Source organism: Mustela lutreola, chromosome 2 (assembly GCF_030435805.1).
Source record: "Mustela lutreola isolate mMusLut2 chromosome 2, mMusLut2.pri, whole genome shotgun sequence".
Taxonomy (NCBI): Eukaryota; Metazoa; Chordata; class Mammalia; order Carnivora; family Mustelidae; genus Mustela; species Mustela lutreola.
Genome location: NC_081291.1, coordinates 4,447,387 through 4,574,466, shown reverse-complemented (window position 1 = coordinate 4,574,466; position 127,080 = coordinate 4,447,387). Strand labels below are relative to the sequence as shown.

The window sequence follows — 127,080 nt, the reverse complement described above, 5'->3', positions numbered from 1 at the left end:
TGTTTCTGTTCGCTCTCTTGATGTTTATTTCTCTCTCTCTGTCAAACAAATACATAAAATCTTTAAAAAATAAAGTCTATTTTGTTTGATAAAAGTATAGTTGCCCCTGTGGCTTTTGGTTTCCATTGTCAAGGAATATCTTCTTCTAGCCCTTCACTTTGAGCCTTTGTGTGTCCTTAAAGCTGACGTGTGTCTCTTATAGGCAACATATAGTTCTGTTTTGTTTGTTGAATCCATTCATCCACTGTATGTCTTTTTATTTACTTTTCTTCTTTTTTTTAACAGGGGGTTTGAACCCACCACCCTGAGATCAAGAGTCACACATTCTACACTGAGCCAGTCAGGTGCCCCTACACTGATTGGAGAATTTAGTCTGTTCATAGATAAAGTAACCATTGATAGGTAAGGACACACTATTGCCATCTTATTGTTTTCTGGCTGTTTTGTACGTCCTGCCTTCCTTTTTGATCTGATGATTTTCCATAGTGATATGCTTTGATTCTTTTCTCTTTATCTTTTTTTGTATCCACTATCAGTTTTTGCTCTGTCATTATAAAGGGGCTTACATAAAACATCTCATAGTTATAACAGTCTTTTCAGCTGATCACAGCTTAACTTCGATCACATAAAAAATTGTATTTATCAAGAAACCATATTTATGTTTCTTTGGGTTAATTACTAAAACATTATTGTGTTTCTTAGGAGGTGTCTCATTTCCTTGATTTTTTTTTTTCATGTTCCTTAAAGGCTTGCATTTCCTGTCTTTACATATGAAGAATGGGTCATGTCTTCCAGTCTTTACTGACTGGCTGCAGGAGAGAGGTGCTGTCACCAGTCAGCCCTGCTAGAGATTCTCAGGCTCTCAGACCTTCCCTATGGATGCACCCACTGAACACTTCCTGTTCCCTCTTAGGGAGAATTCTTAAGATCATAGGACTTCTCTGGATCCTACAAAACCAGGCCAGGTGCTGAAATACTCAATTTTGTATGTTTCCTCCTAACCCACCCAAATTTGTTGAGCACTTAATGTATCAGGCACTATTCTCAATGCCTGGGACTCACCAGTAAATTTCAATGAACAGAAACTCTTGCTACCATGGAGCTTATACTTTAGCAAGTCAAAGGTGGGTCTCTATCACCTGCATCTCATCCTACATGCCAGACTCTACCACTTCCTGGAACAAGAAGGCTTCTCTGGCTACTGAAGATGCAACTTGTTATCAAACCCTCCTAATAAGCCATCAAAGTAGTATGGCAGATAACGTGTTCCAAAGATGACTGTCCTGACATCTCCCATCCCATTGGGCCTTTCTGCAGTTGGAACTTGCCCTCAAAAGTCACTTTCTTGGGGCTCCTGGGTGGCTAAGTGAGTTAAAGCCTCTGCCTTCAGCTCAGGTCATGATCCCAGGGTCCTGGGATAGAGCCCTGCATTGGGCTCTCTGCTCCGCGGGGAGCCTGCTTCCCTCCTCTCTCTCTGCCTGCCTCTCTGCCTGCTTGTGCTCTCTGTCAAATAAAATAAATAAAATCTTTTTTTTTAAAGTCACTTTCTCTACCTCCTTAAATTTGGCTGGGTCCTGAGGGAAGAATGGCACATGACAGAAGTGACTCTCAGGTATAGTCTTGAACTGTCCTGGGGGACTCCATGCCCTGCCTCTTTGAATCCAGCCACTTTGTGAGTTTGCCACTCTGTGAGAACCCTAAGCCACATAGAAAAGACAAGGGTATGTGCATGATTTGATAGTCCTGATATGAACTGTGAGTGGACAAGCTTCCTGATGATTCCAGCTCCTGGTTATTCATCTCCAGCCATTTGAATCTTCCCAGCTGAGCCCTAGGCATTGTGGAGAAGACAGTAAGTCATTTTTACTATACTTTGTTCTGATTCTTGACCCATTGAAGCCATGAGCATAATAAAATGGTTATTGTTTTGTGCCACTAAGTTTGGGGTACTTATTATGCATCATTGGATAACTGGCACACAGTACAAACAAAATAAGACAGGGTCAGCAATACAGTGAATCGGCAGGGGTGCTCTTTTTAGTGGAGTGTCAGGTAAGGAGATGGTTTTGGAATTGAGCACTGATGAAAAAGAATCTACATGGGAAGATCTGGGAGAGGAGTTTTCCAGGCAGAAGGGACGGTCAGAGCCAAGGCCCTGAGGCAGGACTGTGCCAGGTGTGCATACCAACAGCTAGGAGGCCTATTGTGGTTGGTACAGAGTGAGGGGGCAGATTGGAGACCATGAGATGGGGGAGGTGGCAGGAGTACATTGGGCAGAATCTGATGGGCTGATGTGAGCAGTTAGGGGGTTTTGGCTGTGGTTAATAGAAAGCCGCTTGAGGTCATTGAAATAGCACCAAATCCCAACTGGTACAGCCCACAATTCTTTGCTTCTGTCTAGCCCCACAACCATCACCCCCACCCAAACCAATCATATCTTTCTCCTAGAGTCCTCCACCAACTTCCCAGTTACATTCCTGCTTCCAATTTTCACACCACGATCTTAGTTTAAAATTTTCCACTGAATTTACACTGAAAGCAAAATGTCCAAATCTCTATACCTGCACATGAGGCCTTCATGATTTCTCTACCCTCATTCCTTACCACTGTCCACATCATTATTCCTCTCTAACCACACTGATCTCCCAGGGTCCAAACATGCCTGGACTATTCCTACCCCAGGGCCTTTGCATCTGCTGTGTCCTCTGTCTGAAATATCCTCTTCCTAGATATTCCCATGGCTGGATTTTGTCATTCTTTGAATCTCAGCACACATATTGCCTTCTAAGAGATGCCTGTGACCACCACGTAAAGATAGACCTCCTTCTCGTGTCTGGGTGACTCAGTCAGTTAAGCCATTGTCTTCAGCTCATGTCATGATCCCAGGACCCTGGGATCGAGCCCTGCATTGGGCTCCCTGCTCCTTGGAGAGCCTGCTTCTCCCTCTCCCTCTACCTGCCACTCCTCCTGCTTGTGCTCTCTCTCTCTCTCTGTGTCAAATAAATAAAAAAATATTTTAAAAAGATAGATCTCCTTCACTCTCTAGAACATCTCCCCACATATTTCTTTCATAATATTTGTAATGGTTAAATTTATATGTCAACGTAGCTAGGCCACAGTACACAGGTATTTGGCCACACATCAGTCCAAATGTTGCTATGAAGGTATTTTTTTAGATGATTAATATTTAAATTAGTAGCAGACCCTGAATAAAACATATCCCCCCCATAATGTGGGTGACTCTTACCTGATCAGTTGAAGGTTGAAAACTGAGGTCCCCCAGAGGAGGAGGGAATTCTGCCTCAAGAATGCCTTCAGTGGGGGCGCCTGGGTGGCTCAGTGGGTTAAAGCCTCTGCCTTCAGCTCAGGTCATGATCTCAAGGTCCTGGATTGAGCCCCACATCAGGCTCTCTGCTCAGCAGGGAGCCTGCTTTCCCCACACCCCTGCCTGCCCCTCTGCCTACTTGTGATCTCTGTCTGGCAAATAAATAAATAAAATCTTTAAAAAAAAAAAAAAAAAGAAGAAGAAGAAGAATGCCTTCAGGGGTGCCTGGGTGGCTCAGTGGGTTAAGCCTCTGCCTTTGGCTCAGGTCATGATCTCAGGGTCCTGGGATGGAGCCCTGCATTGGGCTCCCTGCTCAGTGGGGAGACTGCTTCCTCCTCTCTCTCTCTCTCTCTCTCTGCCTACTTGTGATCTCTCTCTCTCTTTCTGTCACATAAATAAATAAAATCTTTAAAAAAATCTTCAGATTCCAGACTGCCGCATCAAGTCTTCCCTGGGTCTCCAGCCTGTTGGCTCTCCCTGCAGATTTCAGACTTGCAAGATCCCACAATTTTGTGAACCAGTTTCTCAAAATAAATCTCTCTATACATATGTACACATGTTATTGGTTCTGTTTCTCCGGAGAACTCTGACTAATATAGCATTTATACTATCTTAAATTATCATACATATGGGTGATCTAGAAGGGAGATCAGCACTATTTTCTCTACAGGTCCAGATAGTAAAAATTTCAGTCATCACAGGCCATATGGTCTCTGTCACAGCTACTCATCTCCACTACCGGAGCACAAAACCAAGTTCGAACAATACATAAATGGTCATGGCCATCTTCCAATAAGACGTCACTTTCAGAAATGTCATGGACTATATAGCTTGTTAACCCCTGATCTAGAATATAAGTAGAACCCAAGCCCCTCTTCCTTACCCTGTATCCCTAGCCACTGGTAGCACATTAAACACTTCTAGTAAATATTTCTGGAATACATAAGTGAGTTTTGTCCAATCTTATTCTGCTAAATCAATTCTTTGCATTCTAATGACTTTGAACTTTATTGAACAACAATATGTAATCTTTAAGCTTTACTATCTCTCTGAAAGTTTGATAATGAAGAGTTTTAGTGAAGTTTGAGGAAGGGTTCTTATAGATTTTATTATTCATGTATTTAAATATCATTTAATCTAAAATTGTTTTAAGCCTTTGTAGGGAAATGATTCAGACTGACTCTGGAGTCTTTTTATTGATTTATTACTTCTGCTTCTTCAGATGTTGACTATTCTCTTTTTTTTTTTTTTTTTTCTGATTTTTTCAAATATTTTTTAAATTTTTTTTTAAGATTTTATTTATTTATTTGCCAGACAGAGATCACAAGTAGGCAGAGAGGCAGGCAGAGAGAGAGCGGAAGAAAAGCAGGCTCCCTGCTGAGCAGAGAGCCTGACGCGGGGCTCCATCCCAGGACCCTGGGATCATGACCCGAGCAGAAGGCAGAGGTTTTAACCCACTGAGCCACCCAGGCACCCCTGAAGGCATTCTTCTTCTTCTTCTTCTTTTTTTTTTTTTAAAGATTTTATTTATTTATTTGCCAGACAGAGATCACAAGTAGGCAGAGGGGCAGGCAGGGGTGTGGGGAAAGCAGGCTCCCTGCTGAGCAGAGAGCCTGATGTGGGGCTCAATCCAGGACCTTGAGATCATGACCCGAGCTGAAGGCAGAGGCTTTAACCCACTGAGCCACCCAGGCGCCCCTGTTGACTATTTTCTGCTGATGTGGAGTTCAAAGTGTCTCTCTTGCGGCTTTCATTTTGGCCCCATGCCTGGTGATCCTTCATTGTCTACTCAGCTTTGAGTCTAAACATCCCAGGTCTCCCTGGGACGTCCGGTTGGCTCGGTAGGTAGAGCATGCAACCCTTGGTCTCGGGGCCATGAATTCGAGCCCCATGTTGGGGGAGGGGGGGTAAAGATTACTTAAAAATTAATAAATGAACTTTAAAAAAATGGAAAATTCCTATTCTCCGACCTGTCCTATTGGCTATGATTTGCCTCAGGAGGGGAGTGCTGATCTGTTACATTCAGTGATTTAGCCGAAGTGCAAATCATAGCATTGGAATTGCTCAGTAGGTGGCTCAGAAGAGAGGGTAGAGCCAAGTGTCCATCTGCCTGTCGGCCTGCCTGCCTGCTTTCTCTCCTTTTTTCATTTTCTCTTTCTCTCTTTTTTGAGTAGAGTCGACAGTGTTACACTAGTTTTGGGTGTACAACACAGAGATGCAACAAGTCTCCACATTCTGCTGTGTTCGGTACGAATATAGTCCCCAAGTGTCACCATACAACTCCATTACAACACCGTGACTATATTCCTTATGCTGTGCCTTTCATCCCACAACGAATTCATTCCATAACTGGGGACCTGTATCTCCCACTCCTCTTCCCCCATTTTGCCCCTCCCCCCACCCCTCTTCCACTTCTTTCTAACTAATCACCTTGATAAATACCCCCCAAACTTCCTCCTATTCCTTGAATCCACTTACACCACATTTGGAATTTCCTAGAACTGCCCCAGCCTTTGAGGTTCTGGTTTCCTCTGGTTTTGTTTCTTAATAATCCTGATCTTGTCTGACTCACCTTAAATAAATCCTTGCAACTGACACTCCCATACAAGGACAAGGGGAGAGCACATGATAAAGCAAATGGGGCAAAATGTTAACAACTGATGCATCCTGCATAAAGGGTGTGTGGGGGTTCTTTGTACCTTTTTCAATCATGTCACTTTTCTTGAAATTCAAAAGTATTTCAAAATGCTTTTTTAAGAAGAAGCTGCCTGCAGAGGCAATCTCAGATTTTTCACTTGTCACTGGTTTTTCCAGCCACTCTGGTGCAACTTGATTCATTGATGCTCCCCCAAAAGAGTTAACCACTCATGGTTCTGGTAATTCAGAAACTTGTGAGTATTTTTGGTTCTCATCTTTACTGATTCTCTACAGTATCAGATATCACTGACCACTACTTCCTCCTTGAAACAGATTTCTTGGGATCCTGATTCTCCTCTTTCCTGTTTGGCTGTTCTTCTCAGGCTTTCGTGAACACTTGACTTCCTACTGAACCATGGTATATGGTATATCCTCCGCCCTTGATCTTAGACCCTCTTTACCTTTTATTCTAAGAGAGTTCATCCTTGCCCGAGACATTCCTTATCTAAATATACCAGTAGCTCTTACAATTCCAACCCAGTCAAAGAGCTTGCATGGTCACAGAATTGACTCAATATTCCCACATGACCACTTCAGAGGCACCTGGAAATTCCTTACATCCCAGAGTGACCCATGAGCCTCCGGGGTCTCCAAACCACTATGTACTTCTATCCAACCAGTTGCATGAGTCAGAAGTCTTGGCTTCTCTATCTTCTCTCTCTCACCCTTATTTAAAGCTTTGCCAACTCTTGTTCCTTTTATTGTCTATCTCTTATATGCATAGATTGCCTCTCTGTATTCAAAGCTAGCACTCCATCCCAAACCTCCTACTCTCTCTCAGCGGAGTAATTCCATGGGCCTCCTCCCCCCACCCACACACATACTGTCTCTCAAATACATAAATAAATCTTTTTTAAAAGATACTGTGTTGGGACGCCTGGGTGGCTCAGTTGGTTAGGCAGCTGCCTTCGGCTCGGGTCATGATCCCAGCGTCCTGGGATCGAGTCCCACATCGGGCTCCTTGCTCTGCAGGGAGCCTGCTTCTCCCTCTGACTCTGCCTGCCACTCTGTCTGCTTGTGCTTGCGCTCACTCTACCTCTCTCTCTCTGACAAATAAATAAATAAAAATAAAATCTTTAAAAAAAAAAAAAAAGATACTGTGTTGTGCACTTACAATGTTGTTAAGAGGGTAGATCTCTGGGGCGCCTGGGTGGCTCCGTGGGTTAAGCCTCTGCCCTCAGCTCAGGTCATGGTGTCAGGGTCCTCGGATGATCAAGGCTCTCTGCTCAGCAGGGAGTCTGCTTCTCCCTCTCTCTCTGCCTGCCTCTCTGCCTACTTGTGATCTCTCTCTCTCTCTCCCTATTAAATAAATAAATAAAATCTTTCAAAAAATAAAGAAAAAGAAACCCCTCCCAAGGGTACTCCCACTGCGATAGTGTGAATGGGCCATCCTCTTTTGTGACACCCACGTCTTATCAATGGCCTCAATCCACATCCCAGTCCCTCATACAATTTCACAGTCCCTGATCTGTTTGATTAATTTGCTAGAGCTGCTCCCAGCTTGAGCCCTAGACACCAAATATGTTCTGGAATCCAGAACTGACCCTGGTAATTATGTATGCATCTTTGGCCTCACCCCCAACACAGGGCTCCTAAACCTTAGCAAATTCCTAAGTGATGAGAACACTAGAAGCATCTTTTGTTCTAATGAGGCCACTCTGGGTGGGCTCCTAGATGACTCCTGGGTGGAAGATGGTCATCAGAAAGACCAAGCCATGATTAGAAGCTTGGCTTTTTCCTTCCCACCCCCATCCTCCAGCTAGGGAAAGAGGCTAGAAGCAGTGTTTATAATTGATCATGCCTACGTGAGGAAGCGTCCATAACATCCCAATAATAGAGGTTTGGGGGAGTTTCCAAGTTGGCGAATACAACCACATAAGAAAGGTGACACATCCCAGCTCCACGGGGACAGAAGCTCCTGCACTCAGGGTCTTTCCAGACCTCCTCATATGGTGTTATTTGTAGCCCTTATCATATTCTTTTATAAATGGTAAACATGTTTCCCTGAATTCTGGGAGCAGCTCTAGCAAATTAATCAAACCCAAGGAAGACATCATTGCAACCTGCAACCTAGAGCTGGTTGCTCAGAAACCCAGGCGACAGTTTAAGATTTCTGACTTGCATTTGAAGCAGGGAACAGGGGTGACAGTCTTGTGAAAACTGAGCACTTAACCTGTAAGATCCAATGCTCTCTCTGGGCAGATAGTGTCAGAGTTGAGTTGGATCCTTGGACACCTTGCTGGTGGCTGAGAATTGCTTGTTGGCGCCAGGAAATGCCTCCACAGATTTGGTGACCAGAAGAGACAGAAGTGGAGTGTTTTGTGTGAGTAATGACTCAGACTTATATACCATATATGTTTTATATATATATATATCCATATATATATCTCATAAGTATGTATTAAAGGGGACTTATACTAATACACATTTTTTTTTCTTTTAGAGGGAGAGAAAGGGACTCGATGTGGGACTCGATCCCAGGACCCTGAGATCATGACCTGAGCTGAAGGCAGAGGCTTAACCCACAGAGCCACCCAGACAGCCCCCTAATACACATATATTAAGGGACTTCTGGGACAGTACCCAATAATCAAGCATATTAACATCCCTATTGTATGCATACTTCAGCTGAGGAATAAATGAAATGAAATGAAAATGAAAAACACAAACACATTCACATGGGTTCAGTCCATTTGGGCTGCTAAAGGAGCTGTGAAATTTTTTCTGTTTAGGCATTTTATGGTTCTGGATGCAAGATTACGAATCTGTGATTGTCTTTGGAACACCATATCTTTCCCAAATTGTCTTTGTAACTCTGTAACCCCCGTCTTGGCCAGGGTGTCTTTATGACATCTCAGATGTGTCACTGTAACCCCTCTCCTGTGAATCGTTGCTTCTTTGCTACACATCCACGGGACACTGTAGAATTCTATGTGTATGTTGGTGTGAAATGTGCTTACAGAGAGTCTGACTCTGTGTATTCAGTGTGTATTAAATGCATCAACTCCTATAACCATCTGTATTAGTCTGCTAGGGCTATCACAATAAAATACCACAAACTGGGTGTCTTAAACAAGATGTTTATTCTCTCACAGTTCTGAAGGCCAGGAGTCCAAAATCAAAGTGTGGTCAGGACTGGTTCTTTCTGAGGCTGCAAAGGAAGGGTCTGTTCAGATCTGACCTTCCTTGGTTTGCAGATAATCCATCTTCACAATCACATGGCATTTTCTGCATGTGTGTGTGCACAGGTCTATCTCCGTATTTCCCTTTTTACAAGGATGCCAATCCTACTGGATTAGGACCCAGCTTAAAACCTCATTTTAACATAACTACTTCTGTAAAGACTATCAGTCACATTCTGAGGTCCTGGGGTTTAGAGCTTCCGCATATGAATCTGGGGGCACACAATTCAGCCCAAACTTGGAAGTAACCAGGGTGGGGGGTGGGGGCACCTGGGCGGCTCAGTTGGTTAGGCGTCTGCCTTCAGCTTGCATCCCAGGGTCCTGGGATCCTAGACTTGAGCCCCACATTGGGCTCCCTGCTCTGTGGAGGGCCTGCTTCTCCCTCTTCCTCTGCCTGTCACCCCACCAGCTTGTTCTCTCTTTCTGACAAATACATGCATAAATAAATTTTAAAAAAGAAGAACTGACGAGGATTCCAGGAAGACCGGCCCTAAATTTCACACTGTTGACCACACTACCTATTATTGGCTATGTGACTTTGGGCCGACCTCTCTGGGCCTTCGTTTCTTTTGCCTATAAAATGGGAATGAAAATAAAATAGCATCTTCTTGTTGGAGTCTTTGCGAAGCAATTACTGCCTGGGACCATGACGCATTAATAAATTAACAATTCCTGTCCCTATTCCAGAATTCCATCTTTGTACCTTGGGTCTTAGTAACATCCCACAACATTACGGGGCCAAGTATCCTTGCTGTGGGACACTTCCAAGCCCAAATAACCCAGGAAGTGGGACAGACTCTCAGATCCCAAAACTACCAAGAAAGTCACCGAGAGCCTTGAGGGCCTGCATCCTCAGGCAACATGGAGCAGAACCCAAAGGACACTCAGGTTTCTCACGGCTCACAAAGGCAGATACTAAATGTACTGGGTTGAGCAACCCTCACCAAAAGAAAAAAAAAAAAAAAACTCATGTCCTTCCTGGAACCTCAGAATATGACCTTATTTGGAAATAGGGTCTTTACCGATGTAACTAGTTAAATTAAGATGAGGTTATACTGGAGTAATGTAAGTCGTACATCCAGTATGAGATCAGAGTCCTTATAGGAAAAGGAGAAGAGAAATGAGACACGCAGAAGGAAAACAGCCGAGCCACAAGGGAGGCAGAGATCGGGGTAATGCAGAGCGCAGGGGAATGCCATCAGCCAGAAGCTGGAAGAGGCAGGGAAGGATTCCTCCCTAGAGCCTTTGGAGAGAGCACAGCCCTGCCAACACCTTGACTTTGGACTTCTGGCCTCCAGGACTGGCAGAAAATAATTATCTGATGCTCTAATACACCCAGTATACGGTACTTTGTTTTTTGGTTTGTTTGAAGAAGGCTCCACACTCAGCTTGGAGCACAAAGTGGGGCTTGAACTCACGACCCTGAGATCAACACGGAGCTAAGATCAAGAGTCAGTGGCCCAACCCACTGAGCTACCCAGGGGCCCCTCCTGGTCCGTTACTAGAGCAACTCTAGGAAACTAATGTACTAGCAACCCACGTCACCAGGAAGAGGCAAGGAGGCAATGTAGGTGGCTGCTCTGCCTCTCTAGTGCGCTATGGTCTGTGAATCCCCACCCACCTTCCTCCTGCCCCGACCCCTCCCTCCCTCTCTCTGCGCATGCTTCCTTCCAGGCTTGGCCTGACCCGGGGCGGTTGGTAGAGCCAGACCAGCCCCTGTTCCTGTGGAGGAGATCTGATTGGCCCAGCTTGAGTCATGTGTCCGCTCCGGCCCAATCAGCTGCGCCAGAAGACAGCGTCACCTGGTGCTATTCAAAATAGGCAACAATAGGTTAGCCTGTGGCTGCCCCCCTCATCCCCCCAAACCCCGGACCCAGAGTTCTGGGGAGCACCCTTCCCCCCGTCAACCCTGGAGGAGAACCAAGTGCAAGGTTTTGGATGGCAAGGGCCCTCCTAGAAGTCCAGAGCAACCATCTAGCAGTGGGGGCGGGGAGTAACAGTCATTTGCCAATATGGGAACCAGACTGAAGTCATCTTGGGCAAATGGCCGGGAAGAGCACTGTGTCCCGAAGCCTTCTTGAGCACACAGTACCCCCACACGCATCCTTTCCTTTTATCAACCACATCCTTGAGGATCTTGGGTCCTTATTCTGCTCTGGAGACATGACTGTGACACAACTATTCTCAAACATTCTCCTTCTGAGTGTCCCCTCCTCGGTGCTCCCTATACCGACTCCCAGCCTCTAGCGGGACTGCCAGGAGGTGGGGGTTTCAGGGACCTGCTCCTCCCGCAGCCACTCAAAACAGGTTTCCGTCTGTAAGTCCCCTTAATAATCCATTTCTCGTCAAGCTGCTCTTCCATCTAATAGGATTTGTCATTTTGCACATACTTCCTTTTCAAGGGACAACCAAATAGTATGGAACAGTTTCTTTATTTTTTGTGGGTCTTTTAAAGCTTATTTATTATTGTTGTTATTATTATTATTATCTGATTTTTTTTTAAGGTAATCTCAACACCCAACGTGGGGCTTGACCTTACAACCCCAAGATCAAGGATCGCATTCTCTTCTAACTGAGACAGCCAGGCACCCCTAGAACAAGGTCAATAATTTAATTCTCAATCAGAATGACACTCATAGGGGTCAGCTCAATGTCAGCCCCGCCCACTCAGGAGGAACTCTTTGAGAAGAGGTAGAGATGGGTTAGACAAAATGGTGTTCACTTCCACATCCCCATCTTCACTGCGCGTCCCACACCTTCCTGTCTGGCCAGTGCAGGCCACTCTCCCCCGCCCCTTCCCTGGTTCCCATCCCTCCTCCTAAGGCCCATCTAGGTCCCTTGCTCTGTGAAGACTTCTCTGCCCACCCCAACCCCTCTCATTCTATGTGAGAAGCCAAGATCCAGCTGGTTTACATAGACCAGCGGGCAGATCAGCGTTGGGGGGGCGGGGATTACGGTGCTGGGAGGACCGACTGGTCTGGAGAGAGTGGGAAACTAACAAATTTCTAACAACCGGCTCTCCAGACAGGGAAAAATGAATATGTGTGTTTATTATAAATTTGGATGACAAAAATGTGCAGCAGGTATCTACAAAAGATACATAAAATTCTCTCCTTTTCTTTTTTTGAAAGAATTAATTAGTTACTTGAGAGAGAGAGAGCACATGTGTGCATACGCGGTGGGGGGAGCAGAGGGAGAGAAAGAATCCCAAGCAGACTCCTCCCTGAGTGCGCAGGGGACACAGACCCCACACCCCTGAGATCATGACCTGAGCTGAAATCAAGAGTCAGATGCCCAACCCACTGAGTCACCCAGGGACCCCCATAAAATACTCTCCATTGCAAATTGCATAGTCAACACTTACAGAACCCAGTCTTGGGTTTTTCCACACTTGCACCCACAGCCCCACATGGCTCCAAGTGACAAGGTTCACTCAGTCATCTTGAGCAGCTTCTTTGCTAAATCAGATGAACCGTCCGAAAACACAAGACAAATTCCTCAATTTCTCATGTGCTCTTCGCAACATCACGGCTCAAGACAAGACACACTTCTGAGTTTGATCTACATGTTTAATCCACGCTTTCCCCGTCACTGTCTTCAACAGATGATCCGCACACAATCATGTGAAGCCAGCCTGAAGCGTTTGCAGACGCCCATGGCCAATTTCAAGTTACCAGCCTGAGGTCACAGAACAGAGCTGGCAAGGGAGGTCCTGCAGAACGGAATTACACAGGACTTCTGCCACGCAGATACAAGCGGGTCACGTCCCCAGCAGAGAGAATGACATAATGGGTATGAAGTCCCGAAAGCATAGGGTCGCTATGGCTCAAAGAAGGTTCTTCAGGTTGTCTGACATACCATAAAGGTTCAATACTGGGCGGTCGCTGAGTATACAAGTGTCCTATTATCTAGTACCAATACCATCGCACAGTCTCCCGCGTGGTGCAGTCACACAGGGACACACACTGCCTCAGTCCTAGGGCCAAGCAGGCATACCTGGGGGCCAGATGTGCAAAAGCTGGGCTGTCTTGTTCACAGCTGTGTCCCCAACACCTAAAACAGTGCCTGACACACAGGACATGCTCAGAACGACTTTCACACGTGGAGCTCACACAGCATAGTCACACAGACCCCCGAAGACTAGACCCCTGGTTGCCAAAACGGGGGCTGGGGATAAGTCTTTATTTCTCACATATTAACATAAATAACGATTTTTTTTTTCAAAATCTGTTTTGTGTACTGATGTTTCACCAGCCCTGCTCAGGCCCTTGTGTACAGCAGATGCTCAATAAATAGAAATGGAATGGATTAATATAAAGTCCACTGTTGAGCTCAGGCTCAGAATAAATACCAGAAGTCCAACTTGGGGCAGGAACGGGAGAGCGACTTGGAAAGCGACTTGGAGAGTCCTTGAGGAGGGGGTCAGCAGCGGGGACCCCTGCCAAGCCGGGTGAGGTAGAGTAGCTGGGACCCTCTGTCCCCAAGAATCCCAGTGAAAGAAGGCAACATTCTTTCTCCGTCCAGGGGCCGGGAGCCAGGCCCCATGTCAGTGGGTCACGACGAGGGGAGTCCAGTGGGGACTTTGGTGGCCACCCTGAAGAGGCCCAAGACGGTGGCACCCTGCGCCAGCTGCCAGGCGAGGTGTGTCCCCGCCTCAGCCCGCAGGTGCACACCCAGGCGCTGGCCCGCGTCCAGGTGCAGCAGGCTGCCCCGGAAACCAGCTGCGGAGTCACGGGCCTCTGAGGATGGAGGAGGCAGGTCCAAGGTCATGGCCAGGGCTGCAAGCGGGGCACCAAGCGGCTGCAGGTGCAAGACGGCAGAGACAGAGCCGGAGCCTTGGCTGGATACTACCCGCTGCAGCTTTAGGTGCAAGAAAACATAGTAGACTCCGGGTTCCGTCACCATCAGCTCCCCAGTGTGCTGGTCGTAACTCAGGCCCGGCCCCAGGAACACGCCTGCCAGGCCGGGGTCACTGTACCAGCGCAAGAGCCCTTCGGTCAGCTGCACTGAGGGAGAAAGAAGAGGGGGAGGTTCCTTGAGCGTGGCTGTGCGGCAGGGGTGCAGCCCTGGGGAGGAGGTGCTGGGGCTCTGAGCTGGAGGGGGACAGGAGGCTCAGAAGGAAGGGGTTTTGAGATGGAGGGGAGGTTGGCGAGGGAAGGAAGGGAGGACAAGACTCCGAGGGAGGGGAGAGGAGGACAGTCGGGAAGAGCGAGCGTGGGCGGCAGGGTGGGAACCGCAGCGGGAAGCCGCAGGAGGGCACAGGATGCCCAAGGTGAGAGGGGCGGTCGGACTGCCGAGCGCAAGGTGGGGAGGGGGGAAGGTGAGGGGAAGGGGGAGGTGGCACAGCCCGGAGGAACCCCGAGAGGGAGGAGGTGGAGGGAGAGTGTCGGGAAGGGAGAGAAGACCGAGGGGAAGGCGTGGGGAGGCGAGTCCGGAAGAGGACTGAGAAGGGCAGACACGTGGGGAGGGGGCAGGCGGGGGAGAAGGGAAGGGAGAGGGTAGGAAGAGTCTGGAAGGACCAGGGACTGAGGAGGAGGTCTCCCAAAGGAGCCAACGGAGGTGGGGGCGGGGGAGGGAGACGGACCTCCCAGAGCCCAGCGGGAGAGACCGGAGCAGGTGGGATCTGGGGGATCAAGCCCCGGGTCGGCTGGGAGTGGGGAGACTGAGGTAGGTACATCGGAGGGTCCAAGGAGGAAAAGCCAGCGCCCTGGGAGGGTCCTGGGAAGGCCAGGAAGATGGAGGAGGTTCCAAGCTTCGGGAAGCGGAGAGAGATTCAGAGAAGAGGGGACAGCTTTCAGAGAGGAGGCGAAGAGGGTCACACGGAGGGAGAAGAGGCCTCCCTGTCCCGGGGTTCCTCCACCTTGTTGCTACCCCCACCCCCGCCCCGAAAGCCCAAGGGGAATGACCGCGGGACACTCACCATCTCGGGCCACCAGCTGCGCGAACACGCCCTGCCGAGAGGGGAAAGGTGGAATGTGGGCGGAGGCTCCCGGTCCCGCTGCCGCAGCCCCCGGGAAAGTGGGGATCCCTGGGGTCTGCGCAGGTCCCGAGACCTCCCCCGCGCTCCATGTAACTACGCGAGCATCACGCACACCCGAAGCTCCACCAACCCCTGGGTTCCGCAAGGGCAGAACCTCGTGATTCAGCAGAGAAAGGAGGACCGATTCCCTCCAAGGGCCCTTGGGAAGAAAGGCGCAGGAGAAAAGCGAGGTTCCCCGAGAGTTGAGTCCCCTTCACGGCTGGAGATCAAGAAGAGCCCTCGGGGGTCCTCGACGGAGAAAGAGTTACCCTCCGGGGCCCCGGACGCAGATGGGGGTCTCACGGGGTGCCCCGCACCGAGGTCCTGCGCAAGGAAGTGGTGCTCTCGGGGGCCCGGAGAGGGAAGGGGTTCCGGGCGCATCTTACCTGCGGAGAGTCGGGGAGGCGGGCGCCGGCGTCCGGCAGGAACTCGGGGAGCTGGGGGAGCTCGGGTTGCCCGGGGCCCGGCGCGGCGGGGGCCGAGGGCAAGGCCCAGCGGAACGCGCAGGCGGCGCCGGTGCCCGCGAGCAGCAGCAGCGCGGCGCTCAGGGCCCAGGGCAGCGGGCGGCAGGCGCTGCCGGGGGGCGCGGGCGGCAGCTGGGCCTCGGGGTCCGGGGAGGCGTCGTTGCGGGGGCACATGGCCGGCGGCGGGCGGCTGCAGCCGGGCCCGGGGCCCCGCGCTTTATAGAACTCAGGAAGCCGAGCTTTCCGGGGCGGAGCGCGTGGGGATCCCGGTTCCGCCTCGCGTCTGAAGTTTCCCTAACTTTCTCTTCTCTGAATCTCTCTCCGCTTTCCATCTGCTTTCTCGCCCTCTGAGGCCCACCGTCTCCTCTTCGTCCCCAGGTCTCTCCCTCCCGTGTCTCTCCGGTTATCTCTCTCCGCCTCTGCCTCTCTGAGGGTCTTTAACTCCGCATCGCCTCTTTGTGCCTCTCTCGCTCTTGATCTGTCCCCGTCTCTGTGGACTGTCATCCTATGAGGTCTCAGGCAGTGTTTCCATCTCGGGCCTCACTATTTCTGTGCGTCTGTGTCAGTCTCTCTGGGTCTCTCTCTGTCTGTGATTCTGGTTTTCGGTTTCTTAGTCTCTCAGTCCCCCTAGCCCCCCATTCCTGGGGCTCACCCAGCGCTCCCCTAAATCCAGCATATGTGCAGAGGGGTCAGGAAACAGCCTCCGCCACCTTCTCTGGAGCATAAACACCACCACCCCCCATTGGAACCCCGAGTGGCCAGCTCAGCAGCCCCCCCCCACCCTCTCTCACATTCCCGGGGAGCCCTGGGCCTTTCCTGGCTTGCCCCCACCCACCCACCTGGACGCTTCCCGTCAGGGGCCCCTTCTGGACCCCACGAGCACAAGACTGGAGAGTCCAGGTAGAGAAATCCCCCTTACAGGGAAGGACAGTCTTGGCTAAAGCAGAGGACACTCAAATTTCCCGTTCACTCTCCCGCGGTGGAGGCGGGGTGGAAGGAGGAGCAGAGCAGGGGTGAAAATTCGGACCCAAAAGAGGAAGCGACGTTAAATTGAGAGACCGGCAGCACTGGGAAAGCCCTGGGCTCCTGCAGAAGCCCGGCTCCGCAGCGGAAACTGGCCTGGCAAGGGATCTCCGCGCTGCCTCCCGGCTGTCTAGCCGGGAAATGGAGGGGGGGGGGGATATGGGGGGCCGGCGGGATTTGGGTTCAACAGAATCATTATGGGATGGGTCCCCTGCGTTTTATTTTGTTGTATTGGGCCTCCTTGGACAATGACGGGAAGCACGCAGTGATGCTGCTGGCTGTTGGTGGTGCTAGCAGGTGCTAAGTGCTTCCTGTATCTGAACTGTTTATAAAGTGTGACACCTCAGCTAGCGAGGCAGCCACACCTGGGGATTTGTTAGTTATGCAAATTCTAGCACCGCAAACTAGACCTGTTGACACTCCGGGAGCAGAAGCTCAGTTATCTGTGTGTGGTTGAGCCCTCCAGACCAGGATTCTGGCGCTGGCCTAAGTTAGAGATGCCGCACTGCCTTGTACCAGAGTCCTCCCTTCGCACCTGCCATCCCTCTGGCTGGAATATCTTTCCCAGGACAGCAGGCAGCACCACTTTCAGGTTCAGGTGGGTAGACAGCATGAGCTGAGCACCAGGTTCTTCTGGCGCTTTCCTGAAAGCCCACTGCGGTGACAGCTCAGCAGTAGTTTTAAAACTAAACCGAGATTATTAGCCAGCAGGGCGGGAAGCCAATGTCTCCCCAGCAGAATTCCACCATCAGCATCCCCCAAGGCTCCCCGGCTGTGGGTAACATTCCCAGCCCCTCCCAAACCCCCCCCCCCAACTCCAAAAGAGAGTGTGGTGGGTGGCGGAGAGTGAGGAGTTTGCTTCAAGCTGATCCCCAAAAGAGACACTAGCTTTTCTCCCCAGCAGGTGGAAAAACAGCCATTTCTTTCACAAGTAGGCAGAGAGAGAGAGAGAGAGAGAGAGAGGAGGAAGCAGGCTCCCCGCTGAGCAGAGAGCCCGATGGGATGTGGGGCTCGATCCCAGGACCCTGGGATCATGACCTGAGCTGAAATCAGAGGCTTTAACTCACTGAGCCACCCAGGCGTCCCCCAAACAAGCCATTTCTAATGTTGCTTTTTGCTCAGGAGAGCCAGAAGGACAGTTCCTGGGCAGAGGAAGCCATCTGAGAGTAGAAGAATCACACTGGAAAACTGACCCCTGACTCCGAAGGCAGGAGCTGAAATTCTCCCCACCCCAACCCTCATCCCCACTCAGCACTCAGGACTGGAAAGATGGGACAGTAGAAGACCCCTCTCCTAGGAACCAAGCAAGAACCAGTCCATTTATCATCAAGCCCTACCCCATAGCAGGCCACAGCCAGGGAGCTGACCAAAGGAGGTGTTTGGAAGACCGCAAGCATCACCTTCTCTGAGGACCCAAAAGAAAGCGTCCTGCCCTCTGGTCCCGGGTCTATGGCCCCATGGTATTTCCTTGGTAGCATTTCCACCATCGGAAATATCCTCGCTCATTTTGTTTCCTGGTTTGTTTTGCCCAGGAGATTGTTATTTCCTGGAATGTCACACCTCCATCTGCCCTAGAAAACTACCAGCCTCCGTAATATTCCCTGAATGAATGAAGTACAGGCAGTTGCCAGCATGGGCTCTGGAGATCAACAAATCACAGTCCACCAATGACACATTTTATTCACTCATCGTTTACACATTCATCGTTTACACATTCATCGTTTCTGGTTTTAAGTGGCGGGGAAACGTCAAAAGCAGATTTCATGGTACGTGCAAATGATATGCAATTCAAATGTCAGCATCCGCAAATAAAGTCCGAAGGGCACACCCACACCACAGTGCCCGTCCATTTCCATGTCGTACCTTTGCCATAGTATGGCAGGGCTGAGCACTGAAAGAGAGACTGGCCCACAGAGCCCAAAATATTTACTCTCTCTGGTCCATCTTGAAGGCTCAATGGAGGGGAGCTGGCGTCGTCTGGTCTCTGAAATCTTCCACAACCCCAATCCATGGTCCTTCCCAACAGGACCTAAGACGCCAAAGGTTGAAGTCACTTAGCCTCCATGACTCATGGTGACTGTTCGGAACTCCTTACACCCAGGGGCTCGATGGAGATCTATACATTACCCCCAAGGAGGGGAAGCAGGCGCTCCCAGCCCGGGGAAGGCTCAGGCCACAGCCAGGGAGTGCCATGACGTGCTGCTGTGGTCGGGACATCTGAGCCAGGCAGCCCTGCCCAGCACGAGGCTCTCAGCGTCACCCCGCTAGCGCCCCACCTTCAGTGGAGTTGCACCTCTAGGCTCAGGGGGAGCGTGGGCCGTTTTCCTCGCCTCTGGGGTAGGACCTGACTCCTCACCCTTACCACCGTAGGACTCAAAGGAGGGACTGGGCAGGAAGTAGTTGGAGGGAGGAGCACCTTCCCTCCCCACTAGGAGGCCCTGAGAACAGGTACCCCCTCCAGGAAGTGTGCCTTGATTTTTCCTAGCAAAATTCATCTCCCTTTCCTTGGGTTCCACATGGCCCTCCAGCCCCTACCTGTGGCTGATACCCCCCACCCCAGCCGCCTCTGTCAACTTCCAGTTGGCCTGGATCCTCCGTCTCCCCCAGGAAAGAGGTGAAGCCTAACAGAGGACATCAGTGATGTTTGCTGAGTAAGTACACAAGTGAGAAGGCAAGCGAGTGAGGAAAGGCATGAATGTGGGCGTGTAAACAAGAAAAGAAGAAAGGGAAGGAAAGAACCTGATCGAATAGAGTTGGTCTTGAGCTATTTTGTTTGGGAATTTTTTAAAGATTTATTTATTTGACAGAGATCAAGAGAGCACAAATGGGGGACAGGGGCGGCAGAGGGAGAAGCAGACTCCCTGCTGAGCAAGGAGCCCAATACAGGACTTGATCCCAGGACACAGCGATCACAGGACCCGGAGATCATGAGCTGAAGGTAGACCCTTAACCGACTGAGCCACCCAGGAGCCCCTAGCCATGACCATGTTAACAGGTGTTGAAGGAGGAAAGAAACACCGAAGGGGGAATCGTGTTGTACAAGTTAGCCAAGTCTCTGGGAAAGCTGGGTTTGGGCCTCCTCAACCCTAGATCGGCCAGGAAAGCGTAGGGCCCAGCATACGCCTGTATACACCACAGGTGTTGTGTATACACTGCAACACACAGCAGTACAAAACAATTACACTTTGTGGAGTTAGGGGTGCACAACCAGCTGGTTTGGAATTGCATGATTCCAGTGTGATGCTGCATGTTTAGGACTGAGGAACGGAGGGGGGCCCTGTGTGCACAGGTGTGTCTCTAACTGAGGAACAACAGAAGCACGAGATCCAAACTACTCCGGTTCCAATCCCAGCTCTGCCCCAACTACTCCGGCTCCAATCCCAGCTCTGCCCCTTGCTCGTTGTGTGATCCTGAGCACATTCTCCCTTACCTATGCCTTGGTCTTCCCCTCGAAGATGTGTGGCTCACAGCAGTGACCACCTCCTGGGATTATCATCCAGGATAGGGAGCCAGAACGGTGTCCTACAAGCAGTAGGGGCCCAGTGAGGTTAGCCACCATTGCTGGCAGTCTGGTTCTCCTTGTGATTCGATGCCAGCATCGATCTTGAGAACACACCACTAGGCTCCAAAAACGAGGGCAGACATCCCGGACGGAGAAACGGAGAGGCAGGAATGTCTGTTGCAAATGTGTTTTCAGGATGCAAATAGCCAAAGTCGTCATTAAAAAAGAAATGGCCAGGGTGCCTGGGTGGCTCAGTGGGTTAAGCCTCTGCCTTCAGCTCAGGTCATGATCTCGGGGTCCTGGGATTGAGCCCCGCATGGGCTTTCTGCTCAGCTGGGAGCCTGCTTCCCCTCCCCCTCTCTCTCTGCCTGCCTCTCTGCCGACTTGTGATCTCTCTCTCTCTCTCTGTCAAATAAATAAATAAAATCTTTTTTAAAAAAATAACAAATAAAAATAAATAAATAAATGGCCAGAACAAGTCTGGTAATCAAGCCGTGGAGAGGGTTGAGTCATCTCTTTGGGGCTCGATAAAGATCTCTAACTAAGGGTTAAGTACGCTGCAGGATGCTATGTACCAAGAATGCTGTTTTGTGTTAGAGAGAGCGGAGATGTAATTGCCACAGCAGATTTCTAGAAGGTATAGAAAAAAAAAAAAAAACACACAGACACACACAGGATTTGGGGGTGAGCAATGTGGCTCTTTCACTGTATGTACTTTTGCCCGCTTGCATTTTCCATGTGCTACTGTTTTGCTTTGTTTTGGTTTTTTGATGTTAAGTACGGAATTGTGGTCAGGTGTGCACACACGTAGAAAGAAACCAGTAGCCTGAGCTGAAGAAGGGAAAATTTAGCACTAGTGACATCAAAGGCAGGAAATGGTGTTTCCCTGCTGAGAGCAGTAGAAGAGCACAGGGATGGGGAAGACCCCGGCAGACCAGGGCCAGCCCCTACGACCCCTCAGAAGGGACTGGCATGAGAAGCCAGATCACTGTGCTGGGAAGGGAGACCTCCCACCCCAGGAAGGAAGTCCCAGCAAAGCCACAACCTGGAGGGACTCTCTAGCCACCAGGAAGGCAGCCACAAGGCAGACACATAGGGGTACCATAGGTGCCCCCATTGTCATAGACAATCATACAAACCAAGACACAAATCAAGACACACTCAGACACACCGTATAGACACTCACACACTCTCTCTCACACACACACACACACTCACACACACACTGAGACACATACCTGAACACATAATCATACATACACCAGGGCAGCCACTAAAGCTAGCCCCAGGCACACACAAGGACACGCCCGTGGCCGTGGGCACACCTACCCACTCACCCAAAACAGCCTCCAAGAGACTCAAACTCCTCGGGATACGCAATCAGAGACTCACAATATCAGACACCCAGAGGCCACCCAAGGCATGCAAGTCACACAGTGACACAAGCTGACCCAGAGAGACAGGCAAGACACTCGAAACAAAGGCACAAAGTACAAGGGAACACAACCAAAGGAACCCAGGCCCCATCCTTCAAACCGTCCAAGATCCACCACCCCCTAGTGGACCAGGCTCCACTTACTCGAGGAACCTCTAGGTCTCTTGTCTTGGCAGCGGCACCCAGTGTAAGCCGCGGGCGACCCCTGCTGGCCCAGGCGCCTCAAACCCGGGCTGCAAGGCCCGGGGACCGTGGGGGAAATCGTGGGGGCGTCTAGACTAAAAGACTAAAAGCTTCTAGGTCTTTGGCATCACATGCAAAGGACGGTGAGGAAAGAGCGTGGCGACCCGGGAGCAGGGAGGCGGGCGGCCGGAGCCTTACCAGGCCGACCTTCAACACGGGAACAGAGTCGGGAAGCCGGAGTGGGACGGAAGACCCTCGCCCGCCCCCTCCACGCAGCCTGCTCCGCGCCCCCGCGGGGTGCTGCTCGCGGTCCTAAGGAAGACCGAGGGAGCCGGAGGCGGACTCCCATTGGCCAAAGTGACGCGGTGAGGGCGCCCGCCCGGACCGGGCGACCCGTCGGCGCACAGGAAGGGGTGCCGGTCCGCCCCGGACGGCTCTCAGCCAGAAAGTGACCACCAAGCAATCACCCAAGTTCTGGAATGCCCGGGGCGGAGACTGCTGGCGCAGGAGGAAAACCGACCAACTCCAATGTAACTTTGACCCTAAGAAGGGTGAGCCCGCCCCTTCCAGGTCCGACCCTTCTCACAAGCCCTGCCCATTCCCCAGCCCGCCCACTCGTTTCCCCAGCCCCGCCCACTCATTCCCCAGTCCCGCCCACCCCAGGCTCCGCCCACTCCCCCCGTCACCCTTCCAGGCTCTGCCCCCTCCCCAAGTCCCGCCCATTTCCCCAGCCATCCCCTTCCAGGCCTCGCCCCCTCCCCAAGTCCCGCCTACTGCTCCGTTATCTCCCTAGGCTCCGCCCACCCGGCCCCCTTCCAGGCCTTGCCCCTTCTCCCAGTCCCGCCTACTTCCCAGACATCCCCCTTTCGGGCCTTGCCCACTCACCAAGTGCCGCCCACTACCCTGTTATCTCCCTAGGCTCCGCCTACTTCTCCAGTCATCAGCCTCCCAATCCCGCCCATTTCTCTGTAATCCTCTAGCTTGGGCCCGGTCCCCCCATCAGCCTTCCAATCCCGCCCACTTCGCCGTCATCCTCAGACCCCGCCCACTAGCCCGGCTCTCAGACTCCCAGGTCCTGCCCACCCTCAGTTCCGCCCACTTTCCTTTCTCTTTAACTTCGGCGCGTTCCCCTCCCCCCTCAGCCTCCCAAGTAAGCCCTGCCCACTCTGCTGCCCCGCCTACTTTTCTACCTCTCGGTCCAGCACCACCTTCTTCCAAGGCTCCGCCCTTCTATTTCCTATCTAAAAGTCCTCTCGCATTTCCTGGGTTCCACTTTCGAGAACCCTGGGCCTCCTACCCTGGCTAAGCCTTTACCATCCCCATCCCTAGTCTAACTGCCCTGCCCACAGTGGTCTTCACTGCCCAGGCGCCATCCAGCTCACGAACTCTAACCCCAGGCCGGGTGGGTGTGCCCACCCTGTCGTCCCCACAGTCGATAAATTCACCACATGCAATCCTGGCCTTGCCCCAGCCGGTGATCCGGGGGCCAGGGCCTGTGGCCTGGGGACCTGCTCAGGACACTCCTGCCCTACCTGGGCCGCACACCTGGACCGCCATGTTGTTGGTGGCTTTGGAATGTTGTGTCTGCTGCTGGGTGAGCCCCTCCCCACCAGCCTTAAGGGTCCCCAGTGCCAACAGCCAAAAATCGGTAGAGGGGGTTCTCTCTGCCTGTTTTTATGCAAGGGTCTCTAGATTGGGGGCTGGCTGCACGCATATATGTGTGTGTGTGTACACAATCTCACACACACACACACACACACACACACGCACACACGTGTCACATGACTTCACGTCCCTGGGTTCATCTGTGTATTTCTGGGATATCTGGGTCAGTGTGAGTCTGTGTGAATCGGTAAGAAAGGGTCTCTCCACAAGTGTGACTTTGGGAGTTTTCCTGTCTTCCTGGGTCTGTGTTCCCAGAAGAGCATTTGGCTGTGCGTCTTTTTCCTTTTTGTCTGTCTTGCATTTGATTTTATTTTCTCCTTTCAACCATTTTCTTTTTCAGTCTTTCATATGATTTTGTTCGCTGTATGTCTCTTTGAGTGGTATCTCTGAGTCTGTCTGTGTGTCTGGAGGGGGTGTCTGTATTGTGTACGTCCGTGTGTGTTTGTATGTCTGTTGTATGTGAGGCTCTGGGTCTCCCTGTGTGTCTGAGGTTGGTCTGTGTTGTGCTTATATGCACGTGAGTGTAGGATTCCATGTACGCGTGCTCGGGCATGCATGTCACACACACGTGTGCCTTGGGTCTCTTTCCACATTGGGCTCGGTCTGTACTGAGGTCTGAGTGCAAGAGCTTACCTGTATGTATCAGACGTGGTGGTGTGTACGTGCTTCTCTGGGCCTCTGTGTTGTGGGTTATGCTATTGTGTTTTCGTGCCATGTGTTATATTGGCTTGGAGAGGTGTGTGTTCAGTATGGGTGACCCCTACAATTGCACTTGGCTTATAGGCGCAGGCGCCTGACTGTGTAACTGGGTTGAGGTAGATCTGATGGCATTTCTGTAGCCTGGTGCATGTCTGGGTCTCTATGGGCCTACATGTGTTGTGGGTATATTGTTGCATTGTGTGCCTGCGTGTGTATATCTGAATCTGTGAGGAGGTCAGACTGGGTGATTGTACTGTGTCACTGCGGACATCAGACTGTGTGCATGGCTGTCTCTCTATGGCCTGAGCTTGCCTGGGGTCTAGATGTGTGGCTGGCATCTCCCCAGTGGCTACAGCTGGTGACCAGAGCCCCCTCACTGGGAAGAGGAGGGCAGGCTGGGACACAAGATTTGCCCTCTCAACCCAGGAAGGGAGTTGAGGGGCACTGTGGGAAGCTGGATTCCAACTCCCTAGTCCCACCAGATTCAGTGGGCAGTAGGATGACCGGGTAGCAGGCCTGGGGGTGGGTCTTCTGACAGACAGCCTCAGGCAGCACCCCCTGCCCTCCCTGACGCGTGTCAGACCCTGCGCACACACAGCGTTCACACCAGCATCTCCCAGCTCAGCTACAGAGCCGCAGATACAGGCACGCACACACACATACCACACTTCCGTGAACACACAGGACAGACTGGCCAGAAGGCCTAAGGGGAGTAGGCCTCGGGTCTACCTGCTTAACCTCCCTCTCCACGGTAAGGGGCTGGCCACCTTCACCCCATGCAGGGGTGGCAGGTCCTGGGCAAACTGTACCCCTTCTTCTGGCAAACTGTGGGCCAGAGCCAGGAGGAGGTACCCACTCTTCCTAATACAATGGAAAGCCTACGAGGAAAAGGACAGGCCCACCCTTTGTTGACACAGAAGAGCCTGAAGCACAGGAGGAAGCTCAGCCCCTCCCCCGCCCCCAGACAGGGAAGCCCACCCCTCACATTAGTAAAGCAGGATGTCCTACTGCTCCCTTTCCTGGGGAGTCGGGAAACCTCCCTCTTTCAAACCTAGAGGGAACATCCTGCCTCTTTACCCTGGTGAAGGGGGCAGCCCCACCATTTTCAGGCCTGTGGGAGGAAGTCTGCCCGTTTCCGGTAGAGCAGGAAGTCCCGCCCCTTTAGATACAGGACTCCTGCCCGTGTCCGACATTAAATAGGGGGATGTCCCACCCTTTTTCTTGGTGAAATGGGAAGCCATGCCCTTCCGCCCCGTGTAGTGGGAAACCAGCCCCGCCCCTCCTTTCCACACAGTCCGTCTGAGACAAAGGGTTGGGGCTTCCCACGCCTGTGGCAACTGTGCCCCATGGTGCTGAGCCCTCCCCACTCCGGTGTGACTCACAGATCCTCCTGGGAGAGATGCTCTGGGTCCAGGACCTGTATCTGAGCTCACCAGCCTTCGTGAGCAGCACCCACGTGGCCGTGGTCCCCAGGCACCTGGGCAACTTCATATTTGGTGGCCCATGGGTCACTTAAGGCCCAATTCCCGCCCGACCCCGCTTCCTTTAACCAGAAAAGGAGCTACCTTACCAGTGATACCTGCACCTGCTCCCAAAGATGTCCTCGATGTCAGGCAGGTGGGTGGGCAATGAGGGAACCCAGGAGGCAGCCCCACCACACCCCAGCCCCATCTGAGTTCAGCCACTGTCAGCCCTCCCCCACCCATCCCCCAGAAAGTTCTTCATTCTGAGCACGTCTTCGTGGAGATGGACTCCACCGTGTGTCTGGTGGCGAGTGTTAGCGGGAGGCGGGCCACACACCAGGCAAGGCCAAAGAATGTTCCATTGTCCTCCTCCCCCTCCCCACACACGCTTGGTGCCAGCAGTGCCAGGCACGGCCTCCACAGAGCTTGTGTGTGCCCCTGGAGTTGGGCGGGCAAGAATGGGGAGGGCCCATCTCCTCTTAAGGCTCATTCAGCATCCCTGTCCTAGAACAGCAACTTCCAGAACTCCCTGTCTCCCCCCTCTCTGCAGCTGGAGAGGGCCCATGCCAGGCTGGGTTTTCATGCCCAGGGATGGGCTCTGCCAGGGGCAGGGGGAAGGGAAATCAGACCCAGTGGAGGTGGAGGTCTAAGGTCTGGGCAGTGAAGTGACAGGAGTAGTGGTGGGGGGAGGTGCTGGGGGAAGGGAGCCTCTGGAAAGGAGTCAAGGACTCACAGAGCCAGAGGACAAAGCAAGCACAGACTCGAGTGGTGCCATCAGATTGCACACATCGGAGTCAGCCCCGAGCATCTGGGCAACGTGGTGGGCAGACACAATGGCACAGACAGAGGCCAGGCCAAGCAGCACGTCACAGTCACACGGCTCATACCAGCTACTGGTCACGCCAGCAACATTTTCCTCCTGAAAGATAAGACCATACAAATACCAGCTCTTTCTCATTTTTCTTTTTTTTAAAGACCAAGCAACAAAGTAACTACCGCCTGCCGAAGTGATAAACGATCAGGGGCTTTGGAGCTGGAGTATATGGACTTTATTCCTAGCCTCCACTGTATATGAGATAGTAAACCCCCTAAAGCCTCCATTTCCGCATCTGTAAAATGGACTTGCAAACAGCACTTGCCTGCTAGGGCTGTGGTTTCATGGGCTCAGACTTGAATGAGCTGACACACTCAAAGCACTTCGAACAGGATCTGCCTTAAACATCACTCTTTTCATTACTAATAGACAAAACAGACTGCATCCCCGAGGTGGATGGGGGGTTGGGATGCATGTCGGCAATGCCTCGAGGCTTACAGGTGGGGTGACAATGTGGCCCCCACATGGTGGACGGGTCACATAGAATTAGAAGGTGGGTCTTCCCTGGTTTTGCAGACCTCAGAAAGGGTGGTCACTTTAGTGCTCAGAATGTTCTAGGTCTCTGGGAATTCTCCACCTCATGAGGATTCCCCAAGTGCTGATGCCGGATTTCTCCCTGAAATGCTCAACAGCCATGTCCCTATTCCTCCTGCTTATTCCAAGGAAGTCAATTAACCTGGTGTTTTAAAATGGGACTTCTTTTGCTTTCTGTTTTCCATTTCAAAATCGGGAGCCCCATGCCTGCTTTTGGAAGGCTCCCTGATGAGACCGGCTCTTTCAGTTGGAGATGTGACAGGGACCAGAGGCAGGAGTACTGGGCCACAGTATGGGCCTCCCCATAGGGTCTCACCTTACTGTGCAGGAAACCCTCGGCTCAGCACCCTCCGTTTCTCCCAGGGCTAGCGTGTCGTTACTAGCATAGCTCTCCCACAGTGATGGTTTCAGGGACCAGAGCCAATAGCCTCTTTGGATGCAAGAAATCCATTTCCATACAAAACTGGCAAGATAGAACCCCCTACCTCACACCATGGCTGCCCAGGCAGGCAGGTGGGTGCAAAAATGCAGCCGCAGGGGGCGCCTGGGTGGCTCAGTGGGTTAAAGCCTCTGCCTTCAGCTCTGGTCATGATCCCAGGGTCCTTTGATCAAGCCCTGCATCAGGCTCTCTGCTCAGCAGGGAGCCTGCTTCCCCCACCCCAACCCCCCCGCGCCTGCCTCTCTGCCTACTTGTGATCTCTGCCTGTCAAATAAATAAAACTCTTTTTTAAAAAATGCAGCCACAGGGTAGAGTCCCTGTCCACAGCCACTCCTGGGGCTCCAAGATGCTGCCCACCTGCCCCCCAGCTCTGTGGGTAGGCTGGCACCTGGAGACCGAAAACCCAGTTCTTCATGACCCACCATACAGCCCCTTTTCTCGCCCCTGGCTCTATTCACTGGCTACATCCGGATCTTGGGACTCCTGGCACCACTTGTATAATCTGGTCTCTGGATTCCCGCAAGGAGTCCTGATGGCTTTCTGGGTGGCGGGTGATACCATGCTACCAGGGAAGGTCTGTTTGCCTGGAGGCCATGGTACACCGGGCACTTTTTAGCTCCCGGGAAGGAAGCATGGGAGAGGTCAGACCTAGGAGCTGCAGCCATGGGGGACAGACAGAGGACATCAGCCCACCACAACCCTCTTCCCCCCCTTCCCAGCAGGCTCTCTCCATCTCTGGCATTGCCAGGTCCCAGCAGCTCCAGGTGCTGGCAGCGCCTTGCTCTCCTTTTTCTCCCTCCCTTGCCCTCCCTCCGCTGTTCCAAAGACCACCAGGGAACCCAAGGGATGCCCTGATGCAGAGAGAGGTCAAGGGCACAGCAGGGCCATACTCTCTGGAAACTGTTTCTTTCCAGGTGGGTTAATCCAGGAAACCCTGCTCTCTAGGGCTCAGTCCATAACCCAGATCAATCCTGCCTTGGTGGGGTGACACAGGAAACCCCATTTTTCTGGGGCTGACCCCCAATTCAGGCCCTCCCAGCAGAGGCATTTCCATTTGTATGTTTTGGGGTTTTTTTTTTTAGGACTCTTGGTATGTTAAAAAAATTTTAAGAAATGCCAACATGGAGTTTATGAACTTTTGATACATATTAACTTGGGCCAGTGAACCTCCATGTCTTCAGGATCAACTGTTACCAACACACTGGGTCATAACCTCAAAGGTCTAAATCAGGGTTTCTCTACTTTGGCCTTATTGACATTTAGGGTTTCAATACTTCTTTGCATTAGGGTGTTGAGCAGCAAGCACCTCCCTGGATTACAGAATCCCACCGAATCCCCCCACCCACCCAAAGAGACACTACCTTCATGACCTCCAGACCTACTGAGGCCCTAGGCTGCAGCAGGCATTTAAGCACACATCTGAGTGGGGCAGTTAGAGGAAGTGACTCACAGACCCGGTGTGTGTGTGTGGGGGGGGGGTCCCCCTGGTCTATACCATGTAACAGCTGTTTAACCCACCAGAAATCTGAGGTCTAGAGTGAGCTAGGGGGGGGTCTCAGTTTTTTCCCACTTGGCAACACAAGGTTTCCCAGAACTCAACACTACTGCCATTGGGTGCCAGATCATTCTTGGGACCCCGGAAGGGTTGTACAATCCTGGGCACTGTAGAATGTTTTGGCGACATTCATCCACTAGATGCCAGTAGCGTACGTACACACCCCATCCCTGCATGACATTGCCAAGTGTCCCCAGGGAGGGCAGAATCACCCCCTGTTGAAAACCAAGGGGGGTGGTGTCAAAACCAAAAGCCACGGGCCAATGTGAGGCCCCAGGCACACTGCCAACCCGACTGACCTCACCCCCACCCCACAGTAGCTGGAAACCACAGGGCATGTGGAGGAGGTGAGGAGGAGGCTTCCTGGGAAAGGCAGAGCTAGAGGTCAGGAGAAGGTGGCCCCAAGAGGTCTGGCCTTCCCTTGAGGGTCAGCACAGGAAGTCCCTCCCAGCCGGATCATGACTGTAACACTAACAGCTACAATTTCTTGTTTACTCTTCGCAGAAAAAAAATTGGAGCCAGCTTGCTGTTAACTGGGCCCTCTCTGGGACCTCCCACTGGCCCTACAGGCGGGCATTCTTGACTGCCCCATCTTGCAGATAAGGAAATTCAGCCAAAGACAAAGTGGCCTGTGCAAGGTCACAGAGCTAACAAGAAATGCAAAGGTAGGGCAGGCCTTGTGATGAATGACAATACTGGAGCAGAGAGGGGTCTGGGGGGGGGGGGGGCAAGGCAACCCCCAGGGGCAGGAGGGGGTGCTAATCATCCACCCCGTGCAGAGTCCCGCTAGAAGTCTTACTCCTTGATGTTCAACCCCAGGCAAGGATGGGGCTGCCCCAACTGCCACGACCCAAAGCCCGGGGGGGTGGGGGTGGTACCGTGTTCCCTACAACCTCCATCACCTTCCAGAAGCATCCCCAGCCAAACGTGTTAGAAAAATCTTGTTACTTACTATGCGGCTTCAAGTCCTCCGGGGACTGCCCGCCCCCCTCCCCAAACACACCGCAACTCTGGAGCCCCCAGCGCGGCCCCACTAGGAGTCCTCTCAGTTGACGCCAGAGACCTGAATGGAATGGGGAGGCAGGGCGGCCCTGGGGGTGGGTGGGAGGAGGGCAGGGGAGAGGCCGGCTGTCTCGGGTGCTTGTTTAGCCGTATCTCCGCAGGAGCCGGGTCACCAGGCCGCGCTGGGAGCCGGAGATGGTCCGGTGGAGTTTGGGGGGCTTCATCCCACGGCCTGCGGTGGGGTAGCAAGTGGCCCTGGAGTGGCCCAGCCGGTGCCCCCCGAGGTCTCCAGGCACTGGACGTGGTGGTGGGGGGGGGGATCCCTCCACCCTCTCAACCTCCGTCCCGGGGCGGGACCAGGGGGCGGAGCGGGCCGGTGACCCGCCGTGACGCGGGCCCAGCCCGCTCATAAAGAGGCGCCCGGGGGCCGCAGGGACCGTGCTTCGCCGCCGCCGCAGCGTCTGCCTCGCGTCCCGCTGCCGCAGCTCCCCCATCAGCGCCGCCGCCGCGTCCACCATCAGCGCCACCGCCATGCGGGAGATCGTGCACCTGCAGGCCGGCCAGTGCGGCAACCAGATCGGAGCCAAGGTGCGCGGAGGATGGGGCGTCGGAGGCCGCCGGGAGTAGCGGAGCGGGCCCGCGAGCTCTGCAGAGCTCCCCTACCTTGGGCCCTTCGGAGGGATGGGGTCCCCAGGAGGCCAGCACCCCAGGGACGGCTGGGGGAGGAGGGCGGGGGCAGAACCAGGCCGGGAACAAAGAGGGCGATGGGGGTGGGGCAGAGCCCTCTGTCCGCTGGCCACAGCTGGCTTCACAGCTGGCCCACTGTCCTCTTCACATGCACAAAGAGACCCTGCCCCTCCCCGCGGCTGCAGCCTAGGCGAGCTGACGCCGGCAGGAGAGGCTGAGGTGATGACTCTGCCCCACCCCGCCCCCACCTCTCCCTTCTTGCTGCCTCACCCCTGCCTCCCCACCATGCCTCCCAGTCCCCCATTCACCTTGCTGGGGTACAGGTTGGCAGCTAGGAGGTCGTTGGAGGTCGTGGACCCAGAGACAGGGACAGGCCTGGCCTCCTGTTTCCCTTCCCTCTGCCCTTAACACCAAAACCACCATCGCTCTAGTTTTGGGAGGTGATCAGTGACGAGCATGGCATCGACCCCACCGGCACATACCACGGGGACAGTGATCTGCAGCTGGAGAGAATCAACGTGTACTACAATGAGGCCACAGGTAGGGGGCTCAGGGGCACCTGCCAGAGTGCGGGCCAGGAGGCCGGGAGGGGACAGGATGCTGGTTCCTGGCACTCCCGCACCCCAGCTGCCCTCCATCTGCTTCCCTGCAGGAGGAAATTACGTTCCCAGAGCCGTGCTGGTGGACCTGGAGCCTGGCACCATGGACTCTGTCCGCTCTGGCCCATTTGGCCAGATCTTCCGGCCTGACAACTTTGTGTTTGGTGAGTTTTAGGCACGAGAAGCCCCCTCCTTTTTCCTTTTACTTCCAAATGCTTGGTGAAAATTCTCCACATGGCATGGGAAACTCAGTGGTAATCACAGGGACCCACAGCCCAGTGCGGGAGATGGCAGGGCAGTCAGGGCTGTGAGAGGGGACACACAGGCCACTGTGGGAGTCCAGGACAGGCATGTGATATGGGGGAGGGTGCAGAGAAGACTTCCTGGAGGAGGTGGCATTTGAATTTAACAGTATGGACCTGAGCCAGACTGCCTGTGTGAAAATGCCAGCTCGGCCATTTCATGCATTCCACAAATAATTTATCGAGCACCTACCACATGCCAGAAGCGGTACCCCCAGATGGACAAAGCAGATGAAACTCTCTACCCTAAGGGACCCAACCTCCTGATGGAGGGAGATGGGCAACAGAGAAGAAAAATAAGTACAAATCAGCCACTGACTGAGTCAGCTGGGGGACGTCCACCGGGCTCTTTAATCTCTCTGTGCCCCAGTCTCCACATCTTTAAAATAAGGGTTATAAAAAAGACCTACTCTTCGGGATCTCAGGATGGCCAGGCTTAAAGCCATTCATATGTGTAAAGCACTTAGAACAATGCCCAGCAGAGAGCACAAGGTAAATAAGCAAGTGTTGTCTTCACCATCATCATCAGTTTCTGCAGTCTAAAACAGGAGCAGTGCCAAGCAGCACTTAAGGGAGGAAAGGTGTGCAAGACAGAGGGAACAGCACGTGAAAACAACAAGACACATTTGCAGCACTTGGGCTCAAGGAGCAAGCACACTCCGTGAACAACTTTCTCTGAAACCTTTCCCAGCCCCTCCTAGGTCAGGCTGGCTGCATAACGCCCACTTGGCCTCAGACCCCAAGCTCCACCCTCTCCCCCAGCACCCCAGGGAACCTCACTTCCTCAGAGCCGGGTTAGAGTCTGAAGTCTAGGCATTGACAGAACAAGCTGTGTGACCTTGGACATGCGACTTCCCCTCTCTGGTCTAGGTGATGATTCAGCAATCAAATCAATAATGATATGTATCAATATCATGATATGATACGATCAATATGATCAATATCAATAATGCTACTGTGTGGGTATAGCATGGGTATGGCGCACAATATGTCCTGAGGATCTAGCTGTGGAAGGACTAAATAATGTTGGCCAAAGGATGTGAGGGATTCTAGGATGACCACGGTTGGCTCCATCGGGGCTAAGAGAGTCTATGGTCTCTGGGAGAGAGGGTAGGGAAAAGGCAGTGGAGCCAGCTGGCAATCCTATTTTCTCTAAGGCAATGACATGGCACAGAAACCTGAAGGAAGAGTCAACCATGTGAATATCGGGGGGGGGGGGGATGGGGCAGGCATCCCAGGCAGCAGAACAGCGGGTGCAAAGGTCCTGGGGCAGCATCAGGCCTGATGTGCTGGAGAAACAGCAAGGAGGCCTGTGTGGCCAGAGCAGAGTAGCAAGGGGGAGAGAGGGAGGAGGTGAGAGCAGGGAGGTGACAGGGTAGGGGTAGGTTATTCAGAGCCCTGTGGGCTGCAGGGAGGACTTTGCCTGTGTCTTGAGGGGGTGGGAGCCCTGGAGGTTTGTGGGTAGAGGGGGGTAACCTGACTCGGGTGCTCACACACACCCTCTGGCGGCTTGGAGGAGAACAGACTTTGTGGGAATAAGAGATGGCGACGAGGGTGGGAACCAGTCCAGGGCAGGGTTGATGAGGTCACATCAGTGTGGAGTCAGAGGAGAGGGGATGAGAAGAAATATTACCTTTTTGTGAAAATACCAGCGCGAATTCTAATACTAATCCTTGTCCTCCTGGAGCTCACACTTCCCTGTGAGATTACAGACAATAAACATGATTAATAGGACAGCACAGGTTTGTCAGTGTTTGTGGGGAGAATAAGCAGGCAAGAGGGATAAAAAATGGGAAAGGGTCCAGTTGTCTATAGGGTGATCAGGGAGAGCCTCACTGAGGGTGATAAGGTTTTGAAGGAGGTGAGAGAGCCACATGGGTATCTGCTGGAAGAGCATGTCAGGCAGAGGGAATGCATGTGCAAAGGCCCTGGGGCAAAAAATGTGCCTGGTCTGTTGGAGGGACAGCAAGGAGGACTCTGTGGCTGGAGTAGAGTTATGGGGGGAGGGAGAGCGGTGGGGGGCAGTGAGGAAGTGGCCCGTCCGGCAGGGCCTTGCAGGCTGAGGGGAAGACCTGGGTTTTTACTAAAAAGTGGAGCTGGTTTTTGAGCTGAAGTGGGATGGCTTTGAGCCGAAGTGGGGCATGAATCGATTCGGGTTTTACCCAAATCCCTCTGGCTGCTGGATGAGGAGAGGCAAGGAGGGAAGCAGAGAGAAGGACTAACAATCATACTAACGAAATAACAACCTCGTTATCCACCCGCTAGCATGGCCGGGGGTGGCAAGGGGGGCCAGCTCTCCCCATAACCGCGGGGCATGCCCCCTCCCCGCCCCTCCCCTCCGCAGGCCAGTCGGGAGCCGGCAACAACTGGGCCAAGGGCCACTACACGGAGGGAGCCGAGCTGGTGGACGCTGTCCTGGACGTGGTCCGGAAGGAGGCCGAGAGCTGCGACTGCCTGCAGGGCTTCCAGCTGACCCACTCGCTGGGCGGCGGCACGGGGTCTGGGATGGGCACGCTGCTCATCAGCAAGATCCGCGAAGAGTTCCCAGACCGCATCATGAACACCTTCAGCGTGGTGCCGTCGCCCAAGGTGTCGGACACGGTGGTGGAGCCCTACAACGCCACGCTGTCGGTGCACCAGCTGGTGGAGAACACGGATGAGACCTACTGCATCGACAACGAGGCCCTGTACGACATCTGCTTCCGCACCCTGAAGCTGACCACGCCCACCTACGGCGACCTCAACCACCTGGTGTCGGCCACCATGAGCGGCGTCACCACCTGCCTGCGCTTCCCGGGCCAGCTGAACGCCGACCTGCGCAAGCTGGCCGTGAACATGGTGCCCTTCCCGCGCCTGCACTTCTTCATGCCGGGCTTCGCGCCGCTCACCAGCCGCGGCAGCCAGCAGTACCGCGCGCTCACGGTGCCCGAGCTCACGCAGCAGATGTTCGACGCCAAGAACATGATGGCCGCCTGCGACCCGCGCCACGGCCGCTACCTGACCGTGGCCGCCGTCTTCCGCGGCCGCATGTCCATGAAGGAGGTGGACGAGCAGATGCTGAGCGTGCAGAGCAAGAACAGCAGCTACTTCGTCGAGTGGATCCCCAACAACGTGAAGACGGCCGTGTGCGACATCCCGCCGCGGGGGCTCAAGATGGCCGCCACCTTCATCGGCAACAGCACGGCCATCCAGGAGCTGTTCAAGCGCATCTCCGAGCAGTTCACCGCCATGTTCCGGCGCAAGGCCTTCCTGCACTGGTACACGGGCGAGGGCATGGACGAGATGGAGTTCACCGAGGCCGAGAGCAACATGAACGACCTGGTGTCCGAGTACCAGCAGTACCAGGACGCCACGGCCGAGGAGGGCGAGTTCGAGGAGGAGGCCGAGGAGGAGGTGGCCTAGGGCCCCCAGGAACCTGGAACCTCGCGGCTGCTGCTTCCGCTTCCGCTTGCTTCCGCTTCCGCTTCCGCTTCCGCTCCGGCCCTAGCTGACCTTTGATCCCCGCCCCCGCCCGCGCTCCTTCTCCTGGACCTCCCCCAAGAACCCCAATGGCGCCCCCAGACCTATGAGCCCCAGTTGACTGTCGTCCACCCCTCCTGCTGAGCTCCCCCTCCCCTCTGATCTCTGGCTCCCCCAAGCGCCCCTCCCCTCCCCTCCAGCTCTCGCCAACCTCGGTTTCCCCCCCGCAGGGGTGGTGGAGGGCGGCCGCTGCTGCAGCCTGGGAGCGTGCGTGCCAAAGGCGCTGTGCCCTCGACCCTCCGGCCCTCCTTCGCCTCTGCTTAATAAACGGTGTCCTGCCCTGTTTCTGTCCTGTGCGTTTTTCGTCGTCCTGCGCCATTGGCAAGTGAGCCTTTGGGGATGGAAGGGGGTGGGGACGGGGCATCTGCTCTGGGGGTGCTGGGGAGAGGGACACGGAGGTTTCAGCGTGCCATCCCCGGAGAGCTGGGTAACTGAGTAGGGCAAGCCTCTGAGCCTCGATTTGTTCAGAAGGGGTGGGAGGAGGGCTTCACTTCCCCTCTGTAGTCTGCTGGGGGATCCTCACAGCCTGGTGACTAGTCCCGCGCCCCGCCCCCAGCAACCATCTCAAGAGAGCAAGGCAGAATACACTGCATTTGCCTGACCTATCTTCAGAAGTCAGAGAGTGTCCTCCGGACTCCTAACCAACAGGCTCATGAAGGCCTACCCAGGTTCGAGAGTTTGGGATATAGACTGGAGACAAGATTCCAGAAGGGCATATGGGATGGGAGATGTGGCTGTGACTATCTTTGCAAATTGCAGTTTGCCCCAAGGAATCTCTTGCCCCAAGTCCCACAGCTATGAAGCGGTGAGCCAGAGTTAAAGCGCTGACCCCGTGAAGCCTCCAACTTGGATTCCCCTTTATCAGCCAGAGCTCAGTGCAAGGACTGTGGTAGGCATTTGGAGCAGAAAAGGATTTAATGCAAGGATTTAGGGGCTTGTAACATTGTTGGAGGGTTGTAGGCCAGTATTTCTTAAACTTTGATGTGCAAAAGAATCACCAAGAAGGGGCGCCCGCCTGGCTGTCTCAGTGGGTTGAACACACTCGTGGTCTCGGGGTCATCAGGTCAAGCCCCAAGGTGGGTGTAGAGCTTACATTTTAAAAAAGAAAATGTAAAAAATAAAAATCAACAGGAAAACTTGGCTAGATCATGGCTTCCTGGGTTCTACATAGAGTTCGTGGTATAGTAGGTTGGGGGAGTGGGGCCCAAGATTGCATTTTTTTTTAAAGATATTATTTTTATGTAATCTCCCTTACCCAACGCAGGGCTCACACCCACATCCCGAGATCAAGACTTGTGCGCTCCACTGACTGAACCATCCAGGCGCCCCCAGACTTTGCATTTTTAACAAGCTCCCTGCTGATGGGGTTGGTACTGCTCATGAGAACACATTTTTTAGTAGCCCTGGAATCCTGTGGAACATCACAGAGCTCGGCCATCAAGGAGCTGCTTCCTCTGCTCAGTGAGAAATGTAGAGACTCGAGAGGCTGCCCCCAGAATTACCGAATCCAAGGACACCTCCCAACACCCGCAAAGCTGGAAATAGGTACACGTACACCCAGAGTTCTGCCTCTCTGCCTTCCAAATTTTATGAGCATTTTTCCTTGGTAGAAATTCATCTGCAACCAGAACTGGAGCTGGGAAGAAGTCTAGGAAACGTTTTGTTTTGTTTTGTTTTTCATTTTCTCACTTCTGCAATACCAAAGGCAGGCAAACCAGGAGGAAGAGAAGAAAGAAGGAGAGATGCTGAGAACCAGTCAGCTCTTTCCACCACACTCTATGCTCGCCCACCACACCCGGACTGGCCTTCCAGCCCCCTGACTGGGTCCCACCACAGCCAGGAGGAAGTGCAGGGACAACAGCCTGGATACCCCGCCCCCACCAACCCACAGCTCAGCAGGCTCAGCACAGTGAGGGGTGGTGGAGCAGAAAGACAATGGATGAGGCAGTGAACTTGGCTCTCTTTGTCATCTAAAACCCAACGTGGCCCCAAAAGAACTCCCTCTTCTACTCCCAAAACATCCCCTTCTCCAATGAATGGCACCATACAGTTGTTCAAACCCTAAAGCTAGCAGTCAGCCTTGATTCCTCGTTTCCTATGCCCCGCACGCACTTCCTATCTTTTGCTGAGGCTCACTGTCTGCAGCTCCAAAATATATAGCAAATTTGACCCCTTCTCCCCACTTGTCTATAGCCTAGTGTAAGCCACCTTACACTAGAAACCTCCCTGCATTCGCTATTCTGGACACCCTTCTGCCACTCCAGTCACCCTGAAGTGAGTCCTCCTTCCAAAGCAGCCAGAGAGGAGCCTTTATATGCAAATAAGAGACTGTCCCTCCCCAGCTCAAACCTTCCCACCAATCTCCTGCACTCAGGCTGAAACCCAAATTCTCACCTTGGTCTCTACCCACTGATGACTCCATCCCTATCACCCTCCCCCACACTCATTAAGCTGAAGCTGCAGTGACCTTTTTGTGCTCAATCCAATCAAGCTTGATTCAACCTCAGGGCCTTTCTGCATGCCATTCTGCTACCAGAGGTGCTCACGACTGGCCACTTCTGGTCTACAGCTTTCCGTTCAAATGTCACCTCCTCGGAGCAGCCTGCCCTGGCAAACAGAAATTAGCACCCAGCCACTCTCCACCCGCTATCTTGTTTCATTTCACTGATGGCCCCTATTGCTAACTCACAAATTATATTGTCTATTTACACACCTGTTTCTTTTGTCTGTCCTCTTGCCTCTCCACTGGCATGTAAGCTCCACAAGGAGAGGAATCTTGTCTACCTTGGTCACCACGTGCCTAGAACAGCCTGATGTAACACAGGCCCTCAGTAATTCTTTGTTGCATGAATGAGCAAGTGCACTGTAGATGTCCTAATTTTCTCCTTCTACAGAGAGAAGAATGAAGGAGAGAGTACAAAATGCAGCTTCTCAGACTAACCCCCCAGGAGGCCCATCTCCCCTACTCACACCCTTGGGTGATCCCAAGGAGCGTGGGGCTGGACCTGGTGATGGCTTCTGACCAACAGGGTACATCAGAGGTATTGGGACACCACTTCTAATATCAGGTTACAAAAGACTGGGACTTCCATCTTGATGAGCTCTGTGGCCTTCTCAGCTTGCTTGCAGTAGTGAAGCGAGCAGCATGTTGGGAAGGTCCACGTGGCCAAGAACCAAGGGTATCCCCCAGCCAGCAAGCAGTGAGGGCCTGAGACGCTTGGTCCAACAATCCACAATGAACCCAGTCCTGCCAACAACTAAATAGCAAGCTTCAAAGCAGCCCCTTCCCCAGCTGGTCCTACGGATGAGACCACAGCACACAATAGAAGATTCTGATAAGCTGTGCCCTGAGTCCTGGCCCCCACAGAAACCGTCAGATGACAAATGTATGTTCTCTTATGCCACTGATTCTAGGGTGATTTGTTACACAGCAATAGTTAATTAATACAGAGAAGTCAAATGACTTGCCTAAGGTCATTCAAGAAGGGAGACATTAAAGAATGGAGTCAGGCCTTTGAACTCAGGTCTCTCTGACTCCAAGGTCACTTTCTTAAACATTCAGCTGACCTTCCTCCCACAATAACAGACAGAGCATATCAAAATCTTGATTCAGGCCTCATAGTAAACAATTTACATGAATTCTTTCACTGAGACATCACAGGATCTGTGAGACAGGCACCATACCCATTTACATTCCAGATACAGCTCTGAGCTGCCCAGAGAATCCCACTCTGAGTTCACACATCAGGGGTGTAAACACAGTCACAACAGACATGCACAGAATCACCTGCATCTTTACACAGTCTGATGGAGGAGACACAGACCCCACAGCCACACAGACGCTCACCTCCAGACTCCCCCCAAAACATGCCAGGCATGTGAATTCTCTCCTGTGCACACCTATATCCATACAGACCTTCTCAGTACCTTTCAGGAGGCCAAGAAGTCTCGCAGGGTCTGTTGAATTTGGACTCCCTCAGTCTGCCTCTGGAGTTTTCTGTGTATGTGCGTGATCATGGGTACCTGTATTGTGTTCTGCCTTTGTGCTGCAAGTATGTCCTTGTGCTTCCCAAGGACAAGGTGGCCATCTGTCCACTTGCATTCTGTCTCTTTCCGGGTCTGCAACTCTGCTTGGAGGTGTCTGGATGGGTCTCTCTCCGTGTGTGTGACTATGTCTGGCTATGACTCTGGCTCGGGGCAGGGTCCTGACCATGTCTGTCCCTCTGTTACTGTTCTATCTGTATCTGCGCCCTATGCACTTCTATCTCTTGTCCAGATCTGTATTTCCATTGTCCTGTCTGTACCCACAGCTGTGGTCTGTAGTCTTCATCTGGAACCAGCTGCTGGCTGCACCTGTGTGTCACCTCTGCATCTGTCACATGGCTGGGCAAGGACTTCTCCGGATGTGTGCTGTCCCTCTGCACTCCTGGATTTGTGTCCGTGAGGACACTCCGTCTGCTGGACGTCCACCTCCCTGGCTCCCCTGTGTCCACTCTCCAGCCTGGCTCCCTCTGGTGGTCCTACAGGGAATGGCCGGTGCTGATGGGTCAAAGGAAGGAAGAGTTGAGGAAAGAGGAAGCATTTCAGGCAAATTGAATCTTTGGCTGCCCCAGAGAGAGGAAGGCTTGGGTGTAATGTCAGGGACCAGAGGTGCCTTGGCCTGGCAGAGCGGTGCTGGGGGTCTAGCCTCTGAGCCTGCCACCCATGCTCACCCTACCCTCAGAAGGCTAGAAGGCAGGATGCCTGGGTCTCTCACAGTGGGTGGGGGCGGGGGCCTCCCTCCGGGACGTCACCCCGTCAAACTTCCTCTCCCAGCCACACAGGAAGTTGAACGGGCTCAGGGCCCAGCCCTGCACAAGCACAGGCCCCCAGGACCCCTGGGGCAAGGGCCCCGCTGCCGGAGGTGGCCCTGCAGGGACCATGGGATCCAAAGCAGAGTAAGAGCTGCGCCCTTTCCCACTCTCTGGACCACGACTCCCAGAGCAGGCCTGGGCTGGGGCCAAGAGGAGCTGAACTGGGGCAGGCCGGGAGGGGTTGTGAGCCACAGCGGCAGGTGGCTGGGACGGGGCAGGTCTCTCAGCAGGCCTGCAGTGTGAACTTGACTCACAGGCACTCTCAGGCCACTCTCGGCCCCTCTTCTCTCCCTCTCTCTCTCTCTCCCTTGCCTTCTGGCTCTGCATGACTAAGTCTGTAACTCTGAGCAGGCACCTCTTGGTGTATCAGAGAGATGGGGAACATGGCTTCAGGGGGCTGGCAGGGGACCGAGAGGTGAGAGAAGATGGTGTGGGGCCTTGTGCCCAGATGCTTGTGTGGGATTGCATGGGCAGGAGGGTGAAGAGCTCGGGGTGTCCCTGGCGGGGTGTCAGAGGCTGTGTCTGCTGGCAGCCAGACCCATCTGTCCGCTGTCTCTCTTCGGGTCCTGCTGTTGCTCCCCCAGAGCCCAAGTCCCAGCATCCTCTGTGGGGTGGGCAGAGAGGGGGGGTGGGCAAGGGAGCACGGCAGAGAGGGCACGGCTCACAGCCCAGGGCTTGTGGCCCTCCTTGCTCTGATGAGAAGTCTGGGGTCAGCCCCTGGGGCACCACGAAGTCTCCCACTCCAAGAAACCTGGGTGGGTGCTCTTGCTCTCAAGACGACCCTGGGCAGGCACGCACACACTGCCCCGGCCACACTCACAGACATGCAAGAAATTGTGCATGTTATTTGTCCTTGCACTGGCTAGATCTCACACACTTGCACTCCCACCTACTGGACAGCCAGGCAGACACAGGATAGAATCACACACACACACACACACACACACACACAAACACACACACACAGTCACACTCTCATTCTGCTCCACACTTCTCAGTCATGCACACACAATCAACACCACTGTTCACACATCACCACACGACCTGTACACACCGCCACAAATCACCAAGGGCACACACACATAGTTACACCTGTCACACGCACACACATGTGGCATTGCAGACACACGTATTGCATGACTGTGCACCCAGAAGCAAGCCCCTGGACTCACTGAGCCCATGTCCCATGTGTCCTGTCCCACAGACGGGATCCACCTGCCGTGTTCGATTGGTTCTTTGAAGCAGCCTGTCCTGCCTCCCTGCAGGAGGGTGAGTTGGGGGCCTCAGGTGGGAGTGGGGACCTGGGGGATGGGCCTGGGGCCCGGCACTGAGAAGCCTCATCTCCCACAGACCCCCCCATCCTGCGGCAGTTCCCCCCAGACTTCAGGGACCAGGTATGCAGGCTGGCTCTTTGCTCCCCTTGGACCCGGGCCAGTCCGCCCAAGGCAGAAGACTGTCTTGGCCAGGGGTGGGCTGTCAAGCGGTTTGTGCTTCTCTCCACCCCCAGGAGGCTATGCAGATGGTGCCTAAATTCTGCTTCCCTTTCGATGTGGAAAGGTACGGATAGAAGCGGACACTCAGGGACTCAGGAACTCAGACTGGTGGACACAGTACTGGCTGTGGGAGGGGGACAGATCAGGGAGCTGGGACCCTCAGGTCTCTGAGAGCCCTTTCCACCTGCAGGGAACCCCCGAGTGCCGCTGTGCAGCATTTCACCTTCGCCCTCACCGACCTGAGCGGCACCCGCCGATATGGTTTCTGTCACCTACGGGCTGGTGCCCACAGTTGCCTCTGCATCCTCAGGTGTGGGGTATGGGCTCTGGGGTGGGGGTGGGAAGGAGCCTGGCCTAGGGGTAGTTCCTAGAACCTGTCTTCTCCCTATAGTCACCTGCCTTGGTTTGAGGTTTTCTACAAGCTGCTGAACACAGTGGGCGATCTCCTGGCCCAGGACCAAGTGAGACCAGCCCCTCCTTCTTAATCCTGTGCTAGTCCCAGCCCTACCCTCCCAAGCCCCCGGCCAGGCTCAGAACCTCCAGGCCTGAGCTAAGACCCTTGGCTCCTCCCAGACCACTCAGCCCCAGTCAAGGGCCTCAGAATCCCCAACCCGCATCCTGGCTCAGACAACCCGCTCCCCTCCAGGTCTCTGAGGTTGAGGAACTTCTCCTAAACCTGCTGCAGCAGCCCCTGCCTGTGACTCAGGCGTCAGTCGAGCTGGTGAGTAGCCCTCAGCCTCTGGGGGACCCCCTTGGGAGGATGGGGAAGCTGCACCCCAGCCCTGAGGACCACACAGCCACAACCTCTCTCCCAGGGCCGCGGAGTGACTGTCTCCAGTGCGCATAGCATCCCGCCCCCTGCCCCCGGGAACAGCGGGCCGGTGAGCAGAACTGGGGACCCGGTTAGCTTGGGCACCCCGGTGAGGCCGACCCCTGACTGATCGGTGCCCCCGCCCATCGCCCCCTACCAGCTTTCCTGCTTCGTAGCCCCCGACTCCGGCCGCCTGCCATCCATTCCTGAGAACGTGAGTTCGGTGCTGGGGGCGGGAGTCGGGGGGGGGGGAGGCGGGGAATGCCGAAGCCCACCCAGAGGGGGCGGCCGGATCCTGCGGTTCCCTGCGCCCAGCGCTTCTCTCCGATCCTCAGAGAAACCTAACGGAGCTGGTGGTGGCGGTGACCGACGAGAACATCGTGGGGCTGTTCGCCGCGCTCCTGGCGGAGAGAAGGGTCCTACTCATCGCCAGCAAGCTGAGCACCGTGAGGCGGGGCCAGCCGGGCCGCGGGTGGGGCCCAGGCCTGGCTTGGTCCCTGGGGGCGGGACGGCGGGGCGGAATCCTGGTTCTAATTCCACAGCGTGAGAGTCGAGGCAAAGTCCTGACTCTGCGGGTTTGAAAATCAGGGTTGGTCTGGATCCTGGCTCCGCCCTTCTGGGGGGAATCAGAGTGGGCTGCGCTGTAGTGCCCCCCTCTTTGGGAGAGCTTAGTCCAGACCCCACCCACTAGGGGCCGAAACAAGGCTGGCTCCGCCCCTCTGGGGGGATGCACCCAGGGAGCGCTCAATTGTAGTTTCGTCCCTTAAGAGGAGAACGAAGGTCGCGAATGCAGGACGGACGCGAGCTCCATCCCTAGGGACCGAGGGAAGCTGAACTCTAGCTCCGCCTCTTAGGGGTGGAGTTACTGGGCCGTTCTACCACTGAGGGGAGAGATCGGAGGGTTGCATATTAGCTCCGCCCCCTAAAGGGAACGACAAGGACCTGCTGAGTAGTGGCCCCACCAGCTCCAAACACTGTAATTTGCCGAATTCTCGGGCTTCACAGGACTCCAAAAGGGATTTGAATTTCCACCTCTTACCCAGTAGTGCGTGGGGAAGGGGCGAGGAGGGGCACATAGGGTCCCTGGGGACCTATCTGGGTCTGGGGACGTGGGAAATGGAGCCAGGAGAGCCACTATCCCAAAGAGGGTCCCTGAAGCTTGGGGTGGGGGGCATGTCCAGTCCTTGACTCCACGGCCCCCTACGTATCCACAGCTGACATCGTGCGTCCACGCGTCCTGCGCCCTCCTGTACCCCATGCACTGGGAGCACGTGCTGATCCCCACGCTGCCGCCGCACCTGCTAGACTACTGCTGGTGAGGGGCGGAGACTGGGAGCGGCGGGGCTAGGGGGAGAGCCCAGGGGTCCCGGAGACTGTGGGACGGCGCTCGCAATGACCTGTCCCCTCGGTTGTCTGCAGTGCGCCCATGCCCTACCTCATCGGAGTGCACTCCAGTCTCGCCGAGGTGAGTGGGGGCGGACCCAGACCGCAGCGGCGGACGGGATTCCCCTCCTCCTGCATTCCCAAGGACCGCCCAGGCCAGAGATCCTCGGGCTCTGAGCGGCCGTCCCCACCCCCACTTCCCAACGCAGAGAGTGCGGGAGAAAGCTCTGGAGGAGGTCGTGGTCATGAACGTGGACTCCAATACCTTGGAGACGCCCTTCGACGACGTGCAAGCCTTGCCCCCAGACGTGGTCAGTGTCACCCCCTTCTATGACCCTGCCGCGTCGCGGAGGCCGAGGCCTCACACCCGCCCGCTCACAGCCTCCCAATGTCCCGCAGGTGTCCCTGCTGAGGCTGCGGCTAAGGAAGGTTGCGCTGGCGCCCGGGGAAGGGGTTTCCCGTCTTTTCCTCAAAGCGCAGGCCCTGCTCTTCGGGGGCTACCGCGACGCACTCATCTGCAGCCCGGTGAGCAGTGGAGAGGCTAAGGGAGAGGCCTGTTGGGTCCTTGAAGGAACAACAACAATAATAATACCTAGCTCTTGTGGCGTGCTCACTCTGTGCCTCTGTTTGTTCATCTGTCCAATGGAATCCCACGAGTACCCGCACAAAAGGGTCATGGGAGTCAGGGAATGGGCATGCGCAAAATATTTGGATAGTGCCTAGCACATCGTGAGCACTCGACAAATGCTAGGTTTTACTGTCACTGTATCTCATTTAATGCTCATAACCGTATGATGAGATAGATCCCATTCCGGTCCCATTTTAAGTTTGCTGCATAGACACACGATAGAATAAGGGAGACAGCTGGGGTCCAGGAGAGCCACGGAAGTTTAGATCGCGGGTATTTCTTCTAGGGCCAGCCTGTGACCTTCAGCGAAGAAGCCTTCTTGGCCCAGAAGCCCGGGGCGCCCCTGCAGGCCTTCCATCGACGGGCTGTGCACCTGCAGCTGTTCAAACAGGTGCGCCAGAACCCTGTGGGCGGCGCCGGGGGGCGGGGCGAGAGCAGAAAATTCTGGGTCCCTGGGGGGCGAGCTGGAGCTGGAGGGACGGACGCCTGAGTACTACAGGGGAGACTAGAGGCTGTCCGGCGGAGTCCCACCCTCCAGGGTCCCCGGGTCGGGGAGGCAGGACGAAACTACCGTTTCCCTGAAGTTGGGAGCCCCTGACTCCCGCGGATAAGATCTACTCCCAGGTTCCTGGGGAGACTGAGGTGGGATTAAATCCCTGGGTGCCTAAGGATAGAGCATCCGGGGCGGGGATGGCACTCCGGGGTTGTGCGGTACGTGCGGGACTCTGTAAGGGGCGGGTCGCGAGAGCGCACTCCCCTGGCTGGGGAGGAGCCGGGCGGGGACTCCGGGGTTGCAGGGACAGAGGGGAGAAGTGGAGCCGGATTCCTGGGTTCTTCGGAGGTGGACTGGACTCTAGGGTCCATCTGTGTTGGGATGGGTTCTCGGGTCCCTGCAGATGAGGTTGACTTCTTCCAGGATCACCGAAAGGAGTGTCAGAGTCCGACTTCCGGGTCCCTATGAGGGGCGGGGTCTGGTCCCGGACGGATTCAGACTGGGGCAGCGGAGAGAGGGTTGGGCTTCTGGCATCCTGAGGAGGCTCCAGACTCCTGAGTCCTAGGGGGTGGGTCCCTGGAGGGGCCAGGGATGGCTTCTGCGTGGGTAGAATCCTGAGTCCCCGAATTCGGATGCGTTGGTGGCAGCCCTTTCTGACCCTCCCCCTCCCCCAGTTCATTGAAGGCCGACTGGAGAAGCTGAACACGGGAGAGGGCTTCTCAGATCTCTTTGAGCAGGAGATCACATGCAACGAGGGCTTCTCAGGTGAGCCCTGTGCCTAGCCCCGAGCCCCCGCCCCACCAGCACCCCAGCCTCGGCCCACCAGCCATGACCACGTCTCCTCACTGCAGGCGCTGTTCGCTCCTACCAGCTCTGGGCAGACAACCTAAAGGTAGGAACACCGAACACGTGTTTAGCGTTTATTTGGGGCTGACTTAGCTCCATAATAGTCCCCAGGGAGGGTCATCATGATGCTCATTTACAGACAGAAGTGAAGAGACTGAGACTCGCCTAGGGAGAGGGCCTTGTTCAGCATCACACCGCTGGGGTGGGGGGGTGGGGTCATGGGTAACCCCAGGGTACCGAGTCTCTCTCCCTTGCCATTCTCTCTCCCCAGAAAGGTGGTGGTGCCCTCCTGCATTCTGTCAAGGCCAAGACCCAACCAGCTGTCAAAAACATGTACCGTTCGGTGAGGCTACAGTAGACAGGCCACTTACCGGGGTGACAAAGACAAGGGGACAAGGCACATGTCAACCCCTCATGGGGGCAGGACATTTTACCCCCTGATTTAAAGTGCAAACATTTTGATCAGAACTGAAACAGCAGTTAAGCCATTAACAAGTTTTCCTGCTTTTATTCTCCATTTGCCTACTTTTGTCAGGATCGTTTCTTCCCTATTTGAAATTGACAACCCAGCTTCATTGGTGAACATCTTTATCCCAGATGCTACAGTCCCAGTCTCTGCCCTTCGGTTTCCTTGTCTCCCAAGCCCCGAAGCGTCCTGTGGCCAGTGTCTGCAGCTCCAAATTGTCCCTTAGGTTTTATTCACTTGTCTGGTTTTTGAATGCTGGTACATTATTACAATGTTCCATTTTTGCCACTCCCCTTTCATTCAGCGGTTATGTCCCCTGGGAACACTTGGGTTGACTTCTTAGTCAATTCGGATGGTGCGTGGAGAATTGTGACTGTCTGTGAGGCACAAATGTGAACAGAGGACAAGGCAGTTGTCCTACGGGATGGAAAGCTGAGTTCTCAAAATGCTCGGGGTCAAATCACCGAGGAGGTTAATTCTCTTTTGGCTCCTCCGCAGGCCAAGAGCGGCTGGAAGGGTATGCAGAGCCTTCTGATGTACAAGGTAAGGCCAGTAGCCAATGGCTGGGGCAGTGGAAGAAGGGGCTCCTGGCTCACCCACCCTCTTCCTAGGATGGGGACTCTGGCCTGCAAAGGGGGGGTTCCCTGAGAGCCCTGTCCCTCACCAGCCGCTCAGACCGTCTGCAGCAGCGCCTGCCTATCACCCAGCACTTTGGAAAGGTACCTGTGCCCCCCCCCCCACGCCACCCCTCACCGCAAAGGCTCACACCTGGAATCACCACCTGGTCCTCCTCTCATTCTGTCTCCACCCAGACTTCTCACTCGCCTACCCCAAAACCCGGAACCCACTTAACACTCACCCTCCTCCAGAAACCTGATTCTGTAGTTCCTGAGGCCCCGCCCTCCAAATCTGTCCTTTGCAGAACCGGCCCCTGCGCCCTAGCAGGAGAAGGGGGCTGGAGAGCCCTTCTGAGTCCCTGGAGGAGAGGTAAGGCTCAAAGGCTGGGAGTGGGAAGGGGGCAAAGTTGGAAGTGGGAGGCTAGGACCCATCCACCAGGGGAGGATGGTGCCTAAACTCAAGAAGCTTCAGAGGAGTCCCGTCAGGACTGGGGTCTTGGGCAGACATCTGAGGCTGCCCATCCCTACCCAGGGCACCTGCTCTGAGCCCTGAGGATGTCCAGGACCCATGGGCAGAGGAAGCTCTGGACAGCAGTTTCCTGGGGTCTGGAGAAGAGCTGGATTTGCTGAGTGAGATTCTGGACAGCCTAAGCATGGGAGCCAGCAGGACGGGGGGCCTGCGGCCCAGCCAGAGCTTGGACTGCTGCCACAGAAGGGACCCAGACAGCTGCTTCAGCTTGGTGAGAGCCCCCCAGTCCTCCCCGTCTAGTCCATCTTTCTTCCCAGCCCCTCCAGCTTCTGAAGGCCAGCAACTTGCCCATCTCCCCACCCCTATCCAGCCTGACATCCCGGGAACATCAAGATGGCAACCAGATGAGGAAAAACCACCAGAGCCTCAGCCCCTGTCCCTACCTGCTGACCTGCCATCTCTGCAAACCCTCCAGCCTTTGGATGCCACGACCTCTTCAAAGGACCCTACTTCCCAGCCACCCTTGGAGGCCAGCCAAGAAATCATCTTTTCATCCCAGTCCTCATCGGCTTCTGTGGATCCAAGCAGCCCAGGAGACCCTGAGCCCCATCTTCTAATCCTACATCTCTCTCCTTCCCCCAAGGCAACCAAATATCCCAGGGCCCAGGAGAGCCCCTGTGCCCAGCTCTCCACAGCACCCACCCAATCCAGCCCTCAGGAAGGTTCCCAACTTCTGGTCCCCACAATGCCCAACTCGGATATTACCTGGACATCCCAACCCCTTGATTCTTCCTCAGATCCTGGTTCCCCAGAGAACCCCAGATCCCAGCCCTCTGAGGTCCCACAGGCAGAGCACACTCACTGCCAGCTCCCAGAGGCGCCAGGAGCCCTCAGACCCCCTGCTGCACCTGCCAACAGCTGGCAGGATCCCCAGGCTTGGAGCCGGCCCAGAGTCGCTGAGCTTAAAAAGTGTTTTGAAGGTTAAGAATCAGGGACCTGGCAGAGACCCCAGTCCTTCAATAAAGCCACAAGAACCCAAAGCTGGTTTTCCTGGTGAGTTTATCTGGGGGCTTTTTCTCTGCTCAGAAAGGTACCCCATCCACTTCCTTCCTCCTGGAGCAGCCTCCAACTGGTTCTGACGCATAGCTGAAAGCCCCTCCCTTCCAGGAAGCCCTCCTAGTCCTAGGATCCTTGCAACCTTATGATTCATCTCTCAACAGCCTATGAGCCCTGAGTTTGTTCCCTCTATCTAGACTACCTCCTGCCCCCATCAGCTCAAAGAGAAAAAGCTTTTACTATATCTCACTACCAAATGTATATATGTGTGTATGTATATAAAACGTGAGCAATACACTCTCCCTTGCCCTCAGGGACAGAGTCTTTAAAGCACCTTCTTCCCTGCTATTCTTAAGCACTGGGTAGGTCTGATTACCCAGAGAGGGCTCTGCCTTCCCCCAAGGTCACACAGCAAGGAAGACGGATAGAAAGGAGACCTAGATGGGCAGGCAGCCCCGCACTGTCTCCTTGGAGTCCTGGGGAGCCCGGGCTTCGGCTGCATGGTTGAACTGAAAGGAAAGGAGAGGCTTTGTCGGGCCCGTGTGGCAGCAGGACAGAAGGCCGATCGAAGACGGTGCAGCAAGCGCGGAGGCGGCCCCCCAGCCCCGGCATCCCCAACTGCAGGCAGAGTCAAGCAGAGGTGGCATGCTTCACCGAGCCCACCAGGCAGGCAGGTGCCCCGTGGCCCCCCAAGTCCTCCTGAACCCTCAGAGGCTGTTGTCTTGGTGGCAGCTGCTGTGTGTGAGCGAGCACCGGGCGGTCCTGGCCAGTGGTGGTGGCTGCAGCGGGCCCCAGCATTCAGATGAGCCGCTCCTCGGGCGGCAGCTTGAGGTTGGGGGGCGGCGGCACGCGGGCACCCACCTGCTCCTCGCTGCTGGGCCGGTAGGTGCCCTCTGTCTGCCGCTTTTCACGCAGTTTTCGCACCAGCAACACGAGCCCCACGGCCAGAAGCAGGGCAGCCAGGAGGGAGAAGACCACAATGATGGCAGTGATGGCCCCCTGAGACTGCAGGAGAAGGGACAGGTTGACTGTCCACCCTTACCTGAGATGCATCCAGGGCTCCTTATTGTCCCAACACCATGGCCCACCCCTGCCTGGGATTCCCCCTCCCAAGCACCTGCCACCTCTGGGAGTCTGGGCCCCTTCACCTGCTACACGTGGGTTGCCTGAGTAACTTCCCTGCTGCTCTCCTCCTAAAACCCCAACTCACCAGGGCCCCATCGGAGCCAGAGCCCGGCTCCGCAGGTGTAACGGTGCCGTTCTCATTTAGAGAGGGATCCAGCGCTGTAGGGAGGGGTAGGTAAAAAGTACAAATTAATCCTTATCTATCCTTCCCATCTTGGCACCTTCCTTGGGCATCCCTCCGTTAGAGCTCTGCCTTTCTGAATCTTCTGTCCTGATAGAGACTGTGGGAGCCCTGCGTGCAGGGGCTGGCCCAGTCCTTCTTGCCCCTCTAGCCATCTCCAAACCAGCAAAGCCCAGCAGCGAGCAATCAGCCTAGAGCAGTCTGCTGTTGGCGCTGAGTTGGGGTCTGCTCTAACAGATGATGTCTGGAAGCCAGACCCTGCCCCCCCCCCCACCTCTCCAGCCCTCCCTTGGCCCTTAAGGATCTGGGTGGATCCTGGGTTTCCCTGGAGTGTCTGACTCACACCTCCACCACCCCCCCCCCCCCCCGGGTTCTCGAAACTGAAATACAAGCACTGAACGGCTGGGTCCACACCTATGGCCAGTCTGGTCAACCTGGGATCAGAGGCCCAGGCAGGCCTCCTCCTGGCTCCCAGTCCGCCCAAAACACTTCAACCACACTGAGACTCGGGTACACAAGCTCCTCTCCCCAGGCCCCAGTACTGCCTTCCTCGGGAACTCGGGAATTTCTACACCAACTCCAATCGTCCAAAGAAGCCCCTACCCTGATCGACCCTGTAGACGCCTCTCAAGGTATCCCATGACCGCTCCCCGGTCTTGACCTTTCCAGGCCCCAGGTAACCCGCGCTTCCAAGCCCCGCCCCGCGCGCCCTCCACCGGTACCTACTTTGCCCCCGGGCCGGGCCCCAGCGGGCGGGCAGCAGCGGCAGGCCGAGCGCCAGAAGGAGCCCCAAGCCGGGGCTCGCCATGGGCCGGGCGACAGGCTGGTGGCACCGGGGACCCGGCTTCTCGCGCGCGCTGCTTCTACCGCATCTCAGGCGGGGGGTACCTGCGACCCGGCACCTGGGGCGGGAGAAAGAGAAAGGTATGGGGGAGGGGGCTAGACCCGGGCGCAGGCCCAGGGGCTGGGATGACCCGCCCAGGGCACCCCAGAGTCCCGCCCCGCCCCCGCCGCCAGAGGTCAGAGATTAAAGATTAACTCCGGGCGGCGCGTACCCGGGCTGGGGAAAGGAAAGGGGAAGGGGGGAAGGGGTGGCAGGCCGAGCCGTGCGTCCTACCTCCCCACCTGGCCCGGGCGTCCTCGACCTTGCTCAGGTTCCCTGTCCGGGTACCTGGCTCGAACCCTCGGTGCGTCCGTCGGTAACTCGCACTCCTCCAGCTCCGCCCGCTCACGTGACCCGGAAAGTTTAGTCACTCACCTGGGAGGGGAGCGCACTTCCGGCTTGTGCACCTGAGCCTAAGCGAGAGGGCGGAGCCAAACGGGGGTGGGACCGCGCCAGGAACGCACCTGTAACGGGAACCCTATTCCCTAACACCGAAGAGTAAAAAGGGACGAAAGCGCGCAGGGGTAAGAGAGACCTCCCACCGACATTGCTGTCGCATCTCTAGGATCGCACAAGAGTGGAGATAAACCCGGCGTGGAGACACGGGGCCATGGGTCATGCCTGCGGCGGATCCGAATGGGTGGCCCCTAACAAAAACACACCTGTGCGGTACATACCTGCCCGGGAGCCAACCTGCATAGAGGACATGTGCATGGATATGGAAGAACACCTATGGGAGACATCTGCATTGAATCGCCTCTATTTGGCATATAGCTGAGTGCAAGCACACCTGCGCGGAAAACAGCTGTATAGAACACTCCTGCATTATAAGAAACACCTGGTGGAGTACTCTGGTATAGGATACCTTTGTTTTGCAAACGCATCTGCGTGGCTTGCACATGAAATGGACAATACTTGTATGAGGAATCCCTGTGTGGAAATGTATTGGAAAGACCCGTAGGAGACACACCAACATTTTAGAACATCTTATAGGACCCAGGTATATGGGAACATACCCATACGGGTGTACAATTAACTGTAACATACCTATGTGTGTGTTGGGGGGGGACAGGCGGAGGTGAGCTGTATAATTCATTCCTGGGTGGATTTCTTTTGAGAAACGTACCTGTGAGATGAAGGGTATAGCCATGTATGAAGAACCTCTGCAGGGAATTTAGATCCAATTAAAAAAAAAAAAAAAACTGAGGACGTCTGCATGAGGCACATTCATTTTGCAGCCCATGGGAGCTTCCCGGGGGTGAGGGGGCAGCAGGACAGAGGCTCATGTGTGTGGAGGCCTACCTCTCAGGGACGTGTCTGTGAGAAAACACCTATTTGGGACATTTCTCTGGGGAAACATCTGTATGCCCCATGTTGTGGGCGGCTGCAAGGACCACCTATGAAGAAAACATCTGTGAGGGGACCTCCAAGAGGACACTCGGACCTTTGGCCATCAGGCCCTCTCTAAGAGGCCGTTGGTCTGGGACTCACAGGTGTGTCTGAGCACATCTGTCTGGGCAAAAGTAAGCTTGGCTGTGCTTTTCGATAAAGGACAATGATAGTAAGACCTCCACCCCTCTGGGAACTCTAGGGTGAAGAGCAATGGTTAAAGGGAAATGAATCACTTTTAGAGTATAGCGCGATGGGTCTGGTTAATTCCAGGTCTGTTTAAATCCCTGCTTTGCCGCTCACTGGGCATGTGGCCTGGGTAGAGCAGTTTAACCTTCTGTTTCCTCTTCTGTGAAATGGGAAAGCCAGTCCCACCTACCTTATAAGGTTTTGGCGAGGATGATTCGAGGCGTGAGTAAAAGGCCTGGACTGTGCAACGCCGTGTATCAATGTTAGTTATTATTATTTTTTGCCAAGTGGTCTGGCCGCCCCTCCTCCTAATGGTGACTCGAGAAACTGCGCCCGAAAGCAGTGGGAGGGACTTTCGGCAGGTGCAGCGAGCGCGGCAGGCTGGTGCCCCGCCTCCAGCGCTCGGCTTCCCGGTCCCCATCCGCACTCGCGCCTGGGACACTGAGATGCCTGGGGCACTGAGAATCCCAGGTTGGTCTGGAGAGAGCAGTCGGCACGGCGACCGAATCCGGCCGCGGCCTCTTTAAGACTGCCCAGCCCGCCTGAAGCTGCGGGGGCCCGAGGCAGCAGGGGATCGCCGCGGAAGCCCCGCCCACGTGGGGCGGGCGGGCGCAGCTCGGACAGCTTTGGCCAATAGAAAACCGACTTTGCAGCCGCGCCGCATGTTGATCTTGCGTTTCCCCGTCTGAGTGCGACCGAAAAGGAAGGCTCGCGGGCGGGATGTTTCAAGGCGCAAGCGGCGCTTCTTGATTTTCTGTTTCTGTGGCCGAGTTGGGAATGTGAAAAGAGCGCGCGGGCGGATGGAGGGCTGGGCGGTGTAGGGTTGGTTCTTGAGTATGTCTGGGGAAAAAGAGAACCTTAGTGCCTAAAGAGGAATAGTAGGAGAAGGAGGTCAAATGGAAACGGATTACGAAACCAAATCTGATATCTCTCGACTGCGCCCCCTTGGACTGAGGGTAAACTGAGGCACGCAAGGCGGAACTCTGAGAGCAGAATGGAGACCACTGATCTCTCTAGCCCCTCTCCCCAGAATGAACCCTGGTGCATCCCGTGCACTACCAGAGCATCACCCGGCATTCCGCCCCAAACCCGCAGCTCCGCCTCCGGCCCCCTCCCCCCGAGCGGATCGGGGGAGGAGACGCAAGTTCTGGCTCGGGCGGCAACGACTAGCAGTCGCCGCCTCCTGCAAGTGCTAGAGCCGGGCGGGCGGCGCGGAGGCTGCGGTGGCAGTGGCCGCGGAGCCGGCCCTGCGGGGCCCCGGGGGGGAGGGGGAGCCGCAAAGCCCCCGCCGAGGCCGCCACCGCCGGGCCTCCCCTCCCCCCCCGGGCCGGCGCCATGCGGGGGGGCGCGAGCGATGCGGAGCGGCGGCAGCGCTGGGGTCGCCTCTTCGAGGAGCTGGATAGTAACAAGGATGGCCGCGTGGACGTGCGCGAGTTGCGCCAGGGACTGGCCCGGCTGGGCGGGGGCGACCCGGACCGCGACACCCAACAGGTACCCCCGCCGGGACCCCAGCCTGGCGCGCGGCGCTCCGGCCCCGCCGGCGCCGGTAACCCGAGCCCCTGAATGGAGCGCTGCAGCGGCCAGCGACTGCCTGTGGCTGCGCTCCAGTGCGGGTGCCCAGGCTGGGCATCTCTCTCTCCTTCCCCCTGCCCTGCGTGTCTGGGCCTAACGGGCTCGCCCAAGACAGAGCCACGGAGGCCCCAGGCCTGCGGTTCAGCTGCCAACACCCGGTCCCCACCCCCTTCGCCGGTGCCTCGAGGGTGGGGGATGTCTTGCCCGCGAAAGGAGCGGGTCCGGTCTCCTGCCCACTGCCCGGGACACACCCTCCTCTGAACTCTTTGCCCATCCAAGACATACCCTGCTCCTCGCCTCAGGAGACACACCCTTTCCCATCCTCCCTCCGCTCCTCTGGGCACCCACTGCCCTCCGAGCCAGCTGCCCCAGCCTCTCCGTGTTTACACTTCCCTGGCGGCCCTTTCCCCGGCCTGGCTTAATGCCCCAGGCAACCCCAGCCCAGAGCCCAATCCCGACCGAGGCCACCCTCAGCAGAGGATGTAGCAAAGCGGGAGCCCTCCCCTAGGCCTGTGCGGGTCTCCTCCACACCTCTAGCCCCAGATGCCACTGGAGTGTGTCTGCAGCACGCTGAGACCTCCAGGACAACCTCCTACTTTCCAGGTGGAAAACCAGAGTCCTGGTGGGGGCTTAGCTTGGAACTCTCATTGCCCCCATGTTGCCCAGAGATGTCCGCAACAGAAGCTCCTGAAACTGCCATATGGACGGGGGTTTTTTGTGTGTGTGGTTTTTTTTGTTGTTGTTGTTTTGTTTTTTTTTGTTTTTTTTAAGAGACAGCTGGGAGGCCAGGCTTTCAGAGACAAGAGCCCAAGGCTACCTACCACCTCCCAGTTCTGTAACCTTGAAAAAGTTACTCGCCCTTGGAGAGCCTCAGTTTGCTTGCCAGGAAAACTGGAGGACTGCTTTGACCTCGCAGACCTACTGTGGCCTTGGGCATTTTGCTAAGAAGTGAGCTGGCAGGTGGAGGGGTGACTTCCCCTGCTCCTGTCCTTTAGGTGCTGGCGGCTCTGAGTTCCTGGACCCTGAGCTTGTCATGGCCCCTGCAGATGGGGAGCGGCCTCCTGGAGCTCCTTGTCCCTTCCCCCCCTGCCAGGGCATCTCCCCTGAGGGTGACGCCGACCCAGGTGGTGGGCTGGACCTGGAGGAGTTTTCCCGCTACCTACAGGAGCGGGAACAGCGTCTGCTGCTTCTCTTCCACAGTCTGGACCGGAATCAGGATGGTAAGGCCCAGGGAGAGGCTGCGGGGGCCCTGGAGACACCAATGGGGTTAGAACTGGCAGCGCTAGGAGGAGGGGGGAGGGCCACTTCTCCCGGATGACTCACAGGCTATTTTGGGAGCTCTCCTCACCCCCCAGCTAGGTGGTTGGGCTCGTGGGCCCATCCCACCTACTTTTCCCTTCTGGGATTCGACCCCTATTATTACCCTGAAGTTTCTAAGGGACAGAGATGCCCCATATTGTTTCTGGATTCCCTATGAGGCATAGACACTCCTCCATAGCCTCTTCTGGGTCCCTAATATTGCCTCTCAATTCTCTGAGGCATCAAGATCCCCATAATTATCCCTGGATTCATTTTTTCATTCATTCACAGGACAGAGGAGCTCAGCCCCCCAACATTGCCCAGTCCTACCTCTCTGATGCCACTGGGTCAGTGACACACCCCCACACCCACCACCAACCCAGCTGCAAATCTCATCCTAGGTTCCTGGATCCCCTGGTCTTCCTAGCCCATCCCCGTTCTGAGCTGTACTGCACTTGGGCTCTGGGGTAACCCCCCCACACACACACACCCTTTTCTGGCCCCCTCTCCAGGTCATATTGATGTGTCTGAGATCCAGCAGAGTTTCCGGGCCCTAGGCATTTCCATCTCGCTGGAGCAAGCCGAGAAAATTCTGCACAGGTGAATAGGTGGGGGTCCCAAATCCCAGGTAACTCGGGTCCCCGGGACCCCTTGGCCACCTTGAGTCTCTAGGCCCCAGACCCAATCCCAGGGCATGTGGAGCTGAGAGGTGGGCTTGGGAGTCAGGCAAATCCTGGGCCGGATGCTTCACATCTTGGAGCGAGCCTCAGTTTTCCCCTTTGTAAAATGGTGCACTCTCAGCACACAGGACGTGAGTCTCCCCCAGACCAACTGAACCTCATTTCAGCACCCGCCGCCCAGCCCCAGCACTGATTCTGTCCCCACCTTGCCCTACACCCCCAGCATGGACCGTGACGGCACGATGACCATCGACTGGCAGGAATGGCGCGACCACTTCCTGTTGCATTCGCTGGAGAATGTGGAGGATGTGGTCTATTTCTGGAAGCATTCTACGGTGAGGTGGGGGCTGCTTTCCTAGCGTGGTGGCTGGGCCCTGCTCTGGTTTCCCCTGGGCATGGAGGGGGCTGGGCCAGGAGTCTTGAGAAGGAAGAGCCACTGGGAACAGCCAAGGGAGGAGACTCTAGTCCTCTCTTCCTCTGAGTGGGGCTCGGGGCACTGAGGACCCACTAGGGGAGGTCTGTGATCTGGCTGGAGCCCTTCAGACCCGACTTCGGGGTGCCAGGGGCAGACTTGGGAGCACAGGGAAGGAGGAGCTCACCAGATGGGGACCCAGCCTCCAGCCTCCGCCCACAGCTCCCCTTCTGCAGGCTTCTTTTTGCCTTGGTAAATGGTCTGCTGCTGAAGGGACTCATTAGAAATCCACCTTCTTTGGAAGATCCAAAGAGATCCACTGGAAGTTGGGGGAGAAGGTGCTCTAAATCCCCCGCTTCTGGGTGGGAATTTCTGAATGATGCTTCCAGTGGGATCTGATGGCATCCAGAAGGGAATCCATCTATGGGATCTTCTGAGATCCTCCTGGGAGATCCAGACATTCCCACCCTGGGGATCCGTGAGGGACTTGGTTGGGAGGTCTATAGGTAGATCCTAGGGGAGGGATGATCCCTGGGGGCAGCTTCCCTGTGGGATCTGCGGAGGTCCTGGGAGGGATCCACTGGCCTTTTTATGTGGCAGGTCCCTGCTAGGATCTTGGGTGACCCTGGAGGGATCTTCTGGAATCCTTCTGTAGGAGATCCTTGGGTACGATCCTTCAGAGTACTGATCGGCTCTGGAAGGGATCTTTATATGGTAGATGCTTGAGTGGGCTTCTTTGGGATTTGGCAGAGGGATACTGGGATCCTACATGGGAGTCAGGTTGGATGTTTTGCTGGGACCTGGTGGGGTCCCAAGAGGGATCTCCTGGGCTCTCCAAGTGAGACTGATGGGTGGACACTCTGGGTGTCCTGGGATTCATGAGGGAGACACTCTCGGGTAGGGCTGGAGCCCATCTCCCTGCCCCTCTGACGGTCTGACACCCCAGTCCCTGTGTCCTCAGGTCTTGGACATCGGTGAGTGCCTGACTGTCCCTGATGAGTTTTCAGAGCAGGAGAAGCTGACTGGCATGTGGTGGAAGCAGCTGGTGGCGGGTGCGGTGGCAGGGGCTGTGTCGCGGACGGGCACGGCCCCTCTGGATCGCCTCAAGGTCTTCATGCAGGTGAGGGGCCCTGGAAAGATCCGTTCCCTCTCCCAGGCCTCGGCCCCGGAAGGGGACCCCCAAAGCTGCCTTATCTTCCCCATGCAGGTCCACGCCTCCAAGACCAACAAGTTAAACATCCTGGGGGGGCTCAAAAGCATGATCCGAGAGGGGGGCATGCGTTCCCTGTGGCGTGGCAATGGGATTAACGTGCTCAAGATTGCACCTGAGTCAGCGATCAAGTTTATGGCCTATGAGCAGGTGGGGGCAGGTGTGGGAGATGTGAGCTGGCTGTGAGGGCTGGTAGGATTGGCTTGGGGGTGCATGGGGGGTTGTCTGCAGGACTCCAGGAGTGGGTATCTGCTCCCCTGGGAGGTGTCCTCCGCAGGGGACCTGAGGTCCTGCCCACCTCTGTGTCACCCACTTTCAGATCAAGCGGGCCATTCGGGGGCAGCAGGAGACACTGCACGTGCAGGAGCGCTTTGTGGCTGGCTCCCTGGCTGGCGCCACGGCCCAAACAATCATATACCCCATGGAGGTGAGAAGGGGGGGGGACTCTGGCTGGGGCCACACTGCAGGGTGGGGGGCTTGCAATAGCCGCGTCACTCCATGCTGTGATGGGCATTGGGATTGTAACTTTGCCTCTCCCTGACTTGGACTGTGGCTCCTTAGAGAAGTGACGTCTCATGTGTAGTCTCTGTGGGCATTGCAATTTGAAATGTGACTTCTGGGGATGGCGGTACTGATCCTAACGATTTAGGCAGCAACTGTGGGGGCCAGCTGTTTACAGACATGCCTCTTCTAAGGATATGGATTTCCAGGCTATTTGTTTCCAGGGGAATCATTTCAGGTTTCAGGTTGTGCAGTGTGTCAGGATTCCAATGGAAAACTCAAATCACATAGATGAAGTCTGAGGTAAGCAGTTCAGGACCGGTATGGTGGCTTCCAAGTGTTAGAGACCAAGGTTCCTGCCCTCTATCTTGTTCTAGCATTTCAGAATACAGCACTCACCTCATGGACCAAAATGGCTGTGTGTGCTCCAGTCATCACAACCCTCTTCCAGTCAATAAGGAAGAATAGAAGAAGGAAGGAACACCTCCCTGCCTTTAAAGATACTTTCTGAGTCTCACACATACCTGTTCTCCTGCTGTTTCATTGGCCAAGACTTAGTCACCTGGTCATATATCTAGGGAAAATGAGAAACATAGTCTTTATTTTGAGAGATTGTGTCCTTGCTGAAAACTACAGTTTCTATCATTAAGGGTGGGTGGGGGGGACAAGTTATTGAGAGACAGCAGTGGCCACCATATGCAACTCTGAGAGATGTAACCATTTCTAGGTATAGAGATTTGGGGATGGTAGAAGATTCTAGGGAAAGTGGTGTGTTAAATTCATTTGCCATCAGGGTAGAGCCTCCTGGAAGCAGCTGTTCCGAGGCGTCTTCACTCCTGGGCGTGGTGTTTCTGGAAGCACTTTGCCCAGGGATAACCGGGGTCCTCCCCAGGTGCTGAAGACACGGCTGACTTTGCGCCGGACGGGCCAGTACAAGGGGCTGCTGGACTGTGCGAGGCAGATCCTGGAGCGGGAGGGGCCCCGCGCCCTGTACCGCGGCTACCTGCCCAACGTGCTCGGCATCATCCCCTACGCCGGCATCGACCTGGCCGTCTATGAGGTCTGTGGGCGGCCCACGCCTCCTTCCTTTTCTCTCCCCTCTGGGATTTGCCCACAGGACGCCCCTTTCTCCTAGGGCTGCCGCAGTGAATGGCCATAGCTGGGGTGGAGAAGCGCCACGGGCCTTGGGATTCTGGGGAACCCCTTTGGCTGTCTGACTCCCTGACTTTTCACCTTTATCGTTGCGTGAATTCTTCCCACTTCCGTGGGCAGTTCAGCCTTACTGGGCCTCAGGCCCGGGCAAGGTCGGGGCCTACCATAGCTCACACAATCGTGGGAGAAAGCGAACTGAGCTTCAGAAATGCCGGTCTCCCCAGAGCACGTACTGGACCCAGCCGATGTCTTCTCCACGGACTGCCCATTTCATAGAAACCACACTCCGTGGCCACCATCTCTGATCAAAAGAGGCAGGAGTCAGGGCTGGGACTGGGGTGGTAGGGGGAGGGCGTGATGTCTCTTCCATGGGTCTTGACTTTTCTCTTCTCCTGGTGAGATCACCAGGTTCTTCCAAGTAGCACGGCCCCACATGTCCCGAGGCATCCCCCAAAGTCTCTGTGTCCAGGAGAGAGCTAGCTTCACAGGCCAGGGACCAGTGCAGTCGCCAAGGGCCCCATCCTCAGAGGGCCCGGCTCTTGGTTTGATGCCCTGCTGTTGCGATCTTGAAATCCCTAATCGTTTTTGGACGAGGGACCCTGCACATTTTTATTTCACGCCGGGCCTCGCCTCCAACGCTGCACGCCTGCCATCCGTCCCTGACCTGCCCATCTCCCAGCACCCGGGCAGCCCCACGAGACAAGGCCACCACTCGTTCACTCACTGGCTCACTCAGCAATGATTTACTGAGCATCCCAAGGCACTGGGAAGCGTTACATAAAAACGCAGTCCTTGCTTTCCTGGGGCACCCACTCCAATGAGCAAGGAATTCAGTCCTCAGGCCAACAAGTAGTTTCAGATCCTGCTAAGTTCTCAGAAGAGGATAAAACAGGATGTGTAATTGAAAGTAACAGTGGGCAGGAGGGCGTCGAGGCAGGCCTCCGAGAGGCAGTGAACGAGGGCGTGTGAACCAGGCAGAGGGGGCCGGGAGCGGAGGAACCGGAGTCAGCAGGAAGTTGGTGATGTGGCTGGTTTTTCCTGGGCGCAAGAGGCAGCCACTGGGGGGCTGTGCGCAGAAATTAGACAGAACTTTGTTTGATCCATTCTTCATCCAAAAAGGGAGCTGGGAGTTTTAAGTGGTTTGAGACACCCTGTGCCCTCTTGGAGTTTCAAAACCTATGTTAGTCCCTTAAAAGCTCTGAGAAGTGTGCAGAAAAGTGATTTCGCTGGGTTTTTTGTTTTTGTTTTTGGGGGGGGTTGTCGCGCTTTTGATTTTTGGCCCAGCATACCTATGGGTTCATTAGAACTTCTTTTCAACAACTCTTAAACACTCGCTCAACACCTCTTTGGCAAATCCTGCTCCAAACGAAGGCTATTAAAATCGCAAAGGCAGTAATGGCAAACGCTGGCTTCCCAGGCACCCACTCCTTGCCCAGCCCGGACTTCACTGATCTATCCCAGCCCTGAGTCCCTCTCCACACACTTCGGGACAGCGATTATCAAGGGGTTAGAAGTGACATAGGACGTGAAACCTCAGAGCCATCCCAGCCCCAGAGCAAGAAAGAAGATCCTCCCCAAGAGGCTTCATAAGGGGCTGGCTGCTTGAAAAGCCAAATACAGCACTCTGGGCTTGGTGTTAGGACTCCATCGTATCTTTTGCGGGGATGCCCTCCCGAACCCTTAAGGGCATGTTTTCAAGCAAGTTAATGTGTGGGCAGGTGGAGATCAATCCTGCTCCCAGTGGGGGGCGCTCGCGCGCTCCGGAGGCAGCCGAGAACACGCCCCACCAGGGACGCAAGGGAGCCGGGGCATTGATACGCCAAGACAGCTGTTCCATCTTGCTGCTGGGGACAGTGGGGTGCTCGTTTCCCAGCACTTCCTGCCTATTCCTGGGTGCTCAGAGCAGCATCACCTGGGTCCAGCAGGAGTCCTCGGGCAGAACTGGGGCCGCTGGCAGTTGGGAGTCCGCCGATGTGAGTGGAATGGGATGCAGATGGCGTGTCCACGCTGGAGAGCATGTTAGCTTCCTGTGGCTGCTGTAATGAATGGCCACAACCTTCGGGGGTTTTTTTTTTTTTTAAGATTTTTATTTATTGGGCACCTGGGTGGTTCAGTGGGTTAAGCCGCTGCCTTCGGCTCAGGTCATGATCTCAGGGTCCTGGGATTGAGTCCTGCATCGGGCTCTCCACTCAGCAGGGAGCCTGCTTCCTCCTCTCTCTCTCTCTCTCTCTGCCTGCCTCTCTGCCTACTTGTGATCTCTCTCTGTCAAATAAAGATTATTTATTTATTTATTTGACAGAGAGAGATCACAAGTAGGCAGAGAGGCAGGCAGAGAGGAGGAAGCAGGCTCTCTGCCGAGGAGAGAGCCCGATGCGGGGCTTGATCCCAGGACCCTGAGATCATGACCTGAGCCGAAGGCAGAGGCTTTAACCCACTGAGCCACCCAGGCGCCCGAACCTTAGGGGTTCAAAAGAGCACGCGCTCACTATCGCATAGTGTTGAAAGCCAGAGGTCTGAGATGGGGCTCACCGGGCTACAATGAAGATGTTGACAGGGTTGCCTTTCTTCTGGAGGCTGCAGGGCAGAGGCTGTTGCCTCGTCTGTCCCCTTCTCTAGCAGCTGCCCATTTTCCTTGACTGGTGGACCCATCGTCCATCTTCAGAGCCAACTCCACAGTGTCTTCCAACCTGTCCCCCACCTCTGCTTCTACTGTCCCCTCTCCTCTTTTATAAGGAGGCTTATGACGACATTGGACCTACCTGGATAGTCTAGGATTGTGCCCCATCTCCAGGTCCTTAACTCCATCGCATCGGCAAAGTCCTTTTTGCTATGTGAGGTACCATATTCCAGCTTCCAGGGACAAGGGCATGGACAGTGGCGGGTGGGCGGCGTCATCACACATACCATAGAAGGTCGAGGTGGGGCCTGAGTGGCAGGACACAGGTACCGTGTCGTGGGGCACTCAGCACGTCCCGGCCATCAGGGGAGGCAGAAGCCAGGGAACAGGACCTCCAAAGCCAGGGTCTTGCGTGGTGTTACCCAATTCCGATCCAACCCACACTCTACTGCCTTCTTCACCCCCACCAGACGCTGAAGAACCGGTGGCTCCAGCAGTATAGCCACGACTCGGCCGACCCAGGCATCCTCGTGCTCCTGGCCTGTGGCACCATCTCCAGCACCTGTGGCCAGATAGCCAGCTACCCCCTGGCCCTGGTCCGGACCCGCATGCAGGCCCAAGGTGAGGCCTGGGCGGGAGGCTGGGACAGGGAAGAGCATCACCTCTCGGGCCCCACCTGCCCATCCCCAGCTCCTCCTCCTGGCTAGGGAGGGTCCCCGGCTGGGATCCTCCTGGATTTGGATGGCCTTCACTAAAGTCCCTACCTATCTCTGGGCCTCAGTGTACCCATCTGTGACCCTGGAACAGGAGCCCTTTGCCTTCTCTGAGCGAGGAGAACAGATGAGCGAGCACTGGGAGAGAGCCCTTAGCAAGCTTAGCGGGGAGGGCTGCTCACTGGAGCTTCGTTTGCAAGGCTGGGCTACCCTGATGGAAGGGGAGGGAGGATCCGGGTAAGAAGGGGCGGGACCAGGCTGGCTATGGGTTTATTGTTTTCCTCTGTAGGTTTCTTTTAGGGTTCTCCCACCCACACACATACACACTCCTGAATCTGTTTCTGGAATTTCCCTGGGAATTTTAGCATTTGTGTTCCGTTCTCCGGGGCTGTATTAGCGCATAAACCTGGGTCCTCGCTCTCCAAGAGCTCACAGGCTGCAGAGGAAGCGAGGTGCTGAATAATCATTCCACGATTCAGTATGGATTTGGGGTTGAATGAAGGAGAAGAGGAAGAGCCAGACTTAGACTGGGGTCCAGGCAGAGGAAATGTCTGTCCCCTGTCCCACCACACACATACACGCACCTTCTCTGTTTCTAATTGTCCCCAAACTTGGGCCCTCAGAAGCGGGGTGAAAAGGTGAGCAGCCATTTCCAGAGCCTGGAGAACTCCTGACTCTGAGTAGGTCCTGCTGTTGAGCTAATCCTCCTCTCTCGTGCTGTAACGGCCGCAGGCCCAGCCCTGGGGAGTAGGAGGGGGAAATGAGAGGGGCCGCTTGGCCTCACCTGGCCTCCCCACCCCCCCCCAGCCTCCATCGAGGGTGCCCCCCAGCTCTCCATGCTGGGTCTGCTCCGTCACATCCTGTCCCAGGAGGGCGTGTGGGGCCTCTACCGGGGCATTGCCCCCAACTTCATGAAGGTTATCCCGGCTGTGAGCATCTCCTATGTGGTCTACGAGAACATGAAGCAGGCCCTGGGGGTCACGTCCAGGTGAGGCATCCAGAGCCTGACCCACGCTAGATCCCTCGCCTCAATCATGACACCCCCACACCCCAGGCACTGGAGACTGATGGCCCAGCCAGTGGATCCCAGGGCTCCCCACACTAAATCACAGGATCCCCCACTTTATCCACTGAGTTCTGCACCCCTGGATCGCAGCTACTGACCCCCATACACACACGGGGTCCTGGACCTCCATGACTTAACCACGGGATCCCCCACAACCCGACTAATGGACCCTGACAGCCCAACTACAGAAGTGCACATCACTACACCCAAACAGCCAGCCCCGAGCCCCCACAGGCCCCAGATCCAGCACTGGGTCCTAGATCCCCAGACCCACTGGCGGATCCCAGATCCCCATGCTTCCAGCCCTGGATCTCCAAGCTCGGCCACTGGATTCTGGATATCAAGAAGCCTCAGCCTCCGGATCCTGACAATGCAATGCCTAGATCCCGGGGCCCCCGCCACTGGATCCCAGATCCCCTCACCCCAACTACTGGATTCCTGAATTCCTTTACCTTGACACTGAGTCCCGGATCCCTCTGCTTGACTACTGGATTCCCTACATTTCAACCACTACACCCTCAACCCACAACCACTGGATCTCGGATTCCCAAGCCCTGACCGGCTGGATCCTGGCTCCTAAATCCACAATGTGAGCCCAACGGCTGAGCGAGTGGGTCCTGGTGACTGCGGCTGTTGGACCCCCAAACCCCTTCACCACAGGCACTGGATGCTGAAACCTCACCCATAGGAGGTAGACCCCCCCCCCACCCTTCCAAGCACTGGATCCCAGCCCCTTAACCCCTGGATTCTGACCGGAATCCTCCCTGGCACTGGATCCTGAATGCTCAGACTCCAAGTCTGGATAGATCCCAATAAGCCAATGACAGCTTCCTGGATCCCCCGTGCCCCTGTCCCAGACACACCCCAGAGCCCAGGGTCCCATGCCACAAAGCCCAGAGTCTAAGGGGCCTGTTGGAAGCCTAGGTCCTGGCCTCCTGCTTCCAGAAGACCCATGGGACTTGTCCAAAGACCTGACATGACTAGAAGCCAGCAGCTGGGGAAGGAGATGCCCCCTCCCACGCCCTAGGCAGAGGCTGGACATGCCTGCCACCCAGGCAGCACGGCTGTACCTCTGGTCCCTGTGGCAAAACTTCCCCCCACCCCCGACAATGCACGGCGGTGTCTTCCATTCCCTTCTCACCTTTAGGCTGACGATGACCTCCCATTGCTCTCTCTTGGGGGCAATCTGAGGCCGGGGACACATTATGGGGACTCCCCCAAACACATCTCAGCACTGCCAGCCTCTACCCGGGCTTCAGGGTTGGGAGCCGGGAGCAAGTCTACACAGACTAGCCTTCCAGGGAGCCAAGCATCCAGTTATGCAAAACAAACAAGCCAAATCCCCCAAACTCACTCCAGATCTATTTTTCTACCAGAGAGGAGCAGACATTCCTCCCCTTCAGATAACTCAAGCCCCCCGCCCCGCCCCCCCCCCAGGAACCTGTACATTCTGCACTTTATAGTTGGATTCAGAGCGTAGCGTAATTGGGGGACCCCTCCCATGCCTCCTCCCTAGTCCTTGGGGAACCCGAGGAAAGGACTACAAAAGAGCAACTGGGTTGTTTTGGGGGGGCTGGGGGACCCCCCCTTATGGCTTCCACCCCCCCCACCTACACCGTGTCCCACTCCCTGCCTGCTTGTGTTATTTCAAAGGAAAAGAACAAAAGGAATACACTTTCTAAGCTCTTTCCTTGTGTTTTTTCCTGAAAGGGGGTGGGTCAAGATGGGACCACCTCAAACTACCCCCCGAGGAAGGGACATGGGCCAGACTCTGTCGCACACAGCTCCGGGAGAACAGGAAGTGACTTCCTCGGTTTCCGTAGCTGTGGACGGGACACATGTGGGAAAATCCCACATTCATGCGCCCTTTTTATGTTTCCCAGGGCCGCTGTAACAAATTACCACAAACTGGGGGCTTAAAATGACACAGTTTTTAGATTGGTACTTTTTTATTGTGGTAAACCAGACAGCACGCAAAATACACCATCTTAAACATCTCTAAGCAGCACGAAGCACAATCACATTGTCTTGGAACCACCCCCGCCCTCTGTCTCCAGAACTTTCCATCTCCCCAAACGGAGACTCTGTCCCCACGAAGCATGGACTCCCCACCCCCTGTCCTAGCCCCGGCTCCCACCCTCTCCTCTCTGCCTGTGTGGACAGGACTCCTCTGGGCCCTCCTGGGAGTGGGGTCCTGCGGGATGGGTCCTTCTGGGTCTGGCTCCTCTCGCTGGACCCAGTGTCCCCGGGGGTCCGTCCACATCGTGGCAGGTATCAGGATGTCCTCCCTTTTTAAGGCTGAATAATATTCCAGGGTGTGGATGGACCATATTTTGTTTATTCATTTACCCATTGAGGGACACTTGGCTTGCTTCCACCTTTGGCTATGGTGAATTAAAAACAACAGGAATTTATTGTCTGCCGGTTCCGAAGGCTAGAAGTCTGAAATCAAAGTGTCAATGGGGCTATGGTCCCTCTGAAGATTCTGGGGGAGGATCTTTCCTGCCTCCTCCAGCTTCTGGTAGTCACGGGCACTTGGCAGTCCTCAGCCTGTAGACCCAATTGGTCCAATTTCTGCCTGTCTTCAAATGACCAAACTTTCTCCTTTTACCATCCTGTTTGTGTTTTAAGCTGTTACATTTGGGGTAATTTGTTACACAGCAACAGCTAACTGATATGCACACAGAGATATGATTTTCCACCCACTCAAAGATGGACTCAAGCCTTGCTAACTATTTTGTATTTTTACTTCCTTTAAATTATGTCCTGAGGATCGTTTTCCCGGAAGCGGGATTGCTGGGTCAGAGGGTATGACGATTTCAGCGTCCTGCCACCCGAGAAATCATCTGTGATACACACAGCTACCAACGAGGAATTAGCATTCCTATTTTTACTGCGGTCATACCAGCATGGAGTGTTACCGCTTTGATTTTATTTAATGAGGCCAGTCAACAACTATTTTCCGGTCCACCTTCTTACAGCCCGTTCCACCATTGGGGCCTTGGGAACTGACATGTGCTGTAATACCACACAGACCACTTTTCTCTTTTGGAGTCTCCCCACCCACAAAATAGGGGACATTATCACTGACATCTTCAAAGGGAGAAGAACATATTTATTGAGCAAGTACTCAATACGTTGACTCTGTGCTGAGCCCTTTGCCATGTTGTCTCCTTCCCTTTCTCATCTATTTACCGGACCCCTGCTTTGTGCCAGACCCGGCTTTGTGCAACACACAACAATCACTGCCCTCAAAGACCCCACATTCCAGTGCGGAGAGACAAACAATGAGTAACACACACGAGTGAATGTGTAGCTGGGTAGGAAGCAAAGGTGCTATGAATAAAGATTGCATGAAGATTTAAAGACAGCGAGGGAGGGAGCCATGGTGATGTCCAGGAAAACAGCATTCTAAGCAGAGGGAACAGCCAGTGCGAAAGCTCTGGGGCAGCACTGAGCCTGGCGTGTTGGAGGAACGGGGAGGGGGCCTGTGTGGCTGGAGCAGATTGAGTAAGGAGGAGGAAGGGGGGAGGGAAGGGCAGGAAGGGGACCGGGGAGGTCAGGCAGGATCTTGGGGGCAAAAGGGAGGACTTGTGCTTCTACCCCAGGGAGATGGGAGCCCTGGAGGGCTGTGGGGCAGAGGCGGGGAGGGCTCACGGGTGCCCTCTGGTGTTATTGTGGGGAGTAGACCAGAGGCAAGAGTGGGCGGGCCCAGAGTGAGGCAGCTGCACATGGGGCTGGACCAGGGTGGAGGCCATGGACATGGTGAGCAGCAGCCAGATTCCGGGTATATATTAAAAGTTAAGCCAGGGGGCGCCTGGGTGGCTCAGTGGGTTAAGCCGCTGCCTTCGGCTCAGGTCATGATCTCAGGGTCTTGGGATCGAGTCCCGCATCGGGCTCTCTGCTCAGCAGGGAGCCTGTTCCCTCTCTCTCTCTGCCTGCCTCTCCATCTACTTGTGATTTCTCTCTGTCAAATAAATAAATAAAATCTTTAAAAAAAAAAAAAAAAGTTAAGCCAGGATTTGATAACAGAATGTGGGCATAAGAGAAAGAGAAGAATCATGGATGACATCAAGATTTTTTTAACAAAACCACATAAAGGACAGACACGCTCTCCATGAAGACTCATTGCAACCTCTTGACATGATGTGGTACAGGTTATCATCACTTCCAGTTAACACATGGGGAAACTGAAGCTCAGAGAGGTAGAGCGATTACCCCAGGGTCACATAGCAGGAGTTGCCCTAGATGGGATTCAAATCCAGGTTGCCTCCAAAGCTATGCTTGTCTCACCTTGGGAACCAACTGTGTCTCTCCCTCTCAGAGCTCCAGAACCTTCCCACTCTCCCTCAATTCTGTCTCCCATTGCCACGACAACAACACACAGTGCATTTGTTTCCTACGGCTGCTGTAACAAATGACCACAAACATGGTGGCTTCAAACAACACAGATGTACCATTCCAGAGGTCAGAAGCCTGACCCGGATCTCACTGGGCTAAAATCAAGCTCCTTCTGGAGGCTCCAGGGGAGAACCTGCTTCCTGGCCTTTTCCAGCCTCGAGGGTCTGCCTGCCTGCATTCCACGGCTCGTGGTTCCCTCCTCCATCTGCAAAGCCAGCAACGGTCGGTCAAGTCTTTCTCACGTTGAATCCTTTTGACGACAGTCCTGCTTCCCTCTTCACCATTTAAGGACTCGTGAGGTTAGACTGGGCCCATGCAATGAGTCCAGAATAATCTCCCCATCTCCCATCAGCTGGTTAGTGACCTTAAATCCTCGGGCAAATTTACTTTCCCCTTTGCCACGTAACATGGCCAGTCCACGGTTTTAGAGGGATCTGGATATGGACATTTTGTTCTGCCCACCACATCCAGTGAGGTCACAAGGGCCTCTGTGACGTCATTGTGCCCCGGTACCCAAATTTATAAGCTGGCCCTCCCACTTGGTTGCTGGATGGGCAAATCTGTCACCAGGGATTTGAACTGGGTGTCCTGACCCTCCGGCTCCCATGGGAGATCAGCCTGAGGAAGCTCAGAAGCCTTGCTTGAGTGTCCAGACCCTGTTTAAGAGGGTCAAGGCCTTGCTCACCAAAGCCCCATCTCCGATCCTGCCCCCACCCCCCTCCCGGAATCCAGGCTGTACACATGTGTACGGGTATGTGTTTGGGCACGTGCATGAAAATGACCTGGAGCATCTCCCATCACAGCAAGTGAGTCTGAGAATGGCAGGTCGGCCAGCACCTCCAGCCCCCTCTGCATGACCCACTCCCCTCCAAGCAGACCTGGCTTTCCACCTTGAAGCACTGGGGGCCAGGATGGGCCTTCACCAGGAGGGGCTTCTGGAAGTTCAAGGAAGGAGCTCCAGCCTGGCTGAGTACGGGTGGGAGCTGGGTCTGCCTTGCAGGTGCTGGACACAGGAGAGCAGCTGATGGTTCCCGTAGATGTCCTCGAAGTGGATAACGAGAGCGCCCTGTGGAAGTTTCTGCTCTCAGGGGCCATGGCTGGGGCGGTATCCCGCACAGGCACAGCCCCTCTGGACCGAGCCAAGGTGTATATGCAGGTGCGCGGGGAACCCGGCACTGGAGCCTTTGGGGTGGGGCTGGACAGAGGCAGAACTGATGGGGTTCAGGATGTGGGGGGTGGGGCTGGGATGGGGGGTTGGAGTCAGGAGGAGGCTGAATGGAGACCAGGGTGGGGGCTGGAGCTGAGGACTCTGGAGCCAATGGGGTTGAAGTTGGAGGAGCCGAGAGAACAGCAGGAGGCACAGGGTAGGGCTGGGGATAAGGGAACTGGGGATAGGGTCTTCGGATGGCTTTGAAGGCAAGCTAGAACAGGTAAGGAGAGGAAGACGAGGTCGGAGATGGGCACGCGGGTCTGCATGGGTTACAGCACTGTGAGGCCCGCGGGGAGGGAGCAGGAGGAGGAACGGGGTTGGGTGGCTAGGGACAGGCCAGGGTTGAGCTCCAGGCTGAGACAGAGGCGACCCGGGTGGGAGGCTCCTCACAGGGCCAGTGGCCTCCCATCCCCAGGTCTACTCCTCCAAGACTAACTTCATGAACCTGCTGGGGGGGCTCCGAAGCATGGTCCAGGAAGGGGGCTTCCGCTCCCTGTGGCGGGGCAATGGCATCAACGTCCTCAAGATTGCCCCTGAGTACGCCATCAAGTTCTCCGTCTTCGAACAGGTGGGCGGGGGGCGGCCCACTTGGCCCAGCCTTTGTCCTTCAACCCAAAGCTCTCCTACGCCTCCTTGCAAGCCCAGATCCTCACCCAAGACACGCTTTCACGCTCTGGCCCCAGACCCAGGGTGGGTTTCAGCTAGGAAGGTTAGCGGTTCTCTCTGGTCCTCTCTCCCGCTCCAGTGTAAGAATTACTTCTGCGGAGTGCACGGGTCCCCACCCTTTCAGGAACGTCTCCTCGCTGGCTCCCTCGCTGTGGCGACCTCTCAGACGCTCATCAACCCCATGGAGGTAAGAGAACACCTCCCCGTGGAAGATGAAACTAGGTGAAAATTAGCCAGCAGCTGCTTCCGCTTCCTCCTCCTCGTCTTCCCCCTCCCTCCTTCACGTGAGGTGTGTGTCCCACTTGTATTCCAGATGGCTCGCAGGTTATTTCAACACCTATGCATTGGTTGGGTCCTGTTCTTTTCCTCGCCGAGCCAAGATGCAACCGGGATAATTTACTAAACTCCTGTGCATACTGGAGAGGTTTTTTGGCTTTTCTCTTCTTACTCTGCTGTGTCTGTCCAAGCACTAGTGTCTCCCCCCCCCTTTTCTTGCGGGAGGTAACAATTAGATTTTTTTGTACAGCAGTTTTAGATTTACAGCAAAACCGAGCAGGAAGTTTTTGTGCAGCAGTTTTAGATTTACAGAAGAGCGGAGCAGGAAGTGCGGGCATTCTTACACACCTCTCCCCACATATACAGTTTCTGCTATTAACGTCTTGCGTGGGGGAGGGGCGTTTGTTGCAACTGATGAGCCAATATGGATACATTATTATTAAAGCCCATAGTTGCCATTCTTGGATTTGTACAGATGCATATGGACACGTACGCACCATTAGGGTGTCGTACAGAGTAGTTTCACTGCCCTAAAAATCCTGAGTTCTGCCTACTCACCCTTTTATTTTTTTTTTTAAGATTTTATTTATTTATTTGACACAGAGAGAGAGATCACAAGTAGGCAGAGAGGCAGGCAGAGAGAGAGAGGGAAGCAGGCTCCCTGCCAAGCAGAGAGCCCAATGCGGGGCTCGATCCCAGGGCCCTGGGATCATGACCTGAGCCAAAGACAGAGGCTTTAACCCACTGAGCCACCCAGGTGCCCCCCTACTCACCTCTTTTTGCTTCTCCTGAGTCCCTGACAACCCCAGATCGTTGTTTATACAGTTTTACTTTTATTTTATTTTTAAGTGATCTCTACATCCAACGCAGGGCTGGAACTTATGACCCTGCAAGCAAGAGTCACAAGCTCTTCTGACTGAGCCAGCTGGGCATCCCTATAGTTTTATCATCTTTAATTTTTCAGGCTTGATATTACGCTTTCTCATCCCCCATCCCTGCTCTTTATCGGTTTTCCGGGTTACTCCCCCTGTGGTTTCCCATATAAACTTTAGAAGTAACTTTAGAAGTAACTTGTCTAGTTCAGAAAACAAAGTCACCTATTGGTTTGTTTGTTTGTTTGTTTGTTTTTACTGGGATGGTATTCAATTTATAAAGAAGCTTAGAGATGCCTGCCATCTATATGAGGCTGGGTCTGGTGTCCAAGATAATTTCCATGGGTTCAAGTCTCCTTTTATGGACTTTAATGGTCTTTTTAAAGTTGTTGTTGTTGTTTTCCATATAATTCTTGCCCTCGACCAGTTAAATTTCGTCTTTGGTGTATTTGTTCTATTGCTGTGTAACAAACTGCCAGACTCAGTAGCTTAAAATGATACAGATTTATTATCTCCTTTGTCTGTGGGTCATGCCTGGGCACTGGCTAGTCAGGTCCTCTGCTCAGGGTTTCATCAGGCCAAAATCAAGGTGTTGGCTGGGCTACAGTGAACCTGAGGCCTGGGTCCTCTGCCAAGTTCCTTGGTTGCTGGCAGGATTCGGTTTCTTATGGTTGTAGGACTGAGGTTCTCGGCTTCTAGAGGCCATGTACTGTCCCTGCCAGGTGGTCCTCTCCACAACAGTCTGCTCATTTAAGACCAACTGAAGGATGTCCTGGATGCTCCCCATCACTCTGATTTCTTTTGTCTCTGGCAACAGACTCATTTAAAAGGATCACCTGATTTGGTCAGGCCCACCTAGGACAATTGGTCTTGCTTCACTTAAAATCAAGCGCTTCAGGACCTCCGATACATCTGCACAATCCCTTCACCTTCGTCATGTAACTTGACAAGGAGAGTGACACCCCACCATAGTCACAGGCCTAGCACACACTCAAGGTCAGGGGGCGGGCATTATATGAAGCATACATATCAGGTGGAAAACTCGGGGACCACCTCAGAATTCTGCCTATCGAACTTGGCGTTTGGTCTTACAGGCAACTGTAGAGCTGCTACTATTTTGATGTTGGGGGTATGTCATACAGATTATGTCTGGCTCCTCCTGGAAAACAGGCAAACCAGGACACCTAGGGTCTGCACCCCCCATGGCATTACATCTGTGTCCGCCAGGTATAGGCTGTGACTCCGCTCAGTCCACGCCACTTCCCTTATCCTCTTGCCTCTGTCAGCACTGGGGCTTCTGAACCCTGGGTGGAGGGACACACAAGCCAAGGGATCACGTGGCTCTGGGTTCGAACCTCCGCTCTCTGGACTCCTCAGCTTCTGCTTCCTCAGCTGGAGGACAGAAACGCCGGCTGCCACTGAGGGCCGATGAGAGCTTTCCATCGAATGAACGCCCTCCCTCTTCACCCTCCCCAGGTGCTGAAGACACGGCTGACCTTGCGCCGGACAGGCCAGTACAAGGGGCTGCTGGACTGTGCGAGGCAGATCCTGAAGCAGGAGGGCACCCGTGCCCTATACCGCGGCTACCTGCCCAACATGCTCGGCATCATCCCCTACGCCTGCACGGACCTGGCCGTCTATGAGGTGCGGGTCCCACAGAGGGGTGCCGGGGCTGGTGTGGACATAGGCCCGCTGTGAGTGTCCTGCTGACCCCCTTCTCTTGCAGATGCTCAGGTGTTTCTGGTTGAAGTCAGGCAGGAACATGGAGGATCCCAGTGGCCTGGTCAGTTTGTCATCGGTGACACTGTCCACGACCTGTGGCCAAATGGCCAGTTACCCGCTGACACTGGTGCGCACCCGGATGCAGGCCCAAGGTCAGAAAAGCGCCAGTGGCCACCGTGCGTGCCCCCCCCTCCCAGCCTTGACGCTGAACGTTCTCATCCCCCAAAACTGACTCCCAAACTCTCCACATCTGATCCTGGCCACCTGTGCCGAACTCTAAACTCACCAAGACTCACCCCCAAATATGACCCCAAATTAACCCTACAAACGAGTGAAATGAACATATCCCGATGGACCCCCATAAACGCCCCCCAAATGCGACTCAGGCCCCCACACCATACTTCAAGACACATATTCCCCAAATGCTCTCCCCACTTCTCCAACAGACCTACCCTGTATTCCTAAAATTCCTAAATTTGCTAAAACCAAAGTTTAGGCCTCCCAGTGTCATAACCATTTCCCCCACTAAGTTGGGTACCCCCCAAATGGACTCTCAGCCCCTAAACCCAAACAAGTCCTCGGTCCACTACCCGAATCTTGAAGATATTCCCAAACCACCCCTTAGCACACTCCCGAATCTCTGGCAGATCTTCGAAGTTCCCTCCCAAGTAAATGTGAAAGCTTTCTAAGATGTTCCCGAAAACAAATCCTGAAAACTCCTGCCTGGGTTGATCTCACTCTCCCCCAGACTGACCGATTTCCTCTAACAGTCTTCCAAGCTCCTTCCCAACTGACCCCCAGACTCCGACCCCTGGCTTCAGCCAACCCCCCAACATTCCACCACCCCCCCCACCGCCAGGTGGCCAGATCATCTCTGCGAGAAGCCCTGAGCTTGCCCCTGTTCCCACAGACACTGTGGAGGGCTCGAACCCCACCATGTGCGGAGTCTTTCGGCGGATCCTGGCCCAGCAGGGCTGGCCAGGGCTGTACCGAGGCATGACTCCCACTTTACTGAAGGTGTTGCCAGCAGGTGGCATCAGCTACGTGGTGTATGAAGCCATGAAGAAAACCCTGGGTGTATAGGCGATGGCGAGTTGACACACTCTGGGCAGAAATGGACAGAAGGATCCAGGGTCTCCTGGCCCAAATAGCCCTCCAGGCTCAGGCCCAGGGGGACAGTTTGTCCGGAGAAGCAGTCTGGGGGCCTGGCCGGAAGATCCCTGGGGATCCTTCCCAAGGGTGCGGCCAGGGACTAGTCTGGACTCCAGGTTGGCTCGTTGTGGCTTGACCCGGCTTCAGGGTGAAACGGTGGACATGGAGACAATCGGAAATAAAGAGACCGTTTCCGCCGGGTGTGTCTGGGATACCTGCGTCCAGGAGGGGAGCTGGGTATCTGGTATCTCTGGGTCGAGACTAGGAGTCCCTGGTTTCAGGAGCTGAGCTGGGGACTCGGAACACTCTGGGTCCGAGAGGGAGCTGGGCAGTTTGGATACCTGGGTCCCAGGAGTGGAAGCTGGGTACCTGGGAGCCCTGGGTCTTGGAAAGAGGCCTGGGTATCTTGGGCCCCTTGGACCTGAGTAGGAATTGTAAACCCGCCTAACGCCTGGGTTCAGAAGAGTAACTGAGGCCTAGGATCGGCGCTTGGAGCTCTTATCTCCAGACCTTATGTGGAGAGGGCGTGGGATGTAATTAGGGTCCCAGGAGAGAACCCGCGGCCCTAGATCCTTGAATTCTGCAGGGGAACTGGTTGCATGAGGCCTGGAAGAGAAGCAGGGGCTCTAGAACCCGGGGTGGAGAAGACAGGCGGTACCCGGGATCTCTGGGTTCCCTCCTGCCCTTGGGCCACCCCCTCCCGGAAGCACCCGATCTCCAAGGCCTCGAGCAGGCCATGTGTCCCGCCTACCCAACTAGGCTCCTGGGGCGCTAACCCAGACGTCAGGCCCGAATTCCCCGCAGCCGGTCGGCACTGCCTACGTCGACTGCCATTCACTCTCGCCACGGCTAATCCCCGCTCGCGTTTGGCGGTCGGCTCCGCCCCAATGCAGCTCCTCTTCCATTGGCTCCCACCAAAACTGGGCACCTTCATTTCCTACCCTGTCATTCGTCCAGAGAGGTGTCCGTCACCTTGCACCCGCCCCCACGGCCCAGCCATTGGCTTAGCAATCAAGGCTAGAAAAGGATTCTGGTTAACAGGGAAAGCCATCCAGTCCAAACCTAAGCGCGTCACCCAGAGCTCGTCAGGGGTTGGATTAAATTGACTGCCAATCTTCGCAAGAACCGCCTTCTGCGCGTACTCATTGGCTTGCGTGCACGATTATCTCACCTGGCGCCCGCCCAGCCTGGTCAAAGGGGCCTTTCGCCAGGCCCCTCCTTCCTGTCCACTTGACTCTCCGGAGTCGTCAATCCGGTTCTGAAGTCGCCCCGTAGTTCTGGAACTCCCGCTTCATTGGGCCTCCTGCCTTCTCGGGTCGCCTCGATTTGCCCGCCCAGCACCGGCAGCCCGCAGCCCACTGCCTCCGAGACCTGTCGGTCACGCGGCGCCTCCCGCCCACTGCCTCTCGCGGCACTCCGATTGGCCGCTCGCCTCCAGAGCCCGCGATTGGTGTCCCAGGAGCGGCGGCCGCCTCCCATTGGCCTGGCGGCGCCGTCCGTCACGCCGGCGGCGGGAGGGGGCGTCCCTCTCCCCCCTCGTCGTCTTCCCAGCCGCTGGGTTCCCAGAGTGCTCCGCGGCCGTGTGGAGCGAGGCCTTGTTCCCGCGTTGAGCCGCCGCCGCCGCCGCCTCCTCCTCAGCTTCAGCCTCCGCGCCAGGCCCGGCCCCGCCGCGCCATGTCGGACTACAGCACGGGAGGACCCCCGCCCGGGCCGCCGCCGCCCGCTGGCGGCGGCGGGGGAGCCGGGGGAGCCGGGGGCGCCGGGGGAGGCCCTCCGCCGGGCCCGCCGGGCGCGGGGGACCGGGGCGGCGGCGGCCCCGGCGGCGGCGGCCCGGGCGGGGGGTCGGCCGGGGGTCCCTCCCAGCCGCCCGGAGGGGGAGGCCCGGGGATCCGCAAGGACGCTTTCGCCGACGCCGTGCAGCGGGCCCGCCAGGTGAGGAGGCCGCGGGCCTGAGGGGCGCGCGCGGGCGGGGGAGGGGGCGGGGTCACGCGCGCGCGCGCGCGGGGTCGCGGGGGGGGGGGTTGAGGCCGCCGTGGGGTCACGTGGGGCTGTAGGCGGGGGCCTGGGCCGCCCAGGATGTCTCCAGTGGGCCCCCCGCGGGTGAACCCCTGCAGGGGAAAGGGGTGTCCGGGGGGTCGCCATGTACGGCCCCTGGATGTTTAGTGGCCCCGGAGGGCTGGGACTGACTTTGGGGAACCCCCCCCCCTTTAGGACACCCGAGGGCGTGCTCCGCTCTCTAGGAAGCAAAGTGTCCCTCTTCCCCGGGGTGGGGGGGGAGGGTCTTGCTTTGCCCTCACCTCGCCATCAGGGCAGAGAGCTGTTTGCCCCCGACCCTGTTTGCCCGCTTCTCGGGACGGAGGAATTGTGGGAGGAAAACAGCCCTTCCTCTGGAGCCTGCAACGGGGGACCCTTGCTGCCAGAGTGGCCGAGCACTTAGGGGAAATGAGGAGGGTGGGCACAGGGGCTGGCTCTTTTTGATGCTTCCGGTGGCTGGAAAGCCTGGTCCGTGTCTTTGGGAAAGCGAGGAGGGTCCCACCAACGTGTTCTGAGGCATGATGGTAACACGGAGGTGTCACCTGCCGGTGGGACTGACCTCCTCGGCTCCCTTTGCAGCCTCCCCACGTCCTGGAGAGCAGGGGGCCTGTAGAATGGGAGAAGTTTGCTGCCCTCTCAGGAAGCTGATGGGCTGGGGGCCGGCTGAGTGCCTTTGCTATTGAGTGCTTTTCTGGGGTTGTTCCAGTGCCTCCAGGGCAGAGTGGGAGGTCCCGTTAGGTGAACACCCGGTTCCCGCCCAGTGTGGTCTGTGTCTTCCTCACCTATGGAGCAGGGTAGGGTTCTCACCTGCCCTTCATCCAGGTGCCCACCAAACTGCCTTGACAGAGAAGCAGTTGTAACGAGGCGAGTGGATGCTGTTGGCTGGGGTGGGAGTAAGTCTTATCTCAGGGGCTCTCGCTCCAGGCGTTAAAAGAGGGAAAGTTGAGGGAGGTGGAAAGATGGATCCTTAGTTCACGGTTTGTGTGCCTTTGGAAAAACTTGTAATAGACCCACAAATGGACTCTGGTTTTAAGTTTGTGGGATTGGGGTTATCTGAAGTTGCCCCTCACGTGTCTGATATGTAACCTGTGTTCTCAGAAAGGGTCTTTTGTTTTGGTGGAGTGAAGGTTTTGGATGCCTTTAAGCAAAAAATTTTCCCAAAATTTGTCCAACAAATGTCAAGCTTTCAAGAAAGGAAAGTTGTGCTCTTCACCATCCCAGAAGAGCCGGGCTACAGTCACTGTTTCTGCCTCCTTCGTGGAGGCAACCCAGGGACCCTCCTGAGAGCAGATCAGTGTGGATTGGGGTCCATCTGCAAACCAACGGAAGCGCAGATCCCATCTAGAATGGGATTTGAAATTCCTGGATGACTCTTGAACGCCGAGGCCCTCGAGTAGGTTCTGAGAAGTTGATCTGAACACCAGGGAGGATTGGTTGTGGTGGTAACCTTCTGTGCTTACGATTTTGTTTCTAGATTGCAGCCAAAATTGGAGGCGACGCTGCTACCACAGTGAACAACAGCACTCCTGATTTTGGGTTTGGGGGCCAAAAGAGGCAGTTAGAAGATGGAGGTAACTGCTTGCTGGGAAGAATGCCTGGGGGTAGAGTGAAGGTCTTTGTTTGAACATGGTCCAGCGTCAGGGGGAAGCTCACTGCCATTTGGTTTTTTCAAAGCCCAGCAGTCCCAGCTTTGTTCCTTCTCTTTGTTTGGGCTGCCATCCTGGGGTATCAGGTGGCTGAGAGGAGCAGATTGATTGTGACTAGGTCCAAGTTGTAAGTTCTCAAGATCGGTCCTCCCCTTCTGGTCGGCCTGGGAAATGCTCGCAGTTGGGTCAAGGCCCCATGTAAGTGCAGTTTGGCTGGCCCAGGGCGTGCGGCGCTGCCCACTGTGGCCAGTACCATCATTGTGGGGATCAGCCGCAACGGGCCTTACACCTGGGCCCTCCCTGACCCTGACCCCAGACTCGAATGCTGCCATCATTGCTCCTGTCATAAAGGACTTCTTTACTGTTCGGTGCTGGTGGTGGGACTGATGGATGTCTGCCCCCCTCTCCGAAGTTGGTCCGTGCTACTCTCCTGTCTTGGCTCTGATATTGGGGGTGGGGGAGGGGGGCTGTTTGCCAGGCCGCGTGGCACCAGCATTAGATTAGAGGCAGCTGTGGGTGGGTGGGTGCAGCATCTGACATTCTCTCTCTTTCACAGACCAACCGGAGAGCAAGAAACTGGCTTCCCAGGGAGACTGTAAGTCCATTGGATGATGCAGGCAGAGGGCAGCTTCAGGGTCTTAAGAGGTTTTTAGAATTTGGGAGCTAGAAGCTCTGAGCAGGTGGCACCGTTCTTAATAGAGGCTCTAGGTGCTTAGCATCTGGAGTCCATGAACTTTAGGGATCCCAGAGCCCCCTGGAGATGGAGGCAGAGCCGGTCAGATGGGCGGTGGGTTTGTCACACTCAAGCGCTCAGGGAGGTCCAGAAGCACCGTACTAAGTGCCAGCCACTCCTTGTGCATACGGGACTATGTGGGGGCCAGGGGTGTTCAGGGTCCCAGAGAGGAGCCAAGCCAATCTTTGCTTTGAATTTTCTCTCTGCAGCCATCAGTTCTCAACTTGGACCCATCCATCCTCCCCCCAGGTAAGTTGTGATTTGGAGAACACTTGCTCTCTTGTCTGTCAGCTGTCTCTGGCTTTTCTTGCTAAGTTGGGGGAGAGCTGTCTGGGGGCTGCACCGTTTCAGACCTTGTCCCCGCTGCTCGCTTGGTCACAGAGAAGCCCAGGAGGCAGAAGAGCTGCCTTTGCTCCTGTGCTTGCCTGTGTGCAGGGCCCAGGAAGGGGCGGTCTTTGCACCCTGTTGCTGCCTGCGCTGTGGTGGGAACTTCGCAGTCGACAACCATCTTTCTAGAAGGGCTGGGGGCCGGCCCTGGGTTTCTTGTCTGCCTTCGCAAATGCTTGATCCCAAGAACCGGTGGGGCTCGGGGTTCTTTCCTACCTTTTTGCCACCCACCCCCCATGACTCAGTGGACCTGATGTAGAAGTCTTTGTAAAGGACCACATTGTTTCTTTTTTTTTTGCTTCTACCAATTGCAGTGAAATTGGCTTGCTAGGGAGCTGAGGTGGAAAAGATACAAACTTTTTTTTTTTTTTTTAAAGTCAAGAGATCTGAAATGATTATAGGAATTCCGTAGCCGCGTCCAAGCGTTTGCTCTTGCTCTGAGTTGGTAGGAGCAGAAATGGTTCAGGGGCCACGTTGACCCCGACCAAGCCTCTTGTGGCCTGAATGGGGAATCTGAGGCCTCGAGAGTTGAGGGGCTTGCTGTGGGGAGAGGGAGCTCTTGTCACACTCTGCTTAGGCCTGTGGGGTCTTGGTCCAGATGTGGTGGAAAGCATGGGCAGAGGCCAGTAGGCCAAGGGCCCCACAGGTCAGGGGCTTAGGCTTTGAGGGGCCTTTTCTCCTGGAGACCCTCGTCTGTCTACTGCTTCTCACTCGAGACTGACTTTTATTGTCTGTTCTTGCAGGACTTCAATGACAGAAGAGTACAGGGTCCCAGACGGCATGGTGGGACTGAGTGAGTGTGGGTCGCTGCGGGGTGCCCGTTTTCTCTGCCTCTCAGGGATGTGTCCTGGGAGCCCCTGCTGGCTCAGGAGCATCTGGTGTGCAGAGGTCTACTGTCCTCGGCTCTCACCTGTTCTCTCTGGGTGGGGGGCAGGTGGGGCTCTCAGGAGGGCCAGGAAGCCCTGCCACACAGTGTTTTGAGTGCGGGGGTGCCCTCGTCCACCTCTGCATTTCCCCTTTTCCCCACCTAGTCATCGGCAGAGGAGGCGAACAGATCAACAAAATCCAGCAGGACTCAGGCTGCAAAGTCCAGATCTCTCCAGGTATGGGAGCCTGACGTGGTCAGAACGGGTGCGGGGCTGGGTGTGGGGCTGGGCTGGTCTCCTAGTCCGTTCATAATCGTCCGACTGGACAGAGGCGAGAGGTTGGTATTTACTGGGCGCTTTCTCTATGCCCGGCGCAGGGCAAGGTCTCAGCCAGTGCAGCACCGCGCCCTGCAGCATAGCTGCAACTTTTCTCCCTTTCGCTTTGTAGTTGGGGAAGGCTGAGGTGGGAGATGGGAGATTGAATAGAGGAAGTTTTGTTCTAGATCTTGCTCTAAAATGTTAGTTAAGTCACCATCTGAAGTGAACACCCGGCAGGAAACCAGTGGGCATGTATGAGGCCGGGAGATGCACTGGAAGGAATGGCTCTGAGGCCGGCCTGGGTTTGGATCCCAGTCTGGCGGCCCGGCTGGCAGGGGTTCCAGAGGACCGGCTCCACCGCAGCGGGGTTTGTAGACACGGTGGCAGGAGTGGCCCAGGGTTAGCATCGCCCTCTGCCTCATCCTTTTCCCCTAAGTGGTCCGGCACCGTGACTGGACGTCAGGCTTCCCAGCTGTGGTCTTGCGTGGAGCAGCTCGCGGGAGTGTGACGCGGCATCACGTGGTCAGGCTGCCGTGGGCAGAAGCAGCCGTTGTTTGCTGCGCAAGTTTCCCCGTCTCGGAGGAAAGCCTTTCTCTAGTCTCCGTGGCCCCGGGCGGCACTGACCCTCTCTCTCCTCTGCAGACAGCGGCGGCCTACCTGAGCGCAGCGTGTCCTTGACAGGAGCCCCAGAATCTGTCCAGTAAGTCCCTTGGCAGGGCCCGTCATCCCCTGTGACGAGGGGAGCAAGCAGAAGCTCTCTCCATCCTCTGGAAAGTTGGGGGTGACTCCGCCCAGCCCCTCAACCCTTGCCCTTGCCAAGGGCCTGTACTGATGGTTTGATTGCCCCCCGACTTCGAAGAGCTGAGAGAACCACCTGAATGGCTCCAGCCCCGGGGACGGACCCTCTTCCTCGTCATCTGTCAGACCCACGTGTGGGGTCCCCTCCTCCCCTTTGAGCCGGACGGGACTGTCAGGCCGGTGCTCTTTCGGTGTCTGAACCCCGCTCTTCCCTTCTCAGGAAAGCAAAGATGATGCTGGATGACATTGTCTCTCGGGGTCGTGGGGGGCCCCCAGGACAGTTCCACGACAATGCCAATGGGGGCCAGAACGGCACCGTGCAGGAGATCATGATCCCCGCGGGCAAGGCCGGCCTGGTCATTGGCAAAGGCGGGGAGACAATTAAGCAGCTGCAGGTGAGGGGTGGAGGACAGAAGCTCCTCCTGCGCCGGGAAGTCTCCCGTGTCTGTGTGTGCACGCCCCACCGACTGCTTTGCCAGAGCCTCTTACCCTGTGTGGTCACGCCTGCCCCCTGCGCGCACTAGCCCCACAAAGTCATTTGAAGGCTTGGCACTGACTGTCCGCATTGGTTGTAAAGGAGCGAGCGGGAGTGAAGATGATTTTAATTCAAGACGGCTCCCAGAACACGAATGTGGACAAGCCTCTCCGCATCATCGGGGACCCTTACAAAGTGCAGGTGAGAACCCCGGGGGGGGATGGGCTGTTGCAGAAGGGAGTGACAGGTAGGGCTGGAGATTTGAGTGAAGGGGGAGAGATTTTCAAGTGCGTCCTCTTGAAGTCAGCCCTGGGCTCTCACTCTCATACTGAGTTGGACAGGGTTGGACGTGAGCAGGCGGCCTAAACGCGGATCGTTCAGTTTCTTACCTGGAGAACGGGGGTGGCTGGCCATCCCTCCCTCTCAGGATGGCAGGTCAGGAGCTTAGCAGGGCTCTGCGGTAGGCTCAGCTTTGGTCCCTGAGCCCTTGGATCGTGGGAGGCTGGGGGAGCAGTGCTGGGGGCTCGCCCTGTGCACACCCTGCCCTGTGTGTTTGCAGCAAGCCTGTGAGATGGTGATGGACATCCTCCGGGAGCGCGACCAGGGCGGCTTTGGGGACCGGAACGAGTACGGATCCCGGATTGGCGGGGGCATTGATGTGAGTGCAGGCCTCCCGGAGTGGCGGAGGGCCACGGGGTGGGTGTGACTCGGTTCTGGTGGGCAGAGGGCACCAGAGCTGCAGGGACGAGACTTAGCTGGCCCTTCTGCGCCCTCTCTCCTCAGGTGCCGGTCCCCAGGCATTCGGTCGGGGTGGTCATCGGCCGGAGTGGAGAAATGATCAAGAAGATCCAGAACGACGCTGGCGTGCGGATACAGTTCAAGCAAGGTCAGGGGCCTGGCTGCAAAGATAAGCCGAGTGGAGAGTGGGGGGTGGCCGTGTCTTCTGGTTCAGTCCTCGGAATCGCTCTGAGGCTCCGCTGCAGAGGGCCTGGCACCAGGGAGCCCGCCGAGCCTCTGCAGTGCCTCGTCGCTCCCAGCCAGCAGCACGTGCTCTGTGTCCCTCCTTTGTGGGAGAGCTCGCGAGGGGCAGGCTTTCTAAGTCCACATGGAATGTTCTCCCTTCATCACATCTCCCCATTTCCTCTTCCCCACCGAGTGGCCCGTCCCGACAGGGCAGCCAGGGTTGGATCAGATCACTCTGTCCCAACTCTGGGCTACTGCCAAGCCTCCGCGAGAGTCTCCCAAGTGGCAGGCCCATGGGGAGGAAGGACTTCTCTGTTGCTTTTCTGAGGTCTATTACCGTTCTCAGTTTCATAAAACGCATCTGTTCTGGGGGTGCCGTGTGCCGGAAGAAGCCTCAGCTGCCGCCCTGCCCTAGTTGGTCGGTTTTCTTCTCTGGAAACCCGGCCCCACTGCATTTCTCCCCCCGCGCCTCAGTCCATGGCGTGAGATGAGCGGCACTTGGAGCCTGAGATATTTCTGACACCTGGCTTGGCACGGTGTCTACCTCGCAGAGGCGGTGTTATGGGGGTTTGGTGTTGTGCTTTTCTGTAAAATCCGTCTCCCTGTTCTCTGGATGCTGGCTTCAGACGACGGGACAGGTCCTGAGAAGATCGCTCACATAATGGGGCCCCCAGACCGGTGCGAGCATGCGGCGCGGATCATCAACGATCTCCTTCAGAGCCTCAGGGTAGGTGGCGTCAGGCTGTGATGCCGATGGGCTGTGGTGCCAACGGCCGGTGAGGTCGGAGGTAACGTGCGCGGCCCTGCAGGGGAAGTCCAGGCGCCGGGCTAAGTTTCTGCGCTCATTGCCTATCTCCTGTCTTGCAGAGTGGTCCCCCCGGCCCACCAGGGGGTCCCGGCATGCCCCCAGGGGGCCGGGGACGAGGAAGGGGCCAAGGCAACTGGGGCCCTCCTGGCGGAGAGATGACCTTCTCCATCCCCACTCACAAGTGTGGGCTGGTCATCGGCAGAGGTGAGTCGGCCGTCGGCATTCTGTCTCTGCGCCCCCTTCCTCTGCTCTGCCTTCTCTTCACTGCCTGTGGCCCCCCGCAGGCGGGGAGAACGTGAAAGCCATAAACCAGCAGACGGGCGCCTTTGTGGAGATCTCCCGGCAGCTGCCGCCCAACGGGGACCCCAACTTCAAGTTGTTCATCATCCGGGGCTCACCCCAGCAGATTGACCACGCCAAGCAGCTCATTGAGGAGAAGATTGAGGTGGGCTCAGGGAGGGGCTCTTGGGGCCCGGACCCATCTCCGGTCCCCTTCCCGCCCAGCTGACTTCGCTTCTCCTTCCTCCAGGGTCCCCTCTGCCCAGTTGGACCAGGCCCAGGGGGACCAGGCCCTGCAGGCCCCATGGGGCCCTTCAACCCTGGGCCTTTCAATCAGGGGCCACCTGGGGCTCCCCCGCAGTGAGTAATTCTCAGCTTCCTGGGATTTGGGACACGGGGGTGCTGTGCTGGCAGGAAGCGCAGCGGACCCCATTTTCATTCGCCACCAAAAAGAAGTTTTGATGTCACCTGTCCAAGATGTGATCCGGCATAGCGTCCCGCATTTAGAGATGCTATTTTTGTCATTATTGTTTTTTTTTAAGATTTTATATGTTATTTGATAGCGAGAGAGAGAACTCAAGCACGGGGAGTGGGAGAGGGAGAATTCTGGGAGCCCGATGCGGGGCTCGACCCTAGGACCCTGGGATCCTGACCAGAGCTGAAGGCAGATGCTTAATGACTGAGCCACCCAGGAGCCCGCATAGATGCCATTTTTGAAAGATGTCACAGATGTTGAGCCTCGTCTCCCGCCTAACAGGCAGACCCGTGTATGTTGAATTTGGGGGACTTGGACATCTTCACGGCAACAGCGTTTGTGTTCTTGGCATTGTTCATCTCCCGTTTCCTTGGGCGAGGGGCCTGTGACTGAGTGTACACAGTGGGCTCAGCCTGGGTCTCCTTCCTGCCAGCCACCCTTGCCCCCGCGGAGGAGTGGCCCCAGCTCACTTGTCCTGTCTTTCTTGTCCTACAGCGCGGGGGGTCCCCCTCCTCACCAGTACCCACCCCAGGGCTGGGGCAATACCTACCCCCAGTGGCAACCACCTGCTCCTCATGACCCGAGTAAGTGCGGCTGCCCGGGGAGGGGCAGGACCTGGCCGGGGTGAGGCGCGGAGGGCGGGGCTCGCTTCCGGTCCTGCGCTTCAGCCTGCTGCCCTCCTACAGATAAAGCTGCAGCCGCTGCAGACCCCAACGCCGCCTGGGCCGCCTACTACTCACACTACTACCAGCAGCCCCCAGGCCCTGTGCCCGGCCCTGCACCGGCCCCCGCGGCCCCTCCTGCCCAGGGCGAGCCCCCTCAGCCCCCACCCGCCGGCCAGTCAGACTACACTAAGGCCTGGGAAGAGTATTACAAAAAGATCGGTGAGTGCGCGGGCCAGCGCGGGGGGCTCGAGCAAGCCCGAGGCTGGCGGGGGGCCGCCGCGTCCCCATGCCACGCTCTGAGTTCTCGAGGCATTCTCCTGCAGGCCAGCAGCCGCAGCAGCCCGGAGCGCCGCCGCAGCAGGACTACACGAAGGCCTGGGAGGAGTACTACAAGAAGCAGGGTGAGCTGCTGGGGCGGCAGGGCAGGGGCAGGGCCCGGCCCTCTAGCCCCCGGCCGCACTCCTCACCGGGACTCCGCTTGCCCGCAGCTCAAGTGGCCACCGGAGGGGGTCCGGGAGCACCCCCGGGCTCCCAGCCAGACTACAGTGCCGCCTGGGCCGAATATTACAGACAGCAGGCCGCTTACTACGGACAGACCCCAGGTCCCGGCGGCCCCCAGCCTCCGCCCACACAGCAGGGACAGCAGCAGGCAAGTGGGAATTGCCACCCTCCTCCTCCTCCTTTCTCCTTCCAACCCCCGGCCACCGTCCATCCTGCCTTAGTGGGTAGCGCCGGAAATCCCTTCCCCTGCGGGGTGTGTCCTTGATGCCTGCAGCGGGGGCCGTGTGGCCAGAGGTCTCCGGGAGTCCCCGCGAGCGGGGGACGTGTGCGCTGGGTCCAGAGGTTAAACGAAGAGGCCTCCCTGCGCCGGCCCGCTTGTTCCTGTGTCACGCTGTTGCGATGCTGGGGGAAGCGCGAAACAGATACAAGGTCGAACTGTTGAACTGGTGGGTAGTCCTGGGGGTGGGGGGCAGGCCAGCAGCACAGACGTTGGTCGCCATCCTGGCTGCTAACTCGCTCACTCAAAATCTGGCCACTCGGGAAGAAAACGGATGTGTTTTCCCCTCTCTGCATTACTTTTTTGGGTTTTGTTCTTTGCATTCTTTTATTTTTAACCCCACGATCTTCTCCTTGTGTCCAAGTGACTGTGTTGCAGGCGGCCCCAGCGTGGGTCAGCCCTGGCTCTGGTGGGACTCGGGGAGCTTGCCGAGGGGACCGGGCCCAGGGCCCCTCCCGCCCCGCCTGGGCTCCGCCTCCTCTGCTCTCGCGCCTGCCTCTGTGTCCCGGTTTTGTCTGTGAAGTGGGCATGACGATCGTCGCCACCTTCCAACCTACCTCACAGGGGTGTTGTGGGGACACCGTGATCTCTGAGATTGTCATGTTGTGATGCGCCAGAGCACCTGCCTTCCTGAAGACAGAGGGCACCCCTCCTCCCTCCCAGACCCTGAGCGCGCTTCTCTCCCTCCCCCTGCTCTCCGCCTCTGCGGCCCCGCTTCTCTCCTCCTGGTCCTCCTGTCACTCTCTCTCCTCCTCCTCCATCAAGGAGCCGGTCTGACTTCAGCCGAGTCCCCGGAGCACTTGACTAGACAGTTGCAAACACATGGTTCCAGCCTGAGCTCACCACAGGCTGAGGAGCAGGGCTTCCTGGCCCCTCCTGGCCACCGCCCCCTCGTCCCCCGCCCCCCGGCCCTCCCCGGAGTGACCGATTCCTATCTCTTCCCTCTCCGCAGGCTCAGTGACTCGAATGAATGTGAACTTCTTCATCTGTGAAAATCTTTTTTTTTTTTTTTTTTTTTTTTCCATTTTGTTCTGTTTGGGGGCTTTCTTGTTTTTTTGTTTTTTTTTTTTTCCTCGTTTGTTTGGCGAGAGAGCGATGGCTGCCGTGAGGGGTGTGGGGGGAGCCCTTGTGAGTGGCTTGTTGGTCATGGCCTTGGGCGATGCTGGGCTCTCACTCTCTCGCTTATTCTGTGTGTCTCATGCTTTTTTTCTTTCAAAATTGGGATCCTTCATGTTGAGCCAGCCATAGAAGATAGAATTAAATCTCTGCCAAAAAAAAAAAAAAAAAAATTTTTTAAATATAAAAAACACAAAAAGCAAACAAAACCTATAAAATTATATATATATATATATAAATCTCTATCCCTTCCTGAAACTGCCTCTTTCAGGGGAAGGCAATTCATTTTCTTCCTTCTGCCCTTGGCCCTCTTCATGTTTTTAAAATAAACTTTTAAAAAGGAAAAAAAGTCACTCTTGCTATTTCTTTTTTTTAGTTAGAGTTGGAACATTCCTTGGACCAGGTGTTGCTGTCGCAGGCCCCTCCCCTCCCCCAGTCGAGCCCCTCCTCAGGCCTCTGCTCCTCTCTCCTCCTCCCCCTGCCTCGCTCGGCTCCCCTGCAGCCCCTCCCGCCCCCCATCCCGGGACTGGTCTTGGGTTTCAACTGTTCAGGAGGACATTGAAACTGAAAACAAATTGAGAACAAAACAAAAAATTGTATGGCAGTTTTTACTTTTTATCGCTCGTTTTTAACTTCACAAATAAATGATAACAAAACCTCCCCGTGTCTGCTGGGTGCCGTCTCTCTCTCTCTCTCTCTCCCCCCCCCCCTTCCCTCCTCTCTCCCCTGCCCCCTGTAGAGTTTTGAAGCAGATGTTTGTTTGTTCTTTATAGATGTTGTAAAAGCCTGATAATGGTGATTGGAAATTACAAGCTTTGTGTTGTGTTTTTTCTTTCCTTTTTTTTTTTTTTTTTTTTTTTTTTTTAAAGAAAAAATAGTTTTCTTTCTGCAGGCGCATCGTGCTTTCCTAACTCCCCGACCCCCCCCCCTTTTTTTTTTTTGTTAAATAAAGTGCTTTTTGTCTAAAAACTGCGTGCTGGCCGCAGTTGTGTTTGTAGAGGAAACAAGTTGAAGAGGAACGGGTTGGCCAATAAGAGTAGGGTCTGGGCACCCCCCAAAGACTGCTCTTCTGGTGTTGCCTGGCCGAGAGGGGACTAGCAGGTCGAGCCCCAGTGGAGCCTTCTCTCATTCCATTCTCCCCTCTGGGAGCATGCGGAGCAAGACTCCCAGGAGAATCTCTGGGGACAGGTGTTTCCATGGATGCAGCCTGTCCCCGCAGCCCCCCTGGGGCTGTGCACTCCTCCTGGGAGGCATGCTGGCCTTGATCCGCACCTGGCTGGGGCCTAGTCTGTCGCCGGGCCCCAAGGTGGAAACCAGGCCTCTTAGCACCAGTTCCAATGCTTGGTGGGAGCCTGTGGCCTCCAAAGGGTGAGGACAGAAGATGGGAGAGTGAACTGAGGGGCCTTCTGAGCTCTCCGGCTCAGGGCCAGTCATCTTGAGGCCTAGTATATAGTTGGAATGTGCCTTTTGGGCTCGTCGTTGAACACTAACACAGATCAGTTTTCGCCTTCAGAATCCTGGGCCCACAGGCTTGAAGGGCAGCGCCACTTGTAGCCCACCCCTGTGGGTGCCACGGCCCAGGAACGGGCTGTCGGTCAGGGGTCTTGTGGGAAGTGAGCTCACGGTACAGCCCGGCCTGCCATCGCCAAATACTGTACCTTAGTGGCGCTGCACCCTTCGGAGCCCTGTGTGGGTTCTGGGATGGGGAAGAAGGCAGAGCCCCCAGCCCCTCCGTCACTGCAGGCTTTCAACGACCGAGCAGCACTTGGCAAAAATGTTCTCTGGAGCTGCTTCTGCCAAGATCTAGAGGGTGTGGGGCAAAGGGTCAGTTCTGGGGAAGCAGGTCAGCAGGTCTCTTTATTAAGTGCCAGCAAAAAACCGGGAGCTGCGGTTCCTAGGCCACGCGAGTAAGGGAACAGGTGAACGGGTCAGGAAGGTTGCAGCGCGGTGCGACATGTCACTGACAGCCGGCCGGAGGGACTGGTCCTCGGAGCAGGGTGGGAGGCCGGAGGGCGAGGGAAGTTGCTGCCCGGCCGGGCCCTCACCCTCCCACCCCAACTTCATTGGCCAAAGCCGGTTCCACAGGACGCCCTCCTTTCGCACTCCTGCCTTCAGCGGGAGATGGGGACATCGGCAAAGTTTAATGTCTTGAAAGATGGGTCACTAGAAGAATTAAGAGAGCCCCGCTTCCCCCCTGGGCGAGGTATACAGTTGGACTTGGCTGTGGTTAACCGGTTGTCCTAAGCTTACGTTGTGCGGATACATTCTAAAATGTCGTTAATGTTGCAGTTTTGGAGACCGTCATTCTGTTCCGACCTTAAATGTCCTGGCTGTGCCCATACGGCCTGTGCCCCGACTGCCCGATGGAAGAAGTGGAATTTCCCGAACTTGCCAGTGTACGCAGTGGGGAAACCGGCCCAGAGAGGTCCAGGCTGTGGCCCATGGCATGACCCCCTGTCTTGGTCCCCTGCGGAGTTGGCTCGTGGGGAAGTGAGTGGCAGCGGGGAGGACCTACATTACAGAGCAGGTTCTTCTGCTGATAGAAGGTCAAGACCGGCTCACACAGCGTGTAGTACGTCTCCAGGCGCTGGCGGATGGCCGGCTCACAGTCATCCGCCCGGTGCTCTAGGCGGCCCCGGCGCAGCGCTCTCCGGACCATCGTTTCCATGGAGCAGTCCAACACGATGACGACGTCTGGGGCCCGGCCCACCTAGGCACCCACAAAGGGGACTGGGTGAGAAAGAGGCGAGATGCAGTGGCTCCCGGAACCCCGACCCTGAAATCAGGAGTCCAGAATTGTGCGGCCCTCCACGGGTTCATCTGATTCTTTACCTCCGAGTTGCTGTTTACATGTTTTTTGTTTTTTAAAGATTTTATTTATTTGACAGACAGAGATCACAAGTAGGCAGAGAGGCAGGCAAAGAGGGAGAAGCAGGCTCCCCGCTGAGCAGAGAGCCTGATGTGGGGCTCCATCCCAGGACCCTGAGATTGTGACCTGAGCCTAAGGCAGAGGCTTAACCCACTGAGCCACCCAGGTGCCCCATACATGTTTAGTTTTTTGAGATAAGAGGACCTTGGCAGAGCTCAGAAATAACACAGGGAAGAGTGAAGACACCCTCACCATCCCCAGCCACCCGTTTCACCCTCCCTGGAAGCAACTCCTTCCTGGAGTTACCTCCTATTTTATTTTGTTTTGTTTTATTTATTTTATTTTATGTTTAAGACTGGCTTTATTTATTTGACAGAGAGCACAAGTAGGCAGAGTGGCAGGCAGAGGGAGAGGGAGAAGCCGACTCCACTGAGCAGGGAGCCCAACGTGGGGCTCAAGCCCAGAACCCTGAGATCACGACCTGAGTTGAAGGCAGCCAACTTAATCGACTGAGCCACCCCGGCACCCCTAATTTAGGCATATACTATAAAGGCAAATGGGTTCCGATGTCTTTTTTCTCCTTTTTTATACAAGTGGTGAAGATACTGATTTGTCTTCAACTTCACTCAGTATAACTGGAGATGGTTCCATATCGGCTAGGAGGAAGCCCCGGTTGTTACGGTACTCTACTGTATGGATGTACCCTAACTTAGTTCTAGGCTGATGGATATGTGGATTGAAAAATTCCTTCTAAGATGGATTTAAGCAGTCCAGATATTTCCCCTGGGTAAGATACAAAAGTCCCCAACTCACAACTACCCATCCCACTGCTCTGCCCTCCCGGACTATTCTCAGGGAGACCTTTCTAGATCTCCATGGCTGTCCACTGTGAGCTCTACCTCCTACGAGTTCCTCCAGAACTTCCTTCTAAGATAGACTTCAGTGATGCATTTAAAAAAAAAAAAAAATTATAGCCAAGTGGGATTCATTCCAGGAAAGCAAGGATGGCTTGATACAATTTGTTGTATTAACCTCTGAGGGAAAAGGCATATGATCATCCTCATAAACACAGAAAGGGCAATTAACAAAATCGAGCATGCATTCCTGATTTTCAAAGAGGTTAGGAATTGGGACACCTGGGTGGCGCAGTGGGTTAAGCCTCTGCCTTCGGCTCAGGTCATGATCCCAGGGTCCTGGGATCGAGCCCTGCTTCAGGCTCTCTGCTCAGCAGGGAGCCTGCTTCGTCCTGCCTCTCTGCCTACTTGTATTCTCTGTCAAATAAATAAATGAATAAATCTTTAAACATTTTCTTTTTAAAAAGAGGTTAGGAATTGATAAATATCTTCACCAGCATCTTAATGGAAATTTGCTTTCCCGCTGAAGTTGGAAACAAGACAAAATTGCCCACTCCTGCTCCTATGACTTAGTAGGGTATGAGAAGATCAGCTAAAGCAATGAGATAAAAGAAATCACTTTGAGAAACCTGGGTTTGAAAGAAGGGAGGTAGAACTATGTGTGTTTGCAGGTAATGTGATTCCATTTCTGGAAAACACAAGAAAATCAATAGATAAACCTGTATGGACTTCAGAGAATTTGATAAAATATTTGCTAAAAATAAAAGGATATTGCATTAACTGACAGAGGTGAGCAGCCTACATGTATACAGAAACCACCAGTTAGAAAAGAAGGCCCCGTTGAGAACAGCAACAAAATGAAAAGTAACAAGCTCAGGCAAAACTTTTCCAAAAATAGGCCAAGTCTTAAGGACGATCTTTAAGGAAAACTTGGATAAGGTGACCCCTGAATAACCCAAAGGAGACTTGAACAAAAGAAAGATATAAATGTGCCTAGAGAGGAAGACCACATCATAAAGATAAGAGTTCCTAAATCAGCTTGTAATTTCAACATGATAACATATTTTTTAGTTGAATTGGTCGACTCTAACATTTGTATACAAAAACAAGCGGGGATGCCCAGGAGAACCTAGGCAAAGAAAACCAGTGGCTGGTAGGGGTGGGAGAGGCAATATTGAACCCTAACAGATATTAAAATCTAATAAATTTGCCATAACTAAAACAGCAGGGCACAGGGGGACAGACAGACCCCGAAACAGAGTAACATCCAGAAATTGACCCAAGTGAATATGGAAAGTTGTTACATGGTGTGGGTGGTACCCCAAATAAATGGGGGAAAGGACAACCTTTCAACTGGATGATTCTGGAACAACTGGATCCTGATTGGAAAAAGGTTAAATTGAACTCTTAGCTCATTCCAAAAACTAGGATACGTCCCAAATGGATCAGAGATATCCATGTAAGAAAGGTCAAACAAGTACTAAATAAACCATGAGTAGAGTCCCTTATAAGCCTAGCATTTGGGGAGGGGTGATCTTAAAATTTAGAAGAAATAACAAAATATGATAAATTTGATTAAAAACTAAAGCTTTTGCATGATAAAAAGACACCATAAAGCAAACTCAATAGATAACTGACAAAGCGGTGGAGGAAAGATTTGCAAACCATACCGCAAAGTGCTAATAGCCCTAATATGTAAAGAGTTCCTAGAAATCAAGAAGAGACCAACAATCTTTAAGGAAAAAAAAATAAATCTAAATATAAAAAGCGCACAGAAGAAATAAAAATGGCCCTTAAGCTTTGGGGAAGATGTTCGACCTCACCCATAGTAAAAGAAAGGCCCATTTCAAACAACCCCAAAACACCATTTCACACCCAAGCAGAGTGACAAACATTCAGAAGTGTGGCAGCATCCTCTGCTGGTGTGGGTGTGTTGGTGGCAATGCAAAACAAAGACCATGGTGGGAGCTAGCAGGATGACCCACATGTTTCTCTTTCATCTGACACACCCACTCCAAAGGACCTATCATAAAGATATTAAAAAATACAACATGCCACGCACAGGTCACTTTGTGTGGCATTACTTGTAGTGACACAAGACTGCCAACAGCTTATGGTCTACCAATAATATGTTGTTTGACAGTTTATGTCTCTGGGGGAACAGCTAGTTAGACAATGGCAGTGCCACACCATGGACCAGAAAGGGAACCGGGAAGTCTTTGATGCCAACAGGAGAGCTGTAGGATACACTGTTAATTTTTTTAAAATTTTATTTATTTATTTGACGGAGAGAGAGAGAGATCACAATTAGGAGAGCAGCAGGCAGGTGTGGGTGAAGCAGGCTCCCCGCTGAGCAGAGAGCCCGATGCGGGGCTCAATCCCACGACCCTGAGATCATGACCTGAGCCAAAGGCAGAGGCTTAACCCACTGAGCCACCCAGGCGCCCCTGCAGGATATACTGTAAAGTTAAAAAGAAAAAAAAAATGAAGACAAGTATATACAGAATGCTAGATTTTGTGTGAGGAGGATCTCTCTCTCTCTCTCTCTCTCTCACACACACACACACACACACACACACACACACACACACACTTCCTTTATATTTGCACAATGAAACACCAGAAGGACAAACCCAAAACTAATGAAAATGATTGCCTCTGGGGGGTTGGGGACAGACAGGAATGGCTGGAAACAAGCTTTCTCCCGCACACCTTTTTCTGTGGCGCTGACTTTGGAATCATTAAGTAATATGCAAATTTAAAAGTTAAATTTAACAAAGCAATCCCTAAATATCCCAAACCAAACCGAAACAAATGTACCCAACTGGGTGTTATCGTCATCATAACTATGCAGAGAAAATGATTATTTGGGGCCGCTCGGTGTTTTTAGTGTACGTCCACAGGGAGGAATTGTATAAGGAAAATCGGAGCTGCCGGGAAATCTTAAACTTCCCTCGTTTTGTTCTTAGTCGTTAATATGGGTATATTCCTTGGAAACGCTCCTACAAATGACGGAATCATGCAAATGACCGCGTTCGTGGTTTTAGGGAAAAAGAAGGAGGCTCGGTCATGGTGTGAACTAGAAACATCGGTATGAACTTGTTATTTTTTTTTCTACTTTTTTTTTTTTTTTACTTTTTCCACAAGTTTGTGCTTTCCAACTCTGTCCCCTGGAAAGGCCTGGAAACGATGACAACTCAGTGGCAACTGGGGGCCACTGTGGAAGAGGGCTCCTTTGAGGCACAGCCAGTTCTGGGATTCAGCAGGAAGTGAGAAAGGTTGGGGGCGGGAAGTCGGCCAGAAATCGAGAGGGCAGGGGTGGGGATGGGAGGGGAAGGTGGCTGTGTCAGAGGCCACGTGTGTCAGCGGGAAAGGGTGCCCCCGGCCACCGATGTGACAGCCCGCTCGAGGGCAGCGACAAAAGACCCGTGAGTTCCTAGTGATGAAAGAGAACAAAACAAACGAAGGCAAAAATGACCAACGTCGTGGTCGCCGTTGGAAGGAACCAGAACACCAACGCCTTCCTCTGAAAAGCGGCCTTCTTGGAGGAAGGGATTAAGCTTCTCTCCCACCTGTCTGGTAGAAACCGTGTTTCCGGGGGCGCCTGGGTGGCTCAGTGGGTTAAAGCCTCTGCCTTCGGCTCAGGTCATGATCCCAGGGTCCTGGGATCAAGCCCCGCATCGGGCTCTCTGCTCAGCAGGGAGCTTGCTTCCTCCTCTCTCTCTGCCTGTCTCTCTGCCTACTTGTGATCTCTGCCTGTCAAATAAATAAATGAAATCTTAAAAAAAAAAAAAAAAACAACAACAACCGTGTTTCCGGAGAATCCAACAGCCCTCGATGAGGACAGAGATTTCTTCTTTAGGGAAGAATGCCCGTTCATCAATGCGGGAACATTGATTTATCAAACATCCTATCAGTTATAGGAAATCTAGCAGAGAGAGGAACGTGGTCCACAACCCTTCGCAATCAGCGACATCCAGGCTGTGCGAGATAGAGAGACCCGGAGATGCGGCTTCTTCGGTAAACACGAGGGCCAGGAAAGCAGTAGCAGCGGGGTTGGGAGGAGCGCCCGCGGGTGACAGGGAGCGCCAGGCCCTAGTGACCTGCGGCGGGGTTGGCCTTATCTCAGTCCTCATTAGAGCCAGACGTCAGAAGACAAAGATTTTGAAGATGTTCACGCAAATCTGAAGATCATTTGAGGACAGGACAGATAAGGGGAAGTGTTTGGAAAATGTATACTGAAATATTCAAGGGTTAACACACACGCGCACACACACACACACACACACACAACGTACTGAACCTGCATCCGAGCGGCGGCAGTGAACGTCGTCGCGAGTGCAGCGCCGGCGAAGCATGGAGAGACGACTCGGGAACTCCGCGAGGCAGGAAGCCCCTGGGCAAGCCCGAGCGCGACCCAGGCCCTCCAGTGAGTCAAAGGGATGCGAGCGGGGCTGACCACCTGGCTTGGGTTAGGAGACAACGAGTGAGGCGTGACCCTCGTTTTCTTTGCAAATCTAACCGGAGGGAAGCCAAAGAGACGTTCTTCAGGCACTGGGAAAACCGAGAGGTGGCCTGGACACCGGACGGTCTCGAGGCAAGATTGTTAACCATGTCGGGAGTGTCGCAGGGAGGGAGACCCCAGAACGGGACCTGGAAGCTGCTTTAAACGCACAGTCGGCAACCGCAACAAGACTTCTTTTGTGTGCAGGGTTTTTTTTTCTCTTTTTAAGATTTTATTTATTTATTTGACAGACAGAGATCACAAGTAGGCAGAGGCAGGCAGAGAGAGAGAGAGAGGAGGAAGCAGACTCCTTGCTGAGCAGAGAGCCCGATGTGGGGCTCGATCCCAGGACTCTGGGATCATGATCTGAGCCGAAGGCAGACGCTGAACCCACTGAGCCCCCCCGCCACCGCGCCGATGACAGGGCGTTTTCGCGCAGATAAAGCCAGCGTGGCCAACCCTGGATGATGGTTTGATTGGGGACAGGGTGATCCCTTAGATCGTTCCCATTGTGTGCGTGATTGAAACCTGGCACCAGAGAGACACCCAAAATTGGAAGCCTTGCGCACACGCGTGCATAAGCCCCTCCTCTTCCTGGCGAGGACGGTGAACAGGACGCGGGCGCCTTCATTTCTCTTGGGTGCTTCTGAGCACGAGGCCTCGTGGGGTCAACGTCCACAGACAAGTCTCTACGTCACGGTCAGCGCTGTTCCTTAAGACACGGACTTCACCTAATTCCTTTTTTCTATGTTTTGCCAGGCGGGGAGGGGAGCAATGAGAGACACTTCGGGAAATGGAAAAAGAGAGCTTCACTTGCTCCGGGAGAACTAACATCAATTACACAGTGACCCTGACAGCCTGGTGACCGTGCCGGACGGCCACGGAATAGGACGTCACCCCCTGTAGGGAACGGGGGTGAAGGGTGCAGGGCCATTTCCCGCAAGGTTCTGATTAACAAAAAGTTTTAACAAATACACAATTACTTAAAAATCCTCTGAACAGGGGAGTCTTCCTGCAGGTGGCACTTTGGGGAGAAACACGCACCCAGAGAAACAGACCTCCCGTGTCTGGGCGTTTCAGGGCGACTGGCCACGGATGCTCCAACCACATCCAACCTTGACGATACTCCTTGGAGCTGCAGGGGGTCATCTGGTCTCCCTTGCCCCAGCTTGAGCCGAGTGCTTCCCGGTGGGGAGTCCCCACGTGCTTATTCGACATAGGCCACCCACCCTGGGACCTCGGTCCCCTTTAGCGGTGCTCTCAGACAGGTGCACAGGGGACCGAAGCAATCTTGGAAACAGACCAGAAACTGTCTCAGGAATCAGCCTTCCCCGTGTCCCCGATGTGGGGAGACGCCGGTAGCACGTCTGTCCACATTCACCAATGAGGACCCTGAGGCTTGGGGAGGCTGAGTCGGAGGTGGAGCAAGTGACCGAGTGGGACCTGAGGGCCAGTCTCACTGGCTCCAAACCCACATCAGCATCAGAGACCGCCCTAAGACAGAGCTGCAGCCCAGCGGGGTGGGGGCATGAAGGGCCGAGCTGGGTGCCTCCGGGGACACCTGGCTCAGACCTAAGGCAGGGGCCCACAGGGTCCACAAAGGCTGAAGGGGCAGAGCAGCTCTCAGAGATCTAGAAAATTCCCCACAAAGAAAATGCACTCTCCTAACACAGACCCCGATATATTGCCTTTTTTTTTTCACATCTGGCAGCCACATGGGCACAAGAGGAAAAGTACATGTTCTGTTCCTCTTAGCACAGAAGCACAGCACAAGCACAATCCTACGTGGCAGGTGGCGCTCGGCCTCCATGACAGAGAGGCAACCCTCCACCGGAGGAAGGGGGAGCCCAACGCGAGGCACAGAAGGGTCCCGCGCTGATGTGGTGAAAAATCTAGGCCTCAGAACCAGCTGCCGGGGCCCGAGGAAGGCCGGTGCCCACCACCTGAATTGCACGACCCTGCACGAGTCGCCCGATCCCTCTGTAAAAAAGCAGGACGCTAATGGTGCAAGAGACGTTTTTCTGGAATGTTCCAAAAGATCAGAGCTCCTCCGCGTAGTGTCAAGAATAGTGCGGGGCCCAGGACAAAGCTCAGGATGCGTTCACACTGCTGTTGCCATGGGGACGCGCAGGGCCTATGCCTGCCAAGCGGGGAGATTTTCAAGGGAAGCAGGAGTTCTGAGGCAGCATCTCCTAAGTCTCGAAGGTTGGCCACTACTTCAGGGAAAAAGTCTTGAAAACCTGTAGAGTGCAAACCGAACCCATCAGGGGGCCACGTGGGGCCCGAGGGTTAGGAGTGCGCAGCTTCTGTCCCCAGGCCTTGTGGCATTCGCTGAGCTGGCCTGGAGGGCCGGGGCCTACCAGGGGCCGGGTGCTGGCCCAGGGCTGATGGGGACAGAGAGACTCACAAGCCTGGCCTTTGCCCTCAGAGTGCCCAGACCGGGAGAGGGAGCCCAATATTTGCCCTGCAAGTCATTTCGAATTGCTCCCAAGCAGGTGCGGCCAAAGGGCAGGGCCCCACCTCTTCCAGCCCCAGGAGACGTCTTTGAAAGCATTTCGACCCAATCCAGCAAGTTCCAGAAAAGCCTGGAGGCTGACAACCTGCCACAGTTTCTCTCATCCCCGCTCAGCCGTTTCCAGACACTCCTGTTGGCATGTGTGGCTGCTGAGGTGTGTGGAGGGGCCTTATCCTGAAGTCAGACCGCGGGCGTGCAGGGGGAGCCTGGAGAGAGGTAGCCCGGCTCGCCAGCGCCCGCTGCCTCCTGCTGGCACAGCTCAGCTGTCCCATGTCCTCGCTTCAAGGAGGCCAACCCAAACAGCCCCCTGTGGCCCTCCAGGATGTTATTCTGTCTCTCGCTTTTCACTGTGTTTACCGCTGCCAGAAATGTCTCTGTTTTGTTCAGCCAGTCACGCATTGGTCACTGCCTATCTGTTGGCATCCTAAGAGCAGGGACTGAGTCTGTCTCGTGAACACCTAAGGACACAGCCTGTTCTCACGCTACCTGGAGACAGGTGGTTACATATATAGATGAATTATTCAACCATGCTTCATCCTCATGGCCCAGACATGAGGCTAAACCCACATGCCACTCATTTGCACATCATTTATGTACAGAAAGATATTAACTTTGGGGCGCCTGGGTCCCTCAGAGGGTTAAAGCCTCTGCCTTCGGCTCAGATCATGATCCCAGGGTCCTGGGATCGAGACCCTCATCGGGCTCTCTGCTCGGTGGGGAGCCTGCTTCTCCCTCTCCTTCTGCCTGCCTCTCTGCCTACTTGTGATCTCTGTCTGTCAAATAAATAAATAAAATCTTAAAAAAAAAAGGTATTAATATGACTTTGTCCTGGCCAGCTCACCAGCTATCCACCCAGGTTCTAGAAGCTTCCAGCAATCTCCCAGCTGTCCCTTGACCATATAAAACGCCCTTACCCCCTCGCCATCTCCTCCCTTCCCGAGGCCCACCCTGCCTGGACTCCATCCCAGGTGGGGAGGGAGGCGTAGTTTCACACCTCACCACACACTCACACAGCCCGGGGTCACTCACAATGCGCTCGAACTCCTTGGCCTGCCTCAGCTCCCGCGGGAAGCCATTGATGAGGAAGCCCCGGCTCTCCGGGTGAGATAACATGGCGTTGCTGATCATGTCTAGGATGATGCCCTGGGAAGGAAAGAGGTGGCGGATTCAGTGCCCCAGTTTCCCTCACCTACACAGCCACATTGTCAAGTTCTCGTTCCTGGTCTGGACTTCAGGTACCTGCCCTGTCCGGGGCCAGGGTTCCGGGTCCTCCCTGGTGCCCTGGGGCCACTCTGACGCACGAAGCCCTACTACTGGGCCAACAGCTACCGTGTGCCCAACTTTGTGAGGCTTCGTTTACTTATTGCTGCCATCTTACAGGTGGGGACGGGGGTGACCTTCATTTTACAGGTGAGGAAACAGGTACAGAAGGGGCCGGTGATACAGATGCCCAAGGTCACGAGAGGAATGAGTACTAGCAAACTTTCCCCAGTGCTTGTGAAGTCTTGGGCACTTTGCTACGAGCTTGATAGGAATGACGTCAGCCAACTCTGGCTACAGACTCCTGCTGTGGGTCCAGCTGGCCTCCCCTTTTTACAGCTGAGGACATGGAGACCCAGGGCACCAAGGCAGTGGCCAGGCCAGGAGCCATGGCCTTCTGGGCCTATCTGCTTCTACAGGGCTTCCAGGGAAACTCCTTCTTATGTGCCCCTTCTTCTTCCCTCTGCCCCCCGGAGCCTGTGAGCTCTCACCGTAGGCACCAGGAGCCCCTGCAGCATGATGTCATGGATCTTCCGGCCCCGCCGGGTACTGCGTTGGGCCTCCTGCCGCAGCAGCTGGCCCAGCCCCACATGGCAGAGGCCATATTTGGTTGCCATGTTCTTGCACTGTGTCCCTTTGCCACAAGCCGGGCCACCCATCATGAAGATGATCAGGGGGGACCTGAGGATGTCTGGGTGGGGGGAGCGGGGAAGAGGTGGAGAGAGGGTTTGGCGCCTGCAGGGGCCAGCATGCACCGATGTGACTGGGTCCACCACCAAATGTGTGTCCCTGGGTGAGTGACACTGGACTTGGGTCTCCTGACATATCCGCTTTTGCCCCAGGATGGCATCTGGGGGTCCATAGCCCCCAATGGTATATCTAGACATGGCATGCCGTCAGTGCTGCTGTGGGTCACTGTGAAGCAGATACGAACCCGAGCAGGCCAGGCCCTCTGCACACAGGATCTCCTTGAAGAATCTCAATGACTCTACCGGCCCACTTCCCAGTTAAAGAAACAGGCTCAGAGCGGGCGCAGGCTCGCCCATCCTCCAGACCGTCCCACACCACCCTCCTCTTCCTCCACTTTGGTCCAGCCCCAGTGGCCCCTTCTGTCCCTTGAACTTGTCAAACTCAACCCTCTCTTGCTGCTCCCCCTGCCTGGTAATTCCCCCCTCCACGGCCTTCAGGTCACAGCCCAGCCATCCTGCTTTCTCTAAGAGCCTCCCGCCCCATCATTCCAACCCAGAGCCCCACGTCTTCCACAGCAGCAGCCATGAACAGCAATGATTCTGCCTGTTCACTTGTTCTTGTCTGTCTTCCCTGCCGGCCTCTGTACTCCAGGAGGGCAAGGAGGATTTCTGTCTTGCTGGCCCTCGTGCCTCTACTACGGGGCACAGTTTCTGATGTGCTGGCGTGGGTGATGAGTACATGAACGTGGCAGCTACCAGGCATGACCATGGTGTGCAGCCCTTTATAATGCAATGTTGGGTGCCTTGCTTCCCTCCCCCTCTGTTTAGTGAATCCCTAGGCAACCCCAGCTTAAACCTCCCCTCTTCCTCCAGCCCTCAGAGCCGGTTCCTCTTTCCCTGTGACAGCCCTGTTCCCTCCTGCCCGTAGATGCCGATTTCTGAGACTGTCTCCCTCACTACACTGTCATCTCCAGGAGGCCGGGGCGCTCGTCGGACACATTGACCGCGTTGTGCCCAGAACCCCGCGCAGCCGGCGCCCGAGTGGATCGAAGCACGGCTGATCCTTGCGCATGTGCAGTTGTGTTCCTGTGATGGGGGGGGGAGGGGGAAGTGTGCACACTGGACTTGGGGTGTGCGGCACCTGCACCTCCCTCATGCCCTTCACAGCCTCCTTCCTGCCCCCGGTGAGCCAGCCACCCCCGCGACGTTACCCTTCTCCTGGGGTCTCAGGGCCCTGCCCTTCTGGGGCAGCTTGGACGTCCACAGACCCATCCCACCAGCCGCTCGTCGGGGGTCGCGCCCCATGCCCACCCAGCCCTGACTCCTGCTAGCTCGGCTCAACGTCACAAGGGCCCGATCATTGGCGAGGTGGTGAAGTCTCCCCGGGGCAGAAGGAGGAAATGAACCCAAAAAGGCTCAGGTGGCGCGGCAGCCGCGAGCTGCACAAGAGGCCTCGGTCGCTATGGTGACGCGCCCTCCTCGGACTCACTTCCGGAGTGGAGTGGCGCATGCGCCAGGCGCCCGGGAGCTCGCGAGGAAGGCCAGGTTCTCCCTCCCTTCCCAGGATGCCCCGCGGTTCCGGGTGTGACGTCAAGGGAGGCGTGGCCACAGGGCTGATTAAATTAACCGCGCTACATGGAAGAGGGAGACCCCCACGCGAGTCGCAGGGAGGGTGTGTTGTAGTTCGGGTTCGGCGTGAGGTCTTCTCTCTGGAAAGAGACAGGGAAACCTGAGGCGGAGGGGGTTGCCATCGCGACGCGGCCCGAGTTTCGCGTCCAGGGCAGGCGCAGGCGCAGGCGCAGACGCGGCGGGAGAGGTCCCCGAGACCGCCGGCAGACTGAGCGCTGCTGCTGGGGAGCTGCTCCCGGGATCGGCGGCCCCTCGGGCTTGGGGTCCTCCGTCGCGGCCAGAGACCCAACACCGCGAGGGCGGCTTGCCCGGGACTGAGGAGCGCGGACGGACCCGAACCACCGATCGTCACCCATGGCGGCCCTCGTGAGTATGCGGCGGAGTGCGGGGGTCCCGGCGGCGGCCGCTGCAGACCCCTTACTCACCGTCCTTCCTGCTCTCCCTGCAGGGCCCCAGCACCCAGAACGTCACCGAGTATGTCGTTCGAGTTCCCAAGTAAGTCCCTGAGCCCTCCCCGCTTCCCCCGAGAAGGGATCAACACCTTCCTGAGCTTCGAGGCCTGCCTGGCACCTGCTGTGATTCCCCCTCCTAACTGGCAGGGACGTGGGGACGGGGCTGGGCTTGAGCCGAGGCCCCTCTGGGGGCATCCTGTGTTTTGAACAGAAGGAATGAATGAAGAAGTCCAGTAATAGACAGGAGGATGAAGCCTCCCGGCCTGGCATTCCGTCGGGCAGGAATGCCTTTTCCCCAGCGGTGACTCTTCTTGGTCCTCTAAAACCCAATTCCAGGATTTTCCTCCGGGAATCATTCCCTGCCTGCCCTCCCCCATCCCCAGGGCACAGTTCCCCATTACTCCCACATCTTGGGCTCCCCCAGATCTCTGTGTCTCCTGCTCTTCTTCAGCACCCAGTGGGGAGAGTTTGGATCTGTTCCCTGACAGACGGGGAGCCCCTGAGGGCTTTTGTGGGTCCACAGGTTTGCTGAGCCAGGGAGGGTTTGTTAAATGATCGGTGGACTGAGCAGTGCCTCTTCTTGTCCGTTCCAGAAACACAACTAAAAAATACAACATCATGGCCTTCAACGCAGCTGATAAAGTCAACTTCGCTACCTGGAACCAGGTAAGTCCCTGTCGTAAGCGAGAGCCTGACCTTGCCCTTGGTGGTTGCAGCAGACATTTAGTTCCAGTAGTAGCTAAGGCTTGGTTTCCTCCATGTCCCCGAGTGGAGATCAAATGAGGTACTAAGGCCCAGGCTGAGCTGCTGGGTATCCCTGGGAGGAAGATTTGGCAGACCCCACCGGAGGCCTTGGGAAAGGAGAACATTGAGAAGCTATGTCCACTGACAGGCATAGCCCTGAGTTATCTGGGCAACCGAAGGGGCTGCGTCCCGCAGATGGTTTCTGGAAGCTGCCACTCTCTGGTGGTGCTGCTGTAGCAGAATACCACACACCGGACGGCTTATAAACACACATTTATTTCTCACAGTTCTGAAGGCTGGGAAGTCCAAGATCAAGGCGCCAGCAGATTTTCAGTCTGGTGAGGGCCTGCCCCCTGGTTTATGTATGGCTGTCTTTTCACTGTGTGCTCATGCGGCAGAAGGGGTGTGGGAGCTTTCTGGGGCCTCTCATGAGGGCACTCATCTCATTCACGAGGGTGGAGCCCTCGTGACTGAGGCCCCCCCCCCAAGGCCCCACCTCCCAGTGCCATCTCGCTGGGGGTTTGGTTTCAACGTAACACATTTTGGTAACACATTTTGCGGTGGAATGCAGACATTCAGTCTCTAGCTGAAGCCATTAAAGGGTTTTATTTATTTATTTATTTATTTTCATTAAAGGGTTTTAAATCGAGCAGGTATAGGGTGAACCGGGCGCTGTCGGGAGACAGGCTGTGGGATCAAGGGCAGAGAGTGTGCGCAGGGGGAAGGCATTGGCTGGGGTCCCGGGGAGTGACCATTGCACCTGGAGCAAACAGAGGTGTGAGAAGTGGGTGGATTCTAGGGTGTTTCGAAGTAGCGCCCACAGGATTTGTTAATGGCTGGATGTTGAGGGATGACGGGGCCTATGGATGGAGTATTTGGGAACTGTGGGCCCAACGTCGTGTATTAGACATCCAGAGGAGATTGGAGGGAAGTAAGCAGTCGAGCTGGAAGGCTGGAAGGGAGCCTCTGGGCATTTGGGGCGGCATTTAAAGCCATGGAGCCTGGACTGGCCCAGCAGAGGAGTTGGCCCCGAGTCTAAGGGGGGCAGCTTCTGGCCTTCTCTCAGTTGGGCGGCTCCTAACCGCCCAATCTTGTTTTCCAACACAGGTCTCTCTTTTGACTGCTTTTAAAGGTCACTTCCTCTAGTTGAGCAGATGAGACCATCAGAGCTTGGGTAGGTGGATGCTTGCTCAGGGCACCCCTCCCCTTGTAGGGTGCCTGCCTCCCAGCATCTCCACCTGCGCACTATTCATATACGGGACTAACGCGCTCCCCCGACCTCTGGTCCCACCTGAATTATCCAGAGAGGATGCAGTGTTTCCAAATCCCTGATCACTCAGTGGGGGGACCTGCTTTACCACTGGTCATCCACGAGAAATAACTCACCCATTGGGGGTACCCAGCCCCCAACACTCACCCCTAAGAGGAATAACTTGGTAAATACTTTGGGAACATACCCCTTCTGTCCTTCATTAAATAGGAGGGCCCCTCTCCCCCCGACCCCTGAGAACCCAGAGGAGCCTACCCCCTCAGTCACGTGTCCCTTTGGAGGGGCCGTGCCCCCCATTACCCATCACCCTGAGGTGCAGCACCTGAGTACTGATGACCTCTTGAGACACGTGACCTCCCAGCCACTAGGACCTTGCACATACCCTGTTCCCTGATCGTCATGGGAACCCTCAGAATCTTAGGAGGGGATTACATTTCCTGGGGAAGAACGAATCTCCTGGGTTGTCACTAATCACCCAAGGGAGGAGGCAGGTACAGGTGTCTAAGTACTCACAACGTCCCCTCCCCCAATAGCCACTCCCCACCCAGGGCCACTCCTGGGCAGAAACCTACCCCCGCCAGGGGAGACCACCCCCTGGGCTAGAGGTGAACCATCCAGACAGGGGCCCTGCCCTCTGGGGTGACCACCTTCAGGGAATCAGGCCCGTTTACCCCCACCTTTAGCATTGAAGCACACCCCGGGCTGGCTCCCTGGAAAGGTACAGGAAGGACACTGGTCCCTCCCCTCCGTGGGGGGGCCACAGCCTGGGGAGCTTGACCGGGATCGAATGCTAGCTTGGTAGCCCTCACATTTCCAAGGTTTTGTGCCATCGGCCCCCAGCTCGTGGTGTGGGCTGCTGGGAGTGCCCGCCATTCTCACTCTTGTCCTTTAGATCGGGTCAGCAGGCTTTTTCTGGAAGGCCCAGCTGATGGTTATGCTGGCGTTGTTGGCCAGGGTGACGATAGGGAATGCGTGGCCACATTCCCTCCTCTTTTTGGTTGTTTGGTCCTCTGGTGTCTGGAGGTGGTGCCTGGAGGTGGCAGCGTTAGCCCTGCCCCCCCTGATGTGCCCAGACTCCCTTCCAGTCTCCTCCTGCTGCAGGCAGCGGTGCCGTAAAGGGCTGGTAGAGGGCTCGTGTGGGGCCTCTCACCCCCACTGTCTGGGGAAGCAGTGTGCACGTCTCAGAATTTCTTACCTGCTGCTGAATTGCCTGGAGATCCAAATTTGGAAAACAGCCTTTAATGACGTCTCAATGCAGAGAGAGAAGTGGGCCAGTTCCAAGCAGGTTGTTTTCTTTGCTTTTGCTTTTGTTTTCTCACCAAAATGATCCGTTTATTTATTTATTTTTAAACTGTTGATATAGAAATAGTTCCAAACTGGGATGCCTGGGTGGCTCAGTTGGTTGGACGACTGCCTTCAGCTCAGGTCCCGCCTGCATCGGGCTCCCAGCTGCATGGGGAGTCGGCTTCTCCCTCTGACCTTCTCCTCGCTCATGCTCTCTCTCACTGTCTCTCTCTCAAATAAAATCTTAAAAAAAAAAAAAAGTTGCAAACTTTTAAAAGCTGCAAAATAAACCTAGTACAAGGCTTAACCACATGCCTTCTCCCAGACACACAGTGTCTGGACACACAGACATACAGGCCAGTATCCTACCCCTTTTTCTGTTTTGCTCAGCTGGAGGTTAGCTCTGAATGCCGGCAGCTCAGCCTGGGAGAAGTGGGGGATCAGGGGTGTTCTGGGGAGGGGGTGCAGAGCTCAAGCAAAGGCGGGCATCCCGCTGAAAGTGTCTGTTTCCTTGCCACCCTGCCCTGCTGTCCCAGGCCCGGCTGGAGCGAGACCTGAGTAACAAAAAGATTTACCAGGAGGAAGAGATGCCCGAGTCCGGTGCGGGCAGCGAGTTCAACCGCAAGCTTCGCGAGGAGGCGAGGAGGAAGAAGTACGGCATCGTCCTCAAGGAGTTCCGGCCCGAGGACCAGCCCTGGCTGCTCCGCGTCAATGGCAAATCGGGCAGAAAGTAAGTGGTGGTGGCAGTGGGTGCCTCCCGTTGTCCCCCGAGTGTGCCGACTCTGTTGGGCGTCCTCTGTCAACACCCATGGCTCTCGTGGGGTTTTATTTCTGAAGGTGAACCAAACTGGTGCTCATGCAGGAGCCCTAGAGACTGGGGTGTGGGAAGCCTGAGAACCGGGCTGATTGCACACAGCAGGGGTCTGCGGGGAGGGGTGTGGGGGGGTGGGGGTTGTGGCGATTGGGAGGCCAGGTGGTGGAGGGCGCTCCAGGAGGAACAGTGTGCACAAAAGCCCGGAGTGGCCCACAGACCAGACCTGTAAATGGAGGCTCACACAGTTGAAGCCCAGGGTCTCCTGGCATTGAATTTTTTTTAAGGATTTTATTTATTTATTTGACAGAGCAAGGGTGGGGAGGGGCAGAGGGAGAGGTAGACAAGCAGACCCCCCACTGAGTGCAGAGCCAGATATAGGGCTTGATCCCAGGATTCCGAGATCATGACCTGAGCCGAAGTCAGACGCTTAACCAGCGGAGTCCTCCAGGCGCCTCTGGATTTTGCTTTGAGAACCCAGATGGTTCTGGAGATGGGTTAGGCTGGGGGCATAGGCAGGCAGGGGCCTGGTCCACAGCGTGACCATGACTCTCTGCAGGTTCAAGGGCATAAAGAAGGGGGGTGTGACAGAGAACACGTCCTACTACATCTTCACCCAGTGCCCCGACGGGGCCTTTGAGGCCTTCCCGGTGCACAACTGGTACAACTTCACGCCGCTGGCCCGGCATCGCACGCTCACTGCCGAAGAGGCCGAGGAGGAGTGGGAGCGGTGAGTGAGCCCGGCAGGCCGGAGGGAGGCAGGGCCCGGACGGAAGCTCCCAGCTCCCTAGAAGGGAGCGGAAACCCTTGGAAACGGGGTGTGTCACGGTAGCTCTCTCTCTAGCTGGGAGCTGCGTACTCAGTGGTCACCAAGCCAGACTCCACCAGGCTCTTGGCAGGGAGCTCCCAGTGCAGTGAGGGAGGCAGACCTGGAAGCATCAGGGACACACACAGCCCTGAGAGGGCTGGGGAAGGGGTAGCTGAGCTGAGCCCTGGAGCAGGAATTGGCAGCGCAGGGGAGGGTCTCTCTGGCCCGCTTGGCTTCCACCAGGCAGGAGAGCCCCGGCTGGATCAATGACACACAAGATCTATATGATGTAAAATTGACCATTTAACCATTTCTAAGTGTCCCGTTCGGTAGCATGAAGTACATTCAAACTGTTGTCCAGCCGTCACTGCTGTTCCCTCTCCAGAACTTTCTCATCTTCCCGTCCTGAGATTCTGCCCCCATTAAACAGAACCTCGTTGTCCCCTCCCCCAGCCCCTGGCGGCCACCGTTCCACTTTTCCTTTCTGAGTTCGACCTTTCTAGGGACCTCACTGATCATGTAGTATTTGTCCTTTTGTGACTAGCGTATTTCATGGAGCACAATGTCTTTAAGGTTCATGCATATTGTAATATATGTAATATATGTAATATATGTGTTTCCTTCCTTTTTGTAATTAAAATACTTTTAATGATTAAAAAAAACATAAAATTTATCATCTTAACCATTTGTAAGTGTGCCACTCAGTAGTGTTACATCTGCTCACGTTCTTCTGAGACAGAACCTCACCCCTTTCCCTGCTGCTGACGAACCTCATGCTATTTGATACAATCCTAAGGCTCTCCGTAGCTGCAGTCATATTTTTTAAAACTTTTTATCACCATGCTAAATGGAAACATCAGTGTCACGTCTCATAAAAACAAAGGCACCCATCAACTACCATAAAAACACACGGACATGAATACGTTGTAGCCAAGTTCTGTTGCCTGAGAAATGCCCTGAGCTCGAGAGAACTGCTGGATACCAACACCGCGCTGAGACCTTCTGCCTGAGGGACGCGGGACAGAGAGGGAATCGGAGAAAGGCCAGCTCTTCCCCAGGGGATTTCAGGATCGCATTATCTGGGGTTACACCATCTTCAGATCACCTAACTCCTGTCCATGGTTTCCCCTTTGGGGGAGCGGCTGGTGGAGATTGCAGGGGGAAGGCCCGGTTTGTGGAGCCAGGTCCCTTGTAACCCCCACTGCACCGCACCCCCTGCCCCCAGGAGAAACAAAGTCCTGAACCACTTCAGCATCATGCAGCAGCGGCGGCTCAAGGATCAGGACCAGGACGAGGAAGACGAGGAGAAGGAGAAGCGCAGCCGCAAGAAAGCCAGTGAGCTGCGCATCCACGACCTGGAGGACGACCTGGAGATGTCGTCTGACGACAGCGAGGCCAGTGGCGAGGAAGGTGAGGCCGCTGGCGCCCCCCGGGGGGCTGGGTCGTACTTGGTCAAGGTGCCTGAGTGATGACTTGGGTTAATGCCGCTGTAGGAAGGTTTGGTCACTCACAGCCCGCTGGGAATGAGAACACGACGCAGCAGGGTACACAGGCCACCGGGGAAGCCCCAGAGTTGGTAGGAGGTAGAAAGGAGTGACGCCAGCACGGTCTCAGCAGTGGCCCTCATCGGGGCTTCCGCGGGATGGGCCATGCAGGGGTCGGAGGGGAACAGCTTCAGATCTGCCACTTAAGTAATTCTGGCAGGCCCTGGGCTACAGGGGAGGTTTCTGGTCGTCGGTACCCAGTCTCCGGCCCTGGCGGCTGGAGGGGAGGAGATGATGGGCGGGAGTGTGAGAGTCCGGCGAGAGGAGTTGGGGGTGGAGACTTGGACCGGTCGGGTTACGCGGGAGAGCGGAGTCCTTGGGGGTGTCTCTGCCCGGTTAGCGAGGCCCCCGAGATGTCCAGATGTCCTTGGATAGGCCGAACGGGATGAGGGCCCGCCTGAGCCCCGCTCTGCTTCCCCAGGTGGCCGAGCGTCCAAGGCCAAGAAGAAGGCACCCCCCACCAAGGGGGGCAAGAAGAAGAAGAAGAAGAAGGGCTCCGATGACGAGGCGTTCGAAGACAGCGACGACGGGGACTTCGAGGGCCAGGAGGTAGACTACATGTCCGACGGCTCCAGGTGAGGCGGGCGGCAGGCGGCGGGCCTGGGCCGGGCCTGGTGCACTGGTTCCCTCACCCCGCGCCCGCCCCGCTGTCTTGCAGCAGCTCCCAGGACGAGCTGGAGGGCAAGCCCAAGGTCACCCAGCAGGAGGAGGGCCCCAAGGGCGTGGACGAGCAGAGCGAGAGCAGCGAGGAGAGCGAGGAGGAGAAGCCGCCGGAGGAGGACAAGGAGGAGGAGGAGGAGAAGAAGGCGCCCACGCCTCAGGAGAAGAAGCGCAGGAAAGGTCAGTCCCCGGCCCGCTTCCCCGGGGCAGCCGGCCCCCCAACTCGCAGAGCCCCCCCGTCTGAGGTGGAGCTGGGGCGGGCGGGCTCCGCGACACCAGCGTCCCGCCTCTGGCCCCAACAGACAGCAGTGACGAGTCGGACAGCTCCGAGGAGAGCGACATCGACAGCGAGGCGTCGTCCGCCCTCTTCATGGCGGTAAGGCCCAGCCCGGGGCCCGAGTGGGCAGGCGGCCGCCCCGTGCCGAGACTCACGTCCCCAACCCCATCCCCGCAGAAGAAGAAGACGCCCCCCAAGAGGGAGCGGAGGCCGTCGGGAGGCAGCTCGCGGGGCGACAGCCGGCCGGGCACACCCAGCACGGAGAGCGGCAGCACGTCGTCCACCCTGCGGGCCGCGGCCAGCAAGCTGGAGCAGGGTGAGCGGCCTCTGCCCCTCGCTGCGGTCCCCCCTGCGGTCCTTTGTTCTGCCTCCAGGGCAGAGCCCAGAGTCGGGCCACAGGCCCGTCCACACCCCCTCCCCGCCCCCTGCCCAGGGGACCCTGGGCCCCCCATGCCCTTCCCCCGGGAGCGCAGGACTCAGCCCCGCCCCCACTCCCCCAGGCAAGCGGACCAGCGACACGCCGGTGGCCAAGCGTTTGCGGCTGGAGCCGGGACCGCAGAGCCTGTCGGGGAAGTCGACCCCTCAGCCCCAGTCCGGGAAGTCGACCCCCAGCAGCGGGTGAGTTGGCGCGAGGGCAGCCGGGGCCACACGGGGCGCGGGGGAGCCTCCTGTTGACGGCCACCCTCCCTGTGCCCCGCTCCTCAGGGACGTGCAGGTGACCGAGGACGCCGTGCGCCGCTACCTGACGCGCAAGCCCATGACCACCAAGGACCTGCTGAAGAAGTTCCAGACGAAGAAGACGGGGCTGAGCAGCGAGCAGACGGTGAACGTGCTCGCCCAGATCCTCAAGCGCCTCAACCCCGAGCGCAAGATGATCAGCGACAAGATGCACTTCTCCCTCAAGGAGTGACGGCCCGGCGCCGCCCAATAAACGAGCTCGGCTCCAGAACTTCCTGGGTGCTCGCCTCGTCCCTCCCCTGCGCCCCGAATCCCAGAGTCCCGCCTCTTCAGTTCACGTCACCCTGGGGGTTTCCTGGGTGCCGCCTCACCCGGCGCGGGCTCCTTCTGGAACCTTCCGCCGCACCTCTGAGCCTACTCTCAGTCCTAAGCCTTTTGCATGCAGGGGTGGGGGGTGTTGTCTCTCTGGCTCTAGCTTCTCTGGTCCTGTTTTTGGTTGTAGCTTATTCCCTTTCACCCACGAAGTGCTTCTCCAGCTCTTGGCTTCCTTTTCAGATCACCTCGCCTCTAAGGCCTTTGATCCTTTCTCTCACGGTTTTGTTTCAAGCATCTGTCTTGTTCTGGTCTCTGCCAGACGCCTGATTCCTGATTCCTTACCTGACGCCTCCTCACGATTGACTGTTATGCTGTAGAACTTCGAATGGGGACCTGAGGCCGCCTCGGGGCTTTGGGGGGGGCCGCTGGGCAGTGAGCTTTGCAGGCAAATCCTCCGATGCTTTTGCCTTCGCCCGCACCTCCCACCGCGGTGGCCCAGGAGCCCTGGGCTGAGCCCGGGTTAGGTGGTTCTCAGCCAGTGGTTTCTCTCCCAAAGCGGCCCCGAAATCCCAAGCCCTTTTGTTGTTGCTGTTGGCCCCTGGGCCCTATTTTTCAGCTTCCCAGCGATGTTTCTAGGGCTCCCCGTATTTCTGATGACTCCGTTATATTTCTCTTTTATCTCACATGGCCAGTGTTCTGCCGTGGGAAGGTTTTTTGAGTTTGTGGACAGTTTCAGTGCTGGAAATGGAATTTGGCTCTGGCGCTCCTGAATCCGTTCTGTGTGATCCGGCTGGGGGCGGAGGGTGGGGGGGAGGATGTGGGGCTTCCGTCTTGCTCGAGGCTGGATGCTAGGTGGAAAATTTCCCCACCCAGTTCCACAGGCCCTTGGCCGCCGAGCAGGGATGCCAGAGATGACAGGCTAATTCCTAGGAATGTCCCAGGTCCGTCCAGCTTCCCTCCCCATCTTTCTGCCAAGTCTTTTTGGGGGCGGCAGGGTTGCCCTGGCCTGTCGATTTGACCCTGGGCCTCCCTGCCATGCGACGGAGGGCTAAGGCCCTGGTGGCTAGGAGCAAGGGCCTTTTGTGCGGCAGGATCTGGCTTCCAGTGTGACTTTGGACAAGCGACAGTTGTCTGAGGTGGTCTCAGCAGGTGCCACAGTAACCACACCAGCAAGACGCGGACGGAGTTGGGGTCCGTCCCCAGCTCTTCTCACATGAAAAGCCCACAGCGGTTCCCGAACCCATGTTTCTCTGCTCACCAGTGCAGGACGAATTCCTGAGCAGGTGTTTTCTGGGGGGGGGTGGTGGTGGTGGTGGCTGTTTCCGGAGCAAAGGCTCCCCCACTGTGGGTTTGTACCCCTCCCTGGCAGCCTGGGGTAGGGACCTGCATCGCATGTGTGCCCCCAGCCATGGGTAAACATACTGGTTTCTGCTGTCCCCCCCCCCCCCCAGAGCTGCAGGCTCCTACCTGGGCTCCCACCCTGTCTGACCTCCGCGAGATCGAGCAGCTTTTCAAGCACTACCCAGGTTCTGCGTACTTCCAAGGCCTCAAAGCAGGCTTGCAGGCTTGCCCGCCCAAGCTCCTCCCTCAGGCAGGTGTCCCACGCTAAACGTGCCACATGTCCTCAGAGCCTCGTGTGGGAAGGACCCGGGTTAGGCCCCTTTCACAGGCGAGGGAGGGCCTCCTTTCCCTGAGGCCACAGGGGCATGGAAATCACTGGAACTTTCTGCTGCCTCTCAGAACCTGCGGGTGTAACCGCCCCTCCCACCCTAATGCTGGGAGGGGGCTGAGGTCCCTGGGGCCTCAGGTGGGCCTTCTAGAGACAGGAGTCCCTGCAGGGTGAGCTTCCTAGCCTCGTGTTCTGGTTCTTGGCTGTACCCCAGGCCTCTCCCTTTTCCTGTTTTGACGCCGGCTGGGGCGGGCCCGGAGACAGGAGCGTGAAGCCTTAATCCTCCAGGTGACAGCTCAGCTACCTGCTGACCTGTCCCCCCCCCCCCCACCCAATCCTGCTCTACCTGGTGCACAGTGTGGGGACTCCAGACCCTGGGCACCCTGAATGGGGATGGGGTCCCACTGGTGGGCTCTCAGTGGCCCCCCCAACTTCTTTCCAGAAGCAGGTGGGGCAGGGGACCCCGTGGCCCGCCCTGAGTTCGGCTCTGGCTGCCGCAACACTCGTAAATCAGGGGTGAAGGGGGTGTTGGAAAACGGGTCTGCGGAATGTCTGGATGAGGCGGGGAGGGGGTGAACCTTAACTCTTGGAGGCACAGCGAGTGGGGCAGAGGAACCAGTCGGAAGACACAGGACAGTGTGTGCTGCGGGACATGGGGGTCATCCTGTGGTTACAGCAACGGCAATGAAGAGGTGATTCCTCCCCCCACCCCCACCTCGGCCCTGCCCTGGCAGTGGGATAAATTGAGGGAGCGAGGCCTCCCCACCATCAGGACCCACCTGTCACCATGGGCACAGGACGCGTCCTGCTCTGCTCTCTGCTGATCCTGTCCCTACGGCTGGGCCTCACCAGGGGCCCTGGTGCTTGGGGGGCTCCAGTGGCAGAGGAAGAGCTCCGAGGGACCCCAAGGCTGCAGCTGGGTAAGGACCCCCTGGACCCCGTGTGACTCCCCGACTCCTTCCCGCCCAGACCCCACTAACTGTCAGCTGCCCCTCTGTCCCCCGCAGGGGCCCGCCCACGCCGAGCCCTGGCCACCCCGTGCCAGCTGTGGAGCCTGTCCCTACCCGTGGCCGAGCTGGGTCTGGGCTACGCGTCGGAGGAGACAGTTGTCTTCCGCTACTGTGCAGGCAGCTGCCCCCGTGATGCGCGCACCCAGCATGGCCTGACGCTGGCCCACCTGCGGGGCCAGGGCCGAGCCCACGGTGGGCCCTGCTGCCGGCCCACCCGCTACACTGATGTGGCCTTTCTTGACGACCACCACCGCTGGCAGTGGCTGCCCCAGCTCTCGGCAGCCGCCTGCAGTTGTGGTGCCTAAGGACGCCTGGCCTGGGGCCCCCCCGAGGCTCCTGGAGGAGCTCTGCTGACTTATTTATTGGAGACCAGAGGGGAGGTGGGCCGGGCAAGGAGCATAATAAAGGAACTGCCTCCGCGTGACTGTGTTCAGTGCATGATTGTGTTCAGCCCAGGTGCGCCTTGCCCCAGCCACCTCAGCTCCCAGAGTGGGGAGGGGAGGGGGGAGGGGGGTTCCTGGGCTTCCCTGGCCCGGCTCAGCGCCTGCGAACAGCCAGTGCAAGGCAGGCCAGTCTGTCCACACTCCAACTTTATTCACCAACACGGTGTCTCTGAGAAGATGGGGAAAGAGCCGGGGGTTCAGCAGGCTGGGGGCGGCTGCCCCAGCTCCCCCGGTCTCATCCCTTCAGGGAGGGAGCGGCAGATCACAGAGATGCGTCGGCCCCGGGGAACCCGACGCGCCCCAAAAAAGGACTCTTCATCCCGAAGAATCTCATGGGAGAAGTCATAACGGGCTGAGCCCCTGCAAGAGAAAACAGGCTGTGGCTGGGTGGGGTGAGGTGGCCTGCCTGCCACAGGGGAATGCTCGTGTCTGCTGGGAGGGCTGAAAAAGAGAAACATGCTGGGTGGACATCTAAGGAGTTACTGGGGGGGAATGGGGGCCCCTTGGCTGGGCAGTACCTAAGGATGTAGAGGGAGCCTGGCTCCAGCAAGAGTTCCAGCCACTCCCCTGGCTCCTGGGTGTGCACCAGCCGCATGACGCTGGGAGATAGTAGGGACAGACCAGCGATGGTGGCTCCGCAGAACTGGAAGAGCGGGCATGGCGGCCAATCAACCTCTGGCCAATCAACCCCACCGGCCCATCCCCATCCAAGGCTCTGGCCTCTGCCCACCTTGATGCTGTCCACGTGCGGCTTGATGTAGCCCCGAGGTTCCAGGTCCAGCACATGCACTGGGGACAGCAGGGTCTGGACAGGGCTAAAGGCGGCTGCTTGCACGCGCTGCAGGATGGCCCGGCTTGCCTCGGACCAGCGTGACTTTTCTGTCTCTCGGAAACCGTGGATGGCCTGCACAGAGAGCTTCGTCAAGCCAGGAAGCTCGCAGAGGGAACAGGGAAACTGAGGCACGGGTGGGGGGAGGGCAGAGTGCAAAGAACTGGCTTTCCCAGCATGACCCTTGACACCACCCTCAACTTACCACCTGGATCCTACCTACCCTAAGATCCTGGGTCTCAAACCCCAACCCCTGTCCTACTAGGCCCGGCCTCACTCCTCTGTACCTGCCTTCAGGTTCCAATTGAGTCCCAGAGCTTGTCCCCAGTGCTGGTCCCACCGAAATGTTCTATTTTGTTTGTCTCCGCCCACAACTCGACTCCACTCAAGTCTTCTGTCTCCGCCCCCAACCAATGACCCTCCCTCTTCTCGCTCCACACCTGTTTCGGCTCCTAACCTTGCCCCTGTCCCCCACACACCCCAGAGTTCCAGGTCAGGGATCCAGCTATGACCAAGCCCTCATCTCCGCCCGCAGAGGCCCTGGGCATCAAGACCCCGGCCCCAACCGTACCCCATACAACCCAGCGCTCCACCCCCGTACCGACCTCTAACGCCGCAGGCCCCGCCCCCACCGTAGCCCCGCCCCCACTCCATCGCAGACCCCGCCCCCAGCGCCGCCGGCCTCACCGCGTCCCAGTGATCGTATTCGTAGCGGCGGCGGCGCAGCTCGGGCTCCAGCTCACGGCTCAGCGTCTCCTCCTCGGCCGCGCTTAGGAAACCCGGACGCACCACGGCCGCGTCCCGAAGGCGGCTCAGTACGGCTGGGCTCGATCCCCGCACCCAGCCGGGTACCTGCAGCGTCCCCAGCGCCAGCCGCCCACTCCCGGCCATAACCCTGGGGCCGGGTCGTGAAAGCTGTCGGGGTCAGGGCTACGCCCCCGCCCCGGAGCCATTGGCTGTGGCCGCACGGAGTCCCTCCAATGATTGGCCTTCCCCATAGCCCCGCCCCCCTGGCCAAGGCTACTGGCTGCTGCTCTGCTCGCCCTCTCAAGCTATTGGCTCCCCAGAGAACCCGCCTCCTCGCCCGCGGTGTGGACGCAGTGGGCGCGGTAGATGGTGGCGGCCGGGGGCGGGCTCAATGACGGAAGGCGCCTGGGGCGTGACGTCAGGGGCTGTAGGAGGATTTGGGCTAAGGCCCGGGTTGTGGGGTCGGCCAGAACTTTAGATTGAGGGAAAAGTCCGCTGAGAAGAAGGGGTCAGGGGCACGGGGTCCAGGGGAGTGACATCAAGGTCATGATGTCAAGGTAGAGGTTGGGGTCAAAGTTTGAAGCCAAGCATCACCTGTTCCTCCTCTCGTCTATGCATCATCCCTACCTGTGTACAAACGGCCTGGCTCCCACCTTATAAGTAAAAAGCAAACCCCAAAACCCTCCTCTTGCTTTAAGGGTAGGATTGACGTAGCACCACTTTGCAGCCTTTACTGGAATATTTAGTGATCTAGACACGGATTGTCATCAGCCTCTAATGTCACAAAACGAGGGACCACGACGCTTTGGGGGCCTCCTGATGGACGGACACACCTCCACTTAAGAGGCCATTTGCCAGAAAGCGGAATCTGAACCCGATCAGACTTCTCTACGTTTATACGTCAAGTCACAGGAAATATCAAGGACAGACAGAGGTCACAGCCGGTCCTGACTGATCCCATCATCAAAATTCAGATGGGAAGTCCACAAGACCAAAGGCTGAATTTCAAGGAAAGAGAAGAAAAAGAGGGAGAGATTGAGAGAGAGATGGAGGAGAAAACCCGCAGTTAAAAGAGGCTTCGGGAAGCATCAGTGAGTTGCAAGGTATGCACCTTACCTGGAGGCGGATTCGAACAAACTAATAATATAGGGGCAACTAGGGAGATTTGCACACTGGTTGGATTTGGGATGATTTTGTTTTTGGGGGGATGGGGGTTTGCAAATGGTATTTTGGTGGCCTTTTTAAAGATTTATCTTTTTAGAAATGCATGTTGAAATATTGACCCCACAACGCCTCTGGGGACAGCCACACGTTCTCTGCTCTCCTTATACAATAACATTTCTTGAAAAATGTGTCGAGCTCCCATGTCTTCCCGCCCCCTCACTCTGGGTGCACACCAGGCTGGCATTCAGCCCCTACAACCCTGAACCTGGGATCCTGCTCATTCGGTCAGTGACTTCCGCTGTGCCAGATCCAGCAGCCGGTTCTCAGGCTGACTGCTAGTTTATTGACATACCCAATGATGTCTTTTCCATTTTCATTCTCAATCCCGACCCCAGATTTATCCACCCTCTCTCCCCCGGATGTCTGAGGCACATCAAGCACCAGAAGTAATGTGTGTCCAAACTGGACTCCTGATCCCCTGCCCCCACACCTGCGCCTTCTGGCAACCTTTCCACCCGTCAGCTCTGCCTTTAAAACCTGGCTAGAATCCCACCTCTCCTGGCCACCCAGCTGGGGCCACCAGCTTTCATCTGATTATTCCAAGTCTCAGAACTCATCTTCCGGTTTCCTTGCTGGCTGCACTCCTCCCAGTACTCCATGGGAGCCATAGTGCTCCTGCTTTTTTGTTCTTCTCAGCACCCTCCATGGCTCATGTCCCTCTGCTCAGATCCACCAGGCCTTCTAAGCTCTGTCCTCCTTCCTTTCTGTTCACATCTCCACCACTTCACGTCAGCCACGAGTCTCCTCGGGGCCCCTCCCACGTGGCAGTCACAGTCCTGCCACAGGGCCTTTGCACTTGCTATGCCTGCTGCCTGGACTGCTCTGTCCTTCTCTTACCTTAAATCTTGTTCAAGCATCACTTTCTCAGCAAGGCCTTCACTGGGCACCACACTGAAAGCTGTAACTCTCTTTCTCTTACACACACACACACATATTGTGCATACCTTTCTCCCTGGATTTTTAAAAAACTGTCTACCACCACAAGAGTAAATTCTTTGAAGACAGGGAATTTTGTTTGCTTCAGGATATGTCGTGGCCTCTAGAATAGTGCCTGAAATATCCTTTTTGCTCAGCAGGGTTTGCTGCAGTTAGGGGGCTTGGAAGGTCAGAGCCTCAGGGCTGGGGTGAAGGCAGACGAGGCATCGTGCAGGGCACAGATGTGCGTGCCACGTGGGGCAGGCAGGGAAGGTGACACAGACGGGGCTCAAAGACTACAAAGATTTAATTGAAAATCACAGTGTCTCATTCAAGATACCTGCCCTGAGGGGCAGCCCCAAACCCAGAGTTCCTCCTGGGACCCTTCCAGGCTCAGCAGCGAGGGGTGGGCAGGGCTGCAGCTCCAGCTTCTGACTGGCGCCTGGCCTCCCCCGACTCCTCTGGAGGGTGAGGTCTGGCTCTCAGATGCTGGCAGGGGCGGGCTCTGCTGTCGTAGTCGCCCCCACAGGCTCCTTCTGCACCAGCTCGGGCTCATCCTCACCGTCCTGGGGAGGGTGGACCAGAACCTTGTCCAAGATGCCAAACTCCTGGGCCTCCATGGGGCTCATGTAGCGGTCCCTCTCCATGGCCGACTCTGCCAGGGGAAGCAAGAGGCGGGGCGGGGGGTTAAAGCTGGAGACCTGGGGCCAGGTCCGGGGGGCCCTGTTCTGTCCCTTCTTCGCCGGGTGACCTTGCCTTTCCCCTCTTGGTACCTCAGTTTCCCCATTGGTAAAATACCCATTCCATTTTTCTTTTTTTACTGGTTCCTGATGTCTAACACACATCCAGATACAAGTGGACAGTGCGAGTTTCAGTGTGAATTTCACATACCCACGTGACCAGCACCCAGACTGAGACCGGGGCCAGCCCCAGGTCCCCAGCTGCCCCTGGGGGGAGCCTCCTTCCAGTCACTGACTCCTCTGGCCCAACAGTAACCGCTAGCCTAATGGTGGCGTGTCGGCAGAGATAAGCATGCTGCTTTTTGTTTTTGAATATGTGGAATCAGAGTATTTACTCTTTTTTCCTACTCGGCACTCTGTGTCCGAGATTCAGCCCAGCTGCCGCGTGTCGCCATGGCTGGGTCTCTGTCGTTGCCTTGTGGGACTCCACAGCATAAATTAAGCACGAATGCACTCGCTATGCTGCTGCTGGGCATGGGGGTGTCTCCCGGCGTGGGGCTCCCGCACACAGGCAGTCAGGACGACAGTCGGCACGCCCATCTGCAGCTTTGGTGGACAGAAGCACCCACATCTGCGTGCATGCAGAGTAGGGGAACCGGGGCGTCTGGAGCCTTCTGAGCCCGAGCAGGGGGTGTCAGACGGCTTTCCTCTTCGCTCCTGCCTGCCGCAGGTGAGTGTTCCAGTTCCACTTCCAGTCCCAGCTCCAGTTCTCACTGGTGCCGAGTGTCGGGTTCTGGATGTTAGCTCTTCCGGCGGATTAAAATGGTATCTCCCTGGGGCCTTAACTGGCCTTTCCCTCGACTAATGATGTTCTTTTGTAAGAAACAGATGCGCAAGGGGTGCCTGGGTGGCACAGTCGGTTAAGCGTCCGACTCTTGGTTTCAGCTCCCGTCGTAATCTCAGGGTCGTGGGATGGAGACCTTGTGTCGGGCTCCACGGTCAGTGTGGAGTGGCTCCCTCTCCTTCTGCCCCTCCCCCCATGTACTCTCGAAAATAAATAAATTGGGGCGCCTGGGTGGCTCAGTTGTTAAGTGGCTGCCTTTGGCTCTGGTCATGATCCGGGCTCCTGGGATCGAACCCTGCATCAGGCTCCCTGCTCAGCTGAGAACCTGCTTCTCCCTCTCCCTCTGCCTATAGCTCTGCCTACCTGTGCTCTCTCTGTGAAATAAATAAATAAATAAATAAATCTTTTTAAAAAAAAAGATAAAAAAAATCTTAAAATATATATATGTTACGTCTGTATGTGTATATATATGGGCAATTTTACTTATTTATTTAATTTTGAGTCATCTCCATGCCCAACATGGGGCTTGAACTCCTGACCCTGAGACCAGCAGTCGCGTCTCTCCCGACTGAGCCAGCCAGGTGCCCCTAATGATGTCATTTTAAAATATCGTCACTAAAGATGATGAGTATCTTTTCTTATATTTCTTGGCAATCTAGAAAATTCTTTATTGAGGACAGTGTTCAAACCTTTGACCCGTTTTAAGTGAGTTTTTATGAAGATTCTGCAAACTGGTCTTTTGAAAGTGCTTAGGACAGGGGATTTCCATTGGGGGTGACCAATGGAAATTGGTCAAGCTGCCCCCCTGGGGCAGCTTTGGTCGTCACAAATGGAAGGTGCTGCTGGCATCCAGTGGGTGGTGGCTGGGGACATGGCTCCACGTCCCACAGCGGCCAGGACAGAGGATGGTCCAGCCCTGAGGGTCAGCGGTGCCAGGGTCGAGAGGCCCTGGCTTGGCACAAGGCCTGCCACACGTGTGCATGTTGGTTAAAATAAAGGAGGGCGGGGGCGCCGGGGGGGCACTCACCAATCACCTGCAGACTCTGTTTGGTGTGCTTGGCGTAGATGCCGTAGAGCTGCTTCTTCAGTTTCATGATCTCCTCTGCCTGGATGGCGATGTCTGTGGCTTGGCCCTGAGGGTACGAAGGAGAAGGTCATCACAGTAAGCATCAGCCACTCACAGGGAGGCCGGAGAGGGCATTCAGACGGGTGGAGTGAGGCTTTTCGAGGCCCACACACCCTGGAGCATCTTTGCTCCTACCAGGAAGGCTTCCTGTATTTTTTTTTTTTTTAAAGATTTTATTTATTCCTTTTAGAGAGAGAGAGATGGGGTGGGGGCAGAGGGAGACGGAGAAGCAGACTCCCCACTGAGCGGGGAGCCCCATGCGATGTGGGGCTCGATCCCGCAACCCCGAGACTGTGACCTGAGCCAAAATCAAGAGTCAGATGCGTAGCTGTCGGAGGCACCCTGGTGCCGGAAAGCTTCCGGTATTAACTGTATTTTCTGCATGTGGAGCCTCGCCCCTCCCAGGGCAAGCGGATTCCGGGAGCCAGCGGACAGCTCCAGCTCTGCCATGAGTTTTCACAGGCAAACCAGCTGATCCCAAATGCGCCCCCCTCCTCCACAGGGCACCCATACTCAGGGCCACTGTCCCCTGCCCTCCCTCTGCTCCCAGGGCCTGGGCCAGACAATGAAGCCATCCCCTATCCCCCGAGCCTGCTGAGATAATTCAGACTGGCCCATCCTGAGCTCTGTGGGCCCTGCCTCGCTGTTCCTTCCTGCAGAAACCACAGTAAAATCCCTATCCAACCCCCACACCTGCTCTGTGCCTCCTGAGTGACGCTGGTGCTTCCCATGTGAGCAAACGTGACGGGGCAAGCCCCCCGCCCACCCCGCCCCGGAACTGTGAGTAACAAATGGTCTTTCCAGTGGCTGTCCTTTCCCGATCCGCTGGCCTCACCATACCTGACTGAAATCATTCTGAAATCTACACTTGCCGACACTGACACTCGCCCGTGACTTCCACCCAGTTGGTCCTTCTGTCCAGACGCCACCCCCGTCCCAAAGCAGCCTGCGTGGGCCCGGCACTCACCCGGGCACCCCCGGAGGGCTGGTGGATCATGATGCGGGAGTTGGGGAGCGAGTGGCGCATGCCCGGGGTGCCGGCAGCCAGAAGCAGGGAGCCCATGCTGGCGGCCTGGCCCACACACCACGTGCAGATGGGGTTCAGGATGTACTGCATCGTGTCGTAGATGGCCAGGCCTGACGTCACCATGCCGCCTGCGGGCGGGACGGAGTGAGCAGCAGGAGTGAGGGGCTGCGCTGGCTCCTCACCCCCAGCCTTCCCCCAGTGCGGCCCCTGGCCTTGGGGGGGCTTGTGTAGAGACAGCCCTTTAAAGCCCAGGTCACAAACGTGAATACTTCGGAGGGCAGGGAGGCGACAGCAACGGGTGACACGAACTGAATGGGGAGAGGAGAGCACGTGCTCCAGAGCGAGCTGACCCTTACCGCCCTTGTAACCGGGCCCCCAGGGGACCAGATCTGTCAGAGTTGCAAGGGAAGGTGGAAAGCGGGGAGCGTGGTGGCCGAGAGGGACGCTCTGGAGTCAGCGTGTCCTGGCAGTGTGGTCTGGGTGACCTTGGGCAAGTTACCCAGCCTGCCAAACAGTGGCTCCTCGCAGACAGGGGGAACCGGACCAACCACAGGCCACCGCCACGAGGACCAGAGGAGTTCAATGCCTACGAAACGCTTCAAGTACAGGGCACAGTTGGCGCTCGGTCGAGATGAGCTCTTCTCTTTTGGGAGGGGGTTGGTGCTGGTGGTGGCAGCTACTAATTTTAAAATATGCCGACCACCAGGTCAGGCTGGTAAGATATTACATGTGTGATCAGAGGCAGGCTCTGCTGCCAGTTTGGGAACCTAGACTTAAAAGCAAGGACCAGGCAACTTTTGGAGGTTTCGAGACAGTTTTGGGATTCTGAAGGAAGCTCAGCACCCTTTCTTCCTCCAGAGGGAGAATGTTCCTGATGGAAGTGGGGTGGGGGGCGTCTGCCCCGAGTCACCTGGAGTGACCCAGGAAGCGGCCCTGGCGCCCGGGGGATGGCTCTGCTCACCAGGACTGTTGATGTACATGTGGATGGGCTTCTTGTTGCTCTCGGACTGCAGGAACAGCAGCTGCGCAATAACCAGGCTGGCGACGCTGTCGTCAATCTGCAAGGAAGGAAGCGGGGAGGGTGGGTGCGCCCAGCTGGAGGGCAAGGAGCAGGCTAACCCAGGCAACTGTGAGGTGGCTGGGGATGAAGTCAGCGAACAGGGATGGGTGTCAGAGCCCAAGGGAGACGGCTGGGGAGGACTCAGCACCAGGAAGGGGAGGTGGTGAGGGGTGGTAGGGCCCCAGTGGGTTGGAGCACAGGAAGTGGGGGGAGTCAGTGGGCTCAGGGCAAGAAGGGAAGGGGTCAGGAGGGTCAGATGGGGGGATGGGGATCAGAGCCAGGAATGGGGAGGAGGGTCACTGGTGAGGGAGGGAGTCAGAAATCAGGTAGGGAAAAGCAGAGGCTGAAGGGCTGGAGGTGGGGGATGGGGCCAGAAGAGGGGGTTGAAGGCTCATGTGCCCAGGAAGTGGGGTGTCAGACTGGGACCAAGGCGGAACCTTGGTGGGAGAGGTCAAGAGGTCAAGGGGGTTCGCGGAGGAGGAGGGGCGCATAGGGTCTGGGCAGGCGCAGAGGACAATCCCGGCAGGGCACTCACTGGACCCATGACACACACGATACGCTCCCGCAACAGCCGCGAGTAGATGTCATAGGCGCGCTCGCCGCGACCCTGTGGGAGAAAGATGGCGGTGGGGGTCAGAGGCCGGCAGTGCCCGCGGCCCGGAGACCCCCGACTCCCACGCCGGGTCGAGTTCCCGCGGCCGCTGTACCGTCTGCTCCACCACGATGGGAATGAGCGGGAGAGCCCGGGCCGCCGTCGCGTGCAGGCTCCGCTGCAGGGCCAGGCCGGTCTTGGGCGTCCGCCGCGGGGAGAACCGGGCGGCGAGGCGAGGCCCCAACACGGGGAACCTACCTGCCGCCACCCGGGCCCCCCCAACCAATATTCCGGGCCACATCCCGCCGCAGTCCGTCCCGGCTTCCGTCCGATGGCGGAACTACAACTCCCGGCGTGCGTTGCGTCTAGGGCGCATGCTCACGGGCCGCCCACGTCCGGGGAGCGGGACCGGCAGGCTTAGGGGCGGGGCGAGGGTGGAGCGGAGCCTGAAGGGAACCGAGGCGGAGGACCCTTAATGAGCCCAGTTCCGGTGCCCTTCCTAATGAATTAGTTATTCCTTAACGTAAAGATTAGCCTTAGGGGCGCCTGGCTGGCTGAGTCGGTGGAGCATGCGACTGCCTCTGGAGGTCTTGAGTTCAAGCACCACGTTGGGCTAAAGCTTACTTTAAAAAAAAATGTTAATAATAAATAAATGAAAATAATTTCCTTTGTGCCCACTGGGGCCTCGGCCTAGCCAAGCTTCCAGCTCGGTGGGGCTAACTCCTACCGAGACCTTCCATTTATCTATGGACCCCAGGCTGTGGGAGCCCAAGGATGGGTGTTGCAGACTCTGCCTGGGAGAGATTTGTGTGGAAAGGTTTCCAAGGTGGAGTATTGGAGCTGGGTTTTGAAGGATGGATAGGAGTTTGTTAGGTGGGGAAAGACATTCCTGGCAGAAGAATGGGCAAAGGGATGGAAATAGGAAGGCTCCTGTTAAGTTTTGAGACCTCTCTTTCCCCCCAAATCAGCTCAAATGCCGCCGCCTCCTCCTCCTCCTCCTCCTCCTCCTCCTCCTTCTTCTTTTTAAAAGGTTTTATTTATTTATTTGACAGAGAGATCACAAGCAGGCAGAGAGAGGCAGGCAGAGAGGAGGGGGGAAGCAGCCTCCCTGCTGAGCAGAGAGCCCAGACTCGATCCCAGGATCCTGAGATCATGACCTGAGCTGAAGGCAGAGGCTTAACCCACTGAGCCACCCAGGCACCCCCAAATGCCACCTTCTTACAGGGGTCCTCAGAGCCTAGAACAAAGGGTGATAAGGGAGGAAGGTTAAGAGCTGAAAGCTTTAGAGGCAGCTGCCCCACCTGCCAGGTTGGCTCAACTCAGGAAGTGCTGTGTGATCTTAGGCACATTGTTTAACCCCCTCTGAGCCTGAAGTTTCTCATCTGGGAGATAGCAATGATCGCACCAATCTCACAGGGATGGATTTAAAGAGACCTGCTGCGGAAGCGCATACTGAAGTCCTCCGAGTTCAAATTTGAGCCCCATTACTTACTAGCCATGTGCCTCTGAGCCTCCATTTTCCATCTGCAAATAGGGAGATTGATAACATACACCCTGGGGGGCCCCTGGGTGACTCAGGGGGTTAAACCTCTGCTTTCGGCTCCAGTCATGATCTCAGGGTCCTGGGATGGAGCCCTGCATCGGGCTCTCTGCTCAGCAGGGAGCCTGCTCCCCCCCCCCCCGCCTCCTTCTCTCTGCCTGCTTGTGATCTCTCTGTCAAATAAATAAATAAAGTCTTTAAAACACACACACACACACACACACACACACACACACACACACCCTAGGGCCACTTTAATGCCCTTGGAATGGGGCCTGGAACATAGTAAATGCTCAGTTTGCATTCACTATTGATGGGTTTTAATTACTGATTGTGTTACCCAGGAACCACGGCCGTCCAAGAAGTCCTCCCTTAAGAGGGTCCTTTTGAGGTGGGTTTTGACAGATAGATAGGAGTTCACCAGGCAGACAGAGCCTAAATGCTGGACCCTAGCATTGATGCTGGGTGCCCTAGATAAGGGTAGTTTTAGCACCCTCTGTGTTCACAGTGGATTCCAGCCTGATGGAGAGAGAGAACAGGACACGGACACTTATGCCATATGGAATCAGGACAGGACTGAGAAAAAGACCTGGAAGTAGAAGAGCTTGGAGGAGGCACCCCTGAAAGAAGACCTAGATCTAGGCATCACTGACAGGGGTTGGGGGTCGGGGGGAGCCAGTGTTTGGGCCCGGGGCGTGGCATTCCCCAGTGGGGACTGTGGACGTAGGTGGGCAGCATGGGCTGTCCCAGTTTCTGCTGTGAGTCAGGTGGGTGGCCCTGCCCGGCCGGTTCCGCTAGGTCCCGAGCTCCCGCCCTGCCCTGGGGAGAAGGGTGGGCCGTCAGCTGCTGCAGCCCCCGCAGTCCCTCCCCCAACACCCCCACGCCCCCTGACCTCACTGCTTCCCTTTGTTTCACCTGCTCTACCTGTCCATATTTCAGCTACTTTTCACCTTCTCTGGGGCGTGGCGTAACAGCCCCTGCGTATTCCAGCTTCTCTCGGGGTCCCGCAGTTACTTCCCCCTTTAGCAACCACAGAAAGCTCACCATAACCCTCCCCTGCCTAAAGCCTTCCACTGGGCTCCCTGTCACCCATGCTGGCCTCGTCCGTCACCTGCCTCCGCCCTCCCTTCCCCACTTGGCTCCAGCGGTGACACGGGCCAGCTTTCCGTGCCTCGAACAGACCAAGCCCCGTCCAGGCACCTGGGCTTTGCTCGCGTCCTCTTCCTGAATCTAGCTCCTTCCCAACACATCAGTCTCCCCTCAAACGTCATCTCTTTGGAGAAGCCTTCCCTGATTCGCCTTGCTGATACCCCAGGTCCACTCTGGAACCCCTGCCTTCTTTAAATGACTGTCCATTGTGACATCAATTCATTCTGTCTTCTTTTTTTTTTTTAAGATTTTATTTATTTATTTGACAGAGAGAAATCACAAGTAGATGGAGAGGCAGGCAGAGAGAGAGAGAGGGAAGCAGGCTCCCTGCTGAGCAGAGAGCCCGATGCGGGACTCGATTCCAGGACTCTGAGATCATGACCTGAGCCGAAGGCAGCGGCTTAACCCACTGAGCCACCCAGGCGCCCCATCATTCTGTCTTCTTCATCCCCCGTGGAATGGGAGCTCCTGGAAGCCGGAGGTCGGAATCAGTTCTGTGGTCCTCGGGACAGCTTTCGTCCAACCTTTTAAATTAGGACTCACAAGGAGAGAGACATATAGTGTCTGAGGACACAAAAATACAAACGTTTCATGAAGTATTTATCCTGACTTTGGGTAGTGCCTTCTGATGTTTTCTATTCTAGTTTTTTCCTCTTCTGTTCCATTTACAGTGGGGTTTCTCCACCTTAGGACCACGGGCATTCTATGATGGGTAATTTGTTGTTTGGGGAAGGCCACCCTGGTCCCCCACTAGATGACAGTATCAGTCCCCATCACAACAGTCAAAGATGTCTCATTGCAGAGTCTCCTCTTGGTGGGGGGCGGGGGCAGGGAGAACTGCTCGCTGTTGAAAACCACTGATTTAAATCAAAGTGGTGGGGCACCTGGCTGGCTCAGCGGCTGAAGCATCCAAGTCTTGGTTTTGGCTCAGGTCACAATGTCAGGTTTGTGAGATTGAGCCCCGTGTTGGGCTCCTTAGTCTGCTTTCCCCCTCTCTCTCTTCCTCCGCAACCCCCTCTCAAATAAATAAATAATTCTTTTCTTTTTTTAAAGATCTTATTTATTTATTTGACAGACAGAGATCACAAGTAGGCAGACAGGCAGGCAGAGAGAGGAGGAAGCAGGCTCCCTGCAGAGCAGAGAGCCCGATGCGGGACTCGATCCCAGAACCCTGAGCCGAAGGCAGCAGCTTAACCCACTGAGCCACCCAGGTGCTCCAATAAATAATTCTTAAAAAGAAATAAAGTGGATAGTGACCTGAAATGGAAAAAATTGGGGGGCGCCTGGGTGGCTCAGTGGGTTAAGCATCTGCATTCGGCTCAGGTCACGATCCCAGGGTCCTGGGATTAAGTCCCTCACGGGGTTCCCTGCTCAGTGGGCAGTCGGCTTCTCCCTCTTCCCCTCACCCTGCTCATGCTCTCTTTCTCTCTCAAAAATAAATTTTTAAAAATCTTTAAAAATTGCCAAGTATTGGGTATTGTGGAATATGACTGGTTTTTACATTTTTAAAAAGATCTTATTTATTTATTTGACACAGAGAGGGTGAGCACAAGCAGGGGAAGCAGCAGGCAGAGGGAGAGGGAGAAGCGGGCTCCTGACTGAGCCCAATGTGGGACTTGATCCCAGGACTCTGGGATCATGACTGAGCTGAAGGCAAAGGCTTAACTGACTGAACCACCCAGGCGTCCCTTACTGATGCTTCCTGATTGCCTATTCTGATTAGGTGTGACGTGACAGAGGCTAACCCCAAAGTGTCAATGACTTAGATAAGATAAGAATGTCTTTCTCTCCAAATAACAGTCTGGAGGTTGGCACCCAGGGTGGGCAGGCTGGCTCTTACCATGAAGTCTCCAGAGACCTTCTCCTTCTGGCTCATACCTTCGCCATTTCCAGGGTCTCCGGAATCCAAAATGGGAATTCACCTGGTGCATTTCCCTTCCAAGAAGCTGGCTGGGAGTAGAGAGGGAAGACGAGCCAAAGGGTGCATGCCAGCCAGTCTTGAAGGGAGGCTGCTCTGCTTTTTTGGGCCACATAACATTCCATGACGTATCTATGTATGTATAGTGATAGTATACATGTATACGTTAAATATATGTATATGTATTTAATCAGTTCTTTGTTGATGGATGTCTTCATTGTGATGAAATTTTTTTCTCTTATCAGATTTGTATTTTTTTAAGATTTTATTTATTTATTTGAGTGAGAGAGAAGGAGAGCAAGCACGAGCAGCGGAGAAGGGCAGAGGGAGAGGGAGAAGCAGGCTTCCTGTTGAGCAGGGAGCCCAAGGTGGGGCTGGATCCCAGGACCCTAGGAGTATGACTTGAGCTGAAGGCAGATGCTTAACTGATTGAGCCACCCAGGCACTCCCAGATTTGTCTTTTAAGGAGATTCCCTGCCTTGGAGAGCCCTTGGCCTCAGTTCTGTAACCTTGTCTTTTTTTTTTTTTTTTAATTTTATTTATTTATTTGACAGAGAGAAATCACAAGGAGATGGAGAAGCAGGCAGAGAGAGAGAGAGAGGGAAGCAGGCTCCCTGCAGAACAGAGAGCCCGATGCGGGACTCGATCCCAGGACCCTGAGATCATGACCTGAGCCGAAGGCAGCGGCTTAACCCACTGAGCCACCCAGGCGCCCATGTACCCTTGTCTTTACCCACACCCCCTTGATCATCTCCTCTGGACCCTTGCCTTCAATACCTGCGTATCTGATGCTTCCCAGGTTGGCGTCTCCCACCAAGATATCTCCCCGAAGCGCCAGACCTCCCCCACTCTCTTATCCCCTGGGATGTCTAATTAGATAGCAGAATGAACATGTTTGAGAGGAGTTACTGATCTTCCCTCCCACACCAAAGCATTGCTCTGTCCATCCTTCATTTGCTCATACTAAAAAAAAAAAAAAAAAAAAAAAAAAAAAAGCAAAAAAAAATAACCAACTTGGAGTCATGCTTTATTTTTCCTTCTTTGTGGCACCTAATTATGTTGGCTAATCCAGCAGGCTCAACCCTGCAAGTTTACCCAGAGCTCAGCATCTTCTACCACTCACCAGTGCAGGCTGCCTCCCTGACTTGAGGCATCATTGCCTCTTGCCTAGACAGTTGGAGTCACCCCTTCCCCTTTATTCCAGCTTCCACCCCTTCTCCTCTGTAAACTAT

The 127,080-nt window shown here is 55.7% G+C and overlaps 12 protein-coding genes across 31 annotated transcripts; 7 read left to right on the top strand and 5 right to left on the bottom strand.

The window, feature by feature from the left end:
• Nucleotides 1-13,372: 13,372 nt before the first annotated feature.
• TNFSF9 (TNF superfamily member 9) lies at nucleotides 13,373-16,292 on the bottom strand. The gene is made up of 3 exons (XM_059159688.1): nucleotides 15,610-16,292; nucleotides 15,125-15,155; nucleotides 13,373-14,210 (listed from the first exon to the last, which is right to left on the bottom strand). Exons 1-3 carry the CDS (start codon nucleotides 15,859-15,861, stop codon nucleotides 13,759-13,761), a joined length of 735 nt encoding a protein of 244 aa, XP_059015671.1. The 5' UTR covers nucleotides 15,862-16,292; the 3' UTR covers nucleotides 13,373-13,758.
• Nucleotides 16,293-30,474: 14,182 nt separating this feature from the next.
• Nucleotides 30,475-35,453, top strand: TUBB4A (tubulin beta 4A class IVa). Its single transcript, XM_059159674.1, has 4 exons — nucleotides 30,475-30,649; nucleotides 31,180-31,288; nucleotides 31,401-31,511; nucleotides 33,994-35,453. The coding sequence occupies exons 1-4, from the start codon at nucleotides 30,593-30,595 to the stop codon at nucleotides 35,049-35,051; spliced, it is 1,335 nt and encodes a 444-aa protein (XP_059015657.1). The 5' UTR covers nucleotides 30,475-30,592; the 3' UTR covers nucleotides 35,052-35,453.
• Nucleotides 35,454-39,946: 4,493 nt separating this feature from the next.
• DENND1C (DENN domain containing 1C) lies at nucleotides 39,947-48,267 on the top strand. Of its 3 annotated transcripts, XM_059159656.1 has the most exons (23): nucleotides 39,947-40,105; nucleotides 41,226-41,290; nucleotides 41,372-41,415; nucleotides 41,529-41,578; nucleotides 41,705-41,824; nucleotides 41,906-41,975; nucleotides 42,161-42,235; nucleotides 42,330-42,395; nucleotides 42,486-42,539; nucleotides 42,661-42,771; nucleotides 43,540-43,640; nucleotides 43,745-43,790; nucleotides 43,918-44,019; nucleotides 44,108-44,233; nucleotides 44,623-44,727; nucleotides 45,504-45,594; nucleotides 45,681-45,721; nucleotides 45,947-46,018; nucleotides 46,640-46,684; nucleotides 46,753-46,860; nucleotides 47,064-47,128; nucleotides 47,291-47,498; nucleotides 47,598-48,267. In XM_059159656.1, the coding sequence occupies exons 1-23, from the start codon at nucleotides 40,089-40,091 to the stop codon at nucleotides 48,210-48,212; spliced, it is 2,397 nt and encodes a 798-aa protein (XP_059015639.1). In that variant the 5' UTR covers nucleotides 39,947-40,088; the 3' UTR covers nucleotides 48,213-48,267. The 3 variants fall into 3 exon arrangements, with proteins under 3 accessions (XP_059015639.1, XP_059015638.1, XP_059015640.1); XM_059159655.1 differs by having other exon boundaries at nucleotides 47,291-48,267; XM_059159657.1 differs by lacking the exon at nucleotides 41,372-41,415 and having other exon boundaries at nucleotides 39,990-40,105; nucleotides 47,291-48,267.
• Nucleotides 46,156-50,850, bottom strand: CRB3 (crumbs cell polarity complex component 3). 3 transcript variants are annotated; one of them, XM_059159693.1, is made up of 5 exons: nucleotides 50,707-50,850; nucleotides 50,316-50,491; nucleotides 49,494-49,567; nucleotides 49,145-49,288; nucleotides 46,156-48,792 (listed from the first exon to the last, which is right to left on the bottom strand). In XM_059159693.1, exons 2-5 carry the CDS (start codon nucleotides 50,395-50,397, stop codon nucleotides 48,721-48,723), a joined length of 372 nt encoding a protein of 123 aa, XP_059015676.1. In that variant the 5' UTR covers nucleotides 50,398-50,491; nucleotides 50,707-50,850; the 3' UTR covers nucleotides 46,156-48,720. The 3 variants fall into 3 exon arrangements, with proteins under 3 accessions (XP_059015676.1, XP_059015677.1, XP_059015678.1); XM_059159694.1 differs by having other exon boundaries at nucleotides 50,715-50,836; XM_059159695.1 differs by having other exon boundaries at nucleotides 50,761-50,822.
• A 2,379-nt stretch (nucleotides 50,851-53,229) lies between these two features.
• SLC25A23 (solute carrier family 25 member 23) lies at nucleotides 53,230-67,976 on the top strand. 6 transcript variants are annotated; one of them, XM_059159663.1, is made up of 11 exons: nucleotides 53,230-53,541; nucleotides 54,716-54,842; nucleotides 55,434-55,521; nucleotides 55,825-55,936; nucleotides 56,975-57,133; nucleotides 57,221-57,373; nucleotides 57,543-57,650; nucleotides 58,518-58,784; nucleotides 61,964-62,114; nucleotides 63,014-63,194; nucleotides 63,576-64,954. In XM_059159663.1, exons 1-11 carry the CDS (start codon nucleotides 53,386-53,388, stop codon nucleotides 63,712-63,714), a joined length of 1,641 nt encoding a protein of 546 aa, XP_059015646.1. In that variant the 5' UTR covers nucleotides 53,230-53,385; the 3' UTR covers nucleotides 63,715-64,954. The 6 variants fall into 6 exon arrangements, with proteins under 6 accessions (XP_059015646.1, XP_059015650.1, XP_059015649.1 ...); XM_059159665.1 differs by having other exon boundaries at nucleotides 53,233-53,541; nucleotides 58,617-58,784; XM_059159664.1 differs by having other exon boundaries at nucleotides 53,406-53,541; nucleotides 54,618-54,842.
• Nucleotides 67,977-67,999: 23 nt separating this feature from the next.
• Nucleotides 68,000-73,544, top strand: SLC25A41 (solute carrier family 25 member 41). 3 transcript variants are annotated; one of them, XM_059159676.1, is made up of 7 exons: nucleotides 68,000-68,479; nucleotides 68,674-68,829; nucleotides 69,299-69,451; nucleotides 69,629-69,736; nucleotides 72,174-72,341; nucleotides 72,424-72,571; nucleotides 73,450-73,544. In XM_059159676.1, the coding sequence occupies exons 1-7, from the start codon at nucleotides 68,279-68,281 to the stop codon at nucleotides 73,500-73,502; spliced, it is 987 nt and encodes a 328-aa protein (XP_059015659.1). In that variant the 5' UTR covers nucleotides 68,000-68,278; the 3' UTR covers nucleotides 73,503-73,544. The 3 variants fall into 3 exon arrangements, with proteins under 3 accessions (XP_059015659.1, XP_059015658.1, XP_059015660.1); XM_059159675.1 differs by having other exon boundaries at nucleotides 73,330-73,502; XM_059159677.1 differs by lacking the exon at nucleotides 69,299-69,451 and having other exon boundaries at nucleotides 73,330-73,502.
• Nucleotides 73,545-75,141: 1,597 nt separating this feature from the next.
• KHSRP (KH-type splicing regulatory protein) lies at nucleotides 75,142-86,572 on the top strand. The gene is made up of 19 exons (XM_059159658.1): nucleotides 75,142-75,503; nucleotides 77,080-77,176; nucleotides 77,808-77,846; nucleotides 78,194-78,233; nucleotides 79,115-79,164; nucleotides 79,403-79,474; nucleotides 80,198-80,255; nucleotides 80,574-80,748; nucleotides 80,931-81,029; nucleotides 81,388-81,486; nucleotides 81,612-81,714; nucleotides 82,418-82,518; nucleotides 82,659-82,803; nucleotides 82,884-83,044; nucleotides 83,129-83,238; nucleotides 83,849-83,937; nucleotides 84,040-84,237; nucleotides 84,342-84,419; nucleotides 84,507-86,572. The coding sequence occupies exons 1-19, from the start codon at nucleotides 75,246-75,248 to the stop codon at nucleotides 84,782-84,784; spliced, it is 2,250 nt and encodes a 749-aa protein (XP_059015641.1). The 5' UTR covers nucleotides 75,142-75,245; the 3' UTR covers nucleotides 84,785-86,572.
• Nucleotides 85,973-100,092, bottom strand: LOC131823382 (adenylate kinase isoenzyme 1-like). Of its 5 annotated transcripts, none has more exons than XM_059159683.1 (6): nucleotides 99,815-100,092; nucleotides 98,406-98,605; nucleotides 97,684-97,797; nucleotides 88,428-88,622; nucleotides 87,571-87,715; nucleotides 85,973-86,061 (listed from the first exon to the last, which is right to left on the bottom strand). In XM_059159683.1, the coding sequence occupies exons 1-5, from the start codon at nucleotides 99,906-99,908 to the stop codon at nucleotides 87,647-87,649; spliced, it is 672 nt and encodes a 223-aa protein (XP_059015666.1). In that variant the 5' UTR covers nucleotides 99,909-100,092; the 3' UTR covers nucleotides 85,973-86,061; nucleotides 87,571-87,646. The 5 variants fall into 5 exon arrangements, with proteins under 5 accessions (XP_059015666.1, XP_059015667.1, XP_059015663.1 ...); XM_059159684.1 differs by having other exon boundaries at nucleotides 99,915-100,090; XM_059159680.1 differs by lacking the exon at nucleotides 99,815-100,092 and having other exon boundaries at nucleotides 98,406-99,616.
• A 69-nt stretch (nucleotides 100,093-100,161) lies between these two features.
• Nucleotides 100,162-109,031, top strand: GTF2F1 (general transcription factor IIF subunit 1). Of its 4 annotated transcripts, none has more exons than XM_059159671.1 (12): nucleotides 100,162-100,598; nucleotides 100,681-100,727; nucleotides 101,278-101,350; nucleotides 104,519-104,712; nucleotides 105,353-105,523; nucleotides 106,827-107,011; nucleotides 107,567-107,720; nucleotides 107,807-107,985; nucleotides 108,108-108,181; nucleotides 108,260-108,398; nucleotides 108,583-108,700; nucleotides 108,788-109,031. In XM_059159671.1, exons 1-12 carry the CDS (start codon nucleotides 100,587-100,589, stop codon nucleotides 108,990-108,992), a joined length of 1,551 nt encoding a protein of 516 aa, XP_059015654.1. In that variant the 5' UTR covers nucleotides 100,162-100,586; the 3' UTR covers nucleotides 108,993-109,031. The 4 variants fall into 4 exon arrangements, with proteins under 4 accessions (XP_059015654.1, XP_059015653.1, XP_059015655.1 ...); XM_059159670.1 differs by having other exon boundaries at nucleotides 100,170-100,598; nucleotides 107,804-107,985; XM_059159672.1 differs by lacking the exon at nucleotides 100,162-100,598 and adding an exon at nucleotides 101,716-101,766 and having other exon boundaries at nucleotides 107,804-107,985.
• A 155-nt stretch (nucleotides 109,032-109,186) lies between these two features.
• PSPN (persephin) lies at nucleotides 109,187-112,178 on the top strand. The gene is made up of 2 exons (XM_059159692.1): nucleotides 109,187-111,664; nucleotides 111,752-112,178. Exons 1-2 carry the CDS (start codon nucleotides 111,532-111,534, stop codon nucleotides 112,057-112,059), a joined length of 441 nt encoding a protein of 146 aa, XP_059015675.1. The 5' UTR covers nucleotides 109,187-111,531; the 3' UTR covers nucleotides 112,060-112,178.
• Nucleotides 112,179-112,326: 148 nt separating this feature from the next.
• Nucleotides 112,327-113,963, bottom strand: ALKBH7 (alkB homolog 7). 2 transcript variants are annotated; one of them, XM_059159685.1, is made up of 4 exons: nucleotides 113,714-113,963; nucleotides 112,928-113,101; nucleotides 112,716-112,840; nucleotides 112,327-112,638 (listed from the first exon to the last, which is right to left on the bottom strand). In XM_059159685.1, the coding sequence occupies exons 1-4, from the start codon at nucleotides 113,915-113,917 to the stop codon at nucleotides 112,395-112,397; spliced, it is 747 nt and encodes a 248-aa protein (XP_059015668.1). In that variant the 5' UTR covers nucleotides 113,918-113,963; the 3' UTR covers nucleotides 112,327-112,394. The 2 variants fall into 2 exon arrangements, with proteins under 2 accessions (XP_059015668.1, XP_059015669.1); XM_059159686.1 differs by having other exon boundaries at nucleotides 112,327-112,557; nucleotides 113,714-113,961.
• A 2,238-nt stretch (nucleotides 113,964-116,201) lies between these two features.
• CLPP (caseinolytic mitochondrial matrix peptidase proteolytic subunit) lies at nucleotides 116,202-121,589 on the bottom strand. The gene is made up of 6 exons (XM_059159679.1): nucleotides 121,357-121,589; nucleotides 121,185-121,256; nucleotides 120,551-120,647; nucleotides 119,530-119,717; nucleotides 118,464-118,569; nucleotides 116,202-116,567 (listed from the first exon to the last, which is right to left on the bottom strand). The coding sequence occupies exons 1-6, from the start codon at nucleotides 121,540-121,542 to the stop codon at nucleotides 116,395-116,397; spliced, it is 822 nt and encodes a 273-aa protein (XP_059015662.1). The 5' UTR covers nucleotides 121,543-121,589; the 3' UTR covers nucleotides 116,202-116,394.
• Between the last annotated feature and the right edge of the window lie 5,491 nt (nucleotides 121,590-127,080).

Excerpts from the sequence above, each read along its gene's own strand:
- TNFSF9 (XM_059159688.1), bottom strand. The coding sequence starts at position 15,861 with ATGTGCCCCCGCAACGACGCCTCCCCGGACCCCGAGGCCCAGCTGCCG. Across the intron at positions 15,156-15,609 it reads GCCTCCCCGACTCTCCGCAG|GGCGTGTTCGCGCAGCTGGT; the intron begins GTAAGATGCGCC and ends CCCTCTCGGCAG. Across the intron at positions 14,211-15,124 it reads GCAGCTGGTGGCCCGAGATG|TGCAGCTGACCGAAGGGCTC; the intron begins GTGAGTGTCCCG and ends TTTCTCCCTCAG.
- TUBB4A (XM_059159674.1), top strand. The coding sequence starts at position 30,593 with ATGCGGGAGATCGTGCACCTGCAGGCCGGCCAGTGCGGCAACCAGATC. Across the intron at positions 30,650-31,179 it reads GCAACCAGATCGGAGCCAAG|TTTTGGGAGGTGATCAGTGA; the intron begins GTGCGCGGAGGA and ends CCATCGCTCTAG. Across the intron at positions 31,289-31,400 it reads GTACTACAATGAGGCCACAG|GAGGAAATTACGTTCCCAGA; the intron begins GTAGGGGGCTCA and ends GCTTCCCTGCAG.
- DENND1C (XM_059159655.1), top strand. Across the intron at positions 42,236-42,329 it reads CTCAGGCGTCAGTCGAGCTG|GGCCGCGGAGTGACTGTCTC; the intron begins GTGAGTAGCCCT and ends CCTCTCTCCCAG. Across the intron at positions 47,129-47,290 it reads TCTGAGTCCCTGGAGGAGAG|GGCACCTGCTCTGAGCCCTG; the intron begins GTAAGGCTCAAA and ends ATCCCTACCCAG.
- CRB3 (XM_059159693.1), bottom strand. The coding sequence starts at position 50,397 with ATGGCGAGCCCCGGCTTGGGGCTCCTTCTGGCGCTCGGCCTGCCGCTG. Across the intron at positions 49,568-50,315 it reads GGGCCCGGCCCGGGGGCAAA|CGCTGGATCCCTCTCTAAAT; the intron begins GTAGGTACCGGT and ends CCCTCCCTACAG. Across the intron at positions 49,289-49,493 it reads CTGGCTCCGATGGGGCCCTG|TCTCAGGGGGCCATCACTGC; the intron begins GTGAGTTGGGGT and ends CTTCTCCTGCAG.
- SLC25A23 (XM_059159663.1), top strand. The coding sequence starts at position 53,386 with ATGCGGGGGGGCGCGAGCGATGCGGAGCGGCGGCAGCGCTGGGGTCGC. Across the intron at positions 55,522-55,824 it reads GCCGAGAAAATTCTGCACAG|CATGGACCGTGACGGCACGA; the intron begins GTGAATAGGTGG and ends CTACACCCCCAG. Across the intron at positions 55,937-56,974 it reads ATTTCTGGAAGCATTCTACG|GTCTTGGACATCGGTGAGTG; the intron begins GTGAGGTGGGGG and ends CTGTGTCCTCAG.
- SLC25A41 (XM_059159675.1), top strand. The coding sequence starts at position 68,279 with ATGGGAGATCAGCCTGAGGAAGCTCAGAAGCCTTGCTTGAGTGTCCAG. Across the intron at positions 68,480-68,673 it reads AGCATCTCCCATCACAGCAA|GTGCTGGACACAGGAGAGCA; the intron begins GTGAGTCTGAGA and ends TCTGCCTTGCAG. Across the intron at positions 69,737-72,173 it reads CGCTCATCAACCCCATGGAG|GTGCTGAAGACACGGCTGAC; the intron begins GTAAGAGAACAC and ends CACCCTCCCCAG.
- KHSRP (XM_059159658.1), top strand. The coding sequence starts at position 75,246 with ATGTCGGACTACAGCACGGGAGGACCCCCGCCCGGGCCGCCGCCGCCC. Across the intron at positions 77,177-77,807 it reads GAGGCAGTTAGAAGATGGAG|ACCAACCGGAGAGCAAGAAA; the intron begins GTAACTGCTTGC and ends TCTCTTTCACAG. Across the intron at positions 77,847-78,193 it reads ACTGGCTTCCCAGGGAGACT|CCATCAGTTCTCAACTTGGA; the intron begins GTAAGTCCATTG and ends TTCTCTCTGCAG.
- LOC131823382 (XM_059159680.1), bottom strand. The coding sequence starts at position 98,801 with ATGTCTAGATATACCATTGGGGGCTATGGACCCCCAGATGCCATCCTG. Across the intron at positions 88,623-97,683 it reads CCAAGGAGTTCGAGCGCATT|GTGGGCCGGGCCCCAGACGT; the intron begins GTGAGTGACCCC and ends GTGGGTGCCTAG. Across the intron at positions 87,716-88,427 it reads AGAAGAACCTGCTCTGTAAT|ATCTTGGCAGAAGCAGCTCC; the intron begins GTAGGTCCTCCC and ends CACACCCTCTAG.
- GTF2F1 (XM_059159670.1), top strand. Across the intron at positions 107,986-108,107 it reads GGAGAAGAAGCGCAGGAAAG|ACAGCAGTGACGAGTCGGAC; the intron begins GTCAGTCCCCGG and ends TGGCCCCAACAG. Across the intron at positions 108,701-108,787 it reads AAGTCGACCCCCAGCAGCGG|GGACGTGCAGGTGACCGAGG; the intron begins GTGAGTTGGCGC and ends CCCGCTCCTCAG.
- PSPN (XM_059159692.1), top strand. The coding sequence starts at position 111,532 with ATGGGCACAGGACGCGTCCTGCTCTGCTCTCTGCTGATCCTGTCCCTA. Across the intron at positions 111,665-111,751 it reads GACCCCAAGGCTGCAGCTGG|GGGCCCGCCCACGCCGAGCC; the intron begins GTAAGGACCCCC and ends TGTCCCCCGCAG.
- ALKBH7 (XM_059159685.1), bottom strand. The coding sequence starts at position 113,917 with ATGGCCGGGAGTGGGCGGCTGGCGCTGGGGACGCTGCAGGTACCCGGC. Across the intron at positions 113,102-113,713 it reads AATACGATCACTGGGACGCG|GCCATCCACGGTTTCCGAGA; the intron begins GTGAGGCCGGCG and ends CTCTCTGTGCAG. Across the intron at positions 112,841-112,927 it reads CGCACGTGGACAGCATCAAG|TTCTGCGGAGCCACCATCGC; the intron begins GTGGGCAGAGGC and ends CCGCTCTTCCAG.
- CLPP (XM_059159679.1), bottom strand. The coding sequence starts at position 121,542 with ATGTGGCCCGGAATATTGGTTGGGGGGGCCCGGGTGGCGGCAGGTAGG. Across the intron at positions 121,257-121,356 it reads CCATCGTGGTGGAGCAGACG|GGTCGCGGCGAGCGCGCCTA; the intron begins GTACAGCGGCCG and ends TTTCTCCCACAG. Across the intron at positions 118,570-119,529 it reads AGCCCTCCGGGGGTGCCCGG|GGCCAAGCCACAGACATCGC; the intron begins GTGAGTGCCGGG and ends TCGTACCCTCAG.